Below are 112,877 nucleotides of genomic sequence, written 5' to 3'. Positions count from 1 at the left end.
ACTCTTTTCCCCCAAAAAGCCTGCGGATGTTGGGGATCAGTTGAAGCTTTCAAGACTGAAAGTGATAGATTGTTGGGTAAGAGTATTAAGGGATAAGGTGGATAGGTGACTAAAGGGAGTCAAAGCAAAGATTAAATGGAATTTAATCCCGAAATTATCCCGAGTGCTCGAGAGCTGCAAAGAGCAGCAATCAGCCAGGGTTCCTGCTCCACATTCTCACAACCTCCGCAGGAAAAGAGCACAGGTTTGGACGCAGGGTGGGGGACATGGTTGTGATTCTCCCCTTGGTTGAATAGTCCAGTTCCACTCGAATTCTAGCCTCACACATCAAACAATGTTTCCTTTTTTTTTCCATAACCGCTGGACATAACTTTGTTCTAGTTTTTGTTTTCTCCTGGTCTGCTATGGCCGATGTTGCTCAGTAGGATTGTGCGTCTGTTTGTGGGGGGAGCAGGGGAATATTTTTTTTGTTGGTACGTTGACAGTTTCTTTGAACCATTTGGGAATCTTACACAAAAGCAACAACTCAAAGGTCAGCTCTATCAACAACAACTCTCATTTATATAGCACCTTTTTAATGTAGAAAAATGTCCTTGACAGGAGCACAAATCGAACAGAATTTGACTCTGAGCCAAGTAAGAAGATATTGGGGCAGGTCATTAAAAGCTTGATCAAATAGGTGGGTTTTAAGGAAAAAGGTGAAACAGAGGTTCGAGGAGCTTCGGGCAGCTGAAGGCACAGCTGCCAATGGTCAGGAGCCATTAAACTTGGCAATGCTGAAGAGGTGGATATGGGGGTGCGGGAGGGGGGGGTGACGCTGATGGGCACAATCATGATTTCCCCCCTCCTCATGCCAGACACGCGAGACCATTTGTATCTCACCCACTTTACAGCCCTGACTCAGGTCAGCAAATTACGGGAACCAGTGGATAAAGAGTTGGTTGGGGGGAGGCTCACCGCTGCACATTCCCCTCCACTTAGAAGGAACCACAGACTCGGAAGAGTTAAGCTGGTCACTGTGTCCCTACGTAATGGAAATTTGGTTGGGTGGGGGGGGTGGGGTTGGTGGTGGTGTGTGTGGGCGGTGCAGGGGGAACTGGATCACTGAGTGCAGGAGACATCAGACACCAGTGGATCAGCTCAGCCAGATAGAGACTAAAAAAAGCAATACAGATATTCTCTCCCACCCACGCTGGCCATTTCTAGCCACTCCCCTGCCCTTGCTATTTACAGGAAGGGATTTGCATGAATGGAATTAACTCCCTTGATGCCACAAACGGTGAACAGCCGACGCTGGCCTGTTGTTGTGAACAATTGAGAGAGAAGGAATGTATAAACATTGGCCCTGCTGATGAAGCCAGAATTGGGAGATATTGTCTGTTGCTGTTTAAAACTCATTGCAGAGCAGGGGGGGTTGTGAAAATAAGTTGTGGGGAGTGGTTGAAGAAGGGAAGCATAGCAGGCACTTTGTGTCTGCTCACTTTAACCCTTAAGAGACGCAAGCAGCCAAACCTATCTTCCCCCCCCCCACCCCCCACTCCCTGCCTCTCCCCACTCCCCTCAAATTCAGGCTAATTATCCCCATTCGCAGAACAGCTCATTAACCCTTTCCTTCCGCCGCTTTCTTCTCCCAGCGGCAATGCCAGTGCTTCCATCCAAAAAAAACAGGTCAGACTCGCCTTGTGCTGCACTTAAAGGGGCACCTGGGGGTGGAGTGTAGAGGAAACTTGGCCAGGGTGGGGTATGGAGCGGGGGAGGGGAGGTGGGTAGGCATCTCATACTTGTAACAGAATTTGCTTGATTTTTGCTCCATCAATTTAAGGGTTCAAGTCCCTCTCTAGAGGCTGGTTCACGTAAGCCAGGCTGACACTCCTGGTGCCAGTATTGAGGGACTGTAGCACTGTCGGATGAGACATTAAATCGAGGCCTCGTCTGCCCTTTCAGATGTGTGTAAAGTATCCCAGGGCACTACTTGAAGAGCAGGGGCATTCTCCCCAGTGTCCTGGCCAATATTTATAAACGCCATATCGATGCAAGTCTTTGATTTATGGCTGAGTTTTAACTCTTTCTAGCACAGAATGGATTAGGAAGTGTCTTGCTGAGACTGCTTCAGCTGACGTCCTTTATCATTTGGTTTGGCCAATGCAGATGTGGGCCCCAGTTAAGGAGAGAGTCTGTGAATAGCAGATAATCCAGCAACCACTCTGTCTTGAGTTATGACGTTAAAAATGGTCTCTCGTGGTTCTCGTCCCTCCCCAACTGCTTGTTCAGTCTGAATCCCAGGCCGCTGCAGGCTCAGTATCCTGTTTCAACCCCTCCATTCGCTGTCCGTCACCGAGGGGAACCTGCTTCGCCCAACCTTCCGTCTCCCCCCCCCACCCCTCCCCCATCACAGCTCAAATCCTTGTCTGTGCCTTATTCCCCAAGCCCCTCCACCAACTGCCCCCTGGGAGCCCGTTAGTTCAATGTTTGGCCACTTCCGATGTCCTCCCGTCCCCAGTGCACTGTTATCAAAATCTTCATCCTGATACAAATCCCTCGGAGGCCTCCATTCACTCTGAGGCCCCTTCCAGCACTATCTCCGGGCTCGCACCCTCCATTCTGCTGAATTTGACCACCTGTACATCCGTGTCAGAGCCCTCAGCCGTGACCTCTAAAAGTTTCTATAAACCCTCTCTCCCCACCTTCAGAAATCTGCCACTCTACCTTGCTTACCATCAGCTCCCCATCCCTCCTGTTTGGCATTCAATGTGACCATTGTTGTGAAGTGTTTTGGGGTGAGCGGGTGCACGGCGTAATATTAAATTGTCTGCTTGTTAATACTCTCCATCCTACAGTGGGTGTGAGCCTTGACTCTGGTCACACACTCGCCTCCTGACGCAGAAGGCTGTGGGTTTCAGTCACACGTGAGAGGCCTGAGCCTGTAATCTGGGTGGACACTTCAGTTTGGTACTGAGGACAGGGTTGACTTGAACCTGAACAGGGAGCAGAAAAATAGCAGGTGTATCAGCAGTGGAGGGGTATTAAACAGAGGGGCTGAAGGGTTTCCGGGTGCATTGGGGAGTAGGTTAGGTGGTAATCGGATGTGAGGATTGAAATTCACACACACTCACACTCATTCTTACACTAACACTTTCATACATAGTCACTCGCACATTCAGTCACTTCCATATACACCCTCTCACTCTCTCAATGAGCTGGTATCGGTTCTTTACCCGAATTGTCTCTTTAAACAGCAGACGGGCTCAATTTACAACAAATAAACTTATTCTTTATTGCTTTGTACAATTATAAACTAGAAGAGAGTAGATGTATATCCAATCACATGGTTCAACGGAGCCATCCTGTGGGGCCTGAAACCAATCCGAATGAAACATCTCTCGCCTTCCAAATGGATTTCAGTCAATAAAATACAATAACTGCGTGCACAAATCAGAATTAGAATCACAATCATACAAAAAATTACAATTATTACATTCAAACACGTGGATCATCGCCACGTGTCACATGATTGTTGGATGTAGTTTTGGTGAGAATGGCTGGAATTCATTGTCAGCAGAGGGGATGATTTGGAACCATCCATCGTCTGGGTCACTCTCTCCATCAGGATCCCTTTTATAAAAGGGAGTCCACACTATCAGAATTCATCTTAAAAATCTAAACATTTCATTGCAGTGGGAAAGATGGTAACAACTGAGATTTTAGAGGCAGTGCATGGGGTTCAATAAACACTCTACTGGCCACCTCCCATTGCCCCAGTGTGACATGTTTCCATTTCCCACGCTGACACCTCTGGCCCCTCCAAGTCAGATTTCCAGTATAGTGCCAGCTGGGAGCAGAGCCTGGGATGGATTGGGGCCCAGCGAGAGGACAGTGGGGTAAGGTTCGCCTTAGGTTTGCAATGCAAAACATACAATGGCAAATCAGCAGCCTGTTCTACAATGTGCCCAGTTGAAGTCATAGAGTCATAATGGCACAGAGTGCACGCCGACTCGCTGCAGAGCAATCCAGTCAGTCCCATCCCCCCTCCACCCCCGTAGCCCTGCAAGTTGATTTTCTTCAAGGGCCCTCCAATTTCCTTTTGAAATCATTGATTGTCTCTGCTTCCACCACCCTCGTAGGCAGCGAGTTTCAGGTCATTACCGCCCACTGTGCAAACGAGTTCTTCCTCACATCCCCCCTGTATCTCTTGCCTAAAACCTTGAATCTGTTGGGCAGGGTATAAAACTGACAGCCAATTTGTTGACACTTGTTTGCATTACAAGACAAATTTCACACCCAGTGCCACTGAAGTCTGCACAACATTATTCATTTTAATTGTTTGATTTGAAGTATCCCCCTACTCTTGAAGGGATGCTCAAGGTAATGTTCCTTTTACCTCATTTCTAAGCTCCCTCCCTTTAGCATCACAGGGTTCAGACAATTGATCCTCCGCCACTCCAATGGGCTCCAGCACTGACCCTGACCTTTGTCGCGCTCAATCAAACCAGGGGACTGGCTGGCTCACTGCAGATGAAGGAGAACACTTTGAGGTGAATCTTTGCCTGTAAATCTCTGTTGTAAACCTCAGGACCATTCAGGGATTCTGTCATCCCAGTAATGCAGTGTAAAGTGCTTTTGTGAAAATAAAGAGGCTGCTTCTTGGTGAGAGGATAGTGCTGGGGGGTGGGTACAGGGGGACACGGGGTTCACTCCAGCAGAAACTCTTCACAAACAACCTTTGGAATGTACTGAACAGAAATATGGAATCCCACGAGGTCTGGAGACACGGAGACAGTGGGACAGTCAGTGGGACACACACGGAGACAGTGGGACAGTCAATGGGATGCACATGGAGGCAGTGGGACAGTCAGTGGGATGCACATGGAGGCAGTGGGACACACACAGGCAGTGGGACAGTCAGTGGGACCCACACGGAGACAGTGGGAGTCAGTGGGACCCACACGGAGACAGTGGGACAGTAAGTGGGACCCACACGGAGACAGTGGGACAGTCAGTGGGATGCAGATGGAGGCAGTGGGACACACACGGAGACAGTGGGACAGTCAGTGGGATGCACATGGAGGCAGTGGGACACACACAGGCAGTGGGACAGTCAGTGGGACACACATGGAGACAGTGGGACAGTAAGTGGGACCCACACTGAGACAGTGGGACACACATGGAGACAGTGGGACAGTCAGTGGGACCCACACGGAGACAGTGGGACACACACTGAGACAGTGGGAGAGTCAGTGGGACACACATGGAGACAGTGGGACACACACTGAGACAGTGGGACAGTCAGTGGGACACACATGGAGACAGTGGGACACACACTGAGACAGTGGGACAGTCAGTGGGACACACATGGAGACAGTGGGACACACATTGAGACAGTGGGACAGTCAGTGGGACACACATGGAGACAGTGGGACAGTCAGTGGGATCCACACGGAGACAGTGGGACACACACGGAGACAGTGGGACAGTCAGTGGGACACACATGGAGACAGTGGGACAGTCAGTGAGATACACATGGAGACAGTGGGACACACACAGAGACAGTGGGACAGTAAGTGGGACCCACACTGAGACAGTGGGACACACACGGAGACAAAGGGACAGTAAGTGGGACCCACGCGGAGACAGTGGGACAGTAAGTGGGACCCACGCGGAGACAGTGGGACAGTAAGTCGGACCCACACGGAGACAGTGGGACCCACGCGGAGACAGTGGGACAGTAAGTGGGACCCACACGGAGACAGTGGGACCCACGCGGAGACAGTGGGACAGTAAGTGGGACCCACGCGGAGACAGTGGGACAGTAAGTCGGACCCACACGGAGACAGTGGGACCCACGCGGAGACAGTGGGACAGTAAGTGGGACCCACGCGGAGACAGTGGGACAGTAAGTCGGACCCACACGGAGACAGTGGGACCCACGCGGAGACAGTGGGACAGTAAGTGGGACCCACGCGGAGACAGTGGGACAGTAAGTCGGACCCACACGGAGACAGTGGGACCCACGCGGAGACAGTGGGACAGTAAGTGGGACCCACACGGAGACAGTGGGACTCACAAGGAGACAGTGGGACATTAAGTGGGACCCACGCGGAGACAGTGGGACAGTCACTGGGATGCACACGGAGACAGTGGGACACACGCGGAGACAGTGGGACCCACGCGGAGACAGTGGGACAGTCAGTGGGATGCACACGGAGACAGTGGGACACACACGGAGACAGTGGGACACAGACAGACAGAATTTGTATATGGTGAAATGGAGAGATTTCGACATGGAGACATAAATAGAGACATGGAATGATGGAGCCTGAGTAATCACAGGACATGCTGCAGAGGATTGCACATTGCTGATACTGGATTAATTCTGGGCTGATACCCACAGCCTTTGCAGGACCCGAGAATTTGGATGCAGAATGAAGGCACACATACAGTTTGAGACATATTCCATTCCTGTATCCATGGCAACACAGCAGCAGGGAGTGGTGTTGGAACTGACTAATAGTGATGTCTGTCTGCAGAATTGATGACACTAACGTTCTCATAGATGAGGTCCTGCTGATTCTCATAGATGGGCTCCTCAGACTGGCTCGATTGGATTGTATCCAGCATGCACTGGTGCAGAAAGACATACTGAAGCTAAAGAGCAGAAAATGGAGAACAGAGATGGAATGGTTACACACTGCGAAATGACACAGAGACATCCATATTGAAAGTAAATCTTGTGGTTATGTAAATGAGGAGTTCTTTGGCCCTGTTGTCATCAAACACTCCCAGGACAGGTACAGCACGGGGGTTAGATACAGGCCATGTGAGCCGCATGGAAGATGGCAGGATCCCCAAAGACACATTGTACAGCGAGCTCGCCACTGGTATCAGACCCACCGGCCGTCCATGTCTCCGTTATAAAGACGTCTGCAAACGCGACATGAAATCGTGTGACATTGATCACAAGTCGTGGGAGTCAGTTGCCAGCATTCGCCAGAGCTGGCGGGCAGCCATAAAGACAGGGCTAAATTGTGGCGAGTCGAAGAGACTTAGTAGTTGGCAGGAAAAAAGACAGAGGCGCAAGGGGAGAGCCAACTGTGCAACAGCCCCAACAAACAAATTTCTCTGCAGCACCTGTGGAAGAGCCTGTCACTCCAGAATTGGCCTTTATAGCCACTCCAGGCGCTGCTTCACAAACCACTGACCACCTCCAGGCGCGTATCCATTGTCTCTCGAGATAAGGAGGCCCAAAAGAAAGAAAAGCTCCCTCTACACTGTCCCCATCAAAAACTCCCAGGACAGGTACAGCAAGGGGTTAGATACAGAGTAAAGCTCCCTCTGCACTGTCCACATCAAACACTCCCCAGGACAGGTACAGCACTGGGATTGGCTGCTCTCTAATTTGGGAGCCTGAGTGCATCAACGAGGTGCAGCTGACTGTTGCTGTGTGCACAGGTTGGAGGCTGCAGGCTGCTGCAAGAGGGAGAGACTGAGACTGAAAGAAGGGTTTTTCCACATTTTCAACAAAGGAAGGAAGGCAGAGAAATGGAAGCTCTTTTGTGAGTTTGTTTTGTACTGAAAGTCTTTTTCATTGATTGTTGGGGGTGGGGAAAGAAGAGACCTGAAGACCTTGGGTGGGGCTGTATTGTTCAATAGGGAGCTCCTGTGTTTAACATCTTTGGATAGGGAGCTCCCTCCCCACCCCAACTACTAAGCCTGGGACAGCTGGAGCTGCCCAGGTGAAGAGACTTATTATCTGAACATCAAAGGAGGCGTGTGCCTGGGCAGCTTACAGCTGACCCAGGTGAAGACATCACCCCACCCTTCCAACTGGAAGACCAGCTACAAGACTTGTGCAATACTAACAAAGACTGATTCCTCTTGGCCTTCCTCTCCCTCAGCCTCTTCCCCTGTGCTACATCCTTTAAGTGTTACATTTTTGATTTATTGTATTTGCTCTTTTCTTTTTTTTCGCTCTCAACAAAGTGCTTGTAACTCTTCTACCCCATGACTTCTCAGTCCTCTCCGGTGGCGGGGCCCTCCTATGCTGCAGCAGCTGCGACAGCTGCTCCTGTGGCCCCGTCACCATTTAAAATCTTAACATCAAAGCATGGGGTGAAGAGTTACACCCATCCTAATATGACTATTGAGGCTTGTGTTAAGGCAATGGCCGTGGTTGTCGGCCCCTCGGCCATTGTTGCAGCCTCAAAGATGTATGGGAAGGCTGTGTTCTTCCTAAAGGCCGAGCGGGCTGTGTCCCTCGCCCTAAGTATGGAGCTCACAGTGGGTGGGATTTTCCTGCCAGTGGACCCTCTGGGGGCCACTGCACATCGGGTAACCTTGTCGAACGTCCCACCCTTCATTCCTGATGAGCTCCTCCTCCCCCACCTACACCATCTGGGGGAGGTGAGGTCAGGGATCACCCCAGTCCCGCTCGGTCTTCGGGAGCACAGCCTCCGACATGTCTACTCCTTCCGCCGCCAGCTATTCATGCAGCTGGCGCGGGAGGAGGTCTTGGAGGGCCACTTCAGTATAGAGTTTCAGGGGACGGCCTACCGCGTCTTCTGGACCTCGGATGGAGCGCGGTACCACGTCTGCAAGGGGGTGGGGCATGTTCGTAAGAACTGCCCCAACCTCCCGGCCGCCAGCTCCACCTCGGCAGCCCAGAGTGGTTCCACAGCACCTCCTCCCACTCCCCCCGCAGATCCAACAGACACCGCTCAGTCGGTTCCGGAGGCTGTGGTTTTCACTGCCTCTGGCGGGGAGGGGAGCGTCCGTCCGAGCGGAAGGAAGCCGCGGGGAAAAAAGAAACATCGTGAGGCGCGTCCCCTGGACACTTTGACTCAACCCGAGCCTGAGCTCAGCCCAAAGCCCATTCCCATGGAATCCACCTGTCCCAGGGCTGGGCTCAGGCCCAGGGTGACTAAAAAAGGAAAAAAGGGTGCGGAGGCGGAGGCCTCTGATGACATGGAGGTCTCTGAGTCTCCGCGCCCAAGTGCGAAAAAGAGGAGAAGGCACCCCTCCACAGAAATAACACAGGGCCCTGAGGTGCAGGGCCCATCTGTTGGAGGGGAGCTGCCTCCTGTTTCTGGTCCTCAGGTTCCCCCTACCGCCACCACCAAGGCTGCAAAGTCCGGGCAGGAGCACTCTATTCCTCAGGATGGAGGGGAGGGGATGGCCCCGGTACGTGAGGCCCCTCCTAGAGGAGTAAGTGGGGCCCTGCTTGTGGTGGGGGAGCCTGGGGAAACCGCCCATTCCGCCACTGCTACTGGGTCGGGTGCCCTGAATGAAGGGGAGGGCGAGGCCCCAGAGGGTCGGGCCTCCCAGCCGGAGTCCACCACCAACCAGGAGACACCCGACCCAGTTATAACTGAGAATGCTGCCCCATCTGCTGGGCCTGTGGGTGCTGGCGGAGTGGGAGATGGCCTCCTCTCGCCGCCTCCAGTCTCGGCTCCGGCTGGTTTCCCGGAGTCCGGAACTTCTGTCTCCCCTGGACCACTCGTTGGCCTGGGGATGGAGGTGGAGGGGGGTCCTGAACTGCTGGTGCCTACAGGCTCCAGTTTCACAATAGAACCCAGAGAGGACTCCTCCGCCATCGATCCTGGGGGTGGGATCGTGACGGAGGCGGGACCAGCTGGCGCGGCCGGGACGTCCGCCCCAGTGTGTGGTGGATGTGTCGGCCGCTGGCGGTGACGACCCGGAGGAGGATGGGGATTCGGTGCGGGGCACGGAGGATGATCTTGATTCCATCGCCAGTGAGGTGGTGGAGTCCCTCGTGCCTCCCACCGAATCTCCTCTCATCCCCACGGCGGAACTCCGGGATTTCCTCGCGGCTTGCAGAGGTTGCCGCAATAAAGTTCAGCTGGCCCTCGACCGTTGGTCGAATCTGGCGCTGATCATCCAGTCCGTCCGTGCCGCCCTTAAGATAGCGGGCAAGCGCGCGGACGTGAAACTGGTTGAGAGGCGCCGTTTTAATGTGTTCCTCAATGGGTTGCTGGGGGAGTGGAGGGCCAGGTGCACTTCCACTCCCTCCTCACAGTGAGGTGTTGGTGACGGGTTTTAAGTACCTTTGACATGAAGATAACCATAGCCAAACTCAACATCAACGGCAGCAGAGGGGCTCACCGCAGATTTCACAATCTCTCAGTCCTTAGGGAAGGGAGATACGCGGTGAGCTTTCTGCAGGAAACCCACACCGTTCCGGGAGACGAAGCCACCTGGCTCCTGGAGTGGCAGGGTGGGGTCCACATGAGTCACCTCACCCCTATTTCTAGTGGGGTGGCTATCTTGTTGGCCCCGACTTTTCAGCCGGAGATCTTGGGGGTCAAGGAGCTAGTGCCGGGCCGCTTGCTCCACCTCGCCGTTCGCCTGGGTAGCGTGCCGCTCCACTTTGTGAACGTGTACGCGCCCAGGCCCGGCGCGTTGCAAGCGCGCTTCTTTGAAGAAGTGTCCGCTCTCTTGAGCTCCATCGATAGCGGCGAGTGCATCATCCTCGGGGGGGATTTTAACTGCACCCTCGAGGTGGGGGATCGCTCCGGTCCCCAGCGCGGCCAAGCGTCGGTGGAGAAGTTGAGGGGACTGATCAGCTCCCTTAACTTGGTGGACGTCTGGCGGAATCTCCATCCCGACTCCAGCGCCTTCACGAGGTCTGGAGGAGGGGGGTCGCGAATCGACCGCCTCTACATTTCGCAGGCGTACGTCTCCCGCGTTTCGGCGGCCTCCATGCGGCTGGTGCCGTGCTCGGACCACCGCCTGGTGTGGGCGGAGTTCACTCCGCTCCGCACGCGGGCGGGGTCCGCGTACTGGCACTTTAACAACCGGCTGCTGGAGGACGTGCGATTTCGGGACTCGTTCTGTCGATTCTGGGCCGACTGGAGAAGGAAGCAGGGGGGCTTCCCCTCCTTGAGGCTATGGTGGGATGTGGGCAAGACTCACATCCGCGTCTTCTGTCAGGAGTACGCGAAGGGGTCGACCAAGAGGCGGGAAGCCGAGATCGGGCGCCTTGAGAGGGAGGTGCTCGACTTGGAGTCCCGCCTCGGTCATGCCGTCGTGGACCCGGCCCTGTGGCAGGCGTACAAAGAGAAGAAGGGCGCGCTGAGGAACCTGCAGCTCATAGGGTCCCGAGGCGCGTACGTGAGGTCGCGGATCCAGATCCTGGAAGATTTGGACCACGCCTCACCCTTCTTCTACTCGCTGGAAAAATGGCGGGGGGTCCGTAAGCAGCTCGTCGAGCTGCTGGCCGACGACGGATCCTCCATCACGGATCCGGAGGGAATGGGCCTCCTGGTCCGGACGTATTACAGTGCGTTGTTCTCTCCGGATCCGTCCAGCAAGGATGCGCGCAGAGTTTTGTGGGAGGACCTGCCGCAGGTCATCCCGGAGGGCGCCGAAGGATTGGAAGCTCCGCTCACGTTGGCAGAGCTGACCGGCGCCCTCCACCAGCTCTTGAGGGGCAAATCCCCGGGGCTGGACGGGCTGACCATGGAGTTCCTCTGGGCGTTCTGGGATGTGCTGGGGGAAAGCCTGGCGACCGGGGAGATGCCCCTCTCGTGGCGCAGGGCGGTCATCGTCCTGCTGCCGAAGAGGGGCGATCTCCGCCTGCTTAAAAACTAGCGTCCGGTCTCCCTCCTCAGCACGGATTATAAGATCTTTGCCCGGGCTATGTCTACCCGCCTGGGCTCCGTGCTGGCCCACATGATCCACCCCAACCAGTCCTACACGGTCCCGGGCCGGTCCATCCAGGACAACATCCACCTGGTCCGGGACCTGATCCATCTTTCCCGGAGGACTGGTCAGTCGGTCGCCTTTCTCTCCCTCGATCAGGAGAAGGCGTTCGACAGGGTGGATCACGATTACCTTTTCGGGACTCTGCGCGCTTTCGGACTCGGGCCGCATTTCGTGGCCCGGGTCCGACTTTTATGCGCCGCCGCAGAGTGTCTAGTCAAAGTTAACGGGTCCTTGACGGCGGCCCTTCGATTTGGGAGAGGAGTGCGTCAGGGGTGCCCCATGTCCGGCCAATTGTATACCATCTGTGTGGAGCCCTTCCTGTGCCTGCTTCGCAGGAGGTTGACGGGATTGGCTCTGCGCGAGCCGGCCATGCGGGTCGTCCTCTCGGCTTACGCCGACGACGTGCTCCTCGCAATCACAGATCCCGTTGACTTGCGGAGGATGCGCGTCTGCCAGCAGACCTTTTCTGCCGCGTCCTCCGCGAGGATCAATTGGGAGAAATGTTCCGGACTCCTGGTTGGTCAGTGGCGGGTGGACTCCCTGCCGGAGGAGATGACACCTTTTGCGTGGAGCACCACGCACCTCCTCTATCTGGGAGTCCACCTTAGCCCCGCTGAGGAAGCCTGGCCGGCAAACTGGCAGGAGTTGGAGGCGAAAGTCACCGCTCGGCTGGGGCGCTGGACAGGACTGCTCCGAGTGCTTTCCTACAGGGGCCGAGCGTTGGTCATAAACCAACTGGTGGCCTCCATGCTGTGGTACCGGTTGGTCACTTTGGCCCCGCCCCCTGTATTTGCCACCAAGATCCAGAAGAAACTCGTCGATTTCTTCTGGGGCAAGAGGAAACACTGGGTCTCTGCCGCGGTCCTGAGTCTCCCGATCGAGGAGGGCGGTCAGTCGCTGGTGTGTGTCCGCACCCAGGCTGCGACTCTCCGCCTTCGGACCCTGCAGAGATACCTGTACGTCGAGCGTCCTCCCAGATGGTGTGCGCTGGCGACGTATTTTTTCCGCCAGTGTCACTGCCTTCAAGACGACACGCAGCTCCCGGTGGAGTCCGTTAGCCGCGCCTCTCTGAGGGAGTTGCCTGTCTTTTACCGGGATCTTTTCCGAGTCTGGAACATGGTCGCCTCCAGTCAGGGCGCTCCCCCGCCGGCGGAGGAGAGCGCCTCGGCTGTCTGGGCGGCCGACTCCGGGGACGGTCCGGCGGGCGCAGGAGTAGCCGAAACCCCCGGGACGCCCCTCACTGCGGGTGGCGAGGGGGCTCGGGAGTGCGGAGCAATCCCGGCCGAGCTGACTCCCGCTCGGCCGGAACTGCTCATCGGACCCAGGCCCCGAAACCCTCCTCGGGAGCCGGTCCCACACAACCCGAGCCGCCTCTCGGAAATGCCCTCCGTGCCATTCCAATCGGCGCGGAGGGGTTTCCTGTACGGACTGCTCCTGCACACTCTCCACTTCCTCGCCCTCGTCAGCCGGCCGGACACGCCCTGGCGGTCCACGTTGCCATCTGGCGGCGAGGGGAAACCCCGATGGAGGTCTCTCTACGCGGGAGTCTTCCCCCTTTACATCGGGGACCTGGGGTGGAGGGTGCTGCACAGAGCAGTCCCGTGCAATAGGCTTTTAAGTAGGTTCACGGACTCCCAGGCCACCTGTACTTTCTGCGGCCTGGACGAGTCCGTGTTCCACATTTATACGGAGTGTGCGAAGTTGCAGCCCCTATTTGAGTATCTGAAGGGGCTGCTCCTCAAATTCTGGCTGCACTTCAGTCCCACGCTCCTGATCTTTGGGCACCCGGTGCGGAGGGGCTTGGGCCGGGAGGAGGATCTCCTCGTCGGTCTGCTCCTGGGCCTGGCCAAGGTGGCAATTCACAGGTCCAGGTTGTGGGCCGTCGGGGGGTCCGTCCTCCCCGATTGCCTGCCCCTCTTCCGCGGTTACGTTCGCGCCCGGGTGTCCCTGGAAAAGGAGCATGCGGTGTCCGCCGGTACGCTTGAGGCCTTCCGCGACCGGTGGGCACCGCAGGGACTGGAGTGCATCGTCGACGCCGAGAATGGCATTTTAATTTGAGTTTTTTGTTTATTTATCTGGTTTTAATAAAGTTATTTTAAAAATATAAGTGTGTATATAAAGGGGGCCTGAGGAATAAAGGCCCCCTCGACATAAAAAATATATAAAGGGGGCCTGAGGAATAAAGGCCCCCTCGACATAAAAAATATATAAAAGGGGCCTGGGGTATAAAGGTCAAAAAAAAAAAACGGGGGTTAGATACAGAGTAAAGCTCCCTCTACACTGTCCCCATCAAACACTTCCAGATCAGGTATAGCACGGGTTAGATCCAGAGACTATTAGAGTCAGCAGAGAGGAGAGACCCATCCCATTAGTCAGGGCTGGGTTTGAACCCAATCCCACAGGTGAAAGATCAATGCACGGAGCATCCCTAATCACATAATCACATTGCTTTGTACATCCAGCTTCGAGCAGTCAGCTTTATGATGGGAGAATTTCCCAGCTGCCTACGGGCATTGACAAATGAGGAAGAATGATGGATGACTCTACGGCTCTAGGGCATGTGGCTGAGTTCTTCCCCATCCTTCTAGAGAAGTTCAAACTCCACCAATAAGACTTCCTCCTGGGCTAGCTCACTTCCCTCATTATGAACTTGCTGCAGCACTCTCACCAGCAGTGGCTCTTTCACCAGCAGCCATACGTCCTCCCTAAGGTTTGATGTAAACCTGTAAAGCTTCCCTATCCGTCCCATGTCGATTTAGTGAGTAAGAATGAAGTTGCATTTCTATAGCGTCTTTCAGAGACTCAGGATGTACCAAAGCCTCTACCCAGCCAATGAAATACAGTCTCTGTATGAAGCGTGGTGGCTGCTGTAATGTCGGAACCGTGGCAGCCAATTTGTACACAGCAAGATCCCACAAACTCCAATGTGATAATTTGTTTCACTGATGTTGGTTGAGGAATAAATGTCGGTCAGAGCACCAGGGAGTGCTCCCCTGCTCTTCAAATAGCGACCCTGATATCTCTTCACCCGAGAGGGCAGACGGACCCTTGGTTGGGCATGTCATCTGACCAACAGCACTGTTGACAGCGCTGCACTCCCTCAGTGCTTCACTGGGAGTGAGTGCCAGCCTGGGTTATGTGCTCAAACCTCTGGCATGGGACTTGAACCCACAACGTTCTGACTCAGAGGGGAGAGTGTTACCCACTGCACCATAGCTGACACCCTAAATTGTTCTCACAGGTGATAATCTAAAAGGACCATCTCTAGGGAATTATTTTCCCCATAATTTGAAGAAAAGCCTACTTTCCAATGAGAAAAAATTTGGGATTTTGAGTTGTAGCAGGTTGAAGGCAATTAGTGAGCAACAGAGCCTGGGAACTGATTATGGACTCGATCTCCTGAAGAGGGAACAGAGACTGAAGAGGTTCTGAGCTGCAGAGGTGCTCACTCAAAGTAATAATGAGCAAGAGAAGAAACTCCTCACCTCGGTCTGGACCATGAGTGACCGATTCTGTCTCATTTTGTGGACAATCCCATAAACATCGATTACATTCTCCTGTTGTACCTCTTGCAGCAGGTAATCCAGGGCTATTAAAGTACCCGTACGTCCGACTCCAGCACTGCAATTAAAACAGAGATTGAATGAAGTGACCGCCTCAGGCTTTTTCCTCACTCGGCTTCCCTGGTAAAACAGATTGTTACAAAGGTTTCTGATCAACGCTAACTTTCTTCTTTCAGTAATTCAATTCCCACACAGTTACTCAGTAACCCCTCTCCCCCCCAGCACTCTGTGTTACTGTCTGTAACTCTACTGATGTTAAGCCAGCTCCCTCACAATGTCACTCAGTAACCCCTCTCCCCCCCAGCACCCTGTGTTACTGTCTGTAACTCTACTGATGTTAATCCAGCTCCCTCACAATGTCACTCAGAAACCCCTCTCCCCCCAGCACCCTGTTACTGACTATATCTCTACTGATGTTAATCCAGCTCCCTCACACTGTCACTCAGTAACCCCTCTCCCCCCAGCACCCTGTGTTACTGACTATATCTCTACTGATGTTAATCCAGCTCCTTCACAATGTCACTCAGTAACTCCTCTCCCCCCAGCACCCTGTGTTACTGACTATATCTCTACTGATGTTAATCCAGCTCCTTCACAATGTCACTCAGTAACCCCTCTCCCCCCAGCACCCTGTGTTACTGACTATATCTCTACTGATGTTAATCCAGCTCCTTCACAATGTCACTCAGTAACCCCTCTCCCCCCAGCACCCTGTGTTACTGACTATATCTCTACTGATGTTAATCCAGCTCCTTCACAATGTCACTCAGTAACCCCTCTCCCCCCAGCACCCTGTGTTACTGACTATATCTCTACTGATGTTAAGCCAGCTCCCTCACACTGTCACTCAGTAACCCCTCTCCCCCCCAGCACCCTGTGTTACTGTCTGTAACTCTACTGATGTTAATCCAGCTCCTTCACACTGTCACTCAGTAACTCCTCTCCCCCCCAGTGCCCTGTGTTACTGTCTGTAACTCTACTGATGTTAATCCAGCTCCTTCACAATGTCACTCAGTAACTCCTCTCCCCCCAGTGCCCTGTGTTACTGTCTGTAACTCTACTGATGTTAATCCAGCTCCTTCACACTGTCACTCAGTAACTCCTCTCCCCCCCAGTGCCCTGTGTTACTGTCTGTAACTCTACTGATGTTAATCCAGCTCCTTCACAATGTCACTCAGTAACTCCTCTCCCCCCCAGTGCCCTGTGTTACTGTCTGTAACTCTACTGATGTTAATCCAGCTCCTTCACAATGTCACTCAGTAACTCCTCTCCCCCCCAGTGCCCTGTGTTACTGTCTGTAACTCTACTGATGTTAATCCAGCTCCTTCACAATGTCACTCAGTAACTCCTCTCCCCCCCAGTGCCCTGTGTTACTGTCTGTAACTCTACTGATGTTAATCCAGCTCCTTCACAATGTCACTCAGTAACTCCTCTCCCCCCCAGTGCCCTGTGTTACTGTCTGTAACTCTACTGATGTTAATCCAGCTCCTTCACAATGTCACTCAGTAACTCCTCTCCCCCCCAGTGCCCTGTGTTACTGTCTGTAACTCTACTGATGTTAATCCAGCTCCTTCACAATGTCACTCAGTAACTCCTCTCCCCCCCAGTGCCCTGTGTTACTGACTGTATTTTTTTATTCATTCATGGGATGTGGGCGTCGCTGGCCAGGCCAGCATTTATCGCCCATCCCTAATTGCCCTTGAGAAGGTGGTGGTGAGCTGCTTTCTTGAACCACTGCAGTCCATGTGAGGTAGGTACACCCACAGTGCTGTTAGGAAGGGAGTTCCAGTATTTTGACCCAGCGACAGTGAAGGAACGGCGATATAGTTTCAAGTCAGGATGGTGTGTGATTTGGATGGGAACTTGCAGGTGGTGATGTTCCCATGCATCTGCTGCTCTTGTCCTTCGAGGTGGTAGAGGTCGCGGGTTTGGAAGGTGCTGTCTAAGGAGCCTTGGTGCATTGCTGCAGTGCATCTTGTAGATGGTACGCACTACTGCCACTGTGCGTTGGTGGTGGAGGGAGTGAATGTTTGTGGATGGTGTGCCAATCAAACGGGTTGCTTTGTCCTGTATGGTGTCGAGCTTCTTGATTGTTGTTTGAGCTGCACCCATCCAGGCAAGTGGGGAGTATTCCATCACACTTCTGACTTGTGCCTTGTAGATGGTGGACAGGCTTTGGGGAGTCAGGAGGCGAGTTACTCGCCTCAGGATTCCTAGCCTCTGACCTGCTCTTGTAGCCACGGTATTTATATGGCTACTCCAGTTCAGTTTCTGGTCAATGGTAGCCCCTAGGATGTTGATAGTGGGGGATTCAGCACTTGTACTGCCATTGAATGTCAAGGGGAGATGGTTAGATTCTCTCTTGTTGGAGATGGTCATTGCCTGGCACTTGTGTGGCGCAAATGTTACTTGCCACTTCTCAGCCCAAGGCTGGATATTGTCCAAGTCTTGCTGCATTTCTACACGGACTGCTTCAGTATTTGAGGAGTTGCAAATGGTGCTGAACGTTGGGCAATCATCAGCGAACATCCTCACTTCTGACCTTACGATTGAAGGAAGGTCATTGATGAAGCAGCTGAAGATGGTTGTGCCGAGGACACGACCCTGAGGAACTCCTGCAGTGATGTCCTGGAGCTCAGATGATTGACCTCCAACAATGATAGCCATCTTCCTTTGCGCTAGGTATGGGTCCAACCAGCAGAGAGTTTTCCCCCTGTTTCCCATCTCTACTGATGTTAATCATGCTCTCTCACACTGTCACTCAGTAACCCCTCTCTCCAGTGCCCTGTGTTACTGACTGTATCTTTATTAACGTTAATCCAGCTCTATCACGCAGTTGGGTAAACATTAAGACAACCTGCACCATTGCTAATTTATACAAATCAACAGCACACACTGCAGCATACCTAGAGTTTTTAAGAAGTCTGGAGCTTACAGTTACTTTACAAACCGGAGCAGAAAAACGTAATCAAAGTGACTGCTTACCTGCAATGTATGATAGGAAGGCCTCTCGGTTTCTTGTTCAGGTGATCCCGAATTAGCTGTCGGAAAGCTAACAGTTTCTCCGTGGTTTTGGGAACGCCATGATCTGGCCAGACAGTGAAGTGAAAGTGTGAGACCGAGCGTGTCTCCGAGGATCCAACCTATCCGGAAAAGGCAGAGGTTCGGTCATGACATGTTTCCCTTGAATTCTCCCTCCTCCTCTCCTGAAGGAGCTGCCTCCTGATGCTACCAGCTCCATCGGGATGCACCCTCCCCTACCTCACTCAAGCACCTAGACTAGGAAAATCTGACAGGATATTGCACCAAGGGCAGGTCACGGATAAACCTAACCCTATCCTCAATCCATTTCAAATAATGGGGGCCACTCAATAGTTATATGATGCAACATAGATTTACCAGAATGATACCTGGTCTCCAAGGGTCAAATTACAAGGAGGGGTTACACAAACTAGGGTTGTATTCCCTGGAATTTAGATGGTTCAGGGGCAATTTGATTGAAGTTTTCAAGATATTGAGAGGAACAGACAGGGCTGATAGAGAGAAACTATTTCTGCTGGTTGGTGTGTCTAGGACTAGCAGATGTGGTCTAAAAATTAGAGCCACGACCTTTCAGGAGTGAAATTAATAAACCCTTTTACACACTAAGAATGGCAGAAGTTTGGAACTCTCTTCCACAAACTTTGACGCTAGGTCAATTGTTAATTTCAACATTGAGATTGATAAATTGTTGTTATTCAAAGGTATTAAGGGATATGGGCAAAGGTGGGTATATGGAGTTAAGTCTCAGAATAACCATGATCTCCTTGAATGGTGGAATAGGGTCGAGGACTAAGTGACCTCCTCTTGTTCCGATTTCCTATGTTGAAGGTGCCATCTTTCGGATATGATGTTAAGCCGATGCCCTGTCTGCTCTTTCAGGTGGAATCAGCAATAATGAAGGAACGGCGATATAGTTCCAAGTCAGGACGGTGACTGACTTGGAGGGGAACTTGCAGGTGGTGGTGTTCCCATGTGCCTGCAGCCATTGTTCTTCTAGGCAGGGAAGTATTGTGGGTTTTGGAAGGCACTATCGAAGGAGCCTTGGCAAGTTGCTGCAGTGCATCTTGTAGATGGTACACACTGCAGTCAAGCGGGTTGCTTTGTCCTGGATGGTGTTGAGCTTCTTCAGCATTGTTGGAGCTGCATTCATCCAGGCAAGTGGAGAGTATTCCATCACACTCCTGACTTGTGACTTGTAGGCTTTGGGGAGTCAGGAAATGAGTTACTCTCTGCAGAATTCCCAGCCTCTGAGCTGCTCTTGTAGCCACAGTATTTGTATGGCTGGTCCAGTTAAGTTTCTGGTCAATGGTAACCCCCCAGGATGTGGATGGTGGGGGAATTCATCAATGATAATACCACTGAATGTCAAGGGGAGAGGGTTAGTGGGTCACTACCTGGCACTAGTGTGGCACGATTGTTACTATTAATTATGATTAGTCACCAACATTATCTTTGTATTATGCAACCACTAGGATGGTAGAACTAGATGGACCATGGTCTTTATTCATCTTGCACTGGACTAGTAATCCAGAGGCCCAGGCTAGTGCTCTGAGGTTACAGGTTCGACTCCCACCACGGCAGATGGTGAAATTTGAATTCAATTGTTTGGAATTTAAAAAAAAGCTAGTCTAATGGTAACAATGAAATCAGTGTCAATTGTCGTTAAAACAAAACTCATCTGATTCACTAATTTCTTTCAGGGAAGGAAATCTGCTGTCCTTACCTAGTCTGGCCTACATGTGATTCCAGATCCACACCAATGTGGTTGACTCTTAAAATGCCCTCTGAAATGGCCTAGCAAGCCACTCAGTTCAAGGGAAATGAGGGAAAAGCAATAAATGCTGGCTTAGCCAGCGACGCCCACATCCCACGAGCGAATAAAAAAAAACTTCCTATGTTCCTATGGCCTCCCACCTCTTTGATAATGAAATCTCTGAGGGTCCAATCAGCGAGGATAGTCTCTGAAGTGACAGTCACTGTGATGTCCCCGTAGGTACATGGTGTGTAGTCCAATGGCCAATAGTGCTCACATTTGACCTGGAAGCAAAAAGAAAATGTATAAGAGGGTCTCATCCAAAATAATGCCTTAATAACATGACGCACTAGGCTTGTGGAGCAGTAGGACAAGGAGTCATCTTTGGGATCCTCCACACAGTGAGTCCCTGACACTAACTGCGATCAGCTAAGAAGATGCAAGACTATTCCTGAGTGGGTACTTCTCTTGCCTCTGAGTCAGAAGGTGCAGGGTTTGAACACAGCTCCAGATGTCCCATAAGTCGAATCATGAGCTTCAGCTCTGAATTCTGGGGTAACATCCAGCAGGTTCCTCGCACCTGGTGGGTGGGTGTTCCCCCTCCCCAATCTCATTGCATAGATTGTGGGAGCCATCAAACCCTCCCGCCCTCTTGGAGTAACACTCCTGTTGTCTGGTATGGAGATGGATATGGCCATGGACGGAACATTCACTTTGTGTTCTGTCGGACTGTTAAACAGCCAACAAATCTTTACAAGTACTTTGCACCATTCTCACTGGGCAAAGTGCGAAGATACAAAAGAATGACTGGAGCTTCTCAAAGAAGGGTGGTAGTCTCAGGCAAGGTGTAGCAACTGATTTCACAGGACGAGAGTGTTTTGGAATAATTCACTCCATCCCCTTCCCCCTCACCATTTCAGCCATGGGGTTGTGCAGTAGGACAGAACTAGGAGATGGGAAGTGGGGGCAAGTTTAGTTTAGAGATACAGCACTGAAACAGGCCCTTCAGCCCACCGAGTCTGTGCCGACCATCAACCACCCGTTTATGCTAATCCTACACTAATTCCATAATCCTACTACACCCCACCTGTCCCTATATTTCCCTACCTATACTAGAGGCAATTTATAATGGCCAATTTACCTATCAACCAGCAAGTCTTTGGCATCTGGGAGGAAACCGGAGCACCCGGAGGAAACCCACGCAGACACAGGGAGAACTTGCAAACTCCACACAGGCAGTACCCAGAATTGAACCCGGGTCCCTGGAGCTGTGAGGCTGCGGTGCTAACCACTGCGCCACTGTGCCTTAAAAAGTACCTTAAAAATTGAGAGTCACTCCCCAGGTTGCTGTATTGAGAGTTTGGATTTCACTCTGAGCACATTCTGAGTGTCTTTGTTCAGTATGTGGACTGGAGTCCCAGCAGAGCCCTAGGCCCTGTTACTGCTCTCAAAATTCAACTCAGGTTTAATACCAGCAACTTGTGCTCAACTGAAACAGCAACTCTAACCCATGACAGCGGCTGGTTAAATACCTCATTTCCCGACAACCAACAGACAGGGACGAGACTGTTATTCTCATGAGCTGGGGTGGAGTTAACCCCAGGCCTCAGAGGTGAAAAGTCAGAGTTCATATCCCTGCTCTCGCTAGACTGCTGGTTTAGTTTGCGACTAAGTCCAGTTCAAATTCAGAATCAGGGACTCACCCGATTTAGTTCCACGCAGTTTGTCAGCATCACAATGACCTCCGATTTCTGCTCCCAAATCATTCGCCAGAAATCCGCCACTGTGCTCGGTAGGGGACCCTGGGCAGCAATGAACTCCATTTTGGACGTGTAACCCTATGAAGAACCAGTGGGAGTGAAAGTCCTGAAGAGGAGTCATTGGAACAAAGAAACACTGAGGTCAAGGAATTGTCCTGACTGGAATGTGCGGGGACTGATACTTAGAAGGGGCGGAGACAGGGTGAGAGGGTAGGGAGTAGGGGGCAAGCACAGGCAGAATTCAGCTAACTTTGCCCAGGCTGCCCCACCCAGTAAATACTCCGATACCAACATCAGTCTCCCTGGGTCAGGCACTAAACAGAACTGAGACCACTGGGGGGAAATTGTCTCTAATGCCAACCAGTGTGCAACTGGCAGAGACTAACAGGTGTGTGACCGGACAATGTTCTCTTGGATAATCAAGGAGAGTGTGTTCTATGCACGGGATTTAAGCAAAATAAGGACTTCAAAATGGAGAGACAAATAATAGCCGCTGAAATTCAGTTTTTGTCTTTCTGGACTGGACTCAGATAATTCTTTTAATTCATTCTTATGATGTGGGCCTCACTGGCAAAGCTGGCATTTAATTGTCCATTCTGAATTGCTCTTAAGGTGGTGGGCCTTTTTCTTGAACCACTGTAATCCATGTGGTGAAGGTACACCCACAGTGCTATTAGGGAGGGAGTTCCAGGATTTTGACCCAGCGACAATGAAGGAACGGCGATATATTTCCAAATGAGGATGGGGTGTGACTTGGAGAGGAACCTACAGGTGATGGTGTTTTCATTTACTTTTAATGGAAGATTATACCCTTACAGTGGTAACCCTCGCAATTGTTTAATTAATGGTAAACTATTTCAGCCTCTGTTCTCTGTCAGCCATTTTGTACCAGATAAGCAGGACATTATAAAAACCACATTTCCCAGCTTTCTTTGTAAAAGATGAGCACATTTATTTAAAACTAGAATGTATTAAGTAAGTATCTCAAAAACTATAGCTTTACACTTTCAACTGATTATATTTACTGGATCAGGTTAAAGACGTATATCAATAAGCAAATAGATCCTTGGACATTTGTGAGGAAAACAGGTCTGCCAACCAGAGGAACATTTTATATGGTTAGAAGCTCAGGAAAATCAAGCAGGCATAACTTCTATTTAAATTAACTGGAGATTCAGAGACTGCTATTAAACAGCTCGAAGCTTTGAGTTGTTACAAACCCGACATCCATTTTGTTTTGGTACAAAAATAGACCAGCAAGTGAGTAACTCGATTAGCGCACGCATCCCAGGAATTGGGGCAAACTGTTTAGACACCCTTTCAAAGTGCGCGGTAGACGAAAGGCCTGACATCTTTCCTCTTCGTGCACTGCGACCCCGCTATAACGCGGAACTTGGTATAATGCAGGCCCATCTTGGACGGCAACATTTTTGCTCTGCAAAAGTGTTGGAGCACGAAGACTGGATACTGTAGGGATATGCATGTAATATTAGCCCTGGCACTGGCAGGATCAAGGCTGAGCTAAAACAGTCTCAGCTATAACATGGTCTCGAGATATGGACCCCTTGGATTGCGTTCTAGTGGGGCGCCAGGGTAGTCTCTAATAGGTTCAGTAACAAATCCTTTAAATTCACAGTAAGTTTACTGATTCTTCCCAATGTAAGCGTATGGGGTCAGGTTTGCTGGGGTTACAGAAGCAGACCCTAATAAGAAGCTTTCCTAATCTTTAGCACACAACACTCACAGGCATGTAATTTGCGTTGATGTAATCGGACGTACTGCTCTCCGGCTGAGGAGTAAGTTTAACTCTTGTTGCATCATCTGAAAGAACCAAGAGGGAGAAAACAACGTCAATGAAATGAGAGGCCATCTTAGCCCACAAGGCGGGTCGGAACCTCCTTCTGCAGCCTAGCAACACACGGGAATATGGTGGCATAGTGGTAACGTCACTGGGCTGGTAATCTAGAGGCCCAGACTAATGTCCTGGTGACACGGGCTCAAATCCCACCATGGCAGCTGGTGGAATTTAAATTCAATTAATTAATAAAATTCACTTAATTCATAGGAATCTGACATTGAAAGGTAGTCTCAGTAATGGTGCCATGAAATCCTCATTGATTGTTGTGAAAACCCATCTGGTTCACTCCCGTCGTTTGGGAAAGGAAATCTCCCATCCTTACCTGGTCTGGCCTACATGTGACTCTGAAATTGCCTAGCAAGCCATTCAGTTTAAGGACAATTAGAGATGGGCAACTGTCGTGCAGGCCCCCACCTGTCAAGCATGAAGCATATTAATTTTGCCACATGGACATTAAATTTCAAACTGTTGTTGATGTGAAGAAAGGATTTGCTTTAAAAAAATTGCCAGATCTTGGCTTGAAAGACATTTGCATATTAACAGACAGTGTTTGGAAAGGACAAAGGTCCATTTCTCTGACACATTCAACCCGCAATGGACTTTTGATCACCAGATGTTGAAGGTGGGGGAGCTCGCATTCCAGGTTGACTGCTAAGATGACCGAATACACAAATGGACATGGTCAAACCAGCTAGTCACATGACTAACCTGCTGGGCATTCTGGGTTTTTCTGAATTGTACAAACAGTTTGAACTGAGAGTGTTTGCTTCTGAACTGAGAAGATCTCTCTCCTGTCTGCTCCCATCTCTTTCTCACAAGCCTCTGAATCCACTGAAGACACATAAACCCAAAGAGAGAAAAGTCTCTTACAGCGAACAAGGTTTAAGAAGAATACTGGGCCCCAATGAAAAGCAAGATCTACCTACAATAAAAGACTCTGCAGTGAGCTCCAAGAACCGTAACAAAATCTCTTCAGATATTGCCTCAAACTTTTCCACGTTATTATTTCTTCTGCTCTTTTCTGTCTCTATTTGCATGTGTGTATCGTGTATGCATGTTAGTGTGGGCACGCTGTGTTTTGTAGGCATTAACCGAATTAAAGTTTAAGTTTAATAAATTTCAACTTTTCTTCTTTAAACCTAAGAAAGCCTGTTTGTGCTGGTTTCTTTGCCTTATAATTAGAAAGCAATGATCAAGGATTCACCAAGGGGGAGCTAAAAACACGATGTGTTTAAATTTAAACCCTGATACGGTAAGACCAGGGCTGAGAGGGAACCCTAAACACCTTTCTCAGCTGGGTCATAACAACAAATGCTGGCCTTGCCAGTAACGCCCACATCCCATGAAAGAATTTTTAAAAAACATTTCAGGCCCAGGCTGCTTCTCTCACATATTCATCTGTTATGTTTTATGAACATATGAGAAAGACAAATGGAAAAACATCCATCCATCCATCCCATTGAGCCATGTTGCAATGAAATAGTCTGACCAACACATACATGTAATCTCCTGGAGTGGCAAAATAAACCAGATTTTTAAAAACCCTAGGTCAGGCGAAGAGCGAAAAATTTCTGAGAAATTCCAATCCAAACCTCCCGAAGGTGAACAAACAAATGATCCCGGAGCTAACAAAGACCACATACCACCGACCTTCTCTACACAGCGATCGCAACTTCCTCCAGGAATTCCCCCACCTTCCTTTTCAACATTTACATCCACTACATGAGTCACAAACCAGTTCCAACAGTCAGTGACCCTCTGCAACCTGAAATGTTAACTCTGTTTCACTCGCCACAGATGCTGCCTAACCTGCTGAGTATTTCCAGCACCTTCTGGTTTTATTTCAGATTTCCAGCATCTGCGGTATTTTGATTACTTACAGGGTAAGACATTAGTATAGCGATTCTTTCCTTTGTTGTCCAGGAGCAGGGCAGCTTCCATCGACTGTTCTGTCCCCACAGTACTCAGACTCTGTAGTTTGTGAATAGGAGAGGGATTGTTGGTCATTCTCTGGCAGAAGGATCTACATCCACTGCACTCCATAACGTTACTGTAATTCCGCTCCGTATGACATGTCCACACTTTACCGGGAGAATGAACTCAACAGTGTGTTCAGCACACACCATGATACGTCAAACTCGTCAACATCAGCAACAAATTGTCACATAGGGAACGCAGCACAATTTAGAGTGCCAAGAGTGAACATTTCAATCAAATGTACCAATACTGTCCCGTGTGTTAGACAGAATTTTGATCTACAAGGAAGTCAAGGGTTATGGCAGGACAGTGGAGTTAAGGCCACAATCAGATCAGCCATGATCTTATTGAATGGCGGAGCAGGCTCGAGGGGCCGGATGGCTGACCCCTGCTCCTATTTCTTATGTTATGTTCTTATGTGACTCTTTCCCGTACCTGGTATTCCTCAGCAAAGCCAAAATCCGTGTCAGCATGCTTGCTCTTAAAGTAACTTTCATATTCACTCACAGGAACGGGCCTAGTGAACAAAAGAGAGTGAGGGTGATAGCCTCTTAATAAAGACAGTCTTAATGGGAACCTCTGCTGTTTGAGGGGGAACAAGCTACCAAGTGGCTCAGGTGGACTGCTGCACACACAAGGTCACAGATTCCATCCCTGTTCTGGGGCCAAGTTCAACTGATGTCCACCAGCGAGGCAATTGGGACACTTAAATCAGCCTCAACTCCCCCAGGCTATTGAGGAGGAGGGAAACAGCCAGTGAGTCCATCTATGTATACAAAGTGCAAAGGTCATAGCAGGACAGGTTTGGAGTTGGCCTTGATATCAACCATGTTTGCATTTCCTGCTGACATTTAGGGCAGGATTTTCCCATGGGCTTCAGGACCCCAAAGTCAGGTCCAAATGGGAGACCAGAGCCTGCATTTGCTGGCAGTGGGACTGGCTCTGCAAGTTTGATGGAGGTGGCCTCCTAGCTGGCTGCCTCTGGGCTTGCTGTCTCAGTAAGGACAGAGGACAGGATGTAAACGCTGTTGGCCCAATCACATAGAGAGGATGCCTTCATCTTAAGGCGCCCTTGGTCCATTGGGGCCGAGGGGGTGGCCTTCCCTGCCTGCGGCCCCCTCTTTGGGGCATAGCTCCAATGACTCTCCCAGACAGCTGCAGGGAGCAGGGAGGCCGCACCCATGGAGCTGGTGGCTTCCCCACGTGCCGGGGTGGTGGTTTGGGGGTGGGGGGGGGCTGCTCGGTCCACTGGCAAAATGCTGACGGTCTGGGAAAATCACCCTAAATAGGGCCTTTACTTATTTAAATTAGGTGCCCGCCTCCGTTTGGAGGGCATCTGATCGGTGTCTGGTCCCGCCATTGGGAAACTTGCCTGGCAGCAGGACTACATCAGGGTGCAGTCCCGACGCAGCTCCCCGCTATTTTCTCGGATCCCCGCCCCCCCCACCGATCTCCCAGCTCGCCACCTTGGGAGCTGATAAAACCTTGCCCTTACTTTCTGGGTACACAGATACACGACACGTAGGTGGGGTGGTTAGTGGGCTGTGTGACACCAGACTGCAGGGGCGGAGTGGGAAAAGGAGGCCAAGGAAGAGGGTGTCCAACGTCTGCAGTGAATAAAATTACACAACGACATTGTGGCTTGCATCTGGGCTGTGTTTGCATCTTGCAGTCTGCGGACTGGGTGGGTTGGGTCAGATGCCTGTCTCTATGCATTGACGGGAGGGCCGGATTTGCCTTGAGGGAAGGGTCAGGGTGTCCGTGCATTGGCTATGGGAGCGCTTTAACATCCACTATCAAATGGCTAGTTGGACCATTAGGAGTATTTCACCAATGGCACATTCTCAGGGACCAGCTAATGGGATTATGACAATGATGAGTCATCTACACAATTCCAGCTAAAATCAAAAAACAAAAAGTGGGATCTGACCAGGATATATGTCTCACCTATATTCCTTTGAGAGCATACAACTCCCTCGCCAAGACCAACAGCACAAACAAAGGAACTCACTCCCTGAAGTTTTTTTTAAAAAGGTCTCGGATGTGGATGATGCTGACTAGGTTGTGTTTGTTGCCCAGAGAAAATGATGGTGGGACTTTTGCTTCATGCTTGCTCTTACAACTGAGTGCTACTTCAGATGCCATTAAGAGCCAGCTAGGTGTAAGTCAGATCAGGCAGGTCGGTGGGTTCCCATCCCTGAAGGAACCACTCGGGTTTTAAACAAAATGTCAGATATCAATGTGGGATTTGAATTCATGGCTGCTGCATTACTAGTCCACTACACTATGAACCCTTACTGTTGTAGCTGCACCCTTAACAAAGAGCTATGTGGGTTCTCGATCTTACAACTGGGCCACAGCAAAGCCCATATTGACGACTCACACACTATAGCACAGCAGAGTAGATACTGAAGACCCTGTTCTCTTGTCCGCTTATACAGAGGAGAAACATCAATGGGAGGAAGAGTCTTTCTTGTGACCAATCTACCCATTGACCTGGTCATGACTTGTGTGCAGCACACCACAGACTGAAAGTATTTTGACATTATTTACAATGGTTTTTGAGAAGCAGTATTATACCGTTTCCTAGTACCACTTGGGTCTCAATCTATTCTCTGCGTGATCGAGAAACCATGTAGTTTTTTTGCTAAAGGTGCAGTTATCCAGAGTACAGCCAGCATCAAGATTGAGGACAGCTGATTACTTTTAAAGTATCCCAAGAGGGCACTGGGAGTGAGGGAGGGGAAAGGATAGGTAATAAAATCATCAGGAATAGAGAAAGATTCCACTTACTTGAATTCTGTAGGAATAATGAACATTGGTGAAGATTCAGAATATCTTTTTTCCCTGGAACAAAACAGAAACGCTATTAAAAGAACTTATTGCAAACTCAGCTGCTAGCATCTGGTGGAATTCCAGCTTCACCATTCACAGATCTGCCTTTGAAGTCATTCACACTCTCAACGCGACCATCTCCCAGGCTCGAGGGGACCTATGGCCTATTCCCGCTCCTATTTCTTATCACTCCTTATCCCCAGGCCAGGCAGCCCTTAATCTACCTATGAGGATATTGGATGGAAAGTAAAGCTCCCTCCACATTGTCCCATCAAACACTCCCAGGTCAGGTACAGCATAGGTTGGATACAGGGTGAAGTTCCCTCCACATTGTTCAACAATACCTGATCATAAAATAGCATCTCCTACTGCACCAACAGGGATATTACCAATGGTCACAGTGACCCTGCAGCGTCACTTCTGAATTCGACTAACAACTCATTTTGTCTATTTGGAAGGAATTTTGGATAGTACTGTGCTGTGGTTCCATGCCCACTAAAAATTGGATTGAAAATGCCCCAAACTCTCATTTCACACAGCAATAATCCAGCCAGTGGTGACAAGAGACCTTTGGCCATCAGCCTGGGCTAGATGGGAATCCAAGCTCTGCCCAGTCTGGTCTATGTTACTAATCAGTGGTGGGATGGGTATGGCTCCAAGTTTGCTTCTTCTTCACTTACCTCCATGGTACTCGTTTGGTGATGACGATGAACAGCAACAAACCAATAAGGATCAGACCCAGCAGACAGCCTATAACTGCTCCAATGATAATGGCTGCACAGAACAAAAACGGACATTTAGCTAAGGAGCAAACCCAGGAATCGCTTATCAGATATCTTAATTCATCCATTCAGAAAAATCCAAACATTCTTGTCCTCACCATTGCGACACCCAGTTTCAACTAGTTGCAAAACCAGCATCAAGGGGCAAATATCAGTCGTAAAGGTGGAAGTTTTGTAGCTGGTGTACAGGGTCCGTGTGCGACTCAGTAACTATTGCACAGGAATATAGGAAGGTACTTACCTGGAAGAGACACTGCATTCAGCCTGGCCAGTCTCACAAACTAATCCCTCTCAACTCCCAAGAAGCCCCTTCCTTTTTATCCCTGCCCTTACTCTGCATGTAAAGAACCAGAATATTTCTTTTTTTATGCAGACCTTATCGTGTCAGCTTGGCTTACAGGCTCAAAGTCCCACCACATAATCTACGCTGAGGGGGTGCTACATTGTCGGAGGTGTTGCATTTTCATTAACGGAGGCCTCGTCTGCCTGCTCAGCTGGAGGGCAAGAGAAGCAGCAAAGTTTTCTTGGTGTAGAAACAAGAAATGCTGGAAGTACTCAGCAGGTCCGGCAGCATCTGTGGAGAGAGAAGCAGAATTAACGTTTCAGGTCAGTGACCTTTCATCAAAATTGACAATATTAGAAGTGTAAAAGATTTTAAGCAAGTAAAGCGGGAGTGGGGCAAGAGATAACAAAAGAGAAGTTCTGAAGAAGGGTCGCTGACCTGAAACGTTAACCCTGCTTCTCTCTCCACAGATGCTGCCAGACCTGCTGAGTATTTCCAACATTTCTTGTTTTTATTACAAAAGAGAAGGTGTTGATAGGACAAGATCACAGAGAATAACTGACCAGAAGGTCTTGGAGCAAAGGCAAATGGTATGTTAATGATGTGCTGAAAGACAAAGCGTTAGTACAGAGAGGGTGTTAATTGACTATAAAATGAACAGCCCTGGCTCCAAGCACAAACATTTTTTAAAAATTGGTAGGCACAGTAGAAACAAACTAAACAAACTAAAATAAAATAAACAAGGAAAAAAGAAAAAATAACTAAAAATAAAAAGGGGGGCCCCATCATGCTCTGAAATTATTGAACTCAATGTTCAGTCTGGCAGGCTGTAGTGTGCCTAATCGGCAAATGAGGTGCTGTTCCTCGAGCTTGCGTTGATGTTCACTGGAATACTGCAGCAATCCCAGGACAGAGATTGGGCATGAGAGCAGGGGGGAGTGTTGAAATGGCCAGCAACCGGAAGCTCAGGGTCATGCTTTCGGCCAGAGTGGAGGTGTTCCGTAAAGTGATCACTCAATCTGCGTTTGGTCTCCCCAATATAGAGGAGACCACATTGTGAGCAGCGAATACAGTATACTACATTGAAAGAAGTACAAGTAAATCGCTGATTCACCTGAAAGGAGTGTTTGGGGCCTTGGATAGTGAAGAGAGAGGAGGTAAATGGCCAGGTATTACACCTCCTGCGATTGCAGGGGAAGGTGCTGTGGGAAGGGGACGAGGTGGTGGGGGTAATGGAGGAGAGGGCGAGGGAGTTGCAGAGGGAACGATCCCTTTGGAATGCTGACAGGGGAAGGGAGGGGAAGATGCGTTTGGTAGTGGCATCACGCTGGAGGTGGCGGAAATGGCGGAGGATGATCCTTTGGATCTGGAGGCTGGTGGGGTGGAAAGTGAGGTCAAGGGGAACCCTGTCACGGTTCTGGGAGGGAGGGAAAGGGGTGAGGGTAGAGGTGCGGGAAATGGGCAGGACACAGTTGAGGGCCCTGTCAACCACAATGGGGGGGAAATCCCCAGTTGAGGAAAAAGGAAAACATATCAGAAGCGCTGTCATGGAAGGTTGCATCATCAGAGCAGTGTAGTCGAGGTAACTGCGGGAGTCGGTGGGCTTATAATGAATATTAGTGGACAGCCTATCCCCAGAGATGGAGACAGAGAAGTTGAGGAAGGGAAGTGTCGGAGATGGACCATGTGAAGGTGAGATAAGGGCGGAAATTGGAAGCAAAGTTGATAAAGTTTTCTAGTTCTGGGCGGGGGCAGGAAACGGCACTGATACAGTCTTCAATGTACTGGAAAAAGAGTTGGGGGAGGGTGCCTGAGTAGGACTGGAACAAGTAATGTTTGACATATTCCACAAAAAGACAGGCATAACTAGGACCCTACGGGTGCCCATAGCAACATCTTTTACTTGAAGGAAGTGAGTGGAGTTGAAGAAGTTGTTCAATGTGACACAAGTTCAGCCAGGTGGAACAGGGTGGTGGTGGATGGGGACTGGTTGGGCCTCTGTTCAAGGAAGAAGCGGAGAGCCCTCAAACCGGGGGATGGATGTGTAGAGCGATTGGACGTCCATAGTGAAGAAGAGGCGGTTAGGGCCAGGAAACTGGAAATTGTCAAAATGACGTAGGGCGTCAGAAGAGTCACGGATGTAGGTGGGAAGAGACTGGACCAGGGGAAAAAATATAGAGTCAAGATAGGAAGAAATAAGTTCACTGGGGCAGGAGCAGGCTGACACAATGGGTCTGATGGGACAGTCCCGTTTGTGGATTTTGGGAAGGAGGTAGAAGTGGGCAGTCCAGGGATGTGGGACTATGAGGTTGGAAGCGGAGAGGGAAGATCTCCAGAGGAGATGAGATCAGAGACAGTCCTGCAGACAGTAGATGGATGTGCGGTGGTGGGGTCATGGTCCAGAGGGAAGTAGGAAGAAGTGTCTGAGAGTTGGTGCTGAGCCTCTGCAAGGTAGAGGTCGGAACGCCAGACAACAACAGCACCACCCTTGTCTGCAGGTTTGATCACAATGTTGGGGTTAGACCTGCGAGAACGGAGTGCCTCAAGTTCAGAGGGGGACAGGTTAGAGTGAGTGAGGGAAGCAGAGAAATTGAGATGGCCGACGTCTCGCAGACAGTTTTCAATGAAAGGATCAAGAGTGGGTAAGAGGCCAGAGGGAGTCCTGGTGTCCTGGTCAATATTCCACCCTCACCAGACACCAGTGCTCTTGGTAAAATATTGCTGATGCAGATTGAATGCCATGTTTTTCTACAAGACAACAGTGACTGCAGTCCAGTCAGCAAATCAGAAAGAAAGAACTTGCATTTATATAGCGCCTTTCACAATGTTAGGACATCCCAAAGCATTTACAGCCAATGAAGTATTTTGAAAGTGTAGTCACAGTTGCAATGCATGAAATGCAGCAGCCAGTTTGTGCACAGCAATCTCCCACAAAAAGCAATTGAATAAATGACCTGATAATCTGCTCTGTGTTTTACGTGATGTCGGTTGAGGGCTATAGATTGGTCAGGACGTGGAGAGAACTCTCTTCCTCTTCTTTAAAACAGTGCTGTAGTATCTTTTACATCCAACTGGGCAGGCAGACAGGATGTTGGTGTAACAATGGGGGGATACTGCATGACATTCATAGCAAGCGAGCTTGGGTGATCTGAGATGGATGGACATCCAAACAGGATGGAAATCTCTCCTCTGTGACAGTGAGGCTAGTGGCCCTATAGCTTAAAGCAGGGAAACTCTATAGCCAAGCTTCTTCCCCTTCACTTCATTCTTCTCCTGCTCTGAAGGTCTTGGCTCTCATTGGGGTAGAGTAGAGCATGGCTACCCAACCCGAACCCGACGGGACCCAACGACATGTGTCGGGTTCAGCATTGGGTCGGACACACTCGATCACCACCTCCGGTACGTGGCTCCAATCTTAATGTACTTTTCAAACAACTTTTTCAAGTCGAATTTTTGTAGTTTATCTGCACAAGCTTAAAAAGTGGAAAAAGGAAGCTAGGTTAATTGAACATTCCGGTGGTCGGGTCGGGTCGGGTCGGGTGTGGGAAAAATGTGAAAGGCCCCGGACCGGGTCGGGCTCAGGTCGGATGTGGTTCTGCCGGGCTCGGGTCAGGTTTCATGTGCAGTTCCAAGCAGGCCTTTAGGGTAGAGTGTTACAGGTACAATTTGACTTGGCAGTTCAGTGAGAATGGGCTACCAGGATCTAGCAAAAATACACGTTTATAACTGGAGAGAGAAAGATTTGGAGCCACAATACTCACGTAACGAGTTGGTCCAGCACTGCTGAGTCATCTTCGCACTGTAACTCTGACCAGTCTGTGTGTAGACGTCGATTGTGTATTTACGTCCCGGCTGCAGGTTTCCGATCGTCAGGAAATTCACGTTCTTTCCAGTGGTCTGAACCGTCAACAGTTTGTGTCCGTCGTATGACGAAATGTTGAATCCGGTGAAGTTGCCCTTTGGTTTGGTCCATTCCACCTTAATTGTATAGCCCGTGTTGTGAGCACATTGAAGTGCTGAGGGGGCCCCAGGAACTGTACAAAGGAACTGAGCAATTAGGCGGAGCGAAGTCACCTCTTTAGTGACACGAATTAAAGTGGATTACACTAATCACAAGCAACGTGGAGCGGGGCTGTGCTAGGGAGAGACACCATGGACACAGGTGGAATGATAAACAGACCATTAAAATCAAATCGAAAAGGAAACAATTAAGTCCATACAATAGACAGAGAGAGAGATGGCTTTGTCTCTCTCAGTCTTTGCCTGAAAGGTCGGCGGCGGAAACTGATTCAATAATAACTTTCGAAAAGGAATTGAACTCATACTTGAAAAGGAAAAGTCTTCAGGGCTATGGGGAAGGAGCTGGCGAGTGGGACTAATTGGAACAGTCTTTTAAAAAGCTGGCACAAGCATGATGGGCTGAATAGCCTCCTTCTATGTTGTAGCATTGCCCTAGCTAACCCCGCATTGCTGACCACTAGAGGATGAATAGAAACATGGAATGGTTAGGCCGAGTGGTCCGTTTCAGTTATCATTTCTAAGTAATTTTATGTCTCCCAGAAGAGTATCTGAAACTCCTTACACACTGTTCAAGATACTGTCCCTTTAAGGAATGACAGGGGTAACTAACATTCTCAGGAGCACTGTGTCTCAAGTTATATTGTACCCCAGTCTAGAGGCCTATCATTGAGAACACAGTCACCCCTGGACGTGTGAGAGAAGCCTTTATATAGAGCCTTACATGATCTCAGGCTATCCCAAAGCACTCCTCAGCACTGTGCAGTGACTGCTGCCAGAAAGTGCATGTATTTGGATGTCGGTTGGGACCAGGAATTGGTAAAGCTGTGATGCCTTCCACAGTTGGCTAGCCCACAGATATACCCTGCCCGGAATGGCCCTTTGGGCAGGGTGCCAGAAGCTGCTCAGCACCTGTGAAGCATTATTCCCAGCAAGAGTCAGCATCTTCAGGAAAAGGATGAAAACAGGTGGGAAAAGGGGAAGGTTTAGGAAAAAAATGCAATAACGCTAAAGTTAAATAAACTCCTGAACTGTCGTGGTCACGGTCACTTTAAGAGTTGCAAAGCGTTACTTACGTGTGGCGTCCATGAAATTCTCAGGAGTGCTCGATGTGTGCTCAGGAGTAACTGATTCTACACTCAGGCTATATTGTACCCCAGGGGTTAGGAATTCCACTAGGTACTCAGTCTCTCCTGGAGATGTATGATTGGTTTTACTGAAGTTCATAGAATCAGCTTTGACCCGGTATATGTAGGCTGAAACTCTCATATCATTGGATGCTTTCCAGTGCAACATCAGAGAATTTGTGGTCCTTTTGGTCACAGAGAGATCAGTGACTGGAGAAGGATCTGTTGACAGATAGGCAGAGACAGAGAGGGAGTTAATTAGTGTAAAAGCCCCTCCACACTGTGTCCATGTTTAGATTTAATAGGAGACAGTCGCAACTGCAATGCATGCTGGGATAATACAGCCTCCATAGCATCCTCTTGCTATCCAACTTTACAGCAAGATCACAGCACTAGCACACAAATCTCTTGTTGAATGTAGGAGTTACAAGCATACATACGAATTAGGAGCAGGAGTAGGCCACTCTGCCCCTCGAGCCGGCTCCGCCATTCAATAAGTTCATGGCCGAACTGATTACTCCACATTTCCACCTACCCCCGATAACATTCCACTCCCAAGAATCTATCTAACTCTGCCTTAAAAATATTCAAAGACTCTGCTTCCACCGCCTTTTGAGGAAGAGAATTCCAAAGACTCACGACCCTCTGAGAGAAAATATTTCTCCTCAGCTCTGTCTTAAATGGGCGACCCCTTATTTTTAAACAGTGACCCCTAGTTCTAGATTCTCCCACAAGGGGAAACATCCTTTCCACATCCACCCTGTCAAGACCCCTCAGGATCTTATATGTTTCAATAACAATACAGTAAGCCAGCCCGTAATTGCTCAGATGCTTCACGGCCTCTAGGACATGCCTTTCGCCTGTCACTCTGCAGTAACACCAATTTCCTATGGGTGAGGCCAGAAAGTAAGTGTCTGTGCACTATTTAACTACAGAGCTGGCAACAACCCAACCTTGTCCTCCCTTGGAACCCACACAATAACCTTGAATGTCAGTCACTAGACAGTCAATATATACAGGCAGTCTGGCTTCTATCAAGACCCATCACAATGGTCCAACTAATGTTCTGGCAGAGATGGGCCATATCAATATAGACTGCGTTTGAGGCCAGTATGTTCTGGTTTGCATGGCTGAGCCCATCATTGGCGTTACTAACTGAGCCCTCAGTGCAGTTACTGTCCCTTTAGGAGATGGAAGGTAACTTACTTGTGGTGCTTTTCAGATTTTCAGGAGCACTCAGTGTGTTCTCAGGAGTGACTGACATCACTGTCAGGTTATATTCTACGCCAGGTTTCAGGTCTGTCACTTGGAACACAGTCTCTCCTGGTCCTGTGGTGTAGGTCTCACTGAAAGTTCCAGTATCACTCGTGACTGTAATGTTGTACGTGTAGTTTGATGCTCTTGTATCAGTGGGTGCTGTCCATCCTATGGCCAGTGACTCTGTTGTCCTGTTCAGCACAGACAGACTAGTGACCAGAGAAGGATCTGTCAAGAGAAAGGCAAAGAGATAACAAATTAGTGTTAATTAGCCCACCAACTTTGTGTTCCTGGGTTTTGTGGCCAGCTCAAGGTGTGTGCCTACTTTGATTGTTGGGTGTGGGTTCACAGTGACCCTGCGATTACACAGTAACAGGTCCCAGGTGTGCGATGTTCAGGAGCAAGTCATGTCTGATGTGCCAGGAAACATGTCTATCACATTGGGCTAAGGCAAAATCTCAGAGCATTATTGAGGGACTGCTGCATTGTTGCCTGCGCTGTCTGTTTGATGAGACATTAATCCGAGTCTTGATTTTAAGTTTCAGATGAATATAAAAGAGGTCACCTTTCAAATCCCTTGTACAATATTACCTCCAAGATTCTGTTTTCAACAAACGTTACCAAGTATAATCTGTCCTTTCTGTCATTCCTGTTTGTGGGATCTTGCTGTGCCCATTGGCTGCTGCTTTTACCTTCATTCCAGCAATGATTACTCTTCAAGGGTAATTCTTTAGCTATAAAGTGCTTTACGACACCCTGAGGATATGAAGCACACATTCTACATGCAGGTTTCTGTCTTTCTCCAGGAACTGTCGATTTAATGAGATCACCACAATTGCCATCCTCTTGTATTCTGACTCACTACTGCAATCTAATTCATTAACTCACTATATATGCTGGGATTTAACACCAAAATCCATACACACAGGAGATGATGATAATCACAAGCTGTTCTCCCAGTGAATGTGGGAGGATTCATGAGCCAGACCATAATATATCAGGTATATAATAAATGGCTTCCATGGGATGCACCATCAGTCCCTCTCCAAAATCTCACCCACTTTCTCATGTGTGAGTCTAGACTGTGACTGGCTATTTGACCATGGGGGACCTCACAATCCAATCCAGTCTTCACTTGGCCCCCACACTCGCATGTCCAGCAGGAGTAACTGGACAGCTGACCTGAGCAGGAGGCCTGGCTGACATTTTCCTTCCTTTTCCATTACGCAGTGGCACTGAGGCCAACTGTACTGACCCACCTGCTGCCCAGCTGACATCAGCAATCTCGGCACAGGCCGGGTTTGAGCCCGGTACCTTCTGGTTTGCACAACTCAGCCTGTCACTGGCTGAGCTCTCAGTGGAGTTACTGTCCCTTTAGGAGATGGAGGGTAACTTACTTGTGGTGCTTTTTACATTCTCTGGAGCACTAAGTGTGTTCTCAGGAGTGACTGACATCACCATCAGGTTATATTCTACACCAGGTTTCAGGTCTGTCACTGGGAACACAGTCTCTCCTGGTCCTGTGGTGTAGGTCTCACTGAAAGCTTCAGTATCACTCGTGACTGTAATGTTGTACGTGTAGTTTGAGGCTCTTGTATCAGTGGGTGCTGTCCATCCTATTGTCAGTGACTCTGTTGTCCTGTTCAGCACAGACAGACTAGTGACCAGAGAAGGATCTGTCAAGAGAAAGGCAAAGAGAGAATAAATTAGTGTTAATTAGCCCTCCACCCTGTGTTTTCCTGGGATTTGTGGACAGTTGACCTGAGCAGGAGATCTGGCGACATTTTCCCTCCTTTTCCATTATGCAGTGGCACTGAGGCCAACTGTACTGACCCACCTACTGCCCAGCTGACATCAGCAATCTCGGCAAAAGCTGGGTTTGAGCCCGGTACCTTCTGGTTTGCACAACTCAGCCTGTCACTGGCTGAGCCCTCAATGGAGTTACTGTCCCTTTAGTAGATGGAAGGTAACTTACTTGTGGTGCTTTTCAGATTTTCAGGAGCACTCAGTGTGTTCTCAGGAGTGACTGACATCACCATCAGGTTATATTCTACGCCAGGTTTCAGGTCTGTCACTTGGAACACAGTCTCTCCTGTGGTGTAGGTCTCACTGAAAGTTCCAGTATCACTCGTGACTGTAATGTTGTACGTGTAGTTTGATGCTCTTGTATCAGTGGGTGCTGTCCATCCTATTGTCAATGACTCTGTTGTCCTGTTCAGCACAGACAGACTAGTGACCAGAGAAGGATCTGTCAAGAGAAAGGCAAAGAGATAATAAATTAGTGTTAATTAGCCCACCAACTTTGTGTTCCTGGGTTTTGTGGCCAGCTCAAGGTGTGTGCCTACTTTGATTGTTGGGTGTGGGTTCACAGTGACCCTGCGATTACACAGTAACAGGTCCCAGGTGTGCGATGTTCAGGAGCAAGTTATGTCTGATGTGCCAGGAAACATGTCTATCACATGGGGCTAAGGCAAAATCTCAGAGCATTATTGAGGGACTGCTGCATTGTTGCCTGCGCTGTCTGTTTGATGAGACATTAATCCGAGTCTTGATTTTAAGTTTCAGATGAATATAAAAGAGGTCACCTTTCAAATCCCTTGTACAATATTACCTCCAAGATTCTGTTTCCAACAAACGTTACCAAGTATAATCTGTCCTTTCTGTCATTCCTGTTTGTGGGATCTTGCTGTGCCCATTGGCTGCTGCTTTTACCTTCATTCCAGCAATGATTACTCTTCAAGGGTAATTCTTTAGCTATAAAGTGCTTTACGACACCCTGAGGATATGAAGCACACATTCTACATGCAGGTTTCTGTCTTTCTCCAGGAACTGTCGATTTAATGAGATCACCACAATTGCCATCCTCTTGTATTCTGACTCACTACTGCAATCTAATTCATTAACTCATTATATATGCTGGGATTTAACACCAAGATCCATACACACAGGAGATGATGATAATCACAAGCTGTTCTCCCACTGAATGTGGGAGGATTCATGAGCCAGACCATAATATATCAGGTATATAAATAATGGCTTCCATGGGATGCACCATCAGTCCCTCTCCAAAACCTCACCCACTTTCTCATGTGTGAGTCTAGACTGTGACTGGCTATTTGACCATGGGGGACCTCACAATCCAATCCTGTCTTCACTTGGCCCCCACACTCGCATTTCCAGCAGGAGCCACTGGACAGTTGACCTGAGCAGGAGGCCTGGCTGACATTTTCCCTCCTTTTCCATTACGCAGTGGCACTGAGGCCAACTGTACTGACCCACCTGCTGCCCAGCTGACATCAGCAATCTTGGCACAGGCCGGGTTTGAGCCCGGTACCTTCTGGTTTGCACAACTCAGCCTGTCACTGGCTGAGCCCTCAATCGAGTTACTGTCCCTTTAGGAGATGGAGGGTAACTTACTTGTGGTGCTTTTCACATTCTCTGGAGCACTCAGTGTGTTCTCAGGAGTGACTGACATCACCATCAGGTTATATTCTACACCAGGTTTCAGGTCTGTCACTCGGAACACAGTCTCTCCTGGTCCTGTGGTGTAGGTCTCACTGAATGCTTCAGTATCACTCGTGACTGTAATGTTGTACGTGTAGTTTGAGGCTCTTGTATCAGTGGGTGCTGTCCATCCTATTGTCAGTGACTCTGTTGTCCTGTTCAGCACAGACAGACTAGTGACCAGAGAAGGATCTGTCAAGAGAAAGGCAGAAGGTGAGTTAATTAGTGTGAGACACCCTCCACCCTGTGTGTTCCTTGGCACTGCGGTCAGCTAAAGGAGTGTGCTACCCTTTGCCCGCTGGCTCTGTGTTTGCAGTGACCCTGCGATCAGACATTGAAAGGATTCAGATGTAAGTTATATCTGATATGCGTTCAGATCAGGGACATAAACATGATTAAAATAAAGCTCAGTGTCTGCTATCTCATAGGGCAATAGCAATATGTCAGCGCAGTAACTGAGGAACTGCTGGAGGTGCCCTCTTACAGATTGGTCTTAAAACCAGGCCTCCATCAAGTGGACATAAAACAAAGCCCGTGCTTGGAGGCAAACCAGGGAGGTCTCCTAAAATTCTAGCTTTGCATTTCTCCCAACGTTCCCCACTTTACAATCACCACCATAAGAGAACGATCTGTTTGTGGGACCTTGCTGTGTGCAAATTAACTAGGAACACAGGAGCAGCAGGAAGCCTATTGGCCCTTCGAGCTTGTTCTGTTATTCACTGAGATCATGGCTGATATGCGACTAGACTCTTTATACCCACTTTTGCCCCATATCCCTTGATATGTTTGGTTAACAAAAATCTATCAATCTCAAATTTAAAATTACCAGTTGAGCTAGCATCAATTTCCATTTGTGGACGAGATTTCTAAACTTCGACCATCCTTTACGTGTGGAAGTGTTTCGTAATTTCACTCCTGAAAGGTCTGGCTCTAATTTTCAGCCTATGGCCCTAGTCTTAGACTCCCCAACCAGTGGAAATAGTTTCTCTCTATCTGTTTTATCTGTTCCGCTTAATATATTACAAACTTTGATTAAATCACCTCTTAACCTTCTAAATTCCAGGGGATACAACCCTGGTGTGTGTAACATTTCCTCATAATTTAACCCTTGGAGTCCAGGTACTATTCTGATAAAGCTACGCTGAATTCCTACAAAGCCAATATATCCTTCAGAACTGCTGCATTTAGTGACAAATAGCAGCCACTACAATTCAAGGCTAATTCATTAGTTGTGAAGTGTTTTGGGATGTCTAGCGGATATGAACAGCTCCTTATACATGCACGTTTCTGTCTTTGTTCACACATTCAGCACTAATGCAAGCGCTTAGCCCCATCTCTCACGATCCTCCCATTCTCATTCTCCACTCCTTTTTCAAGCATGTCTGGATCTAAGATTTGTGAGTTTGTTAACTCTTGTGACTATAGAAGTGGGGATTTTCTAGCATCCATATCTGTGATAAACTACATATAAAATCTCTCGGCACTGTATGTTTCATTGGAGATTGTCACAATTATTATGGAGGCTTGGTTAGTCCATTCTCCGCAACCTCCTCCTACATTCTAACTCTCTACAGACGGTGGGTAAATGCCGGGAATGAACTGCAAAATCCAAACACACAAGAGATGATGATAATCACAAGCTGTTCTCCCACTGAGTGTGGGAGGATTCATGAGCCGGACCATAATATATCAGCTTTATAGAATAAATGGGTTCCATGGGATGCACCATCAGTCCCTCTCCAAAACCTCACCCACTTTCTCATGTGCGAGTCTAGACTGTGACTGGCTATTTGACTAAGGGGGACCTCACAATCCAATCCAGTCTTCACTTGGCCCCCACACTCGCATTTCCAGCAGGAGCCACTGGACAGTTGACCTGAGCAGGAGGCCTGGCTGACATTTTCCCTCCTTTTCCATTACGCAGTGGCACTGAGGCCAACTGTACTGACCCACCTGCTGCCCAGCTGACATCAGCAATCTCGACACAGGCCGGGTTTGAGCCCGGTACCTTCTGGTTTGCACAACTCAGCCTGTCACTGGCTGAGCCCTCAATCGAGTTACTGTCCCTTTAGGAGATGGAGGGTAACTTACTTGTGGTGCCTTCAACGTTCTCTGGAGCACTCAGTGTGTTCTCAGGAGTGACTGACTTCACCATCAGTTGATATTCTACACCAGGTTTCAGGTCTGTCACTCGGAACACAGTCTCTCCTGGTCCTGTGGTGTAGGTCTCACTGAATGCTTCAGTATCACTCGTGACTGTAATGTTGTACGTGTAGTTTGAGGCTCTTGTATCAGTGGGTGCTGTCCATCCTATTGTCAGTGACTCTGTTGTCCTGTTCAGCACAGACAGACTCGTGACCAGAGAAGGATCTGTCAAGAGAAAGGCAAAGAGAGAGTTAATTAGTGAGAGACACCCTCCACCCTGTGTGTTCCTTGGCACTGCAGTCAGCTAAAGGAGTGTGCTATCCTTTGCCCTCTGGCTCTGTGTTTGCCGTGACCCTGCGATCAGACATTGAAAGGCCACAGGTGTGACATTTTCAGCAGCAAGTCACATTTGATAAACGTTCACATCAGAGACATAAACGTGGTTAAAAGCAATGCAGGGGAAAGGCGATACTTTCGGCAGCAGTGACGGAGTGCTGCACTTTTGGAGGTGCCGTCTGTCAGATGAGATTTTAAGCCAAAGACCCCAGGACATGGTTGAAGTGGATGTAAGTTAAAGGTCCCATCCAGAGAAAAAGTAGGGAGGTCCCTTAATGTCCTGATGTTCATTCTAACCAACATTACCCCCTTAAACAACAGCACCAAAGCAAATAATCTGTTTGTTGGACCTTGCTCAGCACTATTGTCAACTGAGTTTAACTACATATCAAGTGACTATAATTCAAGATTCATTCATTGTGCTTTGAGATGCCCTGAGGATATAAAAGGCAGTGTATAAATGCACACGCTTTCCTCACCCATTAGTATTTCTGCAAGCACTCGTCTTTCCTTTTCCTGTCTGCTTTTTCCCTGCACAACTTGCTTGTCAGCAATACTTGAGGCAATAGGAGGCCCCCGCCACATCCTGCCAATAGGAGGCCCCCGCCACATCCCGCTAATAGGAGGCCCCCGCCAATAGGAGGCCCCCGCCACATCCCGCCAATAGGAGGCCCCCGCCACATCCCGCCAATAAGAGGCCCCCGCCACATCCCGCCAATAGGAGGCCCCCGCCACATCCCGCCAATAGGAGGCCCCCGCCACATCCCGCTCAATCCACAAGCATGACCCCGAGCTTCCGGCTGCATGCCACTTCAACACACCCCATTGCTCCCATGCCCACATTTCTGTCCTGGGATTGCTGCAGTGTTCCAGTGAACATCAACGCAAGCTCGAGGAACAGCAACTCATTTTCCGATTAGGCACACTACAGCCTTCCAGACTGAACATCGAGTTCAATAATTTCAGAGCATCACAGGCCCTTTTTTATTATCTTATTTTGTTTCATCTCTTTTTTTACCATGTGCCTGCCTTAAACTTGCTTTTGGACAGAGCTGTTCAATATTCTGTCATTAACACTCTCTCTGCACTAATGCTTTGTCTTTCACCACACCATTAGCAAACTCCATTTGCCTTTGTCCCATGACTTCCTTGTCAGTTAATTTCTCTTGCCCTCTAACCTATTACACACCTTCCTTTTTGTTCTCTTTCCTACCCAGCTCCGCTTCACTAGTTTAAAACCTATTACCTTTCTAACCTTTGCCAGTTCTGATGAAAGGTCACAGACCTGAAACGTTAACACTGCTTCTCTCTCCACAGATGCTGTCAGACCTGCTGAGTATTTCCAGCACTTTCTGTTTTTAACTCAGATTTCCAGCATCCACAGTATTTTGCTTCTATCGGAAAAAATTATTTTGTTGCACATATGGAGGTAGAACTATCCCAGTATCATGACAGTGAACGCTGTTTATTAAATCTGTCAGCACTGTAGCTTTGGTAAAAGACTGTTGGCGCAAAATTCAATTGCCCTGATTTTTGAGCATGGGGGCAATAGAAAAAGTTCCAAAAATGTTACTTACCTGCAATTAGGTGCCTGGTCCTTTCAACAACACACTTGCAGCCCCCATCTTGCTGCTTTAAACTTCTTCTTTCGAGAGTGGACAATGCAGGCGCTATCCTGACTTGCATTGTCCAAATTTGAAATCTTAGAGTCACATCAGCCCATTGGGGTATGTGACGTCAGGATAGTGGCAATTTAACATGGTCAGGCGTAAACAGAGGATGAGGCTGCATGCACCCATATTGTCGAGGAACACCTTAAGGGCTGCACAGGAAGTGGTTCGAGGTGATGCCATGTAGGCCCATGTACTGCGACTACAATTCCCTTTTCATTGCTGCGAATGTTGGGGAATGTAATTTCCTCCTCTCTAACACTGCAGCAAGTGAAATGCCAGGGAATCAATAGACACAGGGGATCACGATACTGGTGCAGAAATCCCATGCTGAACAGGTGTTAGAGTTCTCAATTGAGGCAAGGCCAATTTTACTAAGCTGAGGAGTGATTTAGCAAAACAGCTACTCGAAGGTAAATCAGTGTCAGAGCAGTGGGAGGCATTCAAAGGGAGATTCAAGGAGCTCACAGTAAACATGTCCCCACAAAGAAAAAGGGTGAGACGGCCAAATCTAGAGTCCCCTGGATGCCAAGGAGCTTACAGGGTAAGATAAGATAGGAAAGGAAAGCTTATGTCCGACACCGAGAATTCAATACTGCGGAAAGCCGAGAGGAGTATAGAAAGGGTAAAATCAAAAAGGAAATTAAGAAAGCAAAGAGAGGACATGAAAGAATATTGGCAAGCAAAATCAAGATGAACCCAAAGATATTTTATCAGTACATTAAGAGTAAGAGGAAAGAGTAGGGCCCATAAAAGACCAAAAAGGTAACCTATGTGTCGGGGCGGAAGATTGGGATATGGTTCTTAATGAATACTTTGCGTCTGTCTTCACAAAAGAAGGGGTCGATGCAGATATTGTAGTTAAGGAAGAGGGGCATGAAGTATTGGATGTGATAAACATAGGGAGAGAGGAAGTATGAAGGGGATTAGCATCCTTGAAAGAGGATAAATCACCAGGACCAGATGAAATGTACCCCAGGCTGTTAAAAGAAGCCAGAGAGGAAATCGTGGAGCATCTGTCCATCATTTTCTAGTCCTCACTGGATATAGGTATGGTGCCAGAGAATTAAAGACTGCTAATGTTGTATCGTGTTTAAAAAGGAAGAGAGGGATAGACTGAATAATTACAGGCCGGTCAGTCTAACCTCAGTAATGGGAAAATTATTGGAATCTATTCTGAGAGACAGGATAAACTGTCACTTATAAGGGCATGGATTAATCAAGGATAATCAGCATGGATTTGTTAGGGGAAGATCTTGTCTGACTAACTTGATTGAATTTTTTGAAGTAACAAGGAGGATTGATGAAGGTAGTGCAGTTGATGTGGTCTATGTGGATTTTAGCAAGGCTTTTGACTAGGTCCCACTTGGTAGATAGGTTTAAAAAAAAGCCCATGGGATCCAGGGAAATGTAGCAAGCTGGATGCAAATTGGCTCAGTAGCAGGAAACAAAGGTTAATTGTTGACAGGTGTTTTTGTGACTGGAAGCTGTTTCCAGTGGCATTACGCAGGGCTCAGTACTAGGTCCCCAGCTTTTTGTGGTTATATATAAACTTAGACGTAGGGGGCATGATCAAGAAGTTTGCAGATGACACAAAGGTTGGCCGTGTGGTACACAGCGAGGAGGATAGCTGTAGGCTGCAGGAAGATATTGATGGTCTGGTCAGGTGGACAGAAAAGTGGCAAATGGAATTCAACCTGGAGAAGTGTGAGGTGATGCATTTGGGGAGGTCAAACAAGGCAAAGGCAAATGACTGAGAAGTGTAGAGGAAGTAAGGGACCTTGGAGTGAAGGTCCACAGATCCCTGAACGTAGCAGGACAGGTCGATAAGGTGGTTAAGAAGGCATATGGAATCCTTTCCTTTATTAGCCAAGGTATGGAATATAAGAGCAGGGAGGTTATGCTGAAACTGTATAACTCATTAGTTAGGCCACAACTTGAATACAGTGTGCAGTTCTGGTCACCTCATTACAGAAATGATGTAAGTGAACTAGAGAGGGTACAGAGGAGATTTATGAGATGTTGCCAGGACTGGAAAAATGCAGCTATAAGGAAAAATTGGATAAACTGGGGTTGTTCTCCTTGGAACAGAGGAGGCTGAGGGGAGATCTGATTGAAATGTACAAATTTGTGAAGGGCCTATTTACCTTGGGAGAAAGGTCAATGACTCGGGGGCATAGGTTTAAAGTGATTAGTAGAAAGAGGAGATGAGGATTTTTTTTTTACACAGAGTGTGGGGGAGGTCTGGAATTCACTACCTGTAAGGGTAGTAAAGGCAGAAGCCCTCACTTCATTTAAAAGGAGTCTGGATATGCACCTCAAGTGCCGCAACCTGCAGGGCGATGGACCAAATGCTGGAAGGTGGGATTAGGCTGGGTGGCTTATTGTTCGGCTGGCACAGACACCATGGGCCAAGTGGTCTCTTTTTGTGCCGTAAGCTTTCTATAATTCTATTATTCTGTTTGCTGGAAGTTTACTGCTTCCATGAGTTTCACTTCACCAAAATCTCTCCAAAACCCACCACTTTCTCATATGTGAGTCAAGACAGGGCAGGGAGTAGGCAATTCAACCAGAGCACATCGCAACCCAATCCTGGCCTCACTTGGCACCCACACAACCACTTTACAGTGGGAGTCACCAGACACAGGACCCTGGGTTAATTATTTTTCCCCCTATTCCAATGTCAAAAGACACTGAGGCCAACTATACTGTCCTGGCCAACTATACTGTCCTTGGCACAGGCCGGGTTTGAGCCCAGTACCTTCTGGTTTGCACAACTCAGCCTGTCACTAACTGAACCCTCAGTGGAGTTACTGTCCCTTTAGGAGATGGAGGGTAACTTACTTGTGGTGCTTTTCAGATTCTCAGGAGCACTCAGTGTGTTCTCAGGAGTGACTGACATCACCATCAGGTTATATTCTACACCAGGTTTCAGGTCTGTCACTCGGAACACAGTCTCTCCTGGTCCTGTGGTGTAGGTCTCACTGAAAGCTTCAATATCACTTGTGACTGTAATGTTGTACGTGTAGTTTGAGGCTCTTGTATCAGTGGGTACTGTCCATCCTATTGTCAGTGACTCTGTTGTCCTGTTCAGCACAGACAGACTAGTGACCTGAGAAGGATCTGTCAAGAGAAAGGCAAAGAGAGAGTTAATTAGTGTGAGACACCCTCCACCCTGCATGTTCCTGCGGTCCAGCTAAAGAAGTATGCTATCCTTTGGCTCCTGGGCATGGGGTATCAGTGTCCTTGCGATCAGACATTGAACACCTCCAGGTGTGAGATTTTCAGGGGCAAGTTACATCTAATACAAGCTCACAACGTAATGGTTAAAAACAGCACAATGGCTATCCCATGGGGCAAAGGCAACATCTCTCCATCTTCCATCTGTTAGATGAGGCTTTAAATCAAGACCCCCTTCTGATGCTTCAGGTGAGTGTAAAAAAATCCCATGCTGCTTCTTGAAGGGGAGCTGGGAGCTCCCCCAGTATCCTGGCAAAACATTCCTCACACGACCAACACCAGCAAAGACAAACGATCTGTTCATTCTGCTCACTGTTATTTTGGGATCCTGCTGTGCACAAATTGGCTGCTGTATTTAGTTACATTACAGCAGCAACTACTCTAGAGTAAAACATTGACTGTGGGGCACTATGGGATTTCCTGAGGAAATACAAGGTCGTCATAGAGAGAGATACAGCACTGAAACAGGCGCTTCGGCCCACCGAGTCTGTGCCGACCAACAACCACCTATTTATACCAACCCGACGTTAATCCCATATTCTCTACCACACTCCCACCATTCTCCTACCACCTACCTATACTAGGGGCAATTTACAATGGCCAATTTATGTATCAACCTGCAAGTCTTTGGCTGTTGGAGGAAACCGGAGCACCCGGCGGAAACCCACACGGTCACAGGAAGAACTTGCAAACTCCACACAGGCAGTAACCAGAACTGAACTCGGGTTGCTGGAGCTGTGAGGCTGCAATGCTAACCACTGCGCCACTGTTCCGCCCGCAAAACAAGCTACAGTCGTATTACATGCACGTTCGTTCTTCACCCAATCAATGGGTAATGATCCACATGCTGAGTTCACATGGGCCAGCCTGTTACTAACTGAGCCCTCAGTGGAGTTACTGTCCCTTTAGGAGGTGGAGGATAACTTACTTGTGGTGCCTTTCACATTTCTCCGGAGCACTCAGTGTGTTCTCAGGAGTGACTGACCACCCTCAGGTTATATTGTACCCCAGGATTCATGATTGTCATTTGAAACACAATCTCTCCTGGCCCACTGCAGTAGGTCGAAGTGAAAGCTCCAGGATCACTCGTGACTGTCATGCAGCTTAAGGCCCTTGTATTGATGGGTGATGTAAGGCACCACCCCCCCCCCCTCCCCCCACTGCCCCCCTGCCCTGTATGTTCCTGGACTGTGCAGTTGTCTTACAGTGTTTTACTTTGAGTTTCCAAAGCCCTGTGTGGGCTCAGAGATTCCAGGAGTTACACTTAACCTAATATCTCCACATGTGCAGCCACTGAACAGGACTTTCGAGATAAATAGGATGCAGAGGAAAGCACACTGTGTCCTAGCAGAGAGGAATGATACAGCAACCGGACTTCTGCACATCACTGAGCATGTGAAGTAGCAGCTGAAATTTAAGTATGTCATTGCACGTTATCAGAATTTTAGGTCTTCCTTGGATATTCTTTCTGGTATAGCAGAGGTGCTCACTATTATAAGTGGTCTGAGTATCTTATGTTCAGGAGTGTACCTGCACTTTCCAGTATCCAATTGTACAATAGAGTAAGCTGCAGTGTTACTTGTCATGAACGTCTAGACTTAACTCGTGTCCTCGTGTGCACTCTCCAATATTTAAGTTTATTTCACAAAGAGCAAGTAGTGCAGTGCGATGTTTTGGGTATAGTGTAGGGTACAATCTGGAGTACAATATTGGGGCTCGTGTGTACCCCAGTGTAGAATATGGTGAGAGTCCTAGCGTGGGATATGAAAGTGGGGTGGGGCCTGTTGTGGGGTCTAGGGTTTCGTAGAATCATAGAAAGTTTACAGCACAGAAAGAGGCCACTTGGCCCATCATATTTGCACTGGCCAAAAAATGGGCCACCCAGTCTAATCCCACCTTCCAGCATTTGGTCCATTGCCCTGCAGGTTATGGCACTTGAGATGGATAACAAAAAGCTTTTTCTAGCAGCTAAGCTGCAGTAACTCCCTCCTCTTCTCCTAGCCCCTCACTGAAAGCCACCTTTTCCCTAGTCCAATTGTACTTCTACAGCTGTCAGCTGCCCTCTGATACCTGATAACTCAGCCAAGTGGCCATCCTTCAGCTGCCCAGCATCAGTCCCACAGCAAGATAAGGAAATGAAGTGATGAACGGTGTGAGCTGTGATGGAGATCCCACTGTACAAAGTGGGCTCCGGTGTGAGATGTTGTGTGGATCCCAGTGTGGGATATGGAGGCAGAATGAGGTCTGGTCTTGGGCGTGGGGCCCATTCTGAGGTGTGGGATGAATTGTGGAGTCCAGCATCGGGCTCAGTGCAAGGCCTAGTGTGAGGTGTTGATAAAAAAAACTGATCAACTGCCTGCACGCTACCTTTGATCTGCACAGCACGGCATGTATCTCCCTCTCTGCAGCCCAAAATGCTAATTATTTATTTAAAAAGTAGGTTTTCTCTTCCCAACACCCCCTTCCCCCCACACAACCGTTTTGGGAGTCTTGATGGAGCACTGTTCCTAGCTGGAGAGGAGTGGGTGGTGGAGGCTTCTATCAATATGCAGGGCAGAGATGTAAGCAAGGACAGCTCATTGGCATAGAGTATTGATGCACTGGCAAATCACTGAACAATTGATCTCAGGCTTAATATTATTCTCACCGGATATCAGCACATGCAAGCGTTTCTCACAAGGAGAGCCTTCATGGGTGAGACCTCTGGCTGATTCCATTCCCCTTTTCTGCCACAGGGTCCCTATTTATAGAATCCTTAATAATTCCCCTGCAGCAATCAGCTAGCCAAGCTTAGAAGAGGAACCAACTGATATTTATGGTTCAATCAGGTGATTCCTTTTTCCCACAAAGCACTGGAGGGATGCGGGAAAAGAGGAAGTATTATGGTCGCTGGTGAGGGGGAGGGGCGGGGGATGGTTTTCCCAAAATCTGTTTCAATTTGCACCATATAACGAACTTACTTGTAGTTCCTGAGTAACTATTGCTGAGTGAACAATTCAAATATTCAACTGTGATGGAAACATTATATTTCATCCCGTGCTCTAGGTCGCTGAATATCTCAGAACCATTGCTGTCATTCGATTCTTTCGTGACTTTTTCTAAAGTTAAGTTGATCTGTCGGAAATCTTCTGTCTCGATTGTCCAAGAAACGTTCAGAGCTGTTGTGTTCACAGGAACGATGAAGACTGTTGGCTCTTGCAGAAAAAGGAAATGAAATTGTTAAAAAAATTATTAGAAAATTCATGAGCTTTTTCACAATAAGACGCCATGGGGAACTTTGTCCCAGAAAGGCCATGGACTGAGAATCATTTAAAGTGTTCAAAATGTAAAGAGATGTTTACTTGGCTGGGCAGGAAGTGCCAGGCAACTGAGTGCCGAGGCTCACAAAATGGCTGACCAGAAATGACTGAATGGTCGCATTCTGTTGCTATGTTTATCGTTGAATATAACTATATTTATTGTCAGGTAACTTGTTTCCTCACATGCAGTGAGAAAGTCCTTCAGGTATATTTATTTCTTCTGTCTCTCTCCTCCCAGTGTTGTTCACTATCCCAGCTTAGTGAGGGAGGTGAAGTATTTGCAACTGTCTGCCGATATATTTACCAGCTCCTTTAAGTATGCCTCCGAAAAGCTCGAGACGTTACTGTCATTGCCTGTTGTCTCTAACTCCCTGCCTTTCTCTCAGTTCTAATCTTTGACGCTTTCAAGCGTACGAACATAGGAATTAGGAGCAGAAGTAGGCCATTCAGCCCCTCAAGCCTGCTCCACCATTCAATAAGATCGCAGCTGATCAGTTTGTGTTTCGAATTCCACACTCCCAGCTACGCCCCCCGATAACCCTTGATTCCCTTTCCTCTCTCCTGACCTCCTTCTGGGGACACCCAACCCTACTCTTCTGTTTCTTTGGTGCATTTTCTTTCGCTTGTTTCATTTTCTTTCGAAAGGTAAAGCAGACAGTGTAAAGGATTCAAAGCATTGCTCTTCTATAAGGGTGGGAGAGCAGCTGGAGGGGATGTGTCCATCTCTCACCTTTCATGCGTGCGATTAAGGAAACCACTGCAGGACCAAAATCGCTTGTGGTTTTTTTTTTTGGCAAAGTTAGGGTTCAGCTGCATTCAGAAGCATGTAGTTCACTTCCCCTTTTATTGTGGGATGCCACAGGGGGCAGAAGCAGTGAATGGCACGTAGAATTGTGTTGGGCAATTAACAATGCAGCAAGCTTTTAAAGCTGGAATACAGAGAAAAAAATAGAACTTGGCTGTGTTTGAGATTGGGATACCGTAGAAACCCAATTACATATTCATGAACTTAGAATCATAAAACTGTACAGCACAGAAGCAGGCCATTCGGACCATCATACCTGTGCTGTCTCTTTGAAAGAACTAGCTAATCAGTCCCACTCCTCTGCTCTTTTCCCATAGCCCTGCACACTTTTCCTTTTCAAGTATTTATCCAATTCCCTTTTGAAAGTTACCAACGAATCAGCCTCCATTGCCCTTTCATAGACTGCCTTGCAGATTATAACAAAATCGCTGTGTCGATCTATACTTGACTATTCCATTGCACTCCTGGTCAGCCTGTCTAGATCTACCCTCAGCAAACCTGAGGTCATTCAAAACTTTGCTGCCCATGTCGTAATGCGCACCAAGTCCTGCTTACCCATCTCTCCTCTATTCACTGAGCTACATTGACTCTTAGTTAAGCAACCACTCGTTTTTAAAATACTCATCCTTGTTTTCAAATCCTTCCATGGCCTTGCCCCTCCCTACCTTTGTAATTTCCCCCACCCTCTGAGATCTCTGCACCCGGCCAATTCTGGCCTCTGGAGCATTTCCAATTTTGATCGCTCCAACATTGGTGGCCGTGCCTTCAGTTGCCTGGGCCCTAAGCTCTGGAATTCCCTCCCGAAACCTCTCCACTTCTCTGACTCGGTCTCCTCCTTTAAGACACTCCTTAAAACCTACCTCTTTGACCAATCTTTTGGCCATTTGCCCTGATACCTCCTTATGTGACTCAGTGCCCAATTTCCTTTGGTAATGCACCTGGAAAGTACCTCGGGATGTTTTATTATATAAAGGCAAGTTGTTGATGTAAAATAAATTCTTAATTCCCCTCTGGTTCTTTGCCAATTACTTCTAGATCTGTGTTCTCTGGCTACCAGCCCTCCCACCACTGGGAAAGTGTCTCCTATTTATTCTGCCAAAACCCTCATAATTCTGACCACCGCCACCAAATCTTTCTCTAACCATTATCTGAGCTTTAGGCTAATAATTTATTCATTATTTAATATTATAATAAAAAATAAAGTGATGATATAAGGAAACATTGCTGGACAGGAACTGAATGGGAGGCAATTGCTTTGCACTCCAAAATCCTGTGCAGTCAAGCAATCACTGGAATAACAGGGTATCAGAGAATAATAATAAGATAAACTTTGCAACCCACCATGACATTTCTCTGCATTAGCTTTGCATTGTTCTCCCCAGTTACCCATCAAAAGAATAGCACGGGGTCAAGAATATTCTTGTTCGAGATCTAATATTTCACTGATATCTCGTAAAACACAGCTACATCATTGAGGGTCAATGTAACATTCCATGCATTACGTTAAATAAATGTCGAAGAATACTTCAGTAAGGTTGGAAACTCGTCAACTCTTAGTGCAAGGTTCTTTCCAGCCAACGCCTACTAAGAGTCGTTTGGAGATGTCATATCCCATCAGTATGCCTCATGGTCAGGAATTTATTTCGGGCTTCCAATTGCAAATGCAATTGCATCAAGTTAATAGTGGGTTTGATGCCAATAGGTTGGGTGTAGCCACCTCAGGTCTGATTGTATTGTGCCAATTCTGTGTGCATATCCTTTCACAGTACAATGTTCATGTTATGATGCAGTGCAGTGCTCCTTTGCAGGATTGACTTTTCAGAAACTGTGGGCAAGCCTGGGCACCCCTACATAAGGCTCCCCCTCATCAGGAAAGCCTGGGCTCTTTGTCACTCTCTACGCCACTCTGCACATTTACGTTTCTCCACTCTCCAACGCGCCCTTTTTGTTTGTTTCAGTTTACTTTCCCCTTCTTTTATAGCTGTGAACAGCTACATCAATCCATGCTCTGTGCAAGGCTGAGGCATTGGCATGAAATCATCTTAATTGACCTTTTAACAAGCTCAACAGCGATTACAGAATGTGCATTGTTACTCAGAGACAAGGCACAGATCAGCGGCAAACATGAATTTGCTCAAAACTCAATTTAAAATCTCACAGAGGAACTTCCAACCAACCTGTGCCAGTTGTCAAGGTGATCTCCCCACGTCAGTGCCCGTGGGTTACAAACCCTGGTGTAACATTTTGGGCATTTAATTTACAGGACCTGGAAGGGATTTTGTTCTAATCCATGTTATACAGCTGCTACAAAGTTTAGAAAAGTGTTAACTGCCTGACAGACATCAGCCATTTAACTTGTTAATAAGGATGGTTCCTGGGTGATGATACCAAATAGTTTAATCATCATAAACTGCTTTATTTGTCACGTTAGCTGTAAGATAATGGGCAAAACTACAGGAGTCATTCAGCAGATGGTGATATCTTTGAAGGAATATCTCAGGCCATCAGCGTAGATGGTTTCCCTTCATTTTCAGTTATTGTGGACGGGTACCTACTACTGGAAAATTAAATGAACAAAGGTGTCTGCACTCAGTCAGGGAGAGCAAGACTCCAGGCCTAAACTCAGACAGAAGTCAGAAGCTCAGGGATAGCTAATTTGTAGGTCAGTTTAGCCTGTAACAGAAGCAGGAATACATGATTTGCCATTTTATGGTAAGTTGGACTCATCCAAAGGATCATCCTCCGCCATTTCCGCCACCTCCAGCGTGATGCCACTGCCAGTCGCATCTTCCCCTCCCTTCCCCTGTCAGCATTCCGAAGGGATCGTTCCCTCCGTGACACCCTGGTCCACTCCTCCATTACCCCCACCACCTCGTCCCCATCCCAGGGCACCTTCCCCTGCAATCGCAGGAGGTGTAATACCTGCCCATTTACCTCCTCTCTCCTCACTATCCCAGGCCCCAAACACTCCTTTCAGGTGAAGCAGCAATTTACTTGTACTTCTTTCAATGTAGTATACTGTATTCGCTGCTCACAGTGTGGTCTCCTCTACATTGGGGAGACCAAGCGCAGACTGGGTGACCGCTTTGCGGAATATCTCCGCTCAGTCCGCAAGCAGGACCCTGAGCTTCCGGTTGCTTGCCATTTCAACACTCCCCCCTGCTCTCATGCTCACATCTCTGTCATGGGATTGCTGCAGTGTTCCAGTGAACATCAACGCAAGCTCGAGGAACAGCATCTCATTTACCGATTAGGCACACTACAGCCTGCCGGACTGAACATTGAGTTCAATCATTTCAGAGCATGACAGCCCCCCATTTTACTTTCATTTTTAGTTATATTTTCTTCCTTTTTTTTTTACATTTTTTACAATCCTTTTTTTTGCATTCATTTCATTTCATCTTAGTTTGTTCAGTTTGCTTACCCACTGTTTTTTTTTCAGGTTTGCACTTGCTGCTGTTCAATATTCAGTGTATTTACACCTAATCTGCACTAATGCTTTGTCTTCCAACACACCATTAACATATTGTTTGCCTTTGCTCCGTGACCTTCTGGTCAGCTATGTGGCCTAGTCCAATCTAGACCTCCTTTGTTATCTCTTGCCCCACCCCCACCTCACTTGCTTATAACCTGCGACTTTTCTAATATTTGTCAGTTCCGATGAAGGGGCACTGACCCGAAACGTTAACTCTGCTTCTCTTTCCACAGATGCTGCCAGACCTGCTGAGTGGTTCCAGCATTTCTTGTTTTTATTTCATCTTTTTAGGAGTCCTTTTCAGTCCACTTGGCCGACAGGAGAACACATCTGGCAGCATATCCGAGGTCATAGTATCCAAGACACGTCACAAGGTCCCATATGGTCCCTTAAGTCACACTAGGTATATGGGGGCACTCCATATCATAAGGGATGCAAGGCTTGTTTACAGAGTGACGAATGGGAGTGAACACAAAAGAATGTTGTTCCTTTAATAAAGAAGGGTGGCAAGGATAATCCAGGAAATTATAGGTCGGTGAGCCTTACGTCAGTGGTAGGGAAACCATTAGAGAGGATTATTCAGGACAGGATTTACTCCCATTTGGAAACAAATGAACTTATTAGCGAGAGGCAGCATGGTTTTGTGAAGGGGAGGTCGTGTCTTACTAATTTGATTGAGTTTTTTGAGGAAGTGACGAAGATGATTGATGAAGGAAGGGCAGTGGATGTTATCTATATGGACTTTAGTTACGCCTTTGACATGGTCCCGCATGGCAGACTGGTACAAAAGGTGAAGTCACACGGGATCAGAGGTGAGCTGGCAAGATGGATACAGAACTGGCTCGGTCATAAAAGACAAAGGGTATCAGTGGATGGGTGTTTTTCTGAATGGAGGGATGTGACTAGTGGTGTTCTGCAGGGATCAGTGCTGGGACCTTTGCTGTTTGTAGTATATATAAATGATTTGGAGGAAAATGTAGCTGGTCTGATCTGTAAGTTTGCGGATGACACAAAGGTTGGTGGAGTTGCGGATAATGATGAGGATTGTCAGAGGATATAGCAGGATATAGATTGGTTGGAGACTTGGGCGGAGAAATGGCAGATGGAGTTTAATCCGGACAAATGTGAGGTAATGCATTTTGGAAGGTCTAATGCAGGTGGGAGGTATACAGTAAATGGCAGAACCCTTAGGAGTATTGACAGGCAGAGAGATCTGGGCGTACAGGTCCACAGGGGGTGGTGAGTGCCTGGAACTTGCTGCCAGGGGAGGTGGTGGAGGCAGATACGATAGCGACGTTTAAGAGACATCTTGACAAATACATGAATAGGAAGGGAATAGAGGGATATGGGCCCCGGAAGTGCCGAAGGTTTTAGTTTAGGCAGGCATCAAGATCGGCGCAGGCTTGGAGGGCCGAATGGCCTGTTCCTGTGCTGTACTGTTCCTTGTTCTTTGAATCTCTAGTGCAGCATAGTGAAATGTGTAGCATCTGATTAAACCAATGGCACTTTGCCACCAGGTCACTGTCACCTGAAGTTTAACCTCAGTTCTGAAGATAGATTGGAGAAGTTAGGACTGTTTTCCTTGGAGACGAGAAGGCTGATCGGTGATTTGATAGAGGTATTCAAAATCATGAGGGGGTCTGGACAGAGTAGATAGAGAGAAACTGTTCCCACTCATGAAAGGATCGAGAATGAGAGGGCACAGATTTAAAGTATTTGGTAAGAGAAGCAAAAGTGACATGAGGAAAAACTTTCTCATTCAGCGAGTGGTTAAGGTCTGGAATGCACTGCCTGAGAACGTGGTGGAGGCAGGTTCAATTGAAGCATTGAAAAGGGAATTAGACAGTTATTTGAAAAGGAAGAATGTGCAGGGTTCTGGGGAGAAGGCGGGGGAATGGAACTGAGGGAATTGCTCTTTCAGAGAGCCAGTGCGGACACGATGGGCCGAATGGCCTCCTTCTGCACTGTAACGATTCTGTGATTCTCATCTTATTTTGCAAGAGCTCAATCACACCTCAAAAAGAACAAACAGAACATTCACCAGCACAATCCAAAAGAATGTTTATCATTTTTTAGAATCTAAATAGACTTGTGGAACTTACCAGAGCAATTTTTGCTGTAAACTGCCTCCTGTTAATTGAGAAAGACAGTGCATTAGAGAGTGGATAGCACAATAACCTTCAAACATACCCATCAAAAGATTCTTTCCTCCACTGATTTTTTTCCCCAAATTCTTGATTATTAGAAATTACCTCTCCTCCACAGGAATGCTGGTGTCAATATCCTGATAAATCTATGTCAAGAAACCGGACAAATCCTTAACCCTTGACCTTAACTTCTCGCTCTCAAACTGTCTGTGGTTTTCCAGCCTGTCTTCATCCAGTGGCCTAAGTTTGTTCGCTGATCTTACATCAGCCAGCTCAGGTTGAATTTGAGTTTGTCTTACCAACATCCAATTATAGTTCCCGATCTCCCCCTCTCACTGCCATCCCTTCATTTTCACCTTCCACTGTCTCCGCCTTTCCCTCCCTCCCCTGACCCTCTCCCCCTAATTCCCAAGTCCATTATATCCCTCTTGCTGTTTTCCCTTCCACCATTCCCCCTTCCCCCTCCCTCTCCTCTGGCCCCTTCCCTCTCCTCTCCTCCTCTGCCCGCTTCCCTCTCCCCATCACTCTTCCCCCCCATCACTCTGCCCCCTTCCCTCTCCCCCCATCACTCGTCCCCTCATCACTCGTCCCCCCCCATAACTCTGCCCCCTTCCCTCTCCCCCCATCATTCGTCCTCCCCTCACTCGTCCCCCCATCACTCTGCCCCCTTCCCTCTCCCCCCATCACTCTTCCCCCACATTATTCCCACCTTTATTCTCTCCCACCTTTTCTCCCCTCCCCTTTCCTCATTTTCCTTTGTGTCATCATTCTCCCCTTCTCACTCCCTCATTCTTTTCCTCCCCCATTCCCTCCCTCCCTTCCTCCCTCATTTGCCCCTCCCTCCATCATTACCCCCACTCCCACCCCCGGTTCTGGAATGTTCTGTTGGTGTGTGTGGGGCTGGAAGGCAGGAAAGTCTCCAGCACCACTACATCCTGGACCCACTCTGGGAGGGTTGGTAACCAGGCAGCGAGGCTATTTTCACGGACAGTGGGTGCTTGTAATCATTCCGCTGATGCCGTTTACCCTCCCTCAAGACCCACCTTTTGTCTCTTTACTTGTCTCATTAACTTCTCCTATTTGCCTTTGCACCGTCCTCCCTTTCGTTAGTTAATCTCTCCTGTCTTCTACCCGATCACAAACCTTTCCTTTTGTTCTCTCCTGACCGCCTAATCCTTTCAGTGTTCCCTTGCTCCTTCCCCCCTCCCACCTTCCCCACTCCCTCATTCCCTGGCTCTGCATTTGCTTAAAAACCTGTTGAACCTGTAACATTTTCCAGTTCTGATCCAAGGTCAACAACCTGAAATGCTAAGCTCCTGCTTCTCTCCCCACAGACATTGTGGGAGCCTTCCTCGCATTTTGGGACTCAAAAGATACGATTGACAACAGTGGAACAGCTGTGATCGGCCTGTGAGCTCTCAGGTTGTATTTAAATATGTCGTCTGGATGATGAAGAGAGACTTTCGGTGGTGTTGCATCTTTTTCAGGCACTTAAATCTCTAATATGGTGGGTAGGATTCACATGCTCATTACGAAACAGAACTGCATCATCTGCCATATTGATACAGCTTTAAAAAAATGCTGACACAGCCTGAAACTGATGGTAGACCCTTTCGGTTTCCCTGAAAATCAGGGAAACATCGCTTGCTTGACCTTCCCCCTCAAAAAACTTGCAAAAATTGTGTTACCCTGAACGCAGTTGGCAGCAGTGCACTTTCATTTAGGAAACACCAGCTGTACACACGGTCTCCAACCTTAAAGGGATCACTTCGAGGCTGCCAGCAAAGTGAGAAGTTTTTTTTTTTTACAAATGTGGTTCAATGTGAATATTTCCCCATTAAAACCCGAGGACTGTGCCAGCTGCTGTTCGGCCAACTCCCTGCCAGCCCTACCCTGCCCCTGATCACTGCTTCGCTCCCATACCTCATTCCCACTCATTCCGCTTTCTCCTTCAAGCATTTAGTTATGGCTGCAGCCAGCGACACAGCAGCTAAAAATCCAAAGCCATGTCGCCGGAGAGCTCCCCTGGTGATGCCCAGCACGTGTCAGCATTTAAATGAGGTCCGAATGAATTTCTAAGCTGGCATCTCTGACAATGCAGCTTTCCCTCAGTACTGCAGGAAAGCGTCAGCTTAGATTTGCCCTGGTTCTGCCTTCCCCCCCCACCAGAGGAAATTCTTTTGGGCCTCCTTATCTCGAGAGACAATGGATACGCGCCTGGAGGTGGTCAGTGGTTTGTGAAGCAGCGCCTGGAGTGGCTATAAAGGCCAATTCTGGAGTGACAGGCTCTTCCACAGGTGCTGCAGAGAAATTTGTTTGTTGGGGCTGTTGCACAGTTGGCTCTCCCCTTGCGCCTCTGTCTTATATAGTTTCTCTTTATCAACCCTATCGAATCATTTTAATCACCCCAATTAGATCACCCTTGATCCTTACTCGAGGTATATATATTTTATATATAATCCTGCTTTTTCAAGGCTGTGCTGTTTGTCAGACGTGCATAATGGGAAATCATGGAGCCCAAGATTTCCTTGAGATTGGAGGGAGTAGGATTTCCCATTCCGGTACACTCTCCTGCTGTGCAGAGCTCCATGCTGGGAGTCTGAATTCATAAAATCTACCCTTAAATGGGTACCCAATACCCATAAAATCTCATTATAAAACAAAGTGCCCTGCAATATCTCTCAGCACGAAGTTACAAGTTCATAAAATTGGACTTTCATATCAACTGGGCCATAAACTGTTGCAGACTCACCTGAGGAGGTTGTCTCCAGCCTAGCTGAAGAGAGTGGTCATGTGGAACTTTGTACCCCATGACACAGTGTAATGTCCTCTAACACCAAAGGGGCTAACAAAGAATAAGGATCGGGATCTCTGGAGGACCTGACATTCCCTGCCTGCTCCTCCAGAAGGGCCTCCTTACACTTGAAACGGGTCCATGGGTCCTGCCAAGCCAGCATCACGGAAAGTGTATTCTGTAGGGTGTAAGTTTACAAATCCCTCCAAGGAATTTTGAATCATAGAATGGCTGCAGCACAGAAGGAGGCCATTCAGCCCATCGTGTCCGTGCTGTCTCTCTGCAAAAGCAACACTCGGAGTCCCACGTCCCTGCCTTTTCCCATCAGCCCTGCAATTTTTTTTTCTCGTCAAATAATTACCCAGTTCTCTTTTGAATGCCTCGATTGAACCTGCGTCCACCACACTCTCAGGCAGTGCATTCCAGATCCTGACAACTCACTGCGTAAAAATGTTTTTCCTCATGTCGCTATTGCTTCATTTTGCCAATCACCTTAAATCAGAACCTCTGGTTCAGGATCCTTCCGCCAATGCGGACAGTTTCTCCCTATTTACTCTGTCCAGACCCCTCATTATTTTGAACACCTCTATCACATCTCCTCTTAATCTTCTCTTCTTCAAGGTGAGCAGCCCCAGCTTTTCCAGTCTACCCACATAACTGAAGTTCCTCAACCCTGGAACCATTCTCATGAATCTTTACTGCACCCTCGCTAATGCCTTCACATCCTTCCTAAAGTGTGGTGCCGAGAGCGGGACACAATACTCCAGTTGAGGCCGAACCAGTGTTTTATACAGGTTTATTACAGTTGTTTTTATACTCTACGTCCCTATTTATAAAGCTGACGATCCTGTATGCTTTATTAACCACTTTCTCAACATGCCCTACAAGCTTCAATGATTTGTGCACACATACCCCAAATTCTCTCTGCTTCTGCACCGTGTTTAGAAATTTACCCTTTATTTTATATGGCCTCTCCTCATTCTTCCTGCCAAAATGAATCATTTCAGACTTTTTTGCAGTAAGTTTCATCGACCACTTGTCCGCAGGTTCCACCAACCTATCTGTGTCCTCTTGAAGCCAATCACTATCCTCCTGACAGTTCACAGTACTTCCATGTTTTGCGTCATCCGCCATCTGAATTTCTCCATAGTAACCTTTCTTTTTAGTATTCAATATTGAATGTGGAAGTTGCTGGCTAGTCCAGCATTAATAACCCATCCCGGGTTGCTCTGAAAAAAGGAAGACTTCCATTTATATAGCACCTTTCACCAACCACAAGATGTACCAAAGCACTTTACAGCCAATGAAGTACTTTTGAAGTGTAGCTACTGTTATAATGCAGGATATACAACAGACCAATTTACCCACAGCAAGCTCCCACAAACAACAATGTGATAATGACCAGATAATCTGATGGTGATTGAAGCATTAACATTGACAAAGACACCCCTGCACTTCAAGAGAGTGCTACAGGATCCTTTATATCCACCTGAAAGTACCTCTCATCCAAGAGGACAGCTCTTACTAATAGTTAGCATCTGCCTTAATTTTTTTTTCACTCAAGTCCTGCAGTGGGACTTCAACCCGTAACCTACTAAATTAGAGGCAGGAGGTTTACTATGAGCCACAGCAGAGGTTATTGGAAAGGAAACACTTTCTATAGCTTATTGCAAAGATCTGACGCCAAATGGAACCTGCTGATTCAGACGCAAGAGTGCTACCATGGGAGCCATTGCTGACATCTGAGAATTAAGATAATGAATCCAAAATCTGAAGACTTGAAATGATTTATATTGTCACATTGAGGCTAGTTGCGTCAGTTACCACCTTCAATATTCACTCCCTCCACCACCGACGCACAGTGGCAGCAGTGTGTACCATCTACAAGATGCACTGCAGCAACTCTCCAAGGCTCCTTTGACAGCACCTTCCAAACCCGTGACCTCTACCACCTAGAAGGGACAAGGGCAGCAGATGCATGAGTACACCACCACCTGTAAGTTCCCCTCCAGGTCACACACCATCCTGACTTGGAACTATATCGCCGTTCCTTCACTGTCGCTGGGACAAAATCCTGGAACTCCCTTCCTAACAGCACTGTGGGTGTACCTACCCCACATGGACTGCAGCGGTTCAAGAAGGCAGCTCACCACCACCTTCTCAAGGGCAATTAGGGATGGGCAATAAATGCTGGCCTGGCCAGTGATGCTCACTTCCCATGAACGAATTAGAAAAAGGTTATGGACAGTACCAAGAGAGTGAGATTATGCCTCTATAAAGTACCTTGAGATTTTTTTTTACTTTAATGATGCTACTTAATGCCAGTCAGTATTGTTGATGCAAATCAAATCATCGAAGTTTGATCATTTATATAGCATTTATATGTCAAATACCAACAGGAAGCTTCCTGATGGCTAAGAGGCATCTTCTAGTGTAGTACGAAACAATGCAGACCTGACTTGATTGCAGGTCTGAGCTTCAGTTTGATTGTTACCATGAAGTCAGTGCCACTGGAACTCTCCCAGTCACTGTCCAGGCATTCCTGTCTGATGTGAGGGAATTTGGGAAGAGGGTGTTATGGCTTTGGCAAAAGTAACAGGCTGTCTACCGCTGTTCTTTAATGACATTTATACTTTAGGCCAGTTGTTAACTCGGGACCTGTGTGCATGATGCGAGGGCCGAGGAGGGCGGTGAACCTCCAGATGTCGCCCAAATTCCCGGCAGGAATTGCAACCTGGCTGGCGGCAGCAGGAATGGAGTGGGAAACAACCATCCGCCATTTTAACCACCCACCCATTCCCATTATATTCAGCCATTTTGAATGTTACGCTTCATCACAATTTTCATCAGGAAACATTTTTATAGGAGGCTGTCTGATATGATGATGTCTTCAGGTTTCAAAGCCACTCAAACCCCTTTCCATTAGATTCCAGTAGCTTTTTTTTTTAACATATATATTGCAATATCACTTGTGTGTTCATTCTTTTTGGATCTTTGCAACAAGATAATCCCTTGTCAGTACCCTGGGTTAGAGGCCTGCTCCTGGACTTGAAAACATAAATCAAGGCTGACTGAAGGAGTGCTGCACTGTTGGAGGTATCGTCTTTCAAAACCGAGGCTCTGTCTGTCCTCTCATGTGGGTGCAAAAGATCCCATGGCACTATTTTGGAGTGTCCTGGCAATATTTATCCCTCACTCAACATTACAAAAAACAAATTATCCAGTCACTTCTCGCATTGCTGTTTGTGGGAGCTTGCTGTGCGCAAATTGGCGGCTGCGCTTCCTACATTACAACAATGACCACACTTCAAAAAGTACTTCATTAGCACTTTGGCCTGTTCTGTGGTTGTGAAAGGTGCTATAAAAATGCAAACCTTTCTTTAAAGTGTGATCACACAAGCTGAAGGAGATCATCAGTTGGGACCTCTGCTACACAGGACATAGTCCCAAAGGACCATTGGCATCTCTGCCCATTAGAGAGAGACAGTTGGTCACCACTCCTCAAGCGTGGGGCAAGACGAGGAGGCAGGCCTCCCTGAACTACCACAGCCGGTATGGGGTTTGAACCCACGATTTTGGCATCTTTCTGCATTTCACGCTAGACAGGGGGAATGTAGAGACTAGTGTACACTATAAGGTGAGAATAGTTTGTGCTTTATATGATCATTTATCTCTTATTTTACTGATCAATTTCCTTTGAAGGGAAATGCCCATATATGTTTTTGCTCACTTTTGATTTCCTGTTAGCTTGCTCTCCTGATGAATATCTTACCTCATTTTGGGATACTGGGACTTGTTCCATGATCCCACACTCCCAGCCTGGAAAGTGCATTCTCAAGGAGCATGGCTTCAGAATTGCAGCCATCCCACCTTGACAGTGCCAATCTCATCTCCCTCTCTGTTTCTGGCCGGTGTCCAACACTACCAGCACTTTGCATGTTTTTTGATGGCAAACATTCTGATCACCTTGTCACACGACCCAATTTAATCTTCCATAGCCACGAGGATTTGCGTCAAACATTATGTAACTGTTTGCCTTATTTGAATGTCATAATACTGCATTGTGTTCTCCGTAACATGCTATCAGATGGGCTGTAATATAGCTTCTAATATGCATCAGCAGATCTCCCATGGGGCTGCTCCCAATGACACACAATTTTATAATGAAAGGGGCTTATTGACAAAATGTGAAGGTTAAATTATGACCGGAAGTAAGTACGACATTTGAGGAAGTGGGTGCTATTTGCAGTACTTTAATACATTTGATTGGCAGGAGCATCAATGACTGACAAATGGGTTTTTGGTTGATAGAATTCCTTTGACTGATGAGAACATTTTTGAACGACAAGAAAGCAAATCTAGTTGAATGGCAGAACAGGCTCAAGGGGCTGAATGGCCTCCTCCTGTTCTTAAGTTTCGATTGCTTTGATTAGCAAGGAGATCTTTGACTGGCAATGTCTTTGACTGACAAGAAATCCTTTAACCTATATACCTCGATTTATACGCCACTCAAAGACTGACATTGTGAATACACTTCACTTCTGCCTCAACTGTCCTCTGCTTCTCCGGTTAATTATAGTTTTTATACAACTGTTTTTTTCTTGAACTTTCAGTTCCTCATAATTTTTGGTTTATTTCATTTTGCTTGGTTACTCTGCTATATTCGAACAGATCACTCTGCTTTCTGGTAACTTGCTTGTCCCTTGTAATCACTGATGTCATGGGTGACCACAATTAAGCTCACATTAGCTCAGGGCAATCACTATCACTGTGAACAGCACTGTCTGCAGAGCTGGGTGTGACATGAGGGTAAAACAAAAGAGGAACATTCTGAATGGTGTGAAGAAAAATGATGCAGATTTGGACACGGACCTTACTTATGTTCAGTGATTACTTAGTCAGCACCAGAAGAAACCCTAACTGACCTTCCACTTTCACATGAGGAAAATGCTTCAGTGCAGTTTTATTCTGAATGGAGGGGGAAGAAAAAAAGTCCAGCTGTGTTCACCAGCCTGTTTTAGATCCCGGTTGGTGGCAGAATCAGACCAGCAGAGACATTTTGAACAGTTTGCTCAGTGTTAGGATAGTTCTCTCAGTAGTGGTAAATGTGGCCACGCTGGTTCTCTAACGGCCTGTAGCTGACTCCAGTCCCACAGCAGCACATATGACTGAGGGGAGGCGGTGGTGTAGTGGTATTGTCACTGGGCTAGTAATTCAGAGGACCAGGCTAGTGCTCTGGGGGACATGGGTTTTTGAATCCCACCACAGCAGATGGTGAAATTTGAATCCAATTAATAAAAATGTGGAATTAAAAAAAAAGGCTAGTTTAATGGTGATCATGAAAGTATTGTCTATTGTTAAAACCCAACAGGTTCACTCCTTTAGGGAAGGAAATCTGCCATCCTTACCTGGTCTGGCCTACATGTGACTCCAGACCCACAGCAACATGGTTGACTCTTAACTGCCCTCTCAAACCAAGCCACTCAGTTAAGGGCAATTAGACGTTCCCACACGTCTGCCGCCCTTGTTCTTCTAGGTAGAAGAGGTTGCAGGTTTGGAAGGTGCATTGCAGGGCTGGAGAAAAAGGATGTCCCAGAGGGTTCGAGGACAGAATCAATTTGGCTAGAGCTAAGGAACAAAAACGGTACGGTTACATTGCTCGGTGCTGTCTATAGGCCACCAGCTAGTGGGAAGGACATGGAGGAAGAAATTTGCAAGGAAATTACAGAGAGGTGCAAAAATTAGACTGGGATAATAGTAGTGTAAAGTTCAGTGAGGGGCAAGAGTTTCTAGAGTGTGTTCAGGAAAAATTTCTACAACGAGAAAGGAGGCACTGCTAGACCTGGGCCAAGTGGATCAAGTATCAGTCGGAGACTGTTTAGGAGATGGTGATCATTGTATCATAAGGTATAGGCTAACTATGGAAAAGGACAAAGAGCAATCCGAGTAAGAATAATTAACTGGGGGAAGGCCAGTTTCTATAGGGTAAGAATGGAGCTGGGGTGAATAAATTGGAGTCAAAAGTTGGCCGGTAAACTGGTAGATGAATAATGGGCTACCTTCAAAGAAGAGATAGTTCGGGCACAATCAAGGTATGTTCCCTCGAAGGGGAAAAGTAGGGCAAACAAATCCAGAGCTCCCTGGATGGCAAAAGAGGTAGAGATTAAGATAAAGAACAAAAAGTATGCTTATGACAGATTCCAGGTAGAAAATACTATTGAGAACCAGGCTGCATATAGAAGGTCCAGAGAGGAAGAGAAAAAGCAAATAAGAGAAGCAAAGCAAGAGCATGATAAGAGAATGGCAGCTAGCATTAAAGGAAATCTCAAAGTTTTCTATAGGTATATAAATAGTAAAAGTGTGGTAAAAGGAGGAGTGGGGCCAATTAGGAACCAGAAAGCGGATTTACACATGGAGGCAGAGGGAACAGCTGAGGCATTAAATGAATACTTTGCATCTGTCTTTACCAAGGAAGAAGATGCAATCAGAAAATATTAAAAGAGGAGGTAAGTCAGACACTAGAGGGGTTTAAAATTGATAAAGAGGAAGTTTTAAATAGGCTGTCTGTACTTAAAATGGATAAAAAACCAAGGCCAAATGAGATGCATGCAAGGATACTGAGGGAAGTGAGGGTGGAAATCGCAGAGGCACTGGCCATAATTTTTCAGTCTTCCTCAGACTTGGGCTGGTGCCAGAGGACTGGAGAATTGCAAACGTTACACCCTTGTTCAAAAAAGGGTGTAAAGATAAGCCCAGCAATTACAGGCCAGCCAGGGAGGTGGAGTAGTGGTATTGTCACTGGACCAGTAACCCAGAGACCCAGGGTATTGCTCTGGGGACATGCGTTCAAATCCCACCACAGCAGAAGGTGGAATTTGAATTCAATTAATAAATCTGGAATTTAAAGCTAGTCTAATGATGGCCATGAAACCATTGTTGATTGTTGTAAAAACCCATCTGGTTCACTAATGTCCTTTAGGGAAGGAAATCTGCTGTCCTTACCTGGTCTGGCCTACATGTGACTCCAGACCCACAGCAATGTGGTTGACTCTTACATGTCCTCTGAAATGGCCTAGCAAACCACTCAGTTGTATCTAATTGCTACAAAGTCAATAAAAAGGAATGGGAAGTATATAGTAAATGGCAGAACCCTTAGGAGTATTGACAGGCAGAGAGATCTGGGCGTACAGGTCCACAGATCGCTGAAAGTGGCAACGCAGGTGGATAAGGTAGTCTGGAAGGGATACGGCATGCTTGCCTTCCTTGGTCGGGGCATAGAGTATAAAAATTGGCAAGTCACGCTGCAGCTGTACAGAACCTTAGTTAGGCCACACTTGGAATATTGCGTGCAATTCTGGTCGCCACACTACCAGAAGGATGTGGAGGCTTTGGAGAGGGTACAGAAGAGGTTTACCAGGATGTTGCCTGGTCTGGAGGGCATTAGTTATGAAGGGAGGTTGGATAAAGTCGGATTATTTTCACTGGAACGACAGAGGTGGAGGGGCGACATGATAGAGGTTTACAAAGTTATGAGTGGCATGGACAGAGTGGATAGTCAGAAGATTTTTCCGAGGGTGGAAGAGTCAGTTACTAGGGGACATAGGTTTAAGGTGCGAGGGGCAAAGTCTAGAGGGGATGTGCGAGGCAAGTTTTTTACACAGATGGTGGTGAATGCCTGGAACTTGCTGCCGGGGGAGGTGGTGGAAGCAGGTACGATAGCAACGTTTAAGAGGCATCTTGACAAATACATGAATAGGATGGGAATAGAGGGATACGGACCCCGGAAGTGCAGAAGGTTTTAGTTTAGGCAGGCATCAAGATCGGCGCAGGCTTGGAGGGCCGAATGGCCTGTTCCTGTGCTGTACTGTTCTTTGTCATTTCTTTCTTCTTAGAGATGGGCAACTAATACTGGCCTAGCCAGTGATGCCCACATCTCATGAACAAATTAAACAAAAATCTCTGCACTGCCCTCTGAAGTGTGAGCCACTCAGCTGCCACAAGAAAAAATAAAACAAAACTCCCAACCCAAAAGTGGGAGCACCTTCTTACAGATCGCAGCAGTTCGAGAAGAGAGCCATTTGACACCTTCACAGGGCAACTGACAAAGGGCAGTAAAGCCTGGCACTGCCAAGTGCGCCTATATCCCCCAAATTATATATATTTTTTAATTTCTCATTCCCGCAGAATCGAAATGACTCTCCTCACATCAATCAATCCGGCCACACAGTCATTGAGAGTCAATCTCCCGGGGTGAGTCACTGCCTGAGGGAATCTGTGGAATTGGTGTCTTCCATTTTATTAATTTCTCGCCAGCGATGCAGACTCAAGGTCCCAACAGCTTCTGCTGATGGTTACACTTCCCTCTTACAACAAGGGTTCCGAGTGCTTTTGACCAGAAGTATGGTCTGCTCCAAATCCCTTTTCAATTGTTGCTGTCAGCACTTCGCATCCATCACCAAGTACAGAGCAGCTCAGAATTAGAAAGGCCGGAGTAACACCAGAATTACAATCTTCACAGAGCAAAAACATTTAACGTAACACTCACTGCAACATATTCCGTAAGACTCAACTCCAGGTAACACTCTGAAACTTCTTAACACTCTCTCCTCTGTGTAACACTCCCCTCCCTCTCTGTAACACTCCCCTCACTCTGTAACCCTCTCCACTCTGCATATACCATTTCTCCCCCGTCACCTTGAGATAACTTACGGACGGACTTCAACAAATTCATCTTTCCCTAAAATATTTCTTTGTCAAAATTGCACTGAGAACATCACATGAGTAAGAAGGTCTTTGATTAGGGAAGAATATTTAATAATCAGAAAGAGAAGACACAAGACTTACCCAAGCTGGGATCAGTGTCAGTAGTAGTAGTGGCCAGTGGCTGTTGGGACCCATTCCAGTCCCGATCTGAAATCACCACATCCAGTTCAGAAATCCCTCTCCCAACAAGCTCTGCTGGAGGATCCCTTCATTTCTCTCTGTGTGCTGGTGAAAATCGACTTTACCTTGTGGAAGCCTAAAGGCAATTGAGCAAATGATTGTACTAACAATGGTGTGCTGTAGACTTCACCCCGTACGTATCAGCCCAACCCAAAGAGGAAGTAAAACACATTTAGTTTGTGGACTGGCTTTTGGTTTAGTACACGCAAGCGAATAGAAGCCTGAAACAAATGTTCTATGTATAGAACGGCTGCTTCAGGTCTCAGGTGTATTTTGACACTGTTGCCGATGCCTTGTCGCTCAGTGCTAGCGAGGAATCTCCAGGTGCAGCTTGCTGAATCCCAGGTGGATTTCATTTTACGCTGTGGTTTCTGATTGTCAGTTTAGCACCACTGTTTCCACGCAGATTTATCCAGCAAGTTTCCATCGATTAAGAATCGGTACCGGGAGATTTTCATTCAGAGTTTGCTGAGGGAGTACTGTTCAATTAGGTGACAAGAGTTCAAAAGCTTTCAAGTGTCCAGTTTCTGCCGCAAGGGATTTTGTCCAAATCTAAATACAGGTGTGTACTTGCAGATAGCATTGTCTCTTTTACACACTGCTTCTCTTTACAACTAATTTTGGAACAGCCAGTGGAAGGGATTAACCCTTTCACCCATCTCTTCCCACTTAAGGTTTGACCCAGGATAGACGAACACGAGAGGGGATTAATTCTTTACTCCTACGTCCTTCAATTTACTATTAATGCACAGTGCAACCGGTTTACCAGCAGAGATTAACCCTTTCACTCACCCATTCCCATTTATTGATACTGAGCAGCCTATTCCCATCAGAGTTTAACCCATTCACTGCTGCCCCATTTCTGCCTAATTACCCTCCAGATCTGTCACATTACAATAAAATCTGAATATTGAGATTGTTTCAGGATAAGCTGCAACCCAGCTTTATAACTCCATCTCAACTCTTCCTTTCTATTTGCATAATTCAGTCCTTATCTTTTCCTATCTCATTCTGTTTCTTCCTCTCTCTGTCCGTATCTAAATCTGTCCATTTCTGTTTCACTCTCTGTCTGTCTGCCTCCCTCTCTCGTCTGTCCATTTTCCACAACCTGATCAGCAACACATCAACCCTAAACCAGACAGCTTTCAACTGGGCCAGAGGTGGGGAAGTTCATAGCGGTGACTAGTGTGAATGACTGTGTTTGCGGATGCCTGTTTATTCCAGCTGCTGTCTGACTCTCATTACCCCTAGTATCAGGTGCAAACGGCGGTGATCTCACAGTCACAATTTACTGTGCCACAGGGAAGGAGCAAGGAAGTCAGAAGATAGTTTTTATTTATATTCATTCCTGGGATGTGGGCGTCGCGAGCTAGGCCAGCATTTATTGCCCATCCCTAATTGCCCCTTGAGAAGGTAGTGGTGAGCTGCCTTCTTGAACCACTGCAGTCCATGTGGGGTAGGTACACCCACAGTGCTGTTAGGAAGGGAGTTCCTTAACTAGTCCTTTCGTGAATGCCAAGAGAGGCTCGGAGTGTAGCTATGGGCCTATCCAAGGGGAATTGAAGCTTGCGATGGCAGTAGGAAGACAGAGGAATCATGATGGGTTAGACTAGGGACTGTGGAGGCAAAGAATCTGTGAGGGAAGAAATAAAACATGGCATGACTGGGTGACAGGGGGTAAAGGAGATAGGAGGGATGCGTTTGGGGGCCCAAGAGGAGAAAAAGAGAGAGCTGGAAGAAATGGGCTTGGGTCCAGAGTGAGAGCCGAAATGTGCATGCAGATGGGCACAGCTGGTTAGACTTATTGTAAAACATGCTGTAGAAAACTCCAATAAACACTCCTCAACTGAGCACAACATGGTTAGATACAGAGTAAAGCTCCCTCTACACTGTCCCCATCAAACACTCCCAGGACAGGTACAGCACGGGGTTAGATACAGAGTAAAGCTTCCTCTCCACTGTCCCCATCAAACACTCCCAGGGCATGTACAGCCCTCAAAAAAGCCCAGAAACCAGCACCCCACATGGGTTCCTGTTGCATCAGAGGCTGTCCTGAATGGGAAGAGGCAATCACTGCTTGACGCCTAGGCTCCGTCCAAAAACCAGAAAAAAAAACAGCTTAGATACAGGGTAAAGCTCCCTCAATACTGTCCCCATCAACACTCCCAGGGCAGGTACAGCACGGGGGTTAGATACAGAGTAAAGCTCCCTCAACACTGTCCCCATCAACACTCCCAGGGCAGGTACAGCACGGATTAGATACAGAGTAAAGCTCCCTCTACACTGTCCCATCAAACATTTCCAGGACAGGTACAGCACAGGTTAGATACACAGTAAAGCTCCCTTTACACTGTCCCATCAAACACTCCCAGGACAGGTACAGCATGGGTTAGATACAGAGTAAAGCTCCCTCTACACTGTCCCATCAAACATTTCCAGGACAGGTACAGCACAGGTTAGATACACAGTAAAGCTCCCTTTACACTGTCCCATCAAACACTCCCAGGACAGGTACAGCACGGGGTTAGATACAGAGTAAAGCTCCCTCTACGCTGTCCACATCAAACACTCCCCAGGACAGGTAGAGTACGAAAAAAAAAAAAAAGAAAAAAAAAAAAACGGGGTTAGATACAGAGTAAAGCTCCCTCTACGCTGTCCCCCATCAAACACTCCCAGGACAGGTACAGCACTGGGATTGGCTGCCCACTGATTTGGGAGCCTGAGTGCATCAACGAGGTGCAGCTGACAGTGCCGGTGGCAGTTGGAGGTTGCAGAGGTGGAGAGAGGAGCTGCACTGAGCAAGGGAGAGCAGCTACCAACAAGCAGAGGAAAACTCCAACAACAGTCTCCATTAAAGAGAAGAAAGGGACATTTTGTGGAAACAAGGCTTTGTCTGGAGGTGGGTGCTGAACACCAGTAATTTACTTTGGACTGTTGGGGGAGGAACAAGTGGCTGGAACAACAAGGGGTGGGGCTGCCAATTCAACAGGAGTCTGTGCTGCTGCAAAAGCACACAGGGAAGCTCCCTCCCCACCCCAATTGCCAAGCCTGGGTCAGCTGAAGCTGCCCAGCTAAACAGACGGAAGGGGATAGATAGTGCCTGGGCAGCTTCAGCTGACCCAGGTGAAGACGACTCCCCCAACCAGAAGACCGGAAGACCAACTTCAAAGACTGTTTGTTTTAAGTGTACTGTGAGCACCACCTCCAGAAAGCAAGTCATCCCTTCCAGCCTGCCTTTGCCTCTCCTCTCTTACCTCAGCCTCTCCACTAACCTGTTGTTTGTTTGTTTGTCTTTTCAAATTTTTCTGTGAATCTGTTATTTAGTGTGCAGGTCCACAATTTGGGGTGGGTTTAGCTCTTGGACCCATGGCAAGCCCTTCATCACCGGTGGCGGGGCCCTCTACTACCTACGCAGCTGCAGCTTCTGTGGCTGCCCACGTGGCCCCGTCACCCTTTAAATTATTGACATGCAGCCATGGGGTGAAGAGCTATCCCCACCCCAACATGTCTATTGAGGCCTGCGTTAAGGCAATGGCCGTGGTTGTCGGCCCCTCGGCCATTGTTGCGGCCTCAAAGATGTATGGGAAGGCTGTGTTCTTTTTGAAGACCGAGCGGGCGGTGTCCCTGGCCCTGAGTAAAGGGCTCACTGTGGGGGGGACCTTCCTGCCAGTGGACCCTCTGGGGGCCACTGCGCATCGGATAATGTTGTCCAACGTCCCACCCTTCATTCCCAGTGAGCTCCTCCTCCACCACCTGCACCATCTGGGGGAGGTGAGGTCGGGGATCACCCCAGTCCGGCTTGGTCTTCGGGAGCACAGCCTCCAACATGTCTACTCCTTCCGCCGCCAGTTATTTATGCAGCTGGCGCGGGAGGAGGACACGGAGGGCCAATTTAATGTGGAGTTCCAGGGGACGGCCTACCGCGTCTTTTGGACCTCGGACGGGGCGCGGTGCCACGTCTGCAAGGGGGTGGGGCATGTTCGGAAGAACTGCCCCAACCTCCCGGCCGCCAGCTCCACCTCGGCGGCCCAGAGTGGTTCCACAGCACCTCCTCCCACTCCCCCCGCACATCCAACAGACACCGCTCAGTCGGTTCCGGAGGCTGTGGTTTTCACAGCCTCTGGCGGGGAGGGGAGCGTCCGTCCGAGCGGAAGGAAGACGCGGGGAAAAAAGAAACATCGTGAGGCGCGTCCCCTGGACACTTTGACTCAACCCGAGCCTGAGCTCAACCCAAAGCCCATTCCCATGGAATCCACCTGTCCCAGGGCTGGGCTCAGGCCCAGGGTGACTAAAAAAGGAAAAAAGGGTGCGGAGGCGGAGGCCTCTGATGACATGGAGGTCTCTGAGTCTCCGCGCCCAAGTGCGAAAAAGAGGAGAAGGCACCCCTCCACAGAAATAACACAGGGCCCTGAGGTGCAGGGCCCATCTGTTGGAGGGGAGCTGCCTCCTGTTTCTGGTCCTCAGGTGCCCCCTACCGCCACCACCAAGGCTGCAAAGTCCGGGCAGGTGCTCCCTATTCCTCAGGATGGAGGGGAGGGGATGGCCCCGGTACGTGAGGCCCCTCCTGAAGGAGTAAGTGGGGCCCTGCTTGTGGTGGGGGAGCCTGGGGAAACCGCCCATTCCGCCACTGCTACTGGGTCGGGTGTCCTGAATGAAGGGGAGGGCGAGGCCCCAGAGGGTCGGGCCTCCCAGCCGGAGTCCACCACCAACCAGGAGACACCCGACCCAGTTATAACTGAGAATGCTACCCCATCTGCTGGGCCTGTGGGTGCTGGCGGAGCGGGAGATGGCCTCCTCTCGCCGCCTCCAGTCTCGGCTCCGGCTGGTTTCCCGGAGTCCGGAACTTCTGTCTCCCCTGGACCAGTCATTGGCCTGGGGATGGAGGTGGAGGGGGGTCCTGAACCGCTGGTGCCTACAGGCTCCAGTTTCACAATAGAACCCAGAGAGGACTCCTCCGCCATCGATCCTGGGGGTGGGATCGTGACGGAGGCGGGACCAGCTGGCGCGGCCGGGATGTCCGCCCCACAGTGTGTGGTGGATGTGTCGGCCGCTGGCGGTGACGACCCGGAGGAGGATGGGGATTCGGTGCGGGGCACGGAGGATGATCTTGATTCCATCGCCAGTGAGGTGGTGGAGTCCCTCGTGCCTCCCACCGAATCTCCTCTCATCCCCACGGCGGAACTCCGGGATTTCCTCGCGGCTTGCAGAGGTTGCCGCAATAAAGTTCAGCTGGCCCTCGACCGTTGGTCGAATCTGGCGCTGATCATCCAGTCCGTCCGTGCCGCCCTTAAAATAGCGGGCAAGCGCGCGGACGTGAAACTGGTTGAGAGGCGCCGTTTTAATGTGTTCCTCAATGGGTTGCTGGGGGAGTGGAGGGCTAGGTGCACTTCCACTCCCTCCTCACAGTGAGCTGTTGGTGACGGGTTTTACGTACCTTTGACATGAAGATAACCATAGCCAGCCTCAACATCAACGGCAGCAGAGGGGCTCACCGCAGATTTCACAATCTCTCAGTCCTTAGGGAAGGGAGATACGCGGTGAGCTTTCTGCAGGAAACCCACACCGTTCCGGGAGACGAAGCCACCTGGCTCCTGGAGTGGCAGGGTGGGGTCTACATGAGTCACCTCACCCCTATTTCTAGTGGGGTGGCTATCTTGTTGGCCCCGACTTTTCAGCCGGAGATCTTGGGGGTCAAGGAGCTAGTGCCGGGCCGCTTGCTCCACCTTGCCGTTCGCCTGGGTAGCGTGCCGCTCCACTTTGTGAACGTGTACGCGCCCAGGCCCGGCGCGTTGCAAGCGCGCTTCTTTGAAGAAGTGTCCGCTCTCTTGAGCTCCATCGATAGCGGCGAGTGCATCATCCTCGGGGGGGATTTTAACTGCACCCTCGAGGTGGGGGATCGCTCCGGTCCCCAGCGCGGCCAAGCGTCGGTGGAGAAGTTGAGGGGACTGATCAGCTCCCTTAACTTGGTGGACGTCTGGCGGAATCTCCATCCCGACTCCAGCGCCTTCACGTGGAGGTCTGGAGGAGGGGGGTCGCGAATCGACCGCCTCTACATTTCGCAGGCGTACGTCTCCCGTGTCTCGGCGGCCTCCATGCGGCTGGTGCCGTGCTCGGACCACCGCCTGGTGTGGGCGGAGTTCACTCCGCTCCGCACGCGGGCGGGGTCTGCGTACTGGCACTTTAACAACCGGCTGCTGGAGGACGTGCGATTTCGGGACTCGTTCTGTCGATTCTGGGCCGACTGGAGAAGGAAGCAGGGGGGCTTCCCCTCCTTGAGGCTATGGTGGGATGTGGGCAAGACTCACATCCGCGTCTTCTGTCAGGAGTACGCGAGGGGGTCGACCAAGAGGCGGGAAGCCGAGGTCGGGCGCCTTGAGAGGGAGGTGCTCGACTTGGAATCCCGCCTCGGTCATGCCGTCGCGGACCCGGCCCTGTGGCAGGCGTACAAAGAGAAGAAGGGCGCGCTGAGGAACCTGCAGCTCATAGGGTCCCGAGGCGCGTACGTGAGGTCGCGGATCCAGATCCTGGAAGATTTGGACCGCGCCTCACCCTTCTTCTACTCGCTGGAAAAATGGCGGGGGGTCCGTAAGCAGCTCGTCGAGCTGCTGGCCGACGACGGATCCTCCATCACGGATCCGGAGGGAATGGGCCTCCTGGTCCGGACGTATTACAGTGCGTTGTTCTCTCCGGATCCGTCCAGCGAGGATGCGCGCAGAGTTTTGTGGGAGGACCTGCCGCAGGTCAGCCCGGAGGGCGCCGAAGGATTGGAGGCTCCGCTCACGTTGGCGGAGCTGACTGGCGCCCTCCACCAGCTCTCGAGGGGCAAATCCCCAGGGCTGGATGGGTTGACCGTGGAGTTCCTCAGGGCGTTCTGGGACGTCCTGGGGGACGATTACGCGCGGGTCCTGGGGGAAAGCCTGGCGACCGGGGAGATGCCCCTCTCGTGGCGCAGGGCGGTCATCGTCCTGCTGCCGAAGAGGGGCGATCTCCGCCTGCTTAAAAACTGGCGTCCGGTCTCCCTCCTCAGCACGGATTATAAGATCTTTGCCCGGGCTATGTCTACCCGCCTGGGCTCCGTGCTGGCCCACATGATCCACCCCGACCAGTCCTACACGGTCCCGGGCCGGTCCATCCAGGACAACATCCACCTGGTCCGGGACCTGATCCATCTTTCCCAGAGGACTGGTCAGTCGGTCGCCTTTCTCTCCCTCGATCAGGAGAAGGCGTTCGACAGGGTGGATCACGATTACCTTTTCGGGACTCTGCGCGCTTTCGGACTCGGGCCGCATTTCGTGGCCCGGGTCCGACTTTTATACGCCGCCGCAGAGTGTCTAGTCAAAGTTAACGGGTCCTTGACGGCGCCCCTTCGCTTTGGGAGAGGAGTGCGTCAGGGGTGCCCCATGTCCGGCCAATTGTATACCATCTGCGTGGAGCCCTTCCTGTGCCTGCTTCGCAGGAGGTTGACGGGATTGGCTCTGCGCGAGCCGGCCATGCGGGTCGTCCTCTCGGCTTACGCCGACGACGTGCTCCTCGCAATCACAGATCCCGTTGACTTGCGGAGGATGCGCGACTGCCAGCAGACCTTTTCTGCCGCGTCCTCCGCGAGGATCAATTGGGAGAAATGTTCCGGACTCCTGGTTGGTCAGTGGCGGGTGGACTCCCTGCCGGAGGAGATGACACCTTTTGCGTGGAGCACCACGCACCTCCTCTATCTGGGAGTCCACCTTAGCCCCGCTGAGGAAGCCTGGCCGGCAAACTGGCAGGAGTTGGAGGCGAAAGTCACCGCTCGGCTGGGGCGCTGGACAGGACTGCTCCGAGTGCTTTCCTACAGGGGCCGAGCATTGGTCATAAACCAACTGGTGGCCTCCATGTTGTGGTACCGGTTGGTCACTTTGGCCCCGCCCCCTGTATTTGCCACCAAGATCCAGAAGAAACTCGTCGATTTCTTCTGGGGCAAGAGGAAACACTGGGTCTCTGCCGCGGTCCTGAGTCTCCCGATCGAGGAGGGCGGTCAGTCGCTGGTGTGCGTCCGCACCCAGGCTGCGACTCTCCGCCTTCGGACCCTGCAGAGATACCTGTACGTCGAGCGTCCTCCCAGATGGTGTGCGCTGGCGACGTATTTTTTCCGCCAGTGTCACTGCCTTCAAGACGACACGCAGCTCCCGGTGGAGTCCGTTAGCCGCGCCTCTCTGAGGGAGTTGCCTGTCTTTTACCGGGATCTTTTCCGAGTCTGGAACATGGTCGCCTCCAGTCAGGGCGCTCCCCCGCCGGCGGAGGAGAGCGCCTCGGCTGTCCGGGCGGCCGACTCCGGGGACGGTCCGGCGGGCGGAGGAGTAGCCGAAACCCCCGGGACGCCCCTCACTGCGGGTGGCGAGGGGGCTCGGGAGTGCGGAGCGATCCCGGCCGAGCTGACCCCCGCTGGGCCGGAACTGCTCATCGGACCCAGGCCCCGAAACCCTCCTCGGGAGCCGGTCCCGCACAACCCGAGCCGCCTCTCGGGAATGCCCTCCGTGCCATTCCAATCGGCGCGGAGGGGTTTCCTGTACGGGCTGCTCCTGCACACTCTCCACTTCCTCGCCCTCGTCAGCCGGCCGGACACGCCCTGGCGGTCCGCGTTGCCATCTGGCGGCGAGGGGAAACCCCGATGGAGGTCTCTCTACGCGGGAGTCTTCCCCCTTTACATCGGGGACCTGGGGTGGAGGGTGCTGCACAGAGCAGTCCCGTGCAATAGGCTTTTAAGCAGGTTCACGGACTCCCAGGCCAGCTGTACTTTCTGCGGCCTGGACGAGTCCGTGTTCCACATTTATACGGAGTGTGCGAGGTTGCAGCCCCTATTTGAGTATCTGAAGGGGCTGCTCCTCAAATTCTGGCTGCACTTCAGTCCCACGCTCCTGATCTTTGGGCACCCGGTGCGAAGGGGCTTGGGCCGGGAGGAGGATCTCCTCGTCGGTCTGCTCCTGGGCCTGGCCAAGGTGGCAATTCACAGGTCCAGGTTGCGGGCCGTCGGGGGTTCCGTCCTCCCCGATTGCCTGCCCCTCTTCCGCGGTTACGTTCGCGCCCGGGTGTCCCTGGAAAAGGAGCATGCGGTGTCCGCCGGTACGCTTGAGGCCTTCCGCGACCGGTGGGCACCGCAGGGACTGGAGTGCATCGTCGACGCCGAGAATGGCATTTTAATTTGAGTTTTTTGTTTATTTATCTGTTTTAATAAAGTTATTTTAAAACTGTAAATATGTACATAAAGGGGGCCTGAGGGATAAAGGCCCCCTCGATGTGAAAAATATATAAAGGGGGCCTGAGGAATAAAGGCCCCCTCGACATAAAAAAAAAGAAAAAAAAAAAAAAACAGGGAACAAAAAAAAAAAAAATGGGATTGGCTGGGCAATTTGTGGAGCACTTCCTGTCTGCAATCAGGGGGAGCAGCTGCAACTGCAGAGTGGAGAGACAAGTGAAACCATCAAGGAAGGCTGCAATTGTTTTGGAGAGGTGGGTGTGAGAGCACCTGAAAGACTTTAAGTTTGGACTGTTTGGGGGAGGGAGAAGAGGCTGGAAGACTGAGGGCTGGGGCTGCCAAAACCGGTAGGGGGCCCCTGTATTTGTATTGGTGTTTGCACAAAGGGAGCTCCCTCCCCACCCCGACTGCCTGCTCGGGACAGCTGGAGTTGCCCGGGTGAAGACTTTTTGTGAAAATCAGAAGAGGAGAGTACCAGGCAGCTCTAGCTGTTCCAGGTGAAGAAGCCTCCCCCAACTGGAAGACAACTAATAGTTATGGACTAATTGTTATAAAAGTGCTCCAACTAGCAGATGGAACAAACATCCATTTCAGCCTTTCTCCCTTCCTCCACTCAGTCACCTATCCTCCCCTTTTCCTTTACCTTCCTACCCCTGTCCTCCTCTACTCCCAAACCACTTTGTTTAAAGTTTGTTTTTTTTGTTTCAACTGTGTAAATTTGCTTTGTTTCTTGGGGGTGGACGTGGCTCTTAGACCCCATGGCAAGCCCTCCTTCGCCGGTGGTGGGGCCCTCCCGTACATATGCTGCCGCGGCTGCTGCAGCTGCACCTGTTGCCCCGTCACCGTTTGCGCTGATAATATCTAAGCATGGGGTCAAGAGCTACATCCACCCGAACATGACGATAGAGGCATGCGTGAAAGCAATGGCCGAGGTTGTCGGCCCTTTGGTCATTGTTGCTGCCTCTAAAATGTATGGGAAGGCAGTGTTATTCCTGAAGACCGAGCGGGCGGTGTCCCTGGCTCTGAGCAAGGGGCTCACCGTGGGCGGGACCTTTCTGCCAGTGGACCCCCTGGAGGCCATTGCACAACGAATCATTTTGTCAAATGTCCTGCCCTTCATTCCTGGTGAGCTCCTCCTTCCTCATCTGCACCATCTGGGGGTAGTAAAGACAGGGCTCACCAAAGTCCCGCTCAGTCTTCGGGAGAACAGCCTCCAGCATGTGTACTCCTTCCGCCGCCAGCTATTCATGCAGCTGGTGCGGGAGGAGGTCACACAGGGCCATTTCAATGGAGAGTTCCAGGGGACGGCCTACCGCATCTTCTGGACCTTGGATGGGGCACGGTGCCATGTCTGCAAGGGGGTGGGGCATGTTCGTAAGAACTGCCCCAACCTCCCGGCTGCCAACTCCACCTCGGCAGCCCAGGGTGGCGCCGCTGCACCTCCTCTCACTCCCCCCATGCCTTCACCAGATACCGTTCAGTCGGTGCGAGAGGCTGTGGTTTTCACGGCCTCCGGTGGGGAGGGGGGTGCCCAAGTGGAAGGGAGGCGTGGAGGAAAAATAATCATCGAGAGGCGCGTCCCCTGGACACCATGGCACAACCCAAGCCTGAGCTCAGCCCAAGGCCCGTTCCCGGGAATCCATCTGCCCCAGGGCTGGGCTCAGGCCCAGGGTGACCAGGTAAAATGAGGGTGTGGAGGCAGAGGCCCCTGATGACATGGAGCTCTCTGAGCACCCGCGCGCCTCCCGAAATAAGAGGAGGAGATGTCCCTCCTCTGCAGAAGGCCCTGAACCACAGGGTCCATCTCCTGGCGTGGGTCCTCAGGCTCCCCCTGCCACCAGCACGATCAGGGCCTCGAGCCCTGGGCAGGAACCCTCCACCCCTCGGAATGGAGGTGGGGGAGCAGCCCCTGTAATCTTGTCAACTCCTGAGGTGGGGGACCCGCCCTTGGTATGGAATCTGTGGACCCCACGGGAGAAATCATTCCTTTGGCCTATGGGTCGGGTGTCCTGGGTGAGGGCGAGACCTATGAGGGGCCGCCCTCCCAACAGCCTGACGTTGCTGCCCAGGATGTACCCGACCCAGAGGCCAATCTGTGTAATTCCCTGTGCTGGTCCTGTGGGCACTGACAGGATGGGAGATGGCCTCCTCTCTCCACCTCCGGTCCCGTCTCCGGCTACATTTGCAGAGTCGGGCACTTCCATCTCCCCGGACCACTCATTGGCCTGGGGACGGAGGTGGAGGGGGGTCCTGAAACGCTGGCATCCACAGGCTCCAGTTCCATTATAGAACCCAGAGAGGGCTCCTCCTCCATCGATCCTGGGGGTGGGATCATGACGGAGGCAGGACCAGCAAGTGCGGCCGGGACGTCCGCCCCACAGTGTGTGGTGGGTGTGTTGGCCACTGGCGGTGACGACCCGGAGGAGGACGGGGACTCGGTGTGGGGCACGGAGGACAATCTTGATTCCATCGCCAGTGAGGTGGTGGAGTCCCTCGTGCCTCCCACCGAGTCTCCTCTCAGCCCCACAGCGGAACTCTGGGATTTCCTCGTGGCTTGCAGGGGTTGCTGCAATAAAGTTCAGCTGGTCCTCGGCCGTTGGTCGAATCTGGCGCTGATCATTCAGTCCATCAGTGCCGCCCTCTAGAAAGCGGGCAAGGGCGTGGGCGTGAAGCTGGTTGGGAGGCCCCGATTTAACGTGTTCCTCAATGGGTTGCTGGGGGAGTGGAAGGCCAGGTGCACTTCCGCTCCCTCTTCACAGTGAGGTGTCAGTGACAGTTTTTAAGTACCTTTGACATGAAGATAACCATAGCCAGCCTCAACATCACTGGCAGCAGGGGGTCTCACCGCAGATTTCACAATCTCTCAGTCCTCAGGGAAGGGAGATACGCGGTGAGCTTTCTGCAGGAAACTCACACCGTTCCGGGAGATGAAGCCACCTGACTCCTGGAGTGGCAGGTGGGGTCTACATGAGTCACCTCACCTCTATCTCCTGTGGGGTGGCTATCTTGTTAATAACAAAAAGTATTAATCTCCTAGAGAACTAACCTCAATGTGCTTTTCAGCCGGAGATCTTGGGGGTCAAGGAGCCAGTGCTGGGCTGCTTGCTCCACCTCGCCGTTCGCCTGGGTAGCGTGCCGCTCCACCTTGTGACCATGTATGTGCCCAGGCCCGGCACAAGAGTGCTTCTTTGAAGAAGTGGCCGCTCTCTTGAGTTCCATCGATAGCGGCGAGTGCATCATCCTCGGGGGGGGTTGCGATTTTAACTGGACCCTTGAGGTGGGGGATCGCTCCGGTCCCCAGCGCGGCCAAGTGTCGGTGGAGAAGTTGAGGGGACTGATCAGCTCCCTCAACTTGGTGGACGTATGATGGAATCTCCATCCCGACTCCAGCGCCTTCACGTGGAGGTCTGGAGGAGGAGGGTCGCGAATTAACCGCCTCTACTTTTCGCAGGCGTACGTCTCCCGCGTCTCGGCGGCCTCCATGCGTCTGGTACTGTGCTCGGACCACCACCTGGTGTGGGCGGAGTTCACTCCACTCCGCACGTGGGCGGGGTCCGCGTACTGGCACGTTAACCAAGTTAAACAAATTCCGGGACTCGTTCTGTCAATTCTGGGCAGACTGGAGAAGGAAGCAGGGGGGCTTCCCCACCTTGAGGCTATGGTGGGACATGGGCAAGACTCACATCTGTGTCTTCTGTCAGGAGTACGTGAAGGGGTCGACCAAGAGGCGGGAAGCCGAGATTGGGCGCCTTGAGAGGGAGGTGCTCGACTTGGAGTCCTGTCTCGGTCATGCCATCATGGACCCGGCCCTGTGGCAGGCGTACAAAGAGAAGAAGGGCGCGCTGAGGGACCTGCAGCTCACAGGGTCCCGAGGCGCTTACGTGAGGTCGCGGATCCAGATCCTGGAAGATTTGGATCGCGCCTCACCCTTCTTCTACTCGCTCGAAAAATGGGGGGGGTTCTGTAAGCGGCTTGTCGAGCTGCTGGCCGACAATGGATCCTCCATCACGGATCCGGAGGGAATGGGCCTTCTGGTCCGTACTTATTACAGTGCGTTGTTCTCTCTGGATTCATCCAGCGGGGACGCGCGCAGAGTTTTGTGGGAGGACCTGCCGCAGGTCATCCCGGAGGGCGCCGAAGGATTGGAAGCTCCGCTCACGTTGGCAGAGCTGACCGGCGCCCTCCACCAGCTCTTGAGGGGCAAATCCCCGGGGCTGGACGGGCTGACCATGGAGTTCCTCAGGGCGTTCTGGGATGTGCTGGGGGAAAGCCTGGCGACCGGGGAGATGTCCCTCTCGTGGCGCAGGGTGGTCATCGTCCTGCTGCCGAAGAGGGGCGATCTCCGCCTGCTTAAAAACTGGCGTCCGGTCTCCCTCCTCAGCACGGATTATAAGATCTTTACCCGGGCTATGTCTACCCGCCTGGGCTCCGTGCTGGCCCACATGATCCACCCTGACGAGTCCTTCATGGTCCCGGGCAGGTCCATCCAGGACAACATCCACCTGGTCCGGGACCTGATCCATCTTTCCCAGAGGACTGGTCTGTCAGTCGACTTTCTCTCCCTCGATCAGGAGAAGGTGTTCGACAGGGTGGATCACGAATAACCTTTCGGGACTCTGCGCGCATTCAGACTTGGGCCTCATTTTGTGGCCCAAGTCTGACTTTTATACGCCGCCAGAGAGTGTCTAGTCAAAGTTAACGGGTCCTTGACGGCGCCCCTTCGCTTTGGTAGAGGAGTGCGTCAGGGATGCCCCATGTCCGGCCAATTGTATACCATCTGCATGGAGCCGTTCCTGTGCCTGCTTTGCAGGAGGTTGGTGGGGTTGGCTCTGCGCGAGCCGGCCATGCGGGTCGTCCTCTCGGCTTACGCCGATGACGTGCTCCTCGCGATCACAGATCCCGTTGACTTGCGGAGGATGCACGACTGCCAGCAGACCTTTTCTGCCCCATCCTCCGCGAGGATCAATTGGGAGAAATGTTCCGGTCTCCTGGTGGGTCAGTGGCGGGTGGACTCCCTGCCGGAGGAGTTGACACCTTTTGCGTGGAGCACCACACACCTCCTCTATCTGGGAGTCCACCTTAGCCCCACTGAGGAAGCCTGGCCGCAAATTGGCGGGGGTTGGAGGCGAAAGTCACCACTCGGCTGGAGCGCTGGACAGGACTGCTCCGAGTGCTTTCCTACAGGGTCCGAGCGCTGGTCATAAACCAACTGGTGGCCTCAATGTTGTGGTACCAGTTGGTCACTTTGGCCCCTGCATTCACCACCAAGATCCAGAAGAAGCTCGCTGATTTCTTCTGGTGCAAGAGCAAACACTGGGTCTCTGCTGCGGTCCTGAGTCTCCTGATCGAGGAGGGCGGCCAGCCGCTGGTGTGCGTCTGCACCCAGGCTGCGACTCTCCGCCTTCGGACCCTGCAGAGATACCCGTACGTCGAGCGTCCTCCCAGATGGTGCGTGCTGGCGACGTATTTTTTCCGCCAGTGACACTGCCTTCCAGACGACACGCAGCTCCTGGCGGAGTCTGTTAGTCGCGCTTCTCTGAGGGAGTTGCCTGTCTTTTACCGGGATCTATTCTGAGTCTGAAACATGGTCGCCTCCAGTCAGGGCGCTACCCCGCCAGTGGAGGAGAGCACCTCGGCTGCCCGGGCGGCCGACTCCGGGGACGGACCGATGTGCGGAGGAGTAGCCGAAGCCCCCGGGGCGCCCCTCACTGTGGATGACGAGGGGGTTTGGGAGCGAGGAGCGTTCCCAGTTGAGCTGACCCCCGCTCGGCCGGAACTGCTTATTGGACCAAGGCCCCGAAACCCTCCTCGGGAGTCGGTCCCACACAACCCGAGCCGCCTCTCGGAAATGCCATCCGTACCATTCCAATCAGCGCGGAGGGGTCTCCTGTACGGGCTGCTCCTGCACACTCTCCACTTCCTCACCCTCGTCAGCCCGCTGGACACGCCTTGGCAGTCCGCGTTGCCATCTGGTGGCGAGGGGAAACCCCGATGGAGGTCTCTCTACGCGGGAGTCCTCCCCTTTACATCGGGGACCTGGGGTGGAGGGTGTTGCACAAGGCAGTCCCGTGCAATAGACTTTTAAGTAGGTTCACGGATTCGTCCAGGCCGCCTGTAATTTCTGCGGCCTGGACGAATCCGTGTTCCATGTATATATGGAGTGTGCGCGGTTGCAGCGCCTGTTTGAGTATTTGAAGGGGCTGCTCCTCAAGTTTTGGCTGCACTTCAGTCCCACGCGCCTGATTTTTGAGCACCCGGTGAGGAGGGGCATGGGCCGGGAGGAGGATCTCCTCGTCGGTCTGCTCCTGGGCCTGGCCAAGGTGGCAATTCACAGGTCAAGGCTGTGGGCCGTCGGGGGGTCCGTCCTCCCCGATTGCCTGGCCCTCTTCCGCGGTTACGTTCGCTCCCGGGTGTCTCTGGAGAAGGAGCATGCGGTGTCCGCCGGTACGCTTGAGGCCTTCTGCGACCGGTGGGCACCGCAGGGACTGGAGTGCATAATTGACGCCGAGAATGGCATTTTAATTTGAGTTTGTTTTATTTATCTGTTTTTTTAATAAAGTTATTTTTATAAAATGTATATGCAGGGGGCCTGAGGAATAAAGGCCCCTTCGACATAAAATATATAAAAGGGGCCTGGGGTATAAATTCCACCTTATATTTAAAAAATGGGCTAGGTGGGGAATAAAGCTTCCTTGATGAAGTGTTGGCATCACTCAGTCGCAGTGCTTGGAATTAGGCGTCTGTCGGTCTAAAACTACACTCCAGGATGAGAATACGTTCTGTAAACTCAGAATTCATTGTGAAGTGCTCCATTGTCTTTTAGAGTAAACTGATGCATGTAAAGATATCCCTCATAACATCTAACAAATAGCAAGGATGTGTCCAATTTAGTATCTGCCTCTGATCAAACTCAGATAAAATGCTAATTTACTTTTGCATATCTAATTTGGCTACTGTGTTTGTCCATCCAATGATTACCAGTGACTAAGGTCTCATACCCGGTGAAGTGCTTTTGAATTTCATAAGAACACGATAGGCGGTATAGAAATACAAGATTTCTTTCTACTCTGTCCCATTAGCGTACCTTAAATTTTATCTCAGAAGAGGAGACAAGTACTAGGCCATCCATTTTGGATAGTAAAAAGATAGGACAGAATACTTCCGAAATGGTGAAAAGCTAGAAAAAGCGAAAGTCCAAAGAGATTTGAGAGTCCAGGAATATAGATTAAAATCTCACGTACAAAAAAAAAATCAGAAGTTTAATGGGATGCTGGCTTTTATATCTAGAGCACAAGAATACAAGGAATACCAGGGGTAGAAGTTATGCTTCAGCCCTGGTTAGACCACACCAGTTACTATGAGCAGTTCTGGGTGACCACACCTCAAGGATATATTGCAGGGAGTGCAGTGTAGGTTTACCAGAATGATACCTGGACTCCAAGGGTTAAATTATGAGGCGAGATTAAAGAATCTAGAGTTGTATTCCCTGGAATTTAGAAGGTTAAAGGATGATTTGAGCAAAGTTTTCAAGATATTAAGGGGAGCAGACAGGGCTGGCAGAGAGAAACTACTTCCACCCGTTGGCAAGTCTAGGACTCGGGGAGATTGTCAAAAAATTAGAACCAGACCTTTCAGGAGTGAAATTTGGAAACACTTTTAGAGTCATAGAGTCAGACTCGTACAGCAGAAACAGGCCCTTTGGCCCACCTCGTCCATGCCGACCATAATGCCTATCTATACTAATCCCACCTGCCTGCATTAATTCCATATCCCTCGATGCCTTGCTCATTCAAGTACCTGTCCAGATGCCTCTTAAATGTTGCTACTGTTCCTGCCTCCACCACCTCCTCTGGCAGCTCATTCCAGATACCCACTATTCTTTATGTGAAAAATTTACCCCTTTGATCCCCTTTAAACCTCCTCCCTCTCACCTTAAATCTATGCCCTCTAATTTTAGTCACCCCTACCACGGGACACAGACTCTGGCTATCTATCCTATCTATGCCTCTCATAGTTTTATATACCTTTATCGTGTCCCCTCTCAGCCTCCTTCGCTCCAGAGAAAACAGACCCAGCCTATCCATTCTGTCTTTATAACTCAAGCCCTCCAAACCAGGCAACATCCTTGTGAATCTTTTCTGCACCCTCTCTAGCTTAATCACATCTTTCCTGTAGTGTGGCAACCAGAACTGCACACAGTACTCCAAATGCGGCCTAACCAACGTTGTGTACAACTGTAACATGACGTCCCAACTCTTCTACTCAATGCCTCGGCCGATGAAGGCAAGCATGCCAATCGCCTTCTTCACCAACCTGTGTTGCCACTTTCAGGGAACTATGTACTTGCACCCCAAGGTCTCTCTGCTCAACAACACTCCCCAGGGCCCTGCCATTCACTGTATATGTCCTGCCCTGGTTTAACTTCCCAAAGTGCATCACTTCGCACTTGTCTGCGTTAAATTCCATTTGCCAATCCCTTGCCCCCTTTCCCAGTTGATCTATATCCTGTTGTAACCTTAGACAACCTTCTTCACTGTCCACTATACCACCAATTTTGGTGTCATCTGCAAACTTACTAATCATGCCCCCTACTTTCACATCCAAGTCATTAATATATATGACAAACAGCAGAGGGCCCAGCACCAATCCCTGCAGCACACCACTGGTCACCCGCCTCCAATCTGAAAAACAACCCTCCACTACCACCCTATCATCAAGCCAATTTTGTATCCAATTGGCTAGCTCACCCTGGATCCCATGTGTTTGAACCTTCCAGACCAGCCTACCATGTGGGACCTTGTGAAAGGCCTTGCTAAAGTCCATGTAGCCAACTTCCATCGCCCTGCCCTCCTGTGCAAAGGATTGTAGAAGTTTGGAACTTTTTTTTTTTGAAAATGGCAATTGTTGCTAGATCAATTGTTAATTTTAAATCTAAGATTGATAGATTTTTGTTCACTAAAAGGATATGGGGTAAAATTGGGTATGAGTTAGGGAGCAGGTCGGCCATGATCTCATTGAATGGCAGAACAGGTTAGAGGGGCTGAATGGCCTCCTCCGGTTCCTGTGTTCCAATGAGTGCCCCCTATTGAGTGAGCAAAGCCTTTCCACTTCCTCCAACCCCCATCACTGTGGCCACTTTGTGATTAATTACTGCTGTTTTGTGTTCTGTTTCCTCGCCCATTTGTATCGTACTTTATGCTGTTCTTTAGTGTAGGGCCCCTGTATTCTAACCCACTGCAGCATCCAGTCCCCACTAAACTGTGCTATAGCAGAGTGTATTCCGGATATCAGGAACTGCAAGGGTCTGGGAGATTTTCAACTATATGTCAGATCACTTGCTCATTGTACTAACTACTAACGTTCAGTATTTTGGATTTATATGTTGCTATATTCATCCATGATTGTTTCAGTAGGCAATGGGGAGAGGGTACAGGGATGGGCAGAAAAGAAACTTAGAAATTCCTGGACAAGAAAAGACCAAGGACTATCCCCTTCGCCTCTACCGTCCTGGTACCACATGTTACTGTGATAATGGCGTTGTTGACTAAACACAGCGATCAATCTGGATGAAGTCGACAACAGACCCAGACATGAGGGGAGGAAAATACCAGTGTTTGGATTCAGATATTCAGAAGTGCAATGGAGTCAGTGTTTATTCATGGAATTGACACTTTGACATTTACTGAAAAAACTGAAAATACGTCACACAAAACTCTTGAGAAAAGTCTTGGATGTCAGTTGAAAAGAATGCATCGCCAAGCTGATACCATATGGCCACTAACACAGAATAACAACAGAAATGAAGTGTAGAAACATGTCAGTCATTCCTTCAGAGCAAAGAAGGAGCCATTTCAGAGGATAATCTGTGCCTCAGTTGATGGGTCTCTTGCCTTTGAGTTGCAAAGTTATGAAATCAAGCGCCAAGCCAGAGCTTAAGCACAAGCATCAAGGCTATCACTCCAGTGCAGTAGTGAGGGAGTGCTGCACTGGTAGAGGTGCTGATTTTGGGATCTTGCTGTGCATAAACTGGCTGCCGCCTTTCCTGCATCACAACAGTGACCACACTTCAAAAGAACTTCATTGACTGCAAAGCACTTTGGGATGCTCGGTGGTTGTGAAAGGCGCTACATAAATGCAAATCCTGTTTTTGACTGTTCTGAGAACAGAAACCTGGGAACAAAAAGAGAGGTTGTCCTAGAATTAAATACAATACTCCGTTCATTGGGGATACAGACATTCCTAAAGAACAATTACTATCAAGTATATGAATAAAGATGTGTGGAGAACAGTCGCATAAGCTCCGATGACAGTCGATCAATAATTGTGGGACAACATGGTGTGGGACACGCTTCCAGGCCGCACAGGTAGGAAGGCAAACCACATTCTGGGAAAGGCTATGCCTCCAGTCTCTCTTCCCCCCACACTGAGTATTGTATGAGAAAAATATTCCTGAGGGGTCTCGGCAGGGTGGATGTGGAAAGGATGTTTCCCCTTGTGGGAGAATCTAGAACCAGGGTTCACTGTTTAACAATAAGGGGTCAACCATTTAAGACAGAGCTGAGGAGAAATTTTTTCTCTCAGAAGGTCATGAGTCTTTGGAATTCTCTTCCTCAAAAGGCAGGGGAAGCAAAGACTTTGAATATTTTTAAGGCAGGGGTAGATAGATTCTTGATAAGCAAGGGGGGTGGAAGGTTATCGGGGGCAGGTGGTAATGTGGAGAAATCAGTTCAGCCATGAATTTATTGAATTGCGGAGCAGGCTCGAGGGGCCGAGTGGCCTACTCCTGCTCCTAATTCATAAATTCGTATGAGCCTCCGCTCACTGCTTCATGCAACACAGTTGAGATTAGGAACTCAGCCATCTGCCGTAATCAGCATCATTGCTGGGAAACCTTTGGATCTTATCCTTATCCGTATGGCCCATTGGCCCTAGGGGGGGTTTCCAACACTTATCAAACCAAACAACTGCATCCTTGATTGCTTCACTGATTAATGTTGATTGTATAATCACGCACTGCAGAGTTAAAAGGTAGGTTTCACAGTTTTACATTGCAGGTTCCAAAGTAATCTCACCCAAAGAGTTATCTGCATTGACTACTAATCAGATTAGACTCTGAATAATCAATTGAGAAGAAAGAATTTGCATTTATATTAGCACCTTTCACAATCTCAGGACCCCCAACGCACTTTGCAAGTACTTTTGATGTGTAGGCTCTGTTATAATGTATGAAATGCTGTAGCCAATTTGCACACAGAAAGCTCCCACAAACAGCAATGCGATCATCTGTTTTAGTGGTGTTGATTAAAGGATAAATATTGACCAGGACACTGGAGAAAGCGCACTGTTCTGTGAAATATTGGCCATGGGATCTTTTACTTCCACCTGAGAGGGCAAACAGAGCTCGAGTGTGACATCATATCCAAAAGATGACACCTCCAACATCAGAAAATAGGAACAGGAGGAGGCCATTCAGCCCCTCGAGTCTATTCCGCCATTCAGTGAGATCATGGCTAACCTGTGACCGAACTCCATATACCCGCCTTTGCCCCATATCCCTTTGGATATTTTTTTTATTCATTCATGGGATGTGGGCATCGCTGGCCAGGTCAGCATTTATTGCCCATCCCTAATTGCCCCTTGAGAAGGTGGTGGTGAGCTGCCTTCTTGAACCGCTGCAGTCCATGTGGGGTAGGTACACCCACAGTGCTGTTAGGAAGGGAGTTCCAGGATTTTGACCCAGCGACAGTGAAGGAACGGCGATATAGTTCCAAGCCAGGATGGTGTGTGACTTGGAGGGGAACTTGCAGGTGGTGGTGTTCCCATGCATTTGCTGCCCTTGTCCTTCGAGGTGGTAGAGGTCGCGGGTTTGGAAGGTGCTGTCTAAGGAGCCTTGGTGCTTTGCTGCAGTGCATCTTGTAGATGGTACACACTGCTGCCACTGTGCGTCGGTGGTGGAGGGAGTGAATGTTTGTAGATGGGTTACAATCAAGCGGGCTGCTTTGTCCTGGATGGTATCAAGCTTGAGTGTTGTTGGAGCTGCACCCGTCCAGGCAAGTGGAGAGTATTCCATGACTTGTGCCTTGTAGAGGTGGACAGGCTTTGGGGAGTCAGTAGATGAGTTACTCGCCGAAGGATTCCCAGCCTCTGACCTGCTCTTGTAGCCACAGTATTTATATGGCTACTCCAGTTCAGTTTCTGGTCAATGGTATCCCCTAGGATGTTGATAGTGGGGGATTCAGCAATGGTAATGCCATTGAATGTCAAGGGGAGATGGTTAGATTCTCTCTTGTTGGAGATGGTCATTGCCTGGCACTTCTGTGGCACGAATGTTACTTGCCACTTATCAGCCCAAGCCTGGATATTGTCCAGGTCTTGCTGCATTTCTACACGGACTGCTTCTGTACCTGAGGAGTTGCAAATGGTGCTGAACATTGTGCAATCATCAGCGAACATCCCCACTTCTGATCTTATGATTGAAGGAAGGTCATTGATGTAGCAGCTGAAGATGGTTGGGCCTAGGACACTACCCTGAGGACCTCCTGCAGTGATGTCCTGGAGATGAGATGATTGACCTCCAACAACCACAGCCATCTTCCTTTGTGCTAGGTATGACTCCAACCAGTGGAGGGTTTTCCCGATTCCTATTGACTCCAGTTTTGCTAGGGCTCCTTGATGCCATACTCGGTCAAATGCTGCCTTGATGTCAAGGGCAGTCACTCTCACCTCACCAGTTCAGCTCTTTTGTCCATGTTTGAACCAAGGTTGTAATGAGGTCAAGAGCTGAGTGTCTCTGGCGGAACCGAAACTGAGCGTCACTGAGCATGTTATTGTTAAGTAAGTGGCACTGTTGATGACACCTTCCATCACTTTAGTGATGATTGAGAGTAGACTGATGGGGCGGTAATTGACCAGGTTGGACTTGTCCTGCTTTTTGTGCACAGGACATACCTGGGTAATTTTCCACATTGCCGGGTAGATGCCAGTGTTGGAGCTATACTGGAACAGCTTGGCTAAGGACGCGGCAAGTTCTGGAGCACAGGTCTTCAGTACTATTACCGGAATATTGTCAGGACCCATATCCTTTGCAGTATCCAGTGCCTTCAGTCGTTTCTTGATATCATGCGGAGTGAATCGAATTGGCTGAAGTCTGGCATCTGTGATGCTGGGGACTTCAGGAGGAGGCCGAGATGGATCATCTACTCGGCACTTCTGGCTGAAGATTTTTGCAAATGCTTCAGCCTTATCTTTCACACTGATGTGCTGGGCTCCCCCATCATTGAGGATGGGGATATTTGTGGAGCCACCTCCTCCAGTTAGTTCTTTAATTGTCCACCACCATTCACGACTGGATGTGGCAGGACTGCAGAGCTTAGATCTGATCCATTGGTTATGGGATCGCTTAGCTCTGTCTATTGCATGCTGCTTATGCAGTTTGGCATGCAAGTAGTCCTCTGTTGTAGCTTCACCAAGTTGACACCTCATTTCAAGGTATGCCTGGTGCTGCTCCTGGCATGCCCTCCTGCGCTCTTCATTGAACCAGGGTTGGTTCCCTGGCTTGATGGTAATGGTAGAGTGGGGGATATGCTGGGCCATGAGGTTGAGTACAATTCTGCTGCTGCTGATGGCCCACAGCACCTCATGGATGCCCAGTTTTGCATTGCTAGATCTGTTCGAAATTGATCCCATTTAGCATCATGATAGTGCCACACAACACGATAGAGGGTATCCTCAATGTGAAGGCGGGACTTCGACTCCACATGGACTGTGCGGTGATCACTCCTACCAATGCCATCATGGACAGATGCATCTGTGGCAGGCAGATTGGTGAGGACGAGGTCAAGTATGTTTTTCCCAATTATTGGTTCCCTCACCACCCGCCGCATACCCTGTCTAGCAGCTGTGTCCTTTAGGACTCGGCCAGCTCGGTCAGTAGTTCTGCTACCGAGCCACTCTTGGTGTTGGACATTGAAGTCCCCCACCCAGAGTACATTCTGTGCCCTTGCCAACCTCAGTGCTTCCTCCAAGTGGTGTTCAACATGGAGGAGTACTGACTCATCAGCTGAGGGAGGGCAGTAGGTGGTAATCAGCAGGAGGTTTCCTTGTCCATGTTTCACCTGATGCCATAAGACTTCATGGGGTCCAGAGTCGATGTTGAGGACTCCCAGGGCAACTCCCTCCCGACTGTATACCACTGTGCCGCCACCTCTGGTGGGTCTGTCCTGCCGGTGGGACAGGACATACCCGGGGATGGTGATGGCAGTGTCTGGGACATTGTCTGTAAGGTATGATTTCGTGAGTATGACTATGTCAGGCTGCTGCTCGACTAGTCTGTGGGACAGCTCTCCCAACTTTGGCACAAGGTCCCAGATGTTAGTAAGGAGGACTTTGCAGGGTCGAGAGGGTTGGGTTTGCTGTTGTCATTTTTCCAGTGCCTAGGTCGATGCCGGGTGGTCCGTCTGGTTTCATTCCTTTTTATTGACTTCGTAGCGGTTAGGTACAACTGAGTGGCTTGCTGGGCCATTTCAGAGGGCATGTAAAAGTCAACCGCATTGCTGTGGGTCTGGAGTCACATGTGGGCCAGACCAGGTGAGGACAGCAGATTTCCTTCCCTAAAGGACATTAGTGAACCAGATGGGTTTTTACAACAATCGACAATGGTTTCATGGCCATCATTAGACTAGGTTTTTAATTCCAGATTTATTAATTGAATTCAAATTCCACCTTCTGCTGTGGCAGGATTCGAACCCATGTCCCCAGAGCAATACCCTGGGTCTCTGGGTTACTAGTCCACTATACCACTGCCTATCAATTTCACACTTAAAATTAACAATTGATAGAGCATCAATTGCCTTTTGCAGAGGAGAGTTTCAATTTTCTACCACCCTTTGCATGTAGAACTGTTTCCGAACTTCACTCCTGAAAGGTCTGGCTCTAATTTTTAGATAGTTTCCCTCGTCCTAGACTCCCAAACCAGCAGAAATAGTTACTCTCTATCTACCCTGTCTGTTCCCCTGAATATCTTGAAAACGTTGAGCAAATCACCCCTTCACCTTCTAAATTCTGGAGAATATGACTCTAGTTTATTTAATCTCTCCTTGTAAGTTGAGACCACGATCAGATCAGCCATGATCTTATTAAGTGGCAGAGCAGGCTTGAGGGGCCGAATGGCCTACACCTGCTCCTATTATGTTCCTATGTAATTTAACCCTTGGAATCCAGGTGTCCATTTGGTAAATCTTTGCTGCCCTTCCTCCAAGGCCAATATATCCTTCCTAAGGTATATTGCCCAGAACTGCTCACAGTACTCCTCCAGGTGTGGTCTAACCAAGGCTTTGCATAGCTGAAGCATAACTTTTACCACTTGTATTCTCGTCCTCTTCTTATAAACGGCAGCATTCCATTAGCCTTTTTGATTAATTTCTGTACCCGTTCATGACATTTTAATAATCTATGTACCTGGAACCCAAGTCTCTTTGGACCGCCATTCTTTCAAGCTTCTCCCCATTTAGAAAGTACACAGTACTCTCCATTTTAGGTCCAAAGTGGGGACCTCACAGTTGCCTACATTGAAATCCATTTGCCACAGTTTTGCCTACTTGCTTAATCTATCAATATCTTTGTAGTATTATATTTCCATCGACACGCTTTACTTGTCCACCTATCGTTGCATGATAGGCAAATTTGGATATGATGCTTTGTATTCTGTCATCAAAGTCATCACTATACACAGTCAATAGTTGAGACCCTGATATAGATCCTTGTGGGACACCAGTAGCCACACCCTACCAATCCTGCCCATTATCTTTACTCTGTCTCCAGTCACTCAGTCTATTTCCTAGCCAGATCGATAATTTGCCTTCAGTTCCAAAAGCTTTAACTTTAACTAAGTCTCTTATGTGGGACTTGATCAAATAGAAATCCAAATAACATCCATAGACGTTTCCCTGTCCATTACTTCAGTCACTTCTTCAAAAAAATACAATCAGATTCATTAGGCATGATCTCCCCTTCACAAATCCGTGCTGCTCTCTTATGACCAGCTGAAAATTTTCAAGGTGTTCAGTCACCTTATACTTACTCATAGATTCTAGTAATTTCCTGACAAGTGATGTTAGGCTATCTGGTCCAACAGGGGTAGCATTGACAGTACCAACCATGGCTTTTATGTTCAAGCCTTTGGTGTAGGATTTGAACCCAAAATCTTAGAACCATAGAAAAATTACGGCACAGAAGGAGGCCATTCAGCCCATCATGTATGTGCCAGCCGAAAACTAGCAGCCCAGTCTAATTCCACCTTTCTGCACCTGGCCCATAGCCTTGCCGGTTCCAGCACTTCCGGTGCATGTCTATGTACCTTTTAAAAGAATTGAGGGTTTCTGTTTCCACCACCATTCCTGGCAGTGAATTCCAGATACCCACCACCCTCTGGGTGAAAAAGTATTTCCTCAAGTCCCCTCTAATCCTTCTACCAAATCACCTTAAATCTGTGCCCCCTGGCAATTGACCTCTCCACTAGGGGAAACAGGTCCTTCCTGTCTACTCGATCTAGGCCCCTCATAATTTTGTACACTTCTAATCCTCTAACCCAGATGTAAGTATACAACCCGCTGAGCCATAGCTGACACAAATCCTGTAAGTAATAGTTTCTCACTGGTACTTCCACTGAACCGTTGGCAGTCAGATACAAATCCGTTCATTCTATAGAATCTGAAGCTGCTACGACATGCCAGGAATGACATCTGAAGAATCCAAACCTCTCATTTGACTCTCTGGCCTTGGTCTTGGAGAGAGAGCAGAGGAGATTTACTGGAATGGTACCAGCGATTTGGGACTCCATTATGCGGAGAGACTGGAGAAGCTGGGATTGTTCTCCTTGGAGATTTAGTGGACGCTTATAAGGGGTTTTGGCGAAGTGATTGAGGAGAGACTCTTTCCACTGGCAGGAGGGTAATCAAGAGACACAGATTTGAAATAATTGGATAAAGTAACAGAGGGGAGTCGAGGAGAAAAACTTTTACAAATTGAGTTAATCTGATCTGGAATGCGCTGCCTGAAAGGGTGGTAGAAGCAGATTCAATAATAACTTCCAAAAGGGAATCGGATAAATAATTGAAAGTTCTTTCATGGCAATGGGCAAAGAACAGGAGGAGTGGGATTAATTGAACAGGTCTTTAAAGAGCTGCTACAGGCATCACAGGCGGAATGGTCTCCTTCTGTGCTGTAAGAATCGATAATCACACAGGAAAATAAAGTTCGACTGCTTTTGGTGTTTATCAGCACATTCCCCGGGTTACACAATTGGACAGTAGGTTGGCGGGTGGGATTTAATTACTGTTATTCATGATCTGGCAGCTTTTCCCAATTTCTGGAAGCTGGCCGATGATGCAGTACTCGTGAATTTATTTAATAATGAATAAAAACAAAAAAAAACAAATGTCCAACTCTGCCGTTGAATTATCGTGTTTAAAATATAAGCTCATATGTTAGCAAAGGTTATGGAGAGCAGTCTGACTGTTTCCGGGAGAATTTTGCAACACGATGGGGATTTTGGCCTTTGCCCATCAATTCACACTGGGGCAATCCCAAAGGCAGGAATGTGTTGCTATTTCCTTCTTGAACCAACCATCGCAGCTCCACCGTGGCTGTTGTGTTGACTCAGCAATTGGAACCATTGAGTGGCTGCCCCACATCACCCTCTGGTGGCAGCAGTCACAAGCCAGGCCATAAACAGCATGGCAAATCTCCTTTGTCTACTCTTTGCCTGCATGAAATAGGTGGAAAGGGGCAGTTTGGGGATGGGGTGGAGGGGGTGGGGGGGTGGGGGGTTGGCTTAGTAGGGTCTCATGGGTGGCAAAAGTGGTACCCCAAACAACAGAGACCCAGACTTTCCTGACTGGCAACCCCCCTGACCACACTAATGAGCATTTAACACTTAACCTTCTTAAGAGTGCTTAACATCATAAATTAATTCCTATCTGAGCCTTGAACTCCCGACTTGAAACTTCAGTAAAATGGCTGCTTAGGACTATCTATTTAAAATGTAGAGAAATAAAAATTTATAGATATTTAATTAGACAATCTTGTGCGAATGGATCGCCACTTGCAAAGTCTTGAGAGGGCGTGGCTTCTAAACAAACAAAAAAAACACACCCATTAACTCCAATAGTCAGCTCCTTTTCAGCAGAGTTATTTATTACTTTACAGAGGCAATGTTGCTACTGAGATAAATGTTTCCTCCAATTCACATTTCTTATGTTCGCTAACTCAGACATTCAGTGTAAAATACTTTAGTTGTTAACCCAGCCCGGGAAGGATGGAGCTATGGAGAGAAACTCCTCATTCCCAAAGTCAAATTCCTTCACCCAAGGGTGTGCTTATTAAACAGGTACTCGCCCATGCCACTGATCTGCCCCATGCCCAATTGCTTGAGGCTTGTGATGTAATCGCCCAGCTTCTTAATGATTTCTATGCTGCTGCTCAAGAAATTGGACTCAAGGAAATCACACATCTGAAAAACAAATCGTAAATACACTCACCATCCACCCAGTTATTACAATTTAACAAAAACCGCTGAGTGTGGTAGCAATCACTGGTGAAGTCTATAGATTAGTGTCAGTGATGGAGTCTATGGGTCAATGTTTATCAGTGATGGAGCTGCACCCGTCCAGGCAAGTGGAGAATATTCCATCACACTCCAGACTTGAGCCTCGTCCGCTTGCCTGGATGGGTGCAGCTCCAACACTCAAGAAGCTCGACACCATACAGGACAAAGCAGCCCACTTGATTGGAACCCATCTACAAACATTCACTCCCTCCACCACCAATGCACAGTGGCAGCAGTGTGTACCATCTACAAGATGCACTGCAGCAATGCACCAAGGCTGCTTAGACAGCGCCTTCCAAACCTGCGACCTGTACTAACTAGAAGGACAAGGGCAGCAAATGCATGGGAACACCACCACCTGCAAGTTCCCCTCCAAGTCACACACCATCCTGACTTGGAACTATATCGCCGTTCCTTCACTGTCGCTGGGTCAAAATCCTGGAACTCCTTTCCTAACAACACTGTGGGTGTACCTACCCCACATGGACTGCAGCGGTTCAAGGAGGCAGCCCACCACCACCTTCTCAAGGGCAATTAGGGATGGGCAATAAATGCTGGCCTGGCCAGCGATGCCCAGATCCCATGAATGAATAAATTTTTTTTTTTTTTTTAAAAAGATGGTGGACAGGCATTGGGGAGTCAGGAGGTGAGTTACTCGCCAAAGGATTCCTAGCTTCTGACCTGCTCTTGTAGCCACGGTATTTATATGGCTACTCCAGTTCAGTTTCTGGTCAATGGTAGCCCCTAGGATGTTGATAGTGGGGGATTCAGCGATGGTAATGCCATTGAATGTCAAGGGGAGATGGTTAGATTCTCTCTTGTTGGAGATGGTCATTGCCTGGCACTTGTGTGGTGTGAATGTTACTTGCCACTTATCAGCACAAGCCTGGATATTGTCCATGTCTTGCTGCATTTCTACACGGACTGCTTCAGTATCTGAGGAGTCGCGAATGGTGCTGAAAATTGTGCAATCATCAGCGAACATCCCCACTTCTGACCTTATGATTGAAGGAAGGTCATTGATGAAGCAGCTGAAGATGGTTGGGCCTAGGACAATACCCTGAGGAATACCCAGTGATGTCCTGGAGCTCAGATGATTGACCTCCAACAACCACAACCATCTTCCTTTGTGCTAGGTACGACTCCAACCAGCGGTGAGTTTTCTCCCTGATTCCTATTGACTCCAGTTTTGCTGGGGCTCCCTGATGCCATACTCAGTCAAATGCTGCCTTGATGTCAAGGGCAGTCACTCTCACCTCACCTCTTGAGTTCAGCTCTTTTGTCCATGTTTGAACCAAGGCTTTAATGAGGTCAGGAGTTGAGTGGCCCTGGCGGAACCCAAACTGAACGTCACTGAGCAGGTTATTGCTGAGCAAGTGCCGCTTGATAGCACTGTCGGCGATGCCTTCCATCACTTTAGTGATGATTGAGAGTAGACTAATGGGGTGATAATCGGCTGGGTTGGATTTGTCCTGCTTTTTGTGTACAGGACATACCTGGGCAATTTACCACATTGCCGGGTAGATGCCAGTATTGTAGCTGTACTGGAACAGTTTGGCTCAGGGCGCTGAGTTCTGGAGCACAGGTCTTCAGTACTTTTGCCGGAATATTGTCAGGGCCCATAGCCTTTGCAGTATCCAGTGCCTTCAGTCGTTTCTTGATATCATGCGGAATGAACTGGATTGACTGTAGGTCTGGCATCTGTGGACTTTGGGAGGAGGCCGAGATGTATCATCTGCTCGGCACTTCTGGCTGAAGATTGTTGCAAATGCTTCAGTCTTATCTTTTGCACTGATGTGCTGGGCTTCCCTATCATTGAGTATGGGTATGTTTGTGGAGCCATCTCAGTTAGTTGTTTAATTGTCCACCACCATTCACGACTGGATGCGGCAGGACTGCAGAGCTTAGATCTGATCCCGTGGGGAAAAAAAACAAAATTTACCTGAGGGTCCTCCTTATTGGAAGCCAAGTGGTGCAGTTCAAGGAGAGACTTGTTGACGGTTTTCTGTAATTCAAGTGCGTAGTGAGTGGCCTCCAGCCCGTTCTTCCACTCTCTCTTTTCTGGTTTCTGTGCAAATAAAAGACTCAAACTGAGATTTCACTCTGGAGCAGCCTGTCCCTCCTGTCAGTGTGACGAAATCGCCAGTTATGCTGCCAGGTGAGACTGCAAACTCCAGCAGAGTGTACTGCTGGGCTCCTTCCCTTTCACTCATGTCGGTTCCAACTCTGCTCGATTCCTTGAGTGGAACTTGGCTTTTTTTTTAACCAGTGTCACAAAGTTTCCTGAAACAAAACAAAAAGTGCTGGAAAAGCTCAGCAGGTTTGGCAGCATCTGTGGAGAGAGAAGCAAAGTTAACGTTTCTGATGAACGGTCACAGACCTGGAACATTAAACTTTGTTTCTCTCTCCACAGACGTTGCCTGATCTGCTGAGTATTTCCAGTACTTTTTGTTTTGTTTCAGATTTCCAGCATCTGCAGTATTTTGCTTTTATTATCACAACGTTTCCTACTTTGTGTGGAGGGATGAATCTGAAAGGGGGGATCTAATTCATTCCTCCTCTTCTTGGGATGTGGTGGACTCTGGCAACAACAATAACCTGCATTTATATAGCACCTTTAACATAGTAAAATGTCCCAAGGAACGTCATAGGAGTGATTAGCCTCAACCGACATCTAAAACAGATTATTTGCTCACTATCTCATTGGGATCTTGCTGTGCGCAAATTGGCAACTGTGTTTCCTGCATTACAACAGTGACTACACTTCAAAAGAATTTCATTGGCTGTAAAGTGTTTCGGAATGGAGATAATTGAACAGATCTTTTGCAGAATTAACAATCCATTGCTATCTAGTGGTGAATGCTGTGAACTGCACCGATCAAGGCAATTGCTCAATGGTGTCGGGTAGTGATGTCTAATTGAAATTGCTGGCAAGTCACAAGCACTAATTTTAATGGAAAACATCCCGCATTCTCTCTCACAACACAGATAAATATACACGTGAAAGTACATTTATTATCTGTCAGCATCCAGTAATCAAGGAAGTGAAGCACTCACAACCATCAAAAAAATACTGCACCGAAAAGGTTAACTCTGCTTCTCTCTCCACAGATGCCGCCAGACCTGCTGAGTATTTCCAGCACTTTCTGCTTCTGCATTTTGTTTTCCCACTTTACGAACGGACACAAAAAGTTTAAAGTTCACGAGCAGACGCCATGCTAATATCAGCATTGAGATCATGTGACCAACAATGGTGTCAGCAACTCGTCTTTTTAATTTAATAATCAGAATATAATTCGCTTGATTTGGACTCCTAATAGTGTGACTAACATATTGGACAACACAGGAGTAGAGCAAGGCATCTCCACACAGAGTCTGAAATAGCTTCTAGTTAACAACTGTTTCTGTACTGATGTTAATGCAGCTCCCTCATAATGTCATTCAGTATGCCCTCTCAGCCAGCTCCCTGTGTTACTGCCTGTACCTCTACTGATGTTAATCCAGCACGTAAAAAGGGACTTCATTTTCATCCTTGTTTTCAAATCCCTCCATGGTTTGCCCTTCCGCTCCTACGACCATCTGAACTTCCTGCACTCCTCTAATTCTGGCCTCTTGAGCATCCCTGATGTTAATCGCTCCACCATTGGCGGCCGTGCTTTCAGCTGCCTGGGTCCTAAACTCTGGAATTCCCTCCTAAACCTCTCTGCCTCTCTTGCTTGTCCTTTAAGATGCTCCTAAAACCCAATTCTTTGACCAAGCTTTTGATCACCTGTCCTAATATCTCCTCATGTGGCTCAGTGTCAAATTTTGTTTGATAATTGCTCCTATGGATGTTTTACTGCTGTATAAATGCAAGTTGGTTTAGTTGTTGTGGTTCATTACTGAAACAACCCAGAGCACAATTTGCTTGATGTAAAAGCAGTGACAGGAGTGGTTGCCTCACCAACTTTGAGACATGGAAGAAATGCTCAGCTAACCTCGATACTCTGCAGCTGAATTTGACCCCCTCGCCTCCTCTGGTATTTGATCAGCTCATCGACCTGCTTGCGCTCGGTTTCCGACAACTCGTGGAAAAACTTTGTAAAATTCTCCAGTGCAACATCATCCCGTTCAAAATAGAATGACTGAAAAAAAATGACATAACAAACCCTTTCAACAAATCCATTCCCTAGCCATTGGACAGCGAGAAATACCAAAACTATTTGTAGCACAGCCACATACACATATATTACAGATGCAGTCATGTATTCACATACATGCACACACATAAATATGCATGTATACAAACATATACATAAACACCCCTGTGTGCATAAAAGCATGAATATAAGCCACTACATGTACACAAATCCAAACACACACTTTACAGCTGGGTTCACTGGAGCAGAAGTGAGAACAATCTATAAACTTTAACTTAGAAAATGACTTAAGGTGCTTCACTGAAAGAAAAGGAGTACCAAACAGTTAGAGTTAGAAGAGATGACCAAAAACATGGAGTAAAAGGATATAAAGAGAAACACTCCCAGGACAGGTACAGCACAGGGTTAGATACAGCGTAAAGCTCCCTCTACACTGTCCCCATCAAACACTCCCAGGACAGGTACAGCACAGGGTTAGATACAGAGTAAAGCTCCCTCTACACTGTCCCCATCAAACACTCCCAGGACAGGTACAGCACAGGGTTAGATACAGAGTAAAGCTCCCTCTACACTGTCCCCATCAAACACTCCCAGGACAGGTACAACACAGGGATTGGCTCCCGTCTTGAAGGCAGTGACACTGGCGGAAAAAATACGTCGCCAGCGCACACCATCTGGGAGGACGCTCGACGTACAGGTATCTCTGCAGGGTCCGAAGGCGGAGAGTCGCAGCCTGGGTGCGGACGCACACCAGCGACTGACCGCCCTCCTCGATCGGGAGACTCAGGAGCCGGTACGCTTGAGGCCTTCCGCGACCGGTGGGCACCGCAGGGACTGGAGTGCATCGTCGACGCCGAGAATGGCATTTTAATTTGAGTTTTTTTTTTTGTTTATTTATCTGGTTTTAATAAAGTTATTTTAAAATATAAGTGTGTATATAAAGGGGGCCTGAGGAATAAAGGCCCCCTCGACATATAAAATATATATAATGGGGGCCTGAGGAATAAAGGCCCCCTCGACATAAAAAATATATAAAGGGGCCTGGGGTATAAAGGCCACCTTATATAAAAAAAAACAGGGTTAGAACAAAAAAAAACGGGGTTAGCTACAGAGTAAAACTCCCTCGACACTGTCCGATCAGTGGTTAGCACTGCAGCCTCAAAAAAAAATGGGGTTAGATACAGAGTACTGCTATACTATTCTGTGCACAGCAGCTCCACCAGGTAGAATGCAGTTGTGTTAATAAGAACTACCAAATCAGTAGTATTGTAAAACAATCCTGGCGAGTGGGGGAGGAGCGTGAAGGAGAGACCACCCAATAAATAAATTGAATTGAGCTCGCCGATCTCACCCAAGGCAGCATGGGGAGGGAAGTGGTGGTGGGTGGTCATTCATGCTTGCAGCATCAACCAAGGCTTTCACTCCTGATTGAAATCCAGTCACACCTGTCGGGAGGTGCCTGTGTGTTCAGACATTGGCTGAGGACTGGATCCAATTTGCATATGATGCCCCCAGGGCTAAATAGCCTGACGACACATTGCCAGTGCTAACTCATAGAATGACTTGTTTAGCGAGCTCCTGGAGTTTGGAGCCACACAAGGAGGCAATGCCTTCAGACAGTAGTAATTCCGTTTGCGTATGAGCACACAACACTACTCCTACATTACAACAGTGACTACACTTCAAAAGTACTTCAGTGGCTGGAAAGCACTGTGGGACATCCTGAAGTCATGAAAAATGCAAGTTCTTTCTTTACCTAATTACGTTTAAAGCAGCAAAAATTAATTGAGATTCTTCTGAAAGCAAACTAAATTACCCAGCAAGAATACAAGCAGAAACAGAGATTAAAAATATATTAAATAATTTTTTTTAAACTCATGGGACGGTGTTGCATTTTAAAAGGTAATGCTTCATCGAGGTCACATTCCAATCTTGCAAAGTTTTTCCTGTGTTAGGTGATAAGAAGGAAGTTTTACCATGTCGAGGTACATGTACGAGGTGTAGTACTTGAGGCTGATGAGTTTGTTGATGGCTGCCTCGCTGTCTGGATGAAGATTCTGTCTCACCTGCGACTGCATCATTCACATAATAAACTCTGTCTGCTTGCTCTGTCCAGTTACTACCTAGAACGGAGTGTGCTTTTGCCAGTGGTGGGGGTGGGGTACAGTGAGGTCAGGATACTCTGGGTTTATCACGCATCACCCATACACAGTGAGGGCAGGGTGCACAAGATCTGGCTTATCACAGATTGCCAACCTCAGGAATGAACCGGGCTGGGTTACAACAGGGATTGCTGCAAGCTTGAGAACCCCTTCTAATGCAACACCACATGGGCTAAGGTTATTATGAATGCAGATTACAGGGACCCAGTGGAGCTGAGTTATTGCATAGAGAGCAAGCACCCAGAAAAGAATGGAGCTGCATTTTAGCAGACACATGATGGGGTTAGGGGGTGGGGGGAGAAGTGGGGGTAATTTCCACTAAAGACACTGGACAATAGTTCAGGCCATGTGTGAAAGGAGCAGGCTGGTCTGATCACGTTAATTTCTCCGCAGGTAAGAAAAAAGATTTGAATTTCTATAGCGGCTTTCACAGTCCCACAGTGCTTTACAGCCAATGAAGTAATTTTTGAAGTGTAGTCACTGCTGCTATGTAGGAAACGTAAGCAGCATGCGATAGACAGAGCTCAGCGGTCCCACAACCAACAGAGCAGACCCAAGCTCTGCAGTCCTGCCACGTCCAGTTGTGAATGGTGGTGGACGATTAAGCAACTAACTGGAGGAGGTGGCTCCATAAATATCCCCATCCTCAATGATGGGGGGAGCCCAGCACATCAGTGCGAAAGATAAGGCTGAAGCATTTGCAACAATCTTCAGCCAGAAGTGCCGAGTGGATGATCTATCTCGACCTCCTCCTGATGTCCCCAGCATTACAGATGCCAGTCTTCAGCCAATTCAATTCACTGCACATGATATCAAGAGATGACTGAAGGCACTGGATACGGCAAAGGCTATGGGCCCTGACAACATTCCGGTAATAGTACTGAAGACCTGAGCTCCAGAACATGCCGCGCCCAGAGCCAAGCTGTTCCAGTACAGTTAAAACACTGGCATCTACCTGGCAATGTGGAAAATTGCCCAGGTATGTCCTGCACACAACAAGCAGGACAAATCCAACCTGGCCAATTACCACCCCATCAGTTTACTCTCGATCATCAGTAAAATGATGGATGGTGTCATAGACAGTGCTATCAAGCGGCACTTGCTTAGCAATAAAATGTACACTGACGCTCAGTTTGGGTTCCGCCAGGGCCACTCAGCTTCTGACCTCATTACAGCCTTGGTTACAACATGGACTGAACAGTTGAACTCCAGAAGTGAGGTGAGAGTGACTGCCCTTGACATCAAGGCAGCATTTGACCGAGTATGGCATCAAGGAGCCCTAGCTAAACTGGAATTAATAGGAATCAGGGGGAAAACCCTCCGCTGGCTGGAGTCATACCTAGCGCAAAGGAAGATGGTTGCGATTGTTGGAGGTCAATCATCTGAGCTCCAGGACATCACTGCAGGAGTTCCTCAGGGTAGTGTCCTAGGCCCAACCATCTTCAGCTGCTTCATCAATGACCTTCCTTCAATCATAAGGTCAGAAGTGGGGATGTTCGCTGATGATTGCACAATGTTCAGCACCATTTGTGACTCGTCAGATACCGAAGCAATCCATGTAGAAATTCAACAAGACCTGGACAATATCCAGGCTTGGGGTGATAAGTAACAAGTAACATTCGCGCCACACAAGTGCCAGGCAATGACCATCTCAAACAAAAGAGAATCTAACCATCTCCCCTTGACATTCAACGGCATTACCATCGCTGAATCCCCCAATATCAACATCCTGGGGGTTACCATTGACCAGAAACTGTACTGGAGTAGCCATATAAATACCGTGGCTACAAGAGCAGTTCAGAAGCTAAGAATCCTGTGGCGAGTAACTCACCTCCTGACTCCCCAAAGCCTGTCCACCATCCACAAGGCACAAGTCAGGAGTGTGATGGAATACTCTCCACTTGCCTGGATGAGTGCAGCTCCAACAACACTCAAGAAGCTCGACACCATCCAGGACAAAGCAGCCTGCTTGACTGGCACCCCATCTACAAACATTCACTCCCTCCACCACCAATGCACAGTGGCAGCAGTGTGTACCATCTACAAGATGCACTGCAGCAACCGCACCAGGGCTCCTAGAAGGACAAGGGCAGCAGATGCATGGGAACACCACCACCTGCAGGTTCCTTTCCAAGTCACACACCATCCTGACTTGGAACTATATCGCCGTTCCTTCACAGTCACTGGGTCAAAATCCTGGAACTCCCTTCCTAACAGCACTGTGGGTGTACCTACCCCACATGGACTGCAGCGGTTCAAGGCGGCTCACCACCACCTTCTCAAGGGCAATTAGGGATGGGCAATAAATGCTGGCCTGGCCAGCAACGCCCACATCCCATGAATGAATAAAAAGAAACAGCAGCCAAATTGTGCACACCAAGCTCCCACAAACGGCAATGTGATAAATGGCCAGATAATCTGTTGTTGTGATGTTGATTGAGGGATAAATATTGGTCAGGACACCGGGGAGAACTCCTGTGTTATTCTTCTCAACAGTGCCCTGCAATCTTTAATATCCACCTGAGATGGCAGATGGAGGCTTGGTGTGACGTCCCATCCAAAAGACGCCACCTTCGCTAGTGCAGCATTTCCTCAGTACTGCACTGGAGGGTCAGCCTAGATTTTTGTGCTCAAGTCCTAAAGTTAGGCCACAGTTACCTTGTGGTGTTGACTCTTGCTGGGGTGCAGTTCCAGGAGAACTGGCAATTCTCCATTCCCTCTCCCAAATAGCTCTTCTTACACAGAAACATAGAAAATAGGAGCAGGAATAGGCCATTTGGCCCTTCAAGCCTGCTCCACCATTCACTATGATCATGGCTGATCATCCAACGCAGTAACCTGTTCCCACTTTTGCCCCATATCCTTTGATCCCTTTAGACCCAAGAGCTATATCTGGCTCCTTCTTGAAAACATACAATGTTTTGGCCTCAACTGCTTTCTGTGGTAGCGAATTCCACTCTCTGGGTGAAGAAATTTCTCCTCACCTCAGTCCTGAGAGGTTTACCCCGTATCCTTAGACTATAACCCCTGGTTTTGGACTCCCCCACTATTGGGAACATCCTTCCTGCATCTACCCTGTCAAGTCCTGTTAGAATTTTATAGGTTTCTATGAGATCCCTCCTCACTGTTCTGAACTCCGGTAAATATAATGCTAACCGACTCAATCTCTCCTCATACGTCAGTCCCGCCATCCCAGGAATCAGTCTGGTGAACCTTTGCTGCATTCCCTCTATAGCAAGAACATCCTTCCTCAGATAAGGAGACCAAAACTGCACACAATATTCCAGGTGTGGCCTCACCAATGCCCTGTATAATTGTAGCAAGACATCCCTGCTCCTGCACTCGAATCCTCTTGCTGTGAAGGCCAACATACCATTTGCACTTTTTACCACCTGTTGCACTTGCATGCTTACCTTCAGCGACTGGTGTATGAGAACACCCAGGTCTCGTTGCATATTCCCCTCTCTCAGTTTATAGCCATTCAGATAATAATCTGCCTTCCTGTCATATTTATCCACATTATACTGCACCTGCCATTGTTTTCACTGGAACGATGGAGGTGGAGGGGCGACATGATAGAGGTTTACAAGGTTATGAGTGGCTTGGACCGAGTGGATAGTCAGAAGCTTTTTCCCAGGGTGGAAGAGTCAGTTACTAGGGGACAAATGTTTAAGGTGCAAGGGGCGAAGTTTAAAGGGGATGGCAAGGCAAGTTTTTTATGCAGAGGGTGGTGAGTGCCTGGAACTTGCTGCCAGGGGAGGTGGTGGAAGCAGATACGATAGCGACGTTTAAAAGACATCTTGACAAATATATGAATAGGAAGGGAATAGAGGGATACGGACCCCAGAAGTGCAGAAGGTGTTAGTTTAGGCAGGCATCAAGATCGGCGCAGGCTTGGAGGGCTGAATGGCCTGTTCCTGTGCTGTACTGTTCTTTGTTCTTTGCCACGCATTAGCCCACTCACTCAACTTGCCCAAATCACCCTGAAGCCTCTCTGCATCCTCCTCACAACTCACCCTCCCACCCAGTTTTGTGTCATCTGCAAATTTGGAGATATTACATTTAGTTCCCTCATCCAAATCATTAATATATATTGTGAATAGCTGGGTCCTAGCACTGATCCCTGCGGTACCCCACTAGTCACTGCCTGCCACTCGGAAAAAGACCCGTTTACCTCTACTCTTTGTTTCCTGTCTGCCAATCAATTTTCTATCCATCGCAATACACTACCCCCAATCCCATGCGCTTTAATTTTACACGCTAATGTCGAAAGCCTTCTGAAAGTCCAAATAAACCACTGGCTCCCCTTCATCAACTCTACTAGTTACATCCTCGAAGAATTCTAGTAGATTTGTCAAGCAGGATTTCCCTTTCGTAAATCCGTGCTGACTCTGTCCGATTCTACCACTGTTCTCCAAGTGCTCTGCTATAAAATCTTTGATAATGGACTCTCGAATTTTTCCCACTACCGACGTCAGGCTGACTGGTGTATAATTCCCTACTTTCTCTCTACCTCCCTTTTTAAGTAGTGGGGTTACATTAGCTACCCTCCAATCTGTAGGAACTGTTCCAGAGTCTATTGAATCTTGGAAGATGACCACCAATGCATCTACTATTTCTAGGGCTACATCCTTAAGTACTCTGGGATATAGATTATCAAGCCCTGGGGATTTATCGGCCTTCAATCCCAATTTCCCCAACACCATTGTGTTCTTCTTGTGTGAGCAAGTGTCAACAAGTAAATCAAGAATCATCATTGTGGAGACCAGTCGTTCTCTCCTGAGCTCCCCACAGACACAGTCTCTCTCCCACATGATGTCACCGGTTAGTGACTAGTGCCAGGAACCCTGGCTGAGTGTTCCCCACTCCCTCACTAGGGATGCTGAGGTGGACCAAAGCAATTCAACTAATACTTAAGGCTGAGGGCCAAGAATTAGACCCAGGATGTTTTGCTTGTTTGGCTCAGTAATACATCAGATAGTGCATTTGCATTCCGCACTGTTCACACATAATCGAGATACCTAGACTAATGATTTTGTTATGAGTTCAAATCCCACCACTCGGGAAGCTGGAGGATTTAAATTCAACCCAATCTGGCCTAGATGTGACTCCAGTCCGGCCTCAATGTGGTTGACTCTTAACTTTCCCTGTGAAAGTGGCCTAGCAAGCCCCTCAGCTATATCAAACAGCTATGGTTGAAGGAGAGGGCCCACTGCTACGTCTGAGGGCATCTATACCTCTCCAAAGTTCCATTCACCTGTCACCCCTGTGCTCACTGGCCTACAGCTCCTGGATAAGCACTGTCTCAAAGTTAAAGTTCTAATCGTTGTTTTCAAATCACTCCATGGCCTCACTAACTCTATAATCTCCTCCAGACCTACAGCCAACCCTCTGAGCTCTCTGCACTCCTCCAATTCTGGCCTCTTGAGCATCCCCAATATTAATCGCACCACTACTGAGGCCATGCGTTCAGCTGCCTTGGCCCTAAACTTTGGAATTCCCTCCCCAAACCTCTCCACCTCTCTTTCCTGTTTTAAGACCGTCTTAACCAACCTCCTTGACCAAGCATTTGGTCATCTGCCCCAATATCTCCTTATGGTGTCAAACTTTGTTCGATAATGTGCTGTATCTCTAAACAGTAAACAGTTTAAAAATGCTCCTGTGAAGTGCTTTGGGAAGTTTTATTACACTAAAGGCGCTATATAAATATAATTTGTTGTTGTTATTGTTGTTGCTGTCTGACATTCTAGCTCAGTGTCCTGAGCTGATCCTAAGTCAAGGACAGGGACAAAGTCTGATGTTATGCTAAAGTTAAATAAACTAAGTAAACTTTCTGGATCATTGCTATCATAGAACATTAAATGAATAACGAGTCAGCAAGGCCTGAGTTAAAGGGGAGGAAATGAGACGTGAATATACAGATAGCCCTTGGTGGCAGGGTGTGACTGTATCTTGTTCTCCAGATCAGTCTTCGGTTTGGACTCAGTTGCAGAAGTTACACTAAGATTGTAGTTATGAAACACAGTAGGGACAATACAGATAGAGTTTTACTGTCTGCTTAACCCGTTTTTTTTTTTACAGCTTAGTACAAAAAAAAATGTATCATACATAACTAGCATGGCAGAAATTGCTGGAGACAATAACACTTAGTCCATCAGTAGCTACAAGTAATGCAGATTCTCATTATACTGGGCTGTCCTCCGCCTCCTCCTTCAAGTCTTTAAGATTTTTAAAGTAGTCCTTTTTTCTTTTTTTTCCCCCATTCCCTTTTTTTTTTAAACTAAGGTGGCCTTTATACCCCAGGCTCCCTTTATATACATATTTTCTTACTTTATTAAAAAACTTTAAATCGACGAGCTTCTTCTGGATCTTGGCGGCGAATGCAGGGGCCGGGGCCAAAGTGACCAACCGGTACCACAGCATGGAGGCCACCAGTTGGTTTATGACCAGCGCTCGGCCCCTGTAGGAAAGCACTCGGAGCAGTCCTGTCCAACCCCCCAGCCGAGGTGTGACTTTCGTTTCCAACTCCTGCCAGATTGCCAGCCAGGCTTCCTCAGCGGGGCTAAGGTGGACTCCCAGATAGAGGAGGTGCGTGGTGCTCCACGCAAAAGGCGTCAACTCCTCCGGTAGGGAGTCCACCCGCCACTGACCCACCAGGAGACCGGAACATTTCTCCCAATTGATCCTCGCGGAGGATGGGGCAGAAAAGGTCTGCTGGCAGTCGTGCATCCTCCGCAAGTCAATGGGATCTGTGATTGCGAGGAGCACGTCATCGGCGTAAGCAGAGAGGACGACCCGCATGGCCGGCTCGCGCAGAGCCAATCCCGTCAACCTCCTGCGAAGCAGGCACAGGAAGGGCTCCACGCAGATTGTGTACAATTGGCCGGACATGGGGCATCCCTGACGCACTCCTCTACCAAAGTGAAGGAGCATCGTCAAGGACCCGTTAACTTTGACTAGACACTCTGCGGCGGCGTATAAAAGTTGGACCCGGGCCACAAAATGCGGCTCGAGTCCGAAAGTGCGCAGACCAAAAAGGTATTCATGATCCACCCTGTCAAACGCCTTCTCCTGATCGAGGGAGAGAAAGGTGACCGACTGACCTCTGGGAAGGATGGATCAGGTCCCGGACCAGGTGGATGCTGTCCTGGATGGACCGGCCCGGGACCATGAAGGACTCGTCAGGTGGATCATGTGGGCCAGCACAGAGCCCAGCCGGGTAGACATAGACCAGGCAAAGATCTTATAATCCGTGCTGAGGAGGGAGACCGGACGCCAGTTTTTAAGCAGGCGGAGATCGCCCCTCTTCAGCAGCAGGACGACGAACGCCCTGCGCCACGAGAGGGACATCTCCCCTGTCGCCAGGCTTTCCCCCAGGACGCCCTGAGGAATTCCACAGTCAGCCCGTCCAGCCCTGGGGATTTGCCCCTCGAGCGCTGGTGGAGGGCGCCTGTCAGCTCTGCCAACATGAACGGAACCTCCAATCCTTCGGCGCTCTCCGGGCTGACCTGCGGCAGGTCCTCCCACAAAACTCTGCGCGCGTCCTCGCTGGACGGATCCGGAGAGAATAAAGCACTGTAATAAGTACGGACCAGGAGGCCCATTCCCTCCGGATCCGTGATGGAGGATCCTTCGTTGGACAGCAGCTCAACGAGCTGCTTACGGACCCCCCGCCATTTTTCGAGCAGTGTAGAAGGGTGAGGCGCAGTCCAAATCTTCCAGGATCTGGATCTGCGACCTCACATACGCGCCTCGGGACCGTATAAACTGCAGGTCCCTCAGCGCGCCCTTCTTCTCTTTATACGGCTGCCACAGGGCCAGGTCCGCAACGGCATGACCGAGGCGGGACTCCAAGTTGAGCACCTCCCTCTCTAGGCGTCCGATCTTGTCTTCCCGCCTCTTGGTTGACCCATTTGCATACTCCTGACAGAAGACACGGATGTGAGTCTTGCCCACATCCCACCATAGCCTCAAGGAGGGGAAGCCCCCCTGCTTCCTTCTCCAGTCGACCCAGAATCGATGGAATGAGTCCCGGAATCGCTCGTCCTCCAGCAGCCGGTTGTTAAAGTGCCAGTATGCAGACACCTCCTGCGTGCGGAGCGGAGTGAACTCCGCCTAAACCAGGCAGTGGTCCGAGCACGGCACCAGCCGCATGGAGGCCGCCGAGACGCGGGAAACGTACGCCTGCGAAAAGTAGAGGCGGTCAATTCGGGACCCTCCTCCTCCAGACCTCCACGTGAAGGCGCTGGAGTTGGGATGGAGATTCCGCCAGACGTCCACCAAGTTAAGGGAGCTGATCAGTCCCCTCAACTTCTCCACCGACGCTTGGCTGCGCTGGGGACTGGAGCGATCCCCCACCTCGAGGGTGCAGTTAAAATCCCCCCCGAGGATGATGCACTCGCCGCTATCGATGGAGATCAAGAGAGCGGACACTTTTTCAAAGAAGCGCACTTGCAACGCGCCGGGCCTGGGCGCGTACACGTTCACAAAGTGGAGCGGCACACTACCCAGGCGAACAGCGAGGTGGAGCAAGCGGCCCGGTACTAGCTCCTTGACCCCCAAGATCTCCGGCTGAAAAGTCGGGGCCAACAAGATAGCCACCCCACTAGAAATAGGGGTGAGGTGCCTCATGTAGACCCCACCCTGCCACTCCAGGAGCCAGGTGGCTTCCTTTCCTGGAACGGTGTGGGTTTCCTGCAGAAAGCTCACCGCGTATCTCCCTTCCCTGAGGACTGAGAGATTGTGAAATCTGCGGTGAGACCCCCTGCTGCCGTTGATGTTGAGGCTGGCTATGGTTATCTTCATGTCAAAGGTACTTAAAACCTGTCACCAACAGCTCACTGTGAGGAGGGAGTGGAAGTGCACCTGGCCTTCCACTCCTCCAGCAACCCATTGAGGAACACATTAAAACGGCGCCTCTCAACCAGTTTCACGCCCGCGCGCTTGCCCGCTTTCTTCAGGGCGGCACGGACGGACTGTATGATCAGCACCAGATTCGACCAACGGCCAAGGGCCAGCTGAACTTTATCGCGGCAACCCCTGCAAGCTGCGAGGAAACCCCGGAGTTCCGTCATGGGGATGAGAGGAGATTCAGTGGGAGGCACGAGGGACTCCACCACCTCACTGGCGATGGAATCAAGATCATCCTCCGTGCCCCACATCGAATCCCCATCCTCCTCCGAGTCGTCACCGCCAGTGGCCGACACATCCACCACACACTGTGGGGCGGACATCCCGGCCGCACCAGCTGAACCCACCTCCGTCACGATCCCACCCCCAGGATCGATGGCGGAGGAGTCCTCTCTGGGTTCTATTGTGAAACTGGAGCCTGTGGGTACCAGCAGTCCAGGACCCCCCTCCACCTCCGTCCCCAGGCCAATGAGTGGTCCAGGGGAGACAGAAGTTCCCGAGTCCGGAAATCCAGCCGGAGCCGAGACCGGAGGCGGAGAGAGGAGGCCATCTCCCGCTCCGCCAGCACCCACAGGCCCAGCAAATGGGGCAGCATTCTCGGTTATAACCGGGTTGGGTGTCTCCTGGTTGGTGGTGGACTCTGGTTGGGAGGGCCGACCCTTTGGGGCCCCGCCCTCCCCTCTACTCAGGGCACCCGACCCAGTGGCAGTGGCAGAATGGGCGGCGTCCCGAGGCTCCCCCACAACAAGCAGGGCTCCACTGGCTTCCCCTGGAGGGGCCACACGTACAGTTGTCTCCCCCTCCACTCCATCCTGAGGAATAGGGAGCTCCTGCCCAGACTTTGCAGCCTTGACGTTGGTGGTGGTGGTAGGGGAAACCTGGGGACCTGAAACAGGAGACAGCTCCCCTCCAACAGATGGACCCTGCGCCTCAGGGCCCCTTGTCATCTCTGTGGAGGGGTGCCTTCTCCTCTTTTTCCCAGTTGGGTGCAGAGGCTCAGAGACCTCCATGTCATCAGAGGCCTCCGCACTCTCTTTTTTCTTATTCACCCTGGGCCTGAGCCCAGCCCTGGGGCAAGTTGACTCCCCGAGATCGGGCTTTGTGCGGAGCTCAGACTCGGGTTGTGTCAATATGTCCAGGGATGCGCCTCTCGACATTTATTTTTCCTCCGCGCCTTCCTTCCACTTGGACGGGCACCCCCTCCCCACCGGAGGCCGTGAAAACCACAGCCTCCGGTACCGACTGAATGGTATCTGGTAGAGGTGTAGGGGGGGGGGTGGGAGGAGGTGCAGCAGCTCCACCCTGGGCCGCCGAGTTGGTGTTGGCAGCCGGGAGGTTGGGGCAGTTTTTACGAACATGCCCCACCCCCTTACAGACATGGCACCGTACCCCGTCCAAGGTCCAGAAGACGCGATAGGCCGTCCCCTGGAACTCTGTAACCTCCTCCCGCGCCAGCTGCATGAATAGCTGGCGGCGGAAGGAGTACACATGCCGGAGGATTTC

The 112,877-nt window shown here is 49.1% G+C and overlaps 2 protein-coding genes across 3 annotated transcripts; both read right to left on the bottom strand.

Annotated features, from left to right (window-relative positions):
- Positions 1-3,255: 3,255 nt before the first annotated feature.
- LOC137353442 (receptor-type tyrosine-protein phosphatase H-like) lies at positions 3,256-68,385 on the bottom strand. The gene is made up of 21 exons (XM_068019735.1): positions 68,232-68,385; positions 56,549-56,576; positions 49,828-50,061; positions 46,472-46,750; positions 41,568-41,846; positions 39,390-39,668; positions 37,948-38,220; positions 37,370-37,648; positions 35,922-36,200; positions 34,665-34,937; positions 33,333-33,605; positions 29,187-29,280; positions 28,465-28,518; positions 26,107-26,188; positions 25,575-25,665; positions 23,581-23,657; positions 21,780-21,914; positions 20,238-20,360; positions 18,267-18,424; positions 15,204-15,339; positions 3,256-6,642 (listed from the first exon to the last, which is right to left on the bottom strand). The coding sequence occupies exons 1-21, from the start codon at positions 68,283-68,285 to the stop codon at positions 6,502-6,504; spliced, it is 3,621 nt and encodes a 1,206-aa protein (XP_067875836.1). The 5' UTR covers positions 68,286-68,385; the 3' UTR covers positions 3,256-6,501.
- An 18,865-nt stretch (positions 68,386-87,250) lies between these two features.
- LOC137353443 (ferritin heavy chain B-like) lies at positions 87,251-102,448 on the bottom strand. 2 transcript variants are annotated; one of them, XM_068019737.1, is made up of 4 exons: positions 102,279-102,448; positions 100,141-100,287; positions 98,106-98,231; positions 87,251-87,729 (listed from the first exon to the last, which is right to left on the bottom strand). In XM_068019737.1, exons 1-4 carry the CDS (start codon positions 102,381-102,383, stop codon positions 87,637-87,639), a joined length of 471 nt encoding a protein of 156 aa, XP_067875838.1. In that variant the 5' UTR covers positions 102,384-102,448; the 3' UTR covers positions 87,251-87,636. The 2 variants fall into 2 exon arrangements, with proteins under 2 accessions (XP_067875838.1, XP_067875837.1); XM_068019736.1 differs by lacking the exon at positions 87,251-87,729 and adding an exon at positions 95,734-96,067 and having other exon boundaries at positions 102,279-102,446.
- Between the last annotated feature and the right edge of the window lie 10,429 nt (positions 102,449-112,877).

Source organism: Heterodontus francisci, chromosome 41 (assembly GCF_036365525.1).
Source record: "Heterodontus francisci isolate sHetFra1 chromosome 41, sHetFra1.hap1, whole genome shotgun sequence".
NCBI lineage: Eukaryota > Metazoa > Chordata > Chondrichthyes > Heterodontiformes > Heterodontidae > Heterodontus > Heterodontus francisci.
This window is presented reverse-complemented; position numbering and strand designations above follow the sequence as displayed.

Coding starts and splice junctions, on each gene's coding strand:
- LOC137353443 (XM_068019736.1), bottom strand. CDS start 102,383: ATGATGCAGTCGCAGGTGAGACAGAATCTTCATCCAGACAGCGAGGCA. Junction 100,288..102,278: donor CGTACATGTACCTCGACATG/GTAAAACTTCCT, acceptor ATTTTTTTTCAG/TCATTCTATTTTGAACGGGA. Junction 98,232..100,140: donor TTCAGCTGCAGAGTATCGAG/GTTAGCTGAGCA, acceptor TTATTTGCACAG/AAACCAGAAAAGAGAGAGTG.
- LOC137353442 (XM_068019735.1), bottom strand. CDS start 68,285: ATGGGTCCCAACAGCCACTGGCCACTACTACTACTGACACTGATCCCA. Junction 26,189..28,464: donor ATTATTCCTACAGAATTCAA/GTAAGTGGAATC, acceptor TTTGTTCACTAG/GCCCGTTCCTGTGAGTGAAT. Junction 25,666..26,106: donor GCTTTGCTGAGGAATACCAG/GTACGGGAAAGA, acceptor CACAAACTACAG/AGTCTGAGTACTGTGGGGAC.